The following is a 140,864-nucleotide window of genomic DNA, read 5'->3' as shown; positions in this document are numbered from 1 at the left end:
CACCGCTAACGGATTCAATGTCACAACTCTGGCGTTATACGTCAAACCGGTACGTGCCGGGAAAGCCGTAATTCTCATCGAGTTTGTTTTCTTTATCATGGACGAGTCGGATTCGTTAAGGTCGAAACTGATTTAGAGTCTCTTGGATTTTCTCTCGATATGATTGATTTCGCTTTTGAATTCAGTTCGGTCTCTCCACGGTCATGGCCTCGGTCGTCTATACCACGTACGGCGTTTTCTACGCTATCTTCAGTTTCATATCCGGCTTCTTGTGCAAAATAATCGTGAGTTGACTCTCGAACACCTGATTGCTTCGCTTTTCCGGCTCTCCGTAATCGCAAATGTTAGGCCGATACTTCATCGATCGACGGGTATCTAAGACAATGCAAAAATCAGGCAAAGAACCGTTCGAGGGATACAATTCATTCTAGCGAGACTGCCGGGTTATGGTCATCAGCGGAGCTCTGTGCCACGTGGTAGGCATGTGTCTGTTGGGACCGCTACCCTTCATCCCGATAAAAACGTAAGTAGCCCGAGAGATTCGTATTTTTTATTCCTTCATTCCTCAACCCTTCCGAAAATGAATATTCACCTGATGTCGATCGGTTCCGGACCGGGGTTTCCCTCCAAATATGATTGACTTCGTTCCCACGTCACGTTTCGCCTTCGCCCCGATACAGTAGCGTGAGGCTCATCATCTTGGGACAAGCTCTGATCGGAATCGGTCACGGAGGCATTTTCAACTGCGCGTACATCCATTTCTTGCGACACTCTGTGTAAGTCCCTCTGTCCCATCGTCAATGATCTGCTGAATAGTTTCGCTCGGCTCAGGAGTTTCTCAAGGCCGATTGCTACCGCTCCACAGGGATAACCTCGGATTTCCCGACAATGATCGAACCTACGCTCTGGTAGCGGGCCTAGTATCGACGGCTTTTTTCTTCGGCTCTTTCGCCGGACCGATTTTCGGGGGAGTCGCCATGGACACCATGGGCTACAAAGTGGGGACCCTTGTGATGGCGGGAACGGTGCTCTCCGTGGTAAGTGCGTGAGGAACCCGTTATGCACGAGCTCATAGATTGGGGAGGGAATCCCTCAGTGAGACAGAGCATTTCCATTGCAGACGGTCCCCTTGACAATTTACTACGTTTTCGACGTTCTAAAGCCTGAGATCCTGAAGCCGGTCGGCATACGAGGAATGAGTTTTGATCTGGGCCAGGCACGGAGAGTCTCTCAGGCCTGATTGAAAAACGCCCTCCCAAAGCGCTGTGTAATTAGTAAACGCCCTGTGCATACATTCTTGAGTACGCCACTTCGCGGGGTATCGAATCCTCGGATACCACCAGCGATATTCATTCATTCGAATCGGAGTATACGCACCTGTGACGTTGACGATGGGCTCTTATATGAACTTCCAGTCCAGAACTGGGGAAAATGCATGCGATGAAAGTTGTTCCCTAAATGTTCGACTGAATGGGGAAGAGTTCCCCTCTCCGGTATGAATAAAGGAAGATGCGTTTCTGATTCGATGTCTCTTGCGGGGATCACCGCTCCATGCGGTGCCAGGGTCTGGATAGGTGACGGCAGCCTTTATAAGGATCAGCTCGAAGCTCAAGGCGAGCTTTGGATCTGAATTTCCCTACACCCTTGAGAATGCCCAATCTTTCTGGGAAGGAATTGTTCCCCGAATCTAATGAGCATACTTTGCATCAGAATAGGTCGATGCTTCGGTCATGCGGTGTAGCTTGCAGTCGATCTTGGACCTTGCTGGTGTAGCTTGCAGTCGATCTTGGACCTTGCTGGTGAGAGCTGCGATGAAGACCCCGACAGAAACCCCACGGGAGGCCAAAGAGTTGCCAATTGTTTCGCTTGGAGACTCTGCGAAAATTTTCGGGGAAAAGGTATCCCCGATACACTACTGTTCCTTCTGAATAAAGCGATATTGAATTGAATTGGTTTCCGTGATTTCGCTTGTCGGTGACGTCCCTCTACTTCTATCGTCGGAATTGATCACTTCGGCGTCGCACGCGACAATGGCCCTCGTCTGTGCGTCGTTTAACCATGTGTTTTTTCTTTCTCCGCGCCACTCCATGGGGCGAAACATCTAGGGGTTCTAGGGGGAAGTGAGGGCGCGGACGATTCTTCGAGGGCGCGATAGGCGCTAGAGCTCGATTCCATCAAAAAATATCACGCGTCCTTGTCTCGCAGTGCAGGTTTCGGTCATTTTATCGACATTCCACGGTGTGAAGGTTCGGTACGCTCTTTACCCTTGCCACTTTGAGTAGTTTGTCACAGGTTTTATACGTGCGTTCTCTAACCCCGTGTCCTCTGTCCTCGTTTGGTGTTCAGCCCTAGTTCACATCGGCGGGTTCCGCTCACTGGAGTTCGGACAGAGTTCGCGATCCTCATAGTTCAGCGGAGTTCAGCAGAAACACGATCGGGACCGGTCTCTCAATGAACGAGAAATGGCAAGAAGCAGCTACTTGAGGTAGTGGAGATCATAGGAGGGAGCTTCCAAGGCTGTACGTTATCGAAGTTCAGAACCTGATTTCTGAAGGCGGGAGGCTTGACGCGGAACTTAACGATTCCTCAAAGTCAGGATCTGGATCCGATCTTCCTGCTTTCGATCCATCCGAATGCCGATCCCGTAGAGCGCCAACACGGATCCAGGCTCCCCAGACAAAGCCGCGCGGTAAAAAGGTGGCGACAACATTCGATTATTCTAATCTGATCAGCTTTCTCGTCATCACACTGGATCGACGGACATATCGGAGATTACGATGCTAAAGATTGTACGCAATTGTTACGCTCACGTAACCTCCCACCGGTAGGGCGCTCCCGACTTATTCGAATCTCCATCGTAGGGTTGAGTCTGCTCCCTTTTATCTTCTTCATATAATTCGCCCGAGCAGCTCTGCGGTAGGAGATCTCTCCCAGGAGCCTCCCGCATCCCGTCTTCTCATTTACCGAGAAGCCTCCGTGTCCTCCTTTCTTCGTCGCGTCTTGCGGGGCACTCGAAGGGAATCAACGCTCGCAGATGAATGCCGATCCTCGTGAACAGTCTTCGATGGAGGAGCAGGTTTCGAGGCAGTCCCCAAACGATGAGCAGTCTCGGATAGACGGGCAGCCTTCAGCAAATGAGAAGTCCCTGCCGAGCTCGCTCTTCAAACGGATTGTTTACGGTATTCATTCGTGCCTTCCGAGCGAGCTATTATTGTTCATGAAGCGACCGATATTCCTCATGTATTTAGAAGGAACCGGATCGGACGGGAGAGTTCCCAAGGCTTCTCGAATTTATTTTGGTCGCGTTTGCCTCACGAAGTTTCCAGAAACTTTCTTTGTGATCAGCCCGACGCCGAACAAGCCAGATTCGATTCACCCACTGGTCGGAGACTCTCCTCTGGGCCTTCGGATTCCAGAACAGAAGTGCGTTCAAGACCTGGGAGAAAATTACATCTGCTGTGAGACAGACAATAAACTTTCGCTCGTGAGGCGAACTTCTTCCCGGAAGCCGTCTTCCTCATTCTACCGAAAAGATGTACGGAAATAGTGTCGGCTGTTGATCAGGCCGCCTTGGAGTAAAGGTGGGCTGCGACGTCAGTTCCCATCGAAGGGGTCCTGGAGATGCTGGCAATCGTTCGAAAACAGTTTTGGGAAATTGAGTCACTTAAGCTGCTAGTTTGACCATCGATCGACCATGCCTTCGTTCCATCATGTCTTCGTGACACTTTGCCGATCTTGTTCCCGGATAACCACATGAGCCGAACTCCCGGCAGGGGCATAGGAACTCCAGCGCTGGGATCTGCCAATTGATCCGCCCGGCGGTTTCCTGCGCCGTTGAGCATCCCCAGGGCCGGAACTGCCGAGCGACCGCGCCAGAGCGGTGGAAATCTGCGGGTTTTCTTCTGACGACTCTCCCATGGTGGGACGACGGGAGTTCCCAAGACGGGGCAAATTAGTCAATATCGCCCTCCTCGTTTGCTCCTCTAGATGCGAAAATAAGCAGAGCGTTATGGGTTATGGAAACCACCTTACATATAACCCATTCTTCGAGTCAGTTTTCATTCCGCGGAGAAACACCTCCATCCCAAAACTAGAAGCCCCATGTAAACCCCCGCATTTTCGGAAGAGATCTGCGTTTAATATCCGCAGTTCATATGATCGGTGAATGTGACCTCTCCTGCGGTCAAACACTTCGCGAGATCATAGGGGTCGTGTAATCCGCCGCCGAAGACCTCATTGGAACTCAGCCGTATGGATTAGTATAATCGGTCAGTTGGACTTGACGGAAGCTTTTCTAGCAACGACGACCCCGCACTCGAGTAAGATCGAGCCTGAAGCCAGAAAATAACTCGCGCGCGATGGATCTGGCGCCCGAATGCTACACGCCGCGCACGCGGACGTTATCTCCGCGGCCGACGTAATGTGACTCCAGGAAATGGAAGATCAGAAGTGGAGAGAATCGATAAACCGGATAGTGATGAGGTGAATCATCAATTCGCATCTTCTGCAGCCCGCCCTGATCGAACTGAATCACAGGAGGCCGGCAAGCGGGCAGCCATTCAGAACAGGTGTATCCGAGCTATCGCCGTCAGAGAAACCCGCATCCTGCACAAACAGCTTCAAGCCAGGAATACCCAGCAGCAAAACTCGAGTCAACAAAGGGACCTCGATGAATTTTTAGTCTGTTTTTTCGATTTGATTTCAACAATTCTCAAAGGCTGCCCGCAGCGGAAGTCGCGAATGGTTATGAGTTATGATTAATAGCTCATGGTGATCCGTATATAGGTGTATGTATTATCAGTGACTCTTAAATGATTGAACTGGTGATCTCACTGCTCTGTTAGGCTTCTCGACACCCTATGGGGATTCATGTGTATGCTGCACGAGGAAACTCTCAATGGCAGAGAGACATCGACCACTCCCCTCGGCTCCTTCAACATTCTCATTCGTGTCGATGCTACAAGAAGACTTCGAGCGGCGTCGTCCTTATTCCCGATGCCCCCTTTGGAGCTCTAGGACAGCGTAAATTATATATGGATATTTTCGGCGTGACCCTCAGACAGGCGGATGGGCGGAATGCCAGCCGGCGATGTTGCTTTTGCTGATTCTAACAAGCGACCGCTCTCCGTGAAGCCTCACTCTCCCTCGCAACAGGTTCCGAGGCTCCTGTTCCGTACATCATGGATCTGATTCCGTTGACTCATAGTCAACAGCGAGCTCATCCGATACCACTTCGCCGATTCAGCTTACTGCTTAGCCTAGGTCCAATCTCGGAGGTCTCCCACAACGAGAAAGATTCCCGTTCAATCATCCGGGGTTATGCGAATGTGTCCGGATTAATCAAGGCTCATACCTGCTTCATATCGCAGGGAGCTGTGATCGAAAGTCCATCATGGGAACGCTGTCAGAGAGCCCGACGCCAGCCTTCCCGGGGGGGGGGGGGGCGATGAAAATTCCCATCGGAACCCATGCGAAGTGTAGACGCGTCAGACGGTCGAGTCAACCGCTCTCCGCTTTCGGCATGGCCAGATGGTCCTCGGAAGATCTAGATCTCCTCACGCAGACCATCAACGACTCACGGATTCTTTCCTCGGTGTCCGCGGCCATAATCATCGCCGGAGGACTAGCAGCTGCTCGATTTCTCTGTCGTGGAACATTCCTCGCATATCCTGTCGTTTCTCGTCAAGATTCCAACGTTCGCAGCTTACTCAGCTTGGGCGAGGCTAATTCTGCTAGCGTGAGCTCGGAAACAGTCGCGCAGCGGAGTGATCATTGGCTTCACAGTCGCGCCACGCAAACGGCACGATTCTCTATCGTTTCCACGGCGCCCTTCTCGGAGAGTCTGCTTCGATGGCTTTCCTCGCGCTGTGCGTTCCGAGTTTGCGATGACGAATCTCAGGGAGCCGAGCGAGAATAGGAAACAATTGCACGCGATCACATTGATTATTATTAGAGCCGCCGAAAAATATTTTGGATGACCGAGGAGACTAGTTAGCCGAGAGCATCAGATGCATTAGTCTCTCTTAGTTTTCCGGAGACTCGCTGTTATCGTGTGTGTTTTCCCCATGTTTCCGGTCTGACCAATATTGCGAGACGTTGCTTATCAGCAGAACTCCCAATCGTTTCCTCGGCGACATGTCTGCGCTCTCCGGAATGCCTACTCTTCGTGACATTTATCCGATACGACTTGTCTGGATCGAAACCTTGAGCGCTAGCTCCCTTGTTTGTTCCTGCTCAAATGAACCTGAACGAGAACCTTATCAGCCCGTCGAGCAAGCTTGAATCTGCGTGCGCGCAACAAAATTGAGTACTGCGTTGGTCTCGACACGGCATCGGAGATTTCTGGCATCGTTCAATGTCTCGAGATAAGGATGCCCTTTCACCAGCGAAGAGATCGCTTTCTGGTCACTGGGGCGAGTTACTCAGACTTAGACAGGACCATGATCTTGCTCATGATTAAGATGATTAGAGGAAATCCTGGGATTTCGATCATGATGGAAATTACATGCTTAAGATGTCTGAGAAAAACTGAGCATTTCCTCTCCATATACGATCGAGATTCGGCCATAAATTTTCTGATGTCAGCGTTTCTGTTCGACCATGTATTTCATCATGTGATTTCCGTCAGTGATGGATTTCATTTGATGATTCCATGATTGTATCCCGGGAACACTCCTCGTTTGTGGAACGAGGGAGGACTTTCTTCAAGCCATCGGGATACGAATATTTCATAATCATGGATATCAGGATGGCTTTCCACAAGCTTCCACCGAGCTCACAGGTCAACAATAGGTGAGCTGTTTCGCTCGGATGACCTACGGGGCAATAGTCTGATTTCCTGCTTTCGATGACAGATCTTCGAGCTTTTCAGGATCGCTGTATGGTTTGGATCGTAATTAGAATCAAAAGGAGGTAGCCCGGCTCCAGTCGCAGACCCCTCGTGGTCTAGAGCGGACATCTGAAATGGGCTTGACAATCGACTAGGCGGATATTGAGGCTACCTGCAAGTATCCGGTGGCACAGGCTGAGTACGATATGGGTCCGATGCTCTGTCGCGTTGCACTTCTTGCGGAACGGAGCTCAATCTCATGTCATTATTCTCTAGACGCCGCTGACTTGACGAGCCGCGAATCCGGCATTTCCTCTGAAAGCTCGATTTGTGGAGATTTGTCTACACGAGACGCGCTTGAGAATTATTCCTTGAGTGCTATCCGGGATCGAGAGGGAACTTTCGAGGATTCGCTTTTATTTGATTCTCATGAAGCGTCGCGTCGTCATCGCCCCAATTTGAATGCGGTCAAATCCATCTATCAAATGCTGCTATTGAGATTTGACAGCGCTTCGATTAGTTGATGAAACGACAACTAATCCAGGATGAATAAATGACCTTGATCATCGCTCGCTCGTCTCGCTGACTTCACGCTGCTGTAGAGCGGCCGAGAACTACGCTGCACGGCACATAATCTGTATTATAAAAAAACGTCAACGAAATTTAATCTGAGCAAAAATTTCGGACAGCGGGATATTTTTAGCCAAAACATCCAACGGAGACGTGACTCTCCCGTTGAACAACACACATGGTCACATGTTTTCGCTCGAATGGTCAACATTGGGCAAGCTGAATCCAGAAAAAGGATTATCGAGTGCTCTCCTGCAGACATGGGGGGCGAAACCGCTGTCCTTCGGAGAAAATCCCCGAACGCTCCCCCTCTGAATGTGAGACATTTGGTTCCGGAGCTTCCTCGCGCCGACGGAGCGGAGGCTTCTCGATCCGGTGTCCCGAGCGATCGACTTCGGCCGTGCTGCGATCCTTGGAGCCGGGAATTCGTGGCTGATGTCGAAGTTAATCGAATGCTCTCGCGCAGGAGCCCATCCGGAGCGAAATCTATGCAGAGACCAGACGAACACCGACTCGGACAGATTTTCCGCGTCAAGGGGTGCATCACGGTGTTATCATAGAGCCCACTTGATGTCACCGGCGGCAGCCATTTCCGTGTCCGGACGAAAGTTTGAAAGCGTCCCGGCGATATAATAAACACGACCCTGTTCCATCATGCGACTCTGCTGTCAACCTACACACACTACTCAATACATAGGACATGAGCTAGCTCGGTGAATGAATGAATTGGTGAATTAACGGATGGCGATATCGAGTCGCTATAGCCGCCGACGAAAGCACTCTGAACTCACATTTGAACTCTTGTGCGTGATGAACATCGCTGGCAATTAGGCGCGCGCGTGACAACGTGTTCCTAAATGTACTCGCTCGACTCAAGCGTGGAGCACGCTGATGTCGTCGAGGGCCGGCAGGGGCTCTGTCGGATATCGACGAAGCATGCCTTGCGTCGGACGCTGGTGGTCGGAATGTCGTAACATCTAGCTGACCCGCCAGCGAAGTGTCGGAGTCGGGACGAATCATCCATGTGGGAGGTAGCAGTCCCGGACTGCTCTCTCCCATTCTCCAGACTAGAGGTTTTCAATTCCGTCTTCTCTGTCCATTGACTCCGGATCTGACTAAGATAAGTTCAAATCGGGCCTTCATAGCTATCCTGGAGTCTCGTCTTGTAACTGAGATACAGAGTTTAGACCTTCAAAGCGTGTAACGCTCCGTAGAGCTCTGATTCCCGAGGAACTCTCCCGAGGATCTGTATCGCTGGGTTTGAATGAAAAATTTCAAGAAGGTTCGGCGGAAGGTTTCAAAATATCGACAACGATCCAATAATGGCGGGGGCGAATTCATTCACGCGACGGAAAAGAGCTTGCCGTCGAGACCTCATGTAAGGAGTCTGCTGACAATTTCGCCGATGCGACAGGGTACTTTTCGACGAGCTGCGACGATCAGAAGGATGGATCTGATTTGAAGTCTTCCGGAGAGTCTTCATTCCTCGAGGAGTCTCATTCAAGATTCTCTCGACAATGGACCTGAGCACTCCCCAAGGACAGCCCTCGATGGCTAAAATGGAACGAGTTTCTCGGGCACATAGTATCAATGGAAAGCTTGAGCGCGACTCCAATCCGTTGGAGCATCAGCGAGCCGCCTCCCGGTATTGTGCGTAGCCTTCCCAGTCACTGCTCTTCCTCTAGTGCCTCGAAACATTTACGAGAGTTGCCGTGTTCGCACGAAGATACACACGAATAAAATGATCGCATCTGAAAAGGTCGAGAAGGGAGAAAAATCGCTCGTTTGTTTCTTGCCTGCGGCTAGTCTACGTCTTCCCTGCGAACAACATCCCGTCACAATCTGGGTCAGCAGTGACTTCCTTTCGTCACAACGGAAACGAGATAAACTCATCCAGAGCTGAAATATGCTGATCCAGGCCACGATTCCGGCATTGCTCGACTCAGACATTCCTGGATGAATAATCGAATGAACAGTATGTGGCCCCGGAGTCGAACGTCGAGGATGGATCGCGCGAGTCCTACGCTAGCGGCCGTATGTGATAAAGACAGCCTGCGCAACGTATTCCAAGTTTTTCGGTCGAGAGCTGCGCGGAGCTTTGATGCATGAAGCGCTCCACATGGGGAGAGGGGTCCTGTCGACTGTACGGCATCGGACCACGCACTAATATGATCGACGTCCACAGTTTGGATCGTGAGGTTTTGGTGCGTGGCGAGCTCGCAAAAATGCAGATACTCTAACACACTCCATCCACCGAAGCCCACAGGATACAACGTACCCCCACCGATGACTGCGCGATACGACGTATTGTAGAGACTAGAGACCATGAGCGAGACCGAGAATCGAAAAGCGAAAATCTTTTTAACCCCGTCGAGGCGAAAACTCCGAGGACCGAATGTTTGGTCCTCGATTCAGGTGAATGGTTTGGGCCGGAAAACTGAACTCCGATTCGTCAGGTGAAAGGAATAGAACATTGAAGACGGGAGTAGAACAAAATCCACTGAGCTTCATCCTGGCGTGAGAATAGACGGATCGCAGGAAATAGAATCGAGAAGCGAAGCAAAAATACGACGACTGCTCCTTCCTGCATCCGAATCGTAATCTCCTGACGGATTCAAATTGTGCAATTCGTCCAGCATCGAAGAATGGCGCGAAGAGGGACGAGGACGAAGGGACGCGAGAGCGAGGTACGGAGGCAGCGGAGGAATCGGAATTGCGGGAGGAAGTTCGGGAAAGAGCGTCCGCTGAGCGTTGGACTTGCAATAAAGTCATCCAGCGGTCCAGCGCGGAACTTGTTGGTGAGAGCAATATGACGTGGCAACGGGAAAAAACACGAAAATGTTGGAAGGAATCGAATATTTTTCGATTCTCGAGGTCCGGCTAGAGTGACTCTTCGATGGACTCGAACAGGTCCTCTCAACGATGGGACTCGCTCGAATCTCATCGGGGAGCGGTTTTGAACGGTTTCTCTCGTTTTGAACGAGCAGGTCAAACGGATGAAACTCGAAGAGGACGAAAACAGCAATGCTTGTGACGTCTCCGCCTCCCACGCTGCCGTGCTCATATATGCGAAACTTGACGTGATTCGATCGAATCGAACAAGTTTCGCGCCGGGGAATCGATTCTTACCCACCGATTCGTTTTCTCTGCCGAAAAAGAACACGGTTCGCGGATATACTCCGCAACTTGCACTTTTCCTATAGAAACTTTCCCTTCAGCCGGGCTGAATAGAGCGTGATCCAATGGGTGCTGCCTACATGGCTGTATGCTAAATTCTCTCAGTCGCCCCAAGTCAAGTTTACTTGATGGCTTCCTTCCTGAATGCTTGTCCGGCCTTCATCACCACAAGGCTTGACGCGAACCCATCGAGGGAGCCATTCCAGCACACGGAAGATCTCTCCTGTGAGGAGAGTGAAGACTTCCTCGTCAGAGTTCGAGCTGTCGACGAGGGACCACACGGAACCGACGAGAATTCCATCGAGTCCAGACCAGATCATCAAAAACTTTCATCTGATTCTCGAAGGTTGGAGATAGAACTATTGCGCGCACCGAGGCGATCGAATCCTTGCGCTTCGGTGACGGAAAGAATCAGTGGACAAAAGTCGGGTCCTCACGGTGGATATTCAACCCACGCTCTCGGCATCACAGCATCCAGGCTGATCGGGCGTGCGGCTTCACTGCAGGGGCGAACGAGTCTTCCAGGTATCTACTCGGAGCGCTGGCTGGAGATAATTGCGGCGGCAAACTTCAGTAATGAGAGCTGCTTCTCCCGCTGTCGAAAACGGAACAGTCGTTCGGCGTCACGTCTTCACGCTGTGGCTAGCCTTCACGGCATCCATAAAGTCTTCGTATCTTGTAGGCCCTCAAACGGAGCCGGCTTACCGGCAGGCTAGCTGATTTCCCAAGCCCTCCCTCTCCGTTCGCTTCCATACGGCATCGTGGTTTACTACTCACTGCTTAATACAATCAAGCTCGGTCACGTAGCGTTCTATAGGAACACGTTCGGCGTGCCCCTGAGCTAACTGTACACCCCGCCTGTCCAGACTGCGAGCCGACCTGCCATCCACTCTCCGAGTAAGCCATCCATCCGTTCGGTTTGTCTTCCAGGCATACTCATCCTTCGGATCATCAAGCTTCCGAATCGGCTCAGCTCACGGCCAGACGTAATACAGCATTGTAAATCTATGAGCGACGCGTGGTGCCGACGTGAAGGATTCCCGATCCGGGGATCATACCATCCCCCTCACTCTGAGCAGCTCGGTTCTCCATCCATGTGGCTCGCAGCCCCCTAGAATAATTGGCGATTGCTAAAATATCGAATTTTCCGAATACTTTCGACCGATCGACTGGATGGGTATCGCCGCCGACACAAATCATCACCCGTAAGAAACGGCATTATGATTATGGATGATGAATTATGATGGATGTCTTACCCTCCGAAAGGGTCGCTTTGTTCTTTTAGCAGGTACAGCATTAGTTTGAGTACGACTCCGAAAGCTCTTGGAGCACCCGGGCGCCCGAGAGAATCGAACGATGCCGACCTCCTTTCGGACGTCGAACGCAAGCGTCTTAGAACGTAAGGATACAATAAAAATGATGGCGTGGCGAACCATAGGGAGGAGATATCTCCTTTGGGGAATTCCCGGAGCGTTCAAACGCACATCAGACTCTGGACCGAACGGGGAGAGGAGAAACAGTTCGATTGAAATATATTGTTCGAGCTGTTTTTCAACTTGGGACCTCTTGCAACAAGTCGGCTCGTCTCTCGTGCACTTTTCATCTCCGAGCGCGGCTCCGACTGAAACCGTAGGTTTACAGAAGGCCGATCCTATACGCAGGTTGTTACAGTAGCGTAAGGTCAGAGCCTTTGAACGAATCTCATTGTTTCCGATATACTGGGTGGACCTAGCAGTAGTAGTGATCCGAGAAACAGCATATATTATCGGTGTGTGAGCCTCGAGAGTGCACGTCGTCATTCTCAGCTCAAGTGCTCCTTCCCGAGAAATGTCGGAGCCTTTCTCGGATAGCGCCAGGCAACTCTCATAGAGCTAGAAAACTCCGGGTACTATGATCAAATGATGACGGAATTGTTTGCATCGACTTAAGAAACTCGGAGGTTCTCTCCGAGTTTTGCATCTTAACGAATCGAATTCCAGATATGTCATCGGCGTTTGGCCACGAAAATCAGGGCTACGAGAATGCGAGGCACGATCCTTGGGTCTGAAGCGACCTGATAGTTTGGAATATCTGAAATTTCTTCGTATCTACGAAGCTATTCTCACACCTACGAGGGGAAAACCTCTTCCTCCCTATGACCCATCGCGGTTTCCAGTCATGCAATGATTTCCAGGTCGCAGGTGTCAACTCCTCCGCCACCTTCCGCCGATAGAAGCTACGGCGCAGCGCCGGAACAACGCCCGAATCACCAGTGTATTCATTCGGTTGAGCCCACGACCTGGCCATGTGTGCCCGACATGCGCTACGTGTTTAGCAGATAGAGCATTAGTCCGTCGAATACGAGGCATTATACTGGGATTCGGGATTGCACATTCGTCCGCGGAACGAGTCTGCTTCAGCTAGGAGAGACGATGGCCGTGTCATCTATTTGCCGAATTAGGGGTCCAGGATAGCTGGCCGTATCCGCGTCGGCCAGACCTTCATTTTAACGTACAAGACACATCATGCATCAAAAGATGGACTATTGTTTACTACAGGTCAGTTTACGGACCACGTAACTGTTGTAAAAAGCGATTGTAGATTTCACGCGATGAAATAAATAGCTTCGTGCGGGGGGTTTTGAGTTCTCGACTCGCTTCAGGGAAACGAAGTGAATCGGATGTCCTATGACTGCGCAGACAGTCAGCAATAAATCGGCAGAGGTCGCACGATAGCCTGTCATGCGTAGGGTTCCCTCATACCAACCGAGCAACGGCTTGTATGCGTTCTGTTTGTGAGAACTTCATGTAACTTCAAGGCACTCGAGCTTCTCTTCCCGTGGTAGGATCCTCATCAAAACTTCTCTCCGGTCCTTCGAGCGATCAGAGGAGGCCAGGCACCCGAGAGGGAACTCCCGGTATTGCCCCTCGTCGTATATCGAACTCACCGAACAACACAGGAGACTGAAGCGTCGTTGCGCTCATCTTAACTTCAAGAAGTCTCAAGGATTTCTATTGCTCTAAATCTCTAATTTTCGGAGCAGGGGCAAGAGGAGATATCATCGTTATTGCGAAAGCAATACCAGGGTAGCGATATTATCCCAGTTGAAAAGTACCGCGGCTCGACGGAGTCGGTCCTGTTGTCCTTACGAGTTGCGGGCTGGCCCTTCCGCATTCAGTTTGACGAGAGGAATATAGGTGGGCCGCAGGACTGAGAACTCAACTCCTCTGACCTTCGCTCGAGCAACGACGCTCCTCGATCGAGGCCACGGAGTGAAGTTCGCGGAATGGAATGCACGTTTGCATGAGAGTCGCTGAGCACTGAATGCCGCTCTCCGCTCAGGATGGTCATCAATGAGGAGTTTCGTCGACAGTCGACATCTATTGCTCTCAATTACACCTGACAGATAGGGGCTTCCGTGCCTTCCGGGTGCAAACTCCTTCTCGTATTTTCCCGCTCGCTCGCACTACTAGCGTCACCTTTGTCCGAGTGCCAAACGGGAGCTGTTATTGCGAGGAGGTCTGGCGTGGGCATCAGGACCCGGAATCTTCGTTGAAATTTCCAAGCGCTCACTTGTCTCCGGAGGAATATCCTACGACGTATCGGAGGTTTCGTCGCAACTCCGACCCAGGAACTGGAATCATGATTTGATCCAACAGTGGTATCGAAGCACTGAATCGGAGGAAGGAATGGCCACCGCTGTTTAAACATTCCTCATTAATCGCTTCCCCCGGATGAGGAGCTCTGTATTCCTATTCATGAATGAATCGAAAGTTCCCGCTATTCGCCGTGGACGTGTTGCTCCCATTCGCAAGTCAATTTTTTATCTGTAGCAGTGCATTATCAGACACGGGGGCTTCCGCAAAGACCTCCAGCATGTCGAGCACTTGTTGCTTCATCAATATCAATATTGGTTAATGTGTCCCAACACGACGGACACAGGACAACGACGTATAGGTGTCTGCAACGAAGGCGACAAAAAGCAACAGCGGCACTTCCTTTGTTTTAGCGGGAGTGTGGCGGTGAGATCGGGCCACAGCAGAGCATCCTTCCGCCAGTTTTTGCTCTTCAGCCCCCTCTCAGAGGAACAATAAAGCTCAGGCTGGAGCGGGCGAGCGACACCGAGGAAAACGCCGCGAATTTTCCAAAGCAATCGAGTCCAGTTGCACAAAGTTTTACAGTGCGACTTCGTTCGCTACGAAGTACGACGCCCAGATGTTCGGCCCGCCGTACCGAACTCGCCGCGGCTCCTAAACTAAATGGACGTCCTTCTTTTCTCGCTCGGGCTGATCGATGAAAGTCGACCTGAGAATAGGAATGTATGAGATTCCGGCATCAGAAAGAGTCGGATGGGTGCGGGGCGAGGGCAGTTTCACTAGAACTTCCGCGGAACAAAGGAATACATGGGAATACAGCATCTTCGGACGGGCGAAGTTCCCCGCCGTCCGTTCCAAACGGGAAATCGAGCGATGCGAGGGGAATCGGCGGAGGTGAATAGGCGTGATCCAGTCGCGAAAGAAGCCTGGGAGTTGAATCAGATGCAATTATTCGCTCGACGTCGGTTCCCGTTTAATCGCGGCCGGCATTGTTCGACTCGACCTTCGATCATCGATTCAAGTCAGGCAAATGTATCGGATCAATGGATCGGACGAGGAAATCTCGCGATGGAATCCGATGACTCAATCGTGGAAATTTCCCTTTGCTCCGATTTCCTTGACAATATACGAAGGAATCCGCAGGAGCACTCTTTACTCACATGATTCCGTCTAGACGATCTTCGACGAATGAAAACCTGCTACAGAAGACTTCTACGGTGATGAGGTCGACATCAGTTCCAGTGCGAAATCAGCGGCCATAAGTCGCCGGAGTCTTCCGCTAGCGACTGCCGTGCAATTGGGAAATAAGGGCGAGCGGCGGGGGGCGTACATCGATTTCAGGGAAGGGGAGCCATGGAGTCGAAGCAATGAACTGTTGTCATGAAACGTATTCAGTACAGACAGCAGCTGCCAGCGGCGTTGATTATCTCCTTTCTCTCTCTCAACATTTTTCCCATTCGCGTGTCTCTATCAGTATCGGGCTGCTGCCAGGACGAAAGACGATCCGATAAATGAGATAACCGGCATTGATAACTTGACTTTGATTGAGAAGTTGTCGTCCTCCTATTCGCCTCTTCTCAGCGGAGAACGTGCGGAGTCGATAGGAAGCGTTCCCCCCCGGCCAGCCGGGGCTCCGGCCAGTCAGCCGCGCGGTCCATCCGACCGCGGGCTGGTCGGTCGGTCGCTCGTTCATCCGTCCCTCGACCACTGGGTCTTTTATTCCGACCGACGACGTATTCTCGGGGAACGAAGATACCGTCCACACCCGCGTCCGGAATATTCATCGCGCTACTGCGAACGACGCCGCTGTCTGCGTCCGCATGTACTATGAGGCTTGTTCCAAAATGAGTTTTTCCTTCCCCCTATCTTCATTACTCTCACCGTAATCCTCGCGGTTTCTCTCCGAGCCGATCGGCTTGTTCGCGCGTGATTGTATAGTGCACGTTCAAAATAATGAGAGGAGAAGCCACGAAACCATAAAGTGACTGATGGTGTCACTTTACGTCACGCTTGCTTGTCCAAAGTAACGCTTACCTCACTGAGGATCTTCTATGTCTATCATTTTTTTATTCATTGCTTGTACAGCCACTGTATCCTTTTTGGACACTTGCCATGTGGATGATGGCTTCATGAAGTCTAATTAATGGGTACTGGAATACCTTGAGAGTTTGAACGGGAAAGGCGGAGAGGAAAGACTTATCCTGCGACAGACTTCTTCCCCACCTCAAAGTCAATGGAAACCATGTTCTTGAACAAAACCGGACGGATGAATAAATTGATGGAGTTACGGTGTGGGAATTCTACTCGCAGGCACTCGGAGCACGCTGAGATTTCCATTTACACACTTCATGGTCTTCATCCTATGTGAGCTTGCAATTACCCACCTATGATTATAGTCTACAATCTTGTCACAAGGTGTTTTGGTGCCATCCTGCCATATTTCCACCATGGGGGCTCCCGAACGACCACCTTTTCGGATGTATGTGAGTCTGAGCCACGGATCGCCTCATGTTCCCCCCCCCCTTTGCTCACAGTGTTACCGCGGGCAATGCTGCCGCAAACATGGCTACTGGGCATGCAGAGCTGGGTGGGTGGGCGCACGACTTAAATCCACGGAGGCTCGTACGCTGCTCGGTGGGCTGTTCGTTCATTCGGTCGGTCGTTCGCAGTATGCTTCAGGGGAACGTGGGGGTTGGGGCTGGGCGCTTCTGGAGAGGGTCCTCATGGAAAGGGAAACACGACAAACCTCTGAATCCAGACCAGCTCCGTCGGTTGAGTTGCTCACCTCCGGCGGCAAAACGAACTGGCTTCTTGTAGAACTGTTTTTCTATTCACCTCATCCCGCCCAATCGCCTGCCGGCTCGATCGGTGGAAGCGTGCGTGCGTGCAAAAGTGTCTGACGGAAAAAAATACTCACTCGTCGATTCCCGAAGCCAAAACCCGGTGTTTCTCCTCGTTTGGGAGTGTTTTGGTAAGCTCGAGGACTTTTATCGCTGATCCGGCGTTCCGCGAGCGTGCTCCAACATGCTCGCGCATCGGGCCGCCGGTGGAACGTAGGTCTACGATGACTCCGAGACCATTCAACTGTCGGATCAGATGCGACCTCGGCCCAAGTACCGGATGGCACATGCCGCCGCCGCCGCCGCATCGTGAAGTATAGCAGAGCCGATAGGGCGCTCACGACACCGGCCGACGACGCAATGTTTTTCAGAGCGCCGGAAGCTCAACTAGGCTGTTGCAACACCATCCGTTTTAGTGATTTGTCGTGGGACACCGTCAGGAACAACAGCGGCACGAGCTGCCGCAACTTCAAAGCGAACCAGGAATACGCGAGGACCAACGGATTCTCCGTGGACGGCGACTGTCGCACCGGGAACCAGCGAATCAACCTCCTCCGTCAGAACGACGACAGCAGAATAAACGAATCGAACTTCGATCCGCTCGGAGACTGCGGGTACGGAGAATTTGACGCGGTCACCCCGAGCACCGACGAACTTCATCTGAACGAGTTTGGAGGCGACTTCGTGGGTATTTCCCGCCATCTGGGAGTCTCCCGCGAATATTTCGAAATCCGAGAAATAATCCCGGCACCAGAAAACGTTGAGCTCTCGAGCAGACCAGAAGCGAGCGGCAGGGGAATCTCGACGGAGCACCGGAACTCGCAGCCGACGGCGACCGACTCCATATCTTCTTTGCGTGTTTGAGCGATTCGTCTGCCCGCGTCCCTCTATCCCCGTCCCTGTTCCTGAAGAATTCCACCTCCCTTGTTCCTCCCGGTGTTTTCTCCCTCCTTCGAAACCTCACAGCTGCCTCTCGTTTTGGAGAGAGAGTTCCCCAAACGTGGACAGAGGTGCAAAAACGTCAACGATCAACTTTAGCGAGTAGAGTAGCTGCAAACATAAAAACAAACGCCTAGAATCGACACTCACGTAATCTCGTTCACTCGGTCACAAGAAACAATAAGTGAACACCGGATGAGGAGGAAATCGGAAAGACGAGAGGAAGCTGAGATTGCTCACACAGGACACCTTCGACGCTGAACAAGAAACGGATTAAGGAACAATAGGAGGAAATTCGAGAATGTCCACGCGGGTCTCTGTTATCCGGTACCGCCATTGACTCTCACAAACTTCTGCGGAGAAGTATCCCCCTGTTTCCTTCGGCCTGAGGAGAGATCCGCTCCAACCGAAAGGAGAACGGGGAATACGCTGCGCTCAAGAGGATATTTCGCCGTCTTGTTGTCAATTTCTACGCTGTCGATTCCCTCGTCTCATCCTTCCTCGAAGTCGTCATTCTCGGAATCTGAGCGCTAGCTTCCGTTGAAACTCACCGGCACTGATACCGTGACAATTCTCAGACGGTTGCGTTCGATGCGCACGAATGTAGCCGCGGCGCGATTTTCTTCGGCGGCGCTTTCTCACCGGTCGGAAGCGAATTATGTCTGTCCTTGGATGAGAACAACTCGAGGTGCGATTGGGTTTTCGTTCTCCGTGCTCCAACTATCAAGGGCACACTTCATGAACAAAAGCTCCCTCTGTGGTCCTGACACACAGAATAGATCATTACTCACTGATCATCTGATTCGGAGCCACTTCGGGATCATTACCAGCTCATCTGCAGGAATTTGAAGTGTGTGCAAGTGTTTGTGATCGTTTGTTGGTTGGTTGGTTGGTTTGTTCGTTAGTTATACCCGAAGTTTAGAATGAGAACCTTCGACCACCTAACGTTGTTCGATAAAAGCTGTTCGGATGCTCCAAAGTGACAGTGGTACGGAGCGACTCCGGTGTGAACGTGATAACCACAATGAACATTCGACGTCTCGTGGTCGTCGCCCTGTTTCTATTCGTCGCCTCAGCGCGGGCTCACCAGGCCTTACAACCAGGGTAAGTGAACGAGTTGAATGAACACTGGCCACAAATTCTCTTCTCTCATATTGGAAACAGAAGTGCCGCATCAATCGATGTCTCATGGGGGCATTTTGGCATGAGACCTCGGCGTCGAAGACCAGTCGCGCAAGCGATATTCCTTTCGAAGAACGACCTCGAGCATTTCCTTCATACCGCTCCAGCAATAATGATCTGTCACCATGTCTCCGAACTCGAATTCCTCCGGAGGAAAGTACGAACACCTTGGAGGCATTCATTCGATTAGAGGTCGGAGAATCGGCGTTCAGCGGAACAAGGGGATTATTGGACTGCACGGCTTCTTCGGAATCCTGAATTCATGTTATCTTCCGCCCAATGTCGCCAGACTTCGCGGCGGGGGTATCTAATTGGGTTTCTTATCTGTAGCTCGAATCGCGCAAGCGATTTGCTCAAGAACAACTCCTACCGCAAATGGTGTGTAGGACGTATCAGAAAAGGGAACTCTCGTGTTTATACTGGACGCGGTACCGTACTAAATGTGATAATGCTCCTCTCACGAACACGCCTCAGAAAGGTCCCTGGAGTTACGGCGTCGCGCGATATTGACCCACCGACGGCGCAGATCCCTCCTTCAGTGCGATGCTCTCGAGTCAGATTTGCAATAGTCTGGTTCTTGAGTCGCGAACAGGTCCGATATGAACTGTGAGTCGGCGAAAGGCATAAAATAGGTTCCGTCCGACTCTTACGCTTCACACGATAAGCACGCGCAAAGTTCAAATCTTCTACCGATCTCGTGGCCGTACCCGCTGATTTGAATTTTCCGCCATGGTTCAACTGTACCGTCGATCTCAAGGGTCTGGAGAGTACACGAAGGAATTCAATCTCAGGCACGGATCTCGGGAGCAGTAAGCGGACAGGTTCGCTCTCAGCCGGAATTATTGAGACTATCGTTAGAAAACTCTCACGGGGGACCTTGCTTATACAGGGTGCGGCAGTACGGATATTCCGATAACGAACGCTTGTAAAATCGGATCAAGATGAGATATCGAAGGTCTGTTTGCGCCAAAATTCGAATATTCCCTTCCCATTTCACGTGCGGTAGGTGAGAATTTGGTGACTGGAAGCTCTGAGATTTCCAGAACGAAAAAGTGGAAAAATTCGACTAAGCCCGTGGAGCATAGGCCCAGGGCCTTCCTATGGAGCCGTAGGGAATTTCGTTGTTTCCCGCAGCTGGTAATTTCCACAGCGGCGAGCTATCGGAACCGCACCGATTCCATGTGAAATGGCGAGGGTTAATTCAAATTTCAGCGCGAACAGACCTTCGTTATCCTGTCAGGAAAAATTCTTACAAGCATTCGTAATCGGTACATATACGATGCCGCACCCTGTACCTTCTGATTGTGACCCCGTAGAGAGCCCTCGTCAGAGAAAACTCGCTCTCGACGGAGCGGCGATTCACGGTGTGAATCCATGAATCGGAACCGATTCTCAGCTTGGAGTTGAAATCACGCGGAGTTTATTTGATTGCATAAGGTGATTTTTTAACCGAAATCGACAAATTCATGGCCGCGGGAATGCAGGTAGAATAGACCACATGGAGAACGACACTGTGAGAATTATTCAGGAAGCGGCTGGGAAATCCCCCGAGGTCCGCAGGGAGGGGACCAAAAGTCCACTCGCAGCGCACTCATGGTCCAGAAAGTGGTGAATTCATGCATGAATTCACGTCGCGCTGATCGATAATCGCCGTTGTCGACATGAGCTCAAGGGCCCGTGAGGACACTTCGGAATCCAGCTCCCTCATGATGCCACAGCCTGCAAATGCGGTCGGCCGAGTGGCTGCTTGGAATGTCTTCTCGGAGATTCCGTATCGCCAGCTCCGTGAGAATGCGGAAATAGTTCAATCGACATTCGAGGTGAACCAGAGAAGAATTTTTCCAATTCACAACATCACTCTCTCGGAGATCAGAGAGACAAAGACCGAGGGACGCAGTCGTGGCTCACGGAGGATTAAATCGAGTCTGCGAAGACGATTTTGAATAGCTAAGAATGGCCGACGAGCTTCTTCGACCCGCCGATACGGCCTTCGGGACATCGTATCGGAATTTGGCGTGCCATCCTTAGAGGCACGCAAACAACTGAGTATCTATAACTGTGGGGACGCCCCGTGTGAATCTCGCCGGTCGAGCATTCCGTTCGCGAGCTGTTATATTCGGGCTCGGGCGGAGCAGCTCGTCAGCGTAGGATCAATCATCCTGCGTAATCTAAATAAAATGAAGGCCACGGCGAGGATTAGAATATTCGAATAAAATCAAAGTCAGCGCGGAACCAGGCCCCGCATGGATCATAGAGCGAGCGACAGATGACGCCTCCTCGACGTGCATCACGCATTCCCCGAGTCGATTGATCTTGACATTTCGGATCACCTGAGGGCCTTCGGCAATGTATGCTCGAATTTTGATTCGATTCCCCGACGACTCTCTCGTGATCAGCCTCCGCATAAATTTGTATGACGACGCTCTGAATCACGTATAGCGTGATCCCTCATACGATAAATACAAATTATGAAAGTTTGCTCTCGATCTCCCCCGCGGAAGAAATATCATGCCGTTCGGGAATCCGCTCGAATCAAAACTCGCTCTTCCTCCTTTTCGGAAGGAGTTGCGGCGAGTTCCTGAGGAATATGTTTAGGAATCAGCTCGGAAAACACTGGTTCGCGAGCACGAATAAACTCACGCTTGCACGCGGAGAAACGTCCGGAACAGGACTGAGCGTACGAATGAATGACCGCTGTTGTGGTTGTTGTTGTTGTTGTAGTAGGCACAATTGAGTATAGCGGATATCGCTGTTACGAGCTCGTGCTTCCGCACGGTCAACAACTCTGCGTAGGCACTTCTTTCCGGCAGCCAAGCGCTTTATTTTCTACGTGCCTATTGTTCGGCCATAACCGAAGCGAGCAGATTCAATCGAAGTGAGCCTCGGTTTAGCCGAACGGCTTCTTCAGAACGCCGGCGTGCTCCTATTCACAAATCATAGGCACCAATCCTCATGGCGGTGATGAGCAGGAAGTTGGCGCGTAGTCGCAGGAAATACCGCAGCCTCGAATGGAGGATCATGAATGGATGAGTGGGTAATGATTGATTCAGTGTCGGAGGATGAATTCGATCCATGACGTTGCTACAAGCTTCCACATCAATTTTCATGTAGGAAATTCAGAAAAAATCACGTCCATTCACCCTCGGAGGCATAATCTCTCCAAAATGTTTATTAATGCTTGCGAAATCGACATGCCGTCGAATAATTCTGAGGTATCCCATGGGCACCATTAGCAGATTCCGATTCAGTACCGAAGCCGAGCGACCGCAAATCACGGCCGGCTCAGGACAGAAATACAGATGACCAGAGCAGACTATGATGCATATTGAGCGAAGCGCTAAGTGGGTCGGGGTCCAGCGGAGCAGAAAATCTCGGGAAAGCGGTAAACTCGCGCAACTCCTCGGCTCGACTATCCCTCAGAGAGTCCGTGGATCTGTTTCGAGAACCGTTTCTCCCTCCCCCAATCTCCGAATAGGTTCTCGTCAGATTTGTCAAAACAAGATGATCTAGGGCGCTCGGGACGGTGCCCCTCACTGGATCCTTCGATCAAGGCACAAGCTTATCGCGTTGCGCTGTAAATACCTACGTGGAGATGAGATCGACGACCGGTTTTGTCGGAGCCTAGGTCGGAAAACGGTGGACCTTTAGGTCGTTCCTCGCCCGTCCGTACGCTGCTCAAATAAACGACAGGAACCCCGCTCATTCGGTCAAATGATCGATGAGAAAAAAACATCTATTCCGTGGCTGAGGATCATACCAGGGAGCGAAAGCAAACCGCCCTCATTCCAATAGAATCATGCTCAGTCGATCAGTTTCTCATCCACTCCAGCCATTGCTGTGGCTTATTGACGTGGAAACAGAGCGGACGAAAGACAGGAACGCAGCTGCCGCGGTTCAGACCCACTCATTGAAGGCCGGACACGTCCCCCGGGGAGTTCAGGACCTGATCTCGATGTTGTGACCCCAGCAGCGATGGAGGTCTATCGTCGGTCGCCGGATCCGATTGAGATGATGATGCTCGTGCTCAGCAAGGTTTCCCATACGCAAAAACGCGCGATTTCGCCGCGTCCAAGATTTACGCCTCTCATTGACATCATCGGAAGGTGCGGGACAGCGTCGATGATGAGAGGAGGCATTGGGCACACGGAGTAAAAAGGGGTCACGTCAGGCCGATGTTTGCGTGTCATGTCAAACAAATCCTGACTGATACTTCCGGTAGTCTGAGTCGACTCAGCTTTTCCACTGCGACACCCTCGACGAGCGTTGTCGACGTCAAGGTTGTCGTAACTCGTCGTAGACTCGCCGTAGCAGAAGCTCTCGTCGTCTCCACCATCATCGCCGTTGTCGATGTCGTGTCAACACTCCTACCGGCGAACGAATGTATGTAGATCAACAGGCCCTAGCGTGAAAAATATATCGAGAGCTGACCTTGACGCGGGGAACAAGGAACCGTCGTCGTCCAGACGAAATATTGCTCAAAGTCCACGAATGGATCCGAGCTCCAAAAGCAATAGGACTCTCTGTGGTCGTTCGCTCGTGGAGCTCCACGACGGCTCGGCGAAAATTGAATGGAGTCGGGGGAGAGCGGAAGGAATCGGGAGGAGTGGGAAAAATAAGTTGACTCGACCAGACTGCAGATCGAACACCATGGGCTTTCGTTTGAGGCCGGAGTCGACGGCGAAACACTGACGGAGACCTGCGGACAGTCGGAATCGATATCCGACTGAGTAAGCGCAAGGCCGACGGAGTTTGACCCACATGTTTAATCGATGCTACCGGCGATGTGGAAAGGCTGAGTGGAGGATGGGAATCGACAAATTCCAGCCTCCCGTTCACTCAAGACCTCGGCGTACCTTAATTCCATCCTTGAGATCTCAGAACATCGCACCCAAGGAATTGTCATTTTTTAAAGACCACAATACATATATGCCGCTCTCTAATTCACTATTCAATAAAGGCGATGAACGATCCATGGATCATTCATCTCGTCAGCTTCCACCTTCTACCACATTCCCGAAGTTCTTGTGAGAATGGAAACGCATCGGCTCCGCTCACATTAATAATGAGTAGATCCCTCCGCTCGCTCTTGCCTCCCACATCCGTTCGCCGGTCCAGATGGTATCCGCTAACCGACGTATATGTCCAAGCGAGGGAAAAGAAGGACGGGGTAGAAGAGGCTGAAGAGCTGTCTCCATGGCCGCAATAACGGCCGGAACACGTTCCGGGAGCCGGTGATCAGACCAGCTACAGATTCGAACTACGAAGGTCTCCGCATCTATCTGGAGCTTACTCTGGCAGATTGGCGACTTTTCGGACCGCTACGCGCTTTCACACCGATAGATCGCGAGCTAGTGAATCTTGGCTAAGCGTTTTCCCCGTTAAATCGATTCATTCACGCGGACTCTCGGGGTCTGTCGAGAAGTTGAAATCGACGTGAATGCGTTCATTTCATCCGCGCTCGTCAGAGGTAGCATCATCCGGGCTCGAGAATGAGGAACGAATCTTAACTTGATGACGTAATTGAGCATGAAAGGCACCACAATAGATCTGGCATTGCAACTCTTCAGTCGCAAGACTCCTCCGTCGACGAGAAGAGCTCGGCTTGAGCTCCGGTCAAGTGATCACTCGATCGCTTTGCAGAGGGTTTCGTTTTGATATTAGATACGACTTCCTCCTCTCTATTTTGTAGGTCAAACAAAATGATCACCGTCACGATTCAGGGTATGATGATAATACCGCTGACGAATGCGAGAAGCTGATCGGCTGAGGGGGAAGTTTTCGTCCGGAAGTTTTCGTCCTGCAAGTGCTTGTCATAATGGTAAATATCGAAGAAAAATACAGGAGACCGATCGAAAGGACTCGAGCAGCGGATATTCCCTCGACCGTTGACGATAAACAGCGTTAGGTGCGTCGTCAGCACGCCCAAAGGTCGAAAGGCTCCAAGGCACGGCTCCGCTCCGTCCTCGACAACTTAATTACGACGGATAATCTTTCGGTGTTTGATGACTTCTCTCTTCAGAATAAATTACGAGAACGACCCCCGCCTCCGAGGGGAACTCGTAGCGCCCGAGCATTCAATTACCGCAATCATGGTGTCTAATTTCGAGAACGGGCTCTGAGTAGACCAAGCACATCGAGTGACGTTGAATAAAGTCTTCACAAGTTTGCGGCAGCCAGAATAGGGATCGCTCTTGCGGGTCAATCCGTCCGGCTTCGGATAAAGCTCTCCCGAATCAGAATCTCGCTTCTACGGTCCGAAGCTTTTCAACTTGGACAGCGAGCAGCCATTCTTCGCTGATAGGTACGGGGAAATTTTCCGTGTCCCTCCGCTTGTGCTCTCGAAAACAATATTCCGCTCGATTGCTCGTTCGATAGAGCGGGAGAAACGAGAGGGGGAAGATGGAGTGGCCGGGAGCGGCCTTGCTCGCCGTTGCCTCTTCGAGAGAAAGAGTGAATGAGGCGGATTCGATGAATCCCGCTCTCGTTTGAACTTCATTGAAGCTAATGCGACCGCACTTTGAGAGACCCAGGAGAAAACGAAGAGCTTGCGAGGCGTACCCCAAGCTCCGAGAGTGTAGGTAGGTGAATTGGGGGGATGGCAAAGTTGGACGTCGCGTGAGGAAAGCAACAAGTGGAACTGCGCGGATCTCTTCGGTAGATTCCCTATCCTTTCCGCGTCATTGGCTGCCGATTTCCCCAGCCTCCCCCCCAGAGCAAGTGCGGGACGCTTCCTTCTCAGCTTCCTCTGGCGCGCAGATTCTCCAACGAGCGATATGGGGATCGACTAATTTCCCGTTGTTCAGCTCGCTCCCTCATCCGTCAGCGATCATTCCCAGGTCCGGGGCCATCCGTGGGCCCACCGCCGCGCCATCCGGAAAGCCTCGCGGACTGCTCGATTCGATTCTGATCCCGAATGTTCTGATGCGTTGCCTTGGTCGAAAACTTCTACGCGTTTGAATTCTCGAGGTACGCGAGACGACTCACCGCACGAAGAGAAACGAGAGAAACGATCAAGAGGGAAACCTCCGTCCCCTTTCGTCGTCGTCGTATTCGGGGTGGTCGGTGTTGTCGTTGCAGGTGACGTTATGTCCGACTCCCGTCTGACTAACGAGGAGGACGAGACAGCGAAAAGGAGGCCTGTAATGACTTGCCAGTTAGCGCATACGCGCTAATCTTATCTTACGCTTACTTTGACTGCCGGCATGGGTGCCGACCGACCGACCGGTTGGCAGGCGAGCCAGGCAACCGGCCTGTGTGACTGCTCGTTCGTTCCTCCTCCTTTTCGTAAGTGATGATGAATACACTCGAAAGGTCTACCGGCTGTGGCGGCAGCAGCTGCACCTCCTCCACCTGCTCGGCCGCTCTTGCTGCCGGAGGAGGCTCGCTGAGCTTCCTTGCGGTTGTGGAAGTGGTAGTAGAAGGGCATTAGAGTTTTATGGACGAAGTCGGCAACTCGCTTAATCAATAATACAACATTACGGCGACTGCGGTGTCCGTCAATACGAAAGTTTCCTTTCTCGCCAGCGCAAATACCCGCTGCTCCGGTCTGCTGGCCAAGCGACTGACTGGTGGGCTCGCTTACATGCTCCTGTGATCTCCACTGTTAGCTAATCTACGGGAGCACTCACTTTTGAACCCGGTCCCTGCTAACGGACGCTTCTTCTTTCTGTCACTCTCAGGCTCCTCTCATCGAACCATTTCGAGAGCCCCACAACGCCTGCATCATGCTCTAGCCGCGACTTCCTGACGATACCTCTGTCCCTTGGCGATGTGCTCAGGAGCGTCCTGACAACGGAGTGATCTCAGACTTTTCCATTAACTACCGGGCTACGTTCTGGGCTTACGAAACACCAACGGGACAGAGCTCTCTATTTTGCGTCACAGCGGCAGGCGGGTCATTCTGAAATGTTCGGGATGAATACCGATATCCCAGCTTCGCATTCCGTATCGATGAGACTGCGAGAGCGCGAATCGCTGATTCCTGATCCGGGTTTGTGAGAATGCGAATTTGCGCCCCGGGCAATGGTTTGCAAGTCAATGCAGACTGACCCTCGGGCCGAGCATTGCATTGATTTGAGAAAAATTAGATGTGAAATGTTCCGAGGAAGAGCGGATCGATCGGCTCCAGCCTGATGCTTCGAGATCACTTTCCCGTCGGAAAGCGCGGTGACCTGAGTGAGCGGGAAAGCTCGGCATGTTCAAGTTGCTGGGATCAAAAAGCAAAACGGACAAGGGGGTGGCTCCAACACGCTCGCGAATCATTGAGATTGCTAGTGACATACTCGATGAACTTCTCCTCGCGTTCCCCTAACGGAGTTCGGTTCTCGAGGAGTTGTCCAGCAGGATATCTCAATGCGCTCCGCAATCGTCGAGGTGTCCCGGTGAAATTCCGCGTAGTATAGACGACATAGAATATCCGGCCGGCCGGGTTGTGTCGCTGTCATAGACGCCGGTTAGCGCTGGACCTCCAGTCTAGATTTCCTGATGAGTAGTCCCTGCACTGGGATTCGGTTTCAGGGGATGGAACCTGGTGAGTACCGGAGGAAAATATCATGCACTATGAGCTAGGACCCTACCTCTGACCGGAAAACCTTGTTCGCATTTTCGAAGAATCCTCCCCTGCGAGAGGGAGTCTGAACGGCTGATTGTCATGCGATCAACACCCTTGGCTATGGGGACCGGCGTCTTCATAAGAATACATCCATGTGCAACGCGCAGGTGCAGCATTTGTCACCTATGAGTGTCTGAAGTGAGCTCACGTCTGCTCGGAGCCCCAAGTCCAAGGTTTTCCCCTTCGTGCTTTGACTTCGAGAGTCTCACATCTGGGATTCCACCCTGCAAAACGTTTTCTCCTCCCCGATCTGGATTTCCCATGGGGGAGGATGGCATGCGCGACTCCCGTATCAATCCTCGACACGATCCCACTGTTTTGAGGACCCTTTTCGGGATACCCTAGCTGTCCTCTAACGAGAGTCCGAATTGGGTTCGGAGTGGAGTCTCGGTCATGTTCGCCTGTTCGATCTCAATCGCGGAGTCGCTTTGAAGTTCATTGTCGACCCGAAGCTCTCAGAACCGCCCAGTCGTCTAAGGAGGAGGAGGAGGGGGCTATGTTGGCCGTTCGTCCGTCGGTCGCTTGTCTGCTACCACACGGCTCAGGGAGCCGAAGGTCGATCAGAGGTATTTTCAAGATGATTGATTAAATCCAATCACAGCCGGCTCATAAAGCTTCCACCTGGCGGATCTACCTGGCAATCCACTTATGCTGAGCGCACGTAAGAATCAGGGGAACATAGGGTAGGATCTGCGGCCGCTTGAGTTCTGCGGCTGGGCGGGGGCGAGAAGCTTACTCACTCGAGTGAATTGGAAGGGACCTACGTACGCACGAAGACTTGGATTACTAACTTGGTCGTTTGAGGTTTCGGCGGTGGTGCTGCGGCCGCCTCGGTTCGCTTGGTGGTAAAAGTACTCCGAAAAAAAAGTACCACCCCGGTCCTTCCGTCCCTCCGCCCCATCCGCCCTCTGCGTTTGCTCTCCTGTGCTCACTAGCGAGCTTACAACACCGTGATTTCGAGGGTTCGAACGAGAAATCTCTGCATAACCGCGCGACCAGCCCATCGGGATTTGCTTCAAGGGGCCGACTTCTAAGACAGATTTTTTCTCCTAAAAATACTCGACGATCGGCTCACAATGACCTCAATACCGATATCTCCGACACGTCCTACATGACTCCTTGAGCAACCTCGGATAGGATATGGTTATGATGACGAGCTCTGGTCATAGTTGCAGCGTTGGTGTTCGATTCTCGGGGAGGCTTAAATTTAACGTGGATAAAATCAAATGCTCCTCCGATTGTACGGAAAGACGGAAGCGAACAACTCGCATCGCGGCGCCCGTCGACGTCGGATATGGGTGCGTACGTATGCATGCGTCATTGTTTGCGGGATTGCGTGTACCGGGAAGAGCGGAACTCTAATCAATCAAACGATTATAAGTATCCAGTCTCGGCGAACACGTCATTCCGCTGGATGGAGAGAAGTTCGTTCGCCCACGGATTGTGCTTAGTGTATTGATAAATTGTCTGCCAGTCTAGGGAGCTCATCTGTTAGCATAGACCGAGGAGCGCGAGAACATTCGGAGTCATCGCGGTCGACTCGAAAATTCATGAGATCGGCACGACGCTGGAGAAGGGAGCCTGGCCGAGAGTGTGATCTCAGAGAAGACGTGCCGGAATCACGGAGGCTGACGGACGGAGGGATACTGAGGCACAAAGCGGGAGTGAGGCGCGGCGGCACTCAACGCGATTGAAGTCATGCTCCTGTTGGGCGCATTCAATTATCTGCGATGCAGTCAAAACGACTTTTTCGGCACGTTCCCACGCTACAGAGACTGGCGCGTGTCCTTGAACTGAGATGACAACTCCCAGATTCGTGCAGCAACTTGAACAAATCACCAGCGACTTCCTCTCCTCGTCGAATGCCCCGCATGGAGGTCGCACTCGAACATTCTTCTCACCGGTCCCGCTGAAATCCGCGGAGCCGACTGAAAAATTTCCCGGGCGACGGAAGTGAGCTCATGCGCTGTGGAAGATATAGCATCTCGAAAGTCTATCCAGCGGACGAGCTACGTATTCCCATCGAGTGGGATCCGGTGGGTATCCGGCGGGCTTTCCGTGCGTCGCGAAGAAGGGAGGGGATCGGAAGAATGAGAAATCGCGCCTGTCGGGGGAGGGCGGAGATCGTCCAGGGAGGAGGAAGTTCCAGGCATCGGGACCGACGTTAAACCGCGAGGTCTACGCGGTGGTCCCATGCGATCCCGAATCGCTCCATCGACGCTGTTTCGGACTCATGAATGTTCTCCAGGGTCCTCTGCCCTTCGGGCGAGTTCCGCAGTGCTGATGCAGGACCATGACGACCGGCTCAGGACATGTGGAGCGAGGTGCCGAGATCGAGCGAGGGCTCGGCGAAGTGAGGAGCAGCTAGGCAGAAATACAATATTTGTCCCCGAGACACATGCAACATCGAGGAATACTCATGGATTCGACTTGTGAATCGGAATTGCTTTCCTCGGACCCCATTCCGAGGGAGATTCAAGCGGTGCTTGCCGCTAGAAGACGACGCGGCTGTCGGGCTCGGTGACTGTCTTCCTCGCAGCCGGCTGGGCGGGGAACTCGCTCATTCGTCTGCCTGTTCACCGGGCCGGCGTTCTTCTCGTGAGGGACCTATATATTATTCACCGCATTCGAGGAACGCACGAGCGAATTGAACTGCATCGAATCCTCGTTCTTTTCTTCCTAAACCCGAAAAGGTGTCTAGCTGTTCTCTCACTGTCGTCGAGCCCATTCCATAAGATTCACTGCGGAAGCCCGTCTGCCGCAGCCTCCCGACCATCTAGCGACGCGACGGAGATTACCTCACTCAGAGAATCACCTGCGTCGGCTCTTCTTGTACGAGAGGTTTCCAAGGGTGATCCGTAGGAGACCGATCCTGCTAGCGTCGAGATTCCCGCCATCGCTCACATGAACGACCGCGCTCAGCTACCCGGGCGACGGAACTTCCGACATGTCGCGGATAGGCCTCACTCGAAATGCTCACCTCATTTTCGGAAGCGATCGATATCCTAGTCGAGCCTGGTCAACAAGGTCTACCTCGCGTCGCGTTTGTTTAGAAATTAAAGTCCGGATATGAATTCGAAACTTGAATCTGTTCTCGGGGCACTCCGTTGACTGGCTTCGAACGCTGCTCGTCATACGGTGAGGCAAGGGCTCCGCTTGCGCTGAAGTAAATCGATGTATCAGCTTCGTCAGTGAACTTACGGTATGCGCATACATCCGCGAGTATCTATCGACAGAAGATTCTGAAGGTGAATCTGCAGAAGCCGCCCAAAGAAAAACCGAGAACCCGGACGGAGCTACGCAACGATTGAAGAGAAGATAACGCGAGAGAACAAGAGGAAAACCCCTTGTTTCTCCCGCGGCGCGGCAAGTGTATTTTTCACGAAGCGGCAGGCCGAGAATGAGCAACTCGACCAATTAGACTAAAAGCGTCGCGCAATTATTGCGTCGATTAGCTCGCTAAGTACCAGGAGGCTGCTTTCAGCTGCAGGATCCCTATATCCGCTTGGCCGCAACCCGCACGCAATTCGATTCGTGACGACCAAGGCAGCCCCGTCGAATACGCTGCGGAAACCTGGGGGAACCGACGAGCGAATCCATTTTTACGAGCTTGCCGATCGAGTCCCAGCGGTAAGCGGCTCTCAAGGATTCCGACTTACGTCGTGTCACGTGTCCCTATACCCAGCTCTCGAGCTCGTGTACAGTTTTTTTGGCTGTGGTTAGCAATTATTTTTCGGGAATGGAATGACCGAGTCCCACGGGCGTGGACTATCTGTCCACCTTCCGTGTGGGACTCCGTGGGAGCCGGAACTTTTCCCGTGAATCCCGAAGAGCAACACGAGTACCGCTGAGATGAACGAACCACGGCTCCAAGGACAGCGAAGTGCGCTCCGAGCCAGAGGAATGAATAGACTCGGAAAGATTCCCCGGGCATTTGAGAGAAACGTCGAGGAAAGGAAGACAGCTCCGGTCCGAGTGGGTTACCGTCGTGCATACGCTCCGGTATGCGCGGGCGAACTCTGCGGACCGCTCGTCATTCACCGAGATTCGGGACCGCCACGGCGACGTTTTGATGCGAGCTCATATCGGCTGGCGGCCGGGCGGGCTGGCAAAGTGGCAGACACGCCGACCTCGGGTGCTGGCGTGACCTCGTGCCCTACTTTGCTAGACGTCCCAGCACGTGAGCGCGTCACGGACACACAACCCTCGTTCGGTTACGATTCGCTCTGGGAGCGGGGAGCTCTTGGGATCTGAACCTCAGTTCTCGAATCTTTTTTTCCGCCGCCTCCGCCGTTCCAATTGCGCTCCAAACCGTCGCTCTCGTGCACTTCCCTTCGTGGACGCGCTTCGGTACGAAGGAACTCGTTGGATGCTCGGAGTGGGTGCCAACCCCGAGCGCTGGCTCTGGATTCCGACTGGCGCGGCCCGGCTTTGGCGTCGGATTTTTCCAGAGCCGTACCCGCCTTCGAATAAAGCCCAAGGTTACGCCTCCGTCAGACTTGATGATCGGTGAGGGTCCAATCGAAAACAGATCTATTTTAGAAGCCAGCCTCGATTCGGGCTTGCCGTTCCGAACGGCTATTCTCGATCCGTGGGATCCCAAGCGTGAAACACCTCAGAGTCTTGGATGACCTACTCGGATTCTCTGTGAAGTCTCCCGGAATCGCTTGAATGATTACTACCGCAACAAGGGCCGAATGGATCCGGTCGGCCAGGCTACGTGGCCTCCGCGGCGTAATGGTCTTCCCTCCGAGATCCCGACTAACGTATACACAGAGTTCAGACAGCGGGCGGTACATCATGTATGATTATAGTTGCGATCGTGCACCTCCCTGCAGAAGCACACATAAACTTCAGCTCTTATCCAAGCCTTCTCATTGATCTTGGATCGTGGGAATCAAGTGAGCGATCCGGTCGCCGTGGGTTCTACGGCCCCTCACTGAGAAAACCTCAATTGCGGGAGAGCGACTGCAGAGTCGGAGAAAAATTCGAAATTCGCTGCGGAGCTATTTCCCCGGAGACTCTCATTCAAATATCCGGGAACTCTTGCCGCGGTGAATCTTATCAAGCAAGACTCAATTCGATGTAAGTGGAGGAGCCGGATCGGGTGACAAAAAAGGAGAGACGGCTGGAAGACTGCTTGACGCGTGACAATCACCTCATTGGGGAGACGCTCTTCCCCGGGCAGCAGACTGTCGATTCTCGCTATCGGTCCAATCCTGATTGGCATGTCAATACCGAATATCTCGACTTAATCGGCTGCCCAGCGGATCTTGACGTGTCGTGTAGTGTCCATTCGACGGGAAGGTTTTTAATAATTTGTGAGGTACCGGCTGGGCAGATCGTAAAAGATCCCTCATAAAAATTAATCCATCAAAGTGTCGTAACAGGAGTTTGCATTGTAATGTTCGACGTGTCACTGTCATCATCGCTATCATTGCCGCAAGGCGATTCGTCCACGGAGAAGCAACCTGGCGACACAACGGTGTTGAGCAACGGAAATCATGTTTTCGGGATATGACCTCGATGAAGTTTTTGAGCATTGTTCAATTATACGCCCGAGAGTGGCTGAGGGAAATAATTGATTATCTTCGTCTTCGCTGGTTTTCGATAAAAGGTGGTTTTTGACGCTCTCGATCATCACGAGCTCTGAATGAGGTTTGGCGAGACGCCCACGGAGTTCTAGAGAAGGTCGCTCGACTACGATTTTGGGTTTGAGAGCGACGAGACTAGCATGCTACTCAATTAAAGTGGAGTTTACCCCGTCTAATATGAACAGAAACTTTTTGCGCCAACTTGAAGCTCACATAGTGGCTGCTCTCACGGAACGCGATCTCGAGTTGACTATGACTTGATGTCGCCCGGGAGATTCTAGATGATTGCGACGAAAACTTCTGAAGAGGAATCCACCCAGCCATGCAGAGCTCGAACCGCTCTTGTTCATCTCCTCCGTAGCGATTCCCAAACCTCCCCAACAAGCTATCCCTCCTACCCCCGAGTCGAGCGGAAGAGTGTTGGTAAAACGAAACCGATTCTGTCGGTCGAGGGGGTCATGGATCTATATGAAATATCCAAGAGTGTCGATGACTTCTTCCAGAATGAGAAATGATCCCGTCGGATTCTCGGCCGGCGCTCGTGGTAGCGATTCTGTTTACCACGGGAACTCTTGACATTCATTGCAAGCGAGAAGTCGCGCTCTAGATTATCCCGAGACTGCGACGCTGAGCTGTGAACATCCGATGTTTTTCACAAAAAGTTCAACGACTGCTCTTTCCAGGCAAACGTCCCGAGGGCGTAACGTAAGCTTAATTCTGGACAACTTTTTCATCCGAGGATACGACAAAAGAGTGAGACCAAACTACGGCGGTGAGTATTACGTCTCGCATCTCTACCTTGGTAGGCTATTCGCCGAGGAGCTTGGGGTTGCTGTCTCGCAGTGTTTAACGTGGTACTGCTCAGGATTTTCAAAAAAAGGTCTGTGGCTTCCACGGCCTCGGCTCGTCGTTCCGAGCCGCTGTGCTCCGTATTCCTTTAGTATTCGTCAGAGAATAGTAGATCGTGTAATGCGGGGGCGACGCATGGTTCCGACACTAGGCAATTAGAGGCGGTATAACACAAAACATTTTTCGCACGAACACTCAAAGTCTTCATCATCTGCGAGCGGCATTTTCGAAGCCAGTCTCTGCTCGGCGATCGAGGCCTAGACGAACAATCCATCATATCGGTCTTGATATGAATTTATTCATACCCTCTGCTGTCTTTCACCGATGTTCGTTCAACGCTTTGATGAGACCCGTGTCGAAGGCCGGGAGAGTGCAGCTCAACATCACATTGATCCTACGAGAGAATTCGTGTGCGTAGGTGAGGCGCGAGGCGAACCAGGGATGACAGAGGTTTTCCAATCCGACACGAATCCCGGGATTCTCAGCTGTTCGATATCTCTCGCAATATCTCTTGGCACGATCGGAAGCTCAAAAGGAAAAAAAGAAGCGGAACAACTCCAGTCGATCTTCCGTGACAATATATGGCCCGACTGTCTGGAAGGGTTGAAAGCGACGCGCGACGTATCAAAATATGCACGAGAGGAGAATCAGAAGTTTCACTATAAGTTTGTTTGGAGAGAAGAGATCCTCGCCCCGGATTCAGACATCTGCCTCTTCCGAGAAGCCGGGGAGCAATTTTAGCGAGCGGAATTTCTCGAAAATAAGCAAGGGAGAGGAGTAAGGCGATGGAATATGACTACGAGCGGAACGACGACGGCGATGACACGCGGCGCGGGGCACTTCAAGATGATTACCCTGTTGTGTGTGTTTAATTTCATGAGTTGGTGCAAAAAATGCGGGGAACTGACGTTCGCGGCGAGGGATCGTGCGTGCAACACACCGAACCGCCGCCAGACCGACCCAGAAGCCGTCGGGTAGACTAACCTATAGAGACTCGACCGACGATACGCCCTTAAAGGAGAAGCTTGTCAAACTTTCTTATTCAGACTTCCTCAAGAAGATCGGTGGTTTTTACTTGCTCACGTTCACCACAGAATTCATATCTAGCGTACCGATAGATAGCTCCGCTCACGTTCGTCCAGGAGGGCGTCCGTTCGATTCTCTGAGACTTCAGGATCGCACGATTTGGAAACTTACGTTTTATTACGGTTTGCGGACTCTCACGAAGGAGTCGAACGAAGATTATACGCTCACGGACACGAATCCAGAAACACCTACTCCTCCAGCCCTAAGTGCTTTCCATCCCGAAATTCATGCCAACCTTCAAAGAGCTTTTCTCGGATTTTACCTTCGCCTCGGCGATGCCGATCCCTCCGTCTCGCAACCATACCCAGTGAGCTTCATGCATGAATTTCAAACTGAACCCACACACGTTCGAATCCGCGGAAAGGCGAATTCGGGAAAGCTTCCTTCCCCCCCTGACGCCTTGCGCGAAACCAATCGCGAAGAAGGGGGCGGCATGGTCTGAAATTACAGTAGAACCTCGATTATATCAACTAATGACTGCCAAAAACGGTTGATATAATCGAGGGTTGATATAATCGAGGTTCCATAGGAATACATTGTGAGGGAGAATAAGCCTGGATTTCTCATTGCAATCGTCGATTTCGAAGCCATTTTTGTCCGTATTAGGCGGAAGCAGCGAGTGAAATCCTTGTGAGGACTTTCATGAACGAATCATTAACCTGGAGGATTGAGCGACAGATTGATGATCGGCTTATCGGGTATCGAAAAGACAAGACGATTTCAACGCGATCGTGTTTATTGATTTTTCATCCTGGATAATACACAGGGAGATACAAAGAGGGAAAAAGCTCCATCGTCGACCACTCAGATTCGTCCGTGCGTCGAAGCTAGTGCGCGAAGACTAGAGAGTCGAACAAGATCAGTTGGTTCGCATCGCTCTTGACACTCTAACCAGCGGAGAGCAGTATCGAAGGCCTCCGCGGCCTGCTCTGCCGTTGGCGGAATGTTACAGGGCTCTTCTTCCTGTGACTCTTCTTGAGAGTCCTGGTCCTCACAGAAAACGGCACGAGCTTCTTCGATGATTTCATCATCCGTCAAAATCTGCTGACCTGATTCTCCGCAGTCAGAAGTTAACCACGCCTCCACGTCGGCCGAGTCGCAGTCTTCGAATCCTGGAAGTTGACGCAGGTGCTCTTCGAGAGTTCCCATCAGCAAATCTTGAATCGGATTGAGCGTTCCCACCAAGCGATGCGGCATTAGCTTGTTCCACACATTCCGCAGTGTGGAGACCTCAACGGAAGCCCAAGCTTCGGCGAGCATGTAACAACATTGGTAGACATCAATCGTCTTGCTGAAGTTGAGCAACGCGTTTCGATCTTGTTCGTTACTAAACAGTTTGAGCATGAGCTGCTTCCGATACAACCGCTTCAGAACTTCGATTGCCCCTTGATCCATAGGCTGCAGGATGGCAGTGACATTCGGCGGCAGATATACGACGGTGAATTTACCATTCCTACTATCCAGGAGCTCAATTTGAGCGTGTGATGGTGCATTGTCCAGGAGAAGCAACACTTTCCCTCCTTTACCGATGTTTGACTGATGTTCTTCAACTTCTGGGATGAACACATGCTCATACCACTCTGTGAAAATTTCTCGGTTCATCCATCCTTTCTTCTGTCCTCGGTATTTCACTGGGATGCTTTTGCCCCTGAAACACCTCGGGTTTTGTGATTTCCCTATCACGAGCAAGGGAATTCTATGATTGCCGGTGGTATTGGCACAGACCATCACAGTGACTCTCTCCTTGCTGCTTTTGTGTCCCGGCGCTGATCGCTCATGCCGAGCTGCCAGTGATCTACTCGGTAAGGCTTTGTAGTAAAGCCCTGTCTCATCGGCGTTATACACGAAGTCTGGATCGAAACCCTCGCTATGAAGAAAAGTGTTGAATTCGACGAGGAAGCGCTCAGCAGCTGCGAAGTCTGAGGACATTCTTTCCCCCTGTACTTCCAATTCGCGGATTCCGTGACGGTGCTTGAATTTTTCCAACCAGCCTTGACTTGCTTTGAAACTAACGTTCCCTCCAAGCTTCTGGTTTAGCTCCAGAGCCTTACTGCAGACGATGGCGCCCGAAAGCGGGAATCCGAAGGAGCGCTTCTGGATGAACCACACGTAAAGAGCCATGTCCAGAACATCGTTCTCGGCTCCCTTCATCACGTTCGCTACTGCGGATCCACCTTGCTCACCTCGATTCTGCTGGTATTCTCTGATTTTTGAGGCATTCTTCTTGATATTGCAGATTGTGCTCTTATCCACTCCGAATCTTGCGGCCAATGAGACTTGCGATTCACCTTTGTCCAAAGCGGCGAGAATTTCTTCTTTCTCGGGGAGAGTCAACACTTTTCTCGATTTTCTCCCGAACATCTTCTAAGTACTGAGAAGGTTCGAGATAGAGGAGTGATCACTGAAGTTGGTGAGAAGAAGACGCTCTGAGTCGGGCTGAGCTAGTACTCAGAGGAGAAGCGGCCGGAGAAAGCTGTCTCACAAAAGGAAATCCACGTCGCGTCTCGGAGGAGGCGCGGAGTCTCGGTGTGGAGAGATCTAGAAAGATGCTCGAGCCGTTCGCGCTTGGAATCGCATTCTTCTCACGAATGTGTCAAGTGTCGAACCGGTAGGTAAACAAAATTGGAAGAGACACTGAAGATATTGAATATCAACTCGTCTCCCGAAGGCAGCCATACCGGAGAGAATCGTGGAACACTGACTGAGAAGAATGAGGAGGGGCCGGTCATTCCACGATCAAAACGATCAATCAGTAAATCTCGAAATGAGGATATGTATTCGAACTCCGGCGACCCGGAAGGTTTGATATTCTCGAGGTAGTCTTCGAGAACGAGCTGCGAATTCAAGAGTAGAAGTTGATATAATCGAGGTAGTCTCCGGGAAAAAGCTGTGAAAATAAGGGTGGAAGCAGGAGTTGATATAATCGAGGTGAGTCTTGCGGGGAGTGTATATAGTCGAGGTTGATATAATCGAGGTAAATCAGGAAAAGCTGATATAATCGAGGGTTGATATAATCGAGGTAATTTTTGGTCGAGTTGATATAATCGAGGTTGATATAATCGAGGTTCTACTGTATTCCTTTACGCCTGACAGCGAGGCAACGACCTGCTTCCGAGTGAAAATTGAGAATCGCTCCCCTTGCTGCGATGAATATGCGGTAATTCTATTAGGAGATTCGTGTTTTCACTCGTGGCGAGGCTAAATCGAGGCGTTGATCGCTAGACAGTCGTTAGACCGCAAAGGTTCGCAGCTGGGGAGACCTCGATGATCTAACTCAGTGAGTAGAGAGGAGGAGTCATTACGCATACGAACGGAGAGTTTGAGGCTTGATCTCAAATAATTCTCCGATTGTTCGACGAAGCAAGGCCCACATGCCCATCCGATCGCTACCACGGGACGAAATCGGAAAAAGTGTTCGATATGACCTACTCCTCAGCGCGCTTCGCGGGCTGACGAAACGTGCGTCGTACACCTCCGTTGACTGCCGACTCAGATATCATTCAATGGGTGAAGCCCGCACGAACGGAAAAGGTTTCCGTGGGGCTTTGTCTGGGGCATCCCCAGAGGGTTCCCGTCAGCGTATCCGCTGGAGGACTTCGATACCTGATACCAGCAAAATATGGACGCACCGGTCCTGAATCCACGTGGGTATATTTATTTTCTGAGGTCCATCAACGAAATCGAGCCTCGAATGGGGATGGCGACAGAGGCTTCCTCGAGCATCCTTGCTTCTCCGCAAGCTTTCATAGAGTATATGCTTGCCAAGGAGCGTCCCAGACTGCCCTCTTCCTCCTGACTGCGATCGTTGACCTCTTGAACGCTTGTTCTACGGACCATTGCTTTTCTGGAAGCCCGGAGACCACCATTGCATATCGACATGAATGATGTGAATGACCTGAAAGGAGACGATACATTCAGAGTCCGTCGACTCATCCAAAGATCATCGGATCCGTGATTCGAGGGACAGCTCGTTTGGAGTCCGTCTGTCGTAGAACCCCGCTAGGCCAGAGCTCCAAGCGCGGTTCGATGTCACTCGGTGGATTTTCTCCCACAATGTACTCAGGTGGAAATTATGAGGAAGCAGATTCCTTCTCTTCGTTCCGTTTCCCTACCGCTTCCACTCCTCCGCTGAATTTCCGCGAATCTTCCGAAACATTTCTCCTTCCGCTTTTTCCTTGCCGCCGCACAATACTCACTGTGTGCCGAGACCCTTTTCTGCTCTCGTTTCTGTTTCAAGCGCCGTTTACTCTGCACGGCTACTTTCCTCGCCCTCTAATTCCTTACAGTGGAGGGCCTTTCTACGGCCCCTCACCCTCAAAATGAAACACGATCTGCGTGTTAGTCGACGGCATGTAATGAGGAAGCGTTTGAACATTCCCTGTTCTTCCCTGTAGGTACGTCTGTTGGACGCATAATGGGTCGGGAGAGAGACGAGTCAGACACGCAGTGTATGGCTATCAGCGGCGCTCTGTTCTCCTGGGCGCAATTAATATTTCACGGGTCTACTTTCTTCGCGCCCAGCGGGTCTTGGAAGACTTGATCGGTCTACCTGCGCCGAGAATATTGCCCGCTCCGCCGAGCAGCCAGCCAGTCCATCTGTCCGGAGAAGAGAAGCCGCTACTCAGGGAAAAGTAACGAGCCGGCAGAATGATAGTAGACAAAAATGGATCCACGTGACGGAGTCGACTGTCCGCCGCCGCCTGATGTAGTGTTCTGATTGGAGTTCTCATCAGTGCCATCAATGCGCCGCCGTCGATTCGAACTAGGCGACGATCCGGCCGAGCACCGTTTAGCACACCGCATGGCTCCGATTTTCTCCTCGCAAAGTGTATTGGAAGGCCACTCGCGCCGACAACCACGTAGAATTCCCACGCTAGCCGAGGGCTTCGGGAACAATCTCCACCATCGATCGCCGGAGGAGGCTTATAATTGTTCGACGATTACTCTTAAGTCGAACCTGCCATGAGTGCTTTCAGCCATAGCTGTTCACTCGATGAGCACGGGAGGGCTGTCCCCATGTAGAAGGCACTCATCGGAGCCCTGGGGAAGAGGGCTCAGTAGCACGTTTGTACGCCTGATTCCCGCTCCTTCGTCTTGGAGGATATATTGGCCAATCCAGGCTCTGGAAGTGACCCTTGCGCCTTTGATTTCTAGCCGCCTAGAGCAAGAGCATCACGTCGATTCCTCTGAGTACTACAGGTATGAGCTCAACAATGATGTCCGAGTCAGAAGAGGGACGGGACTCGGCTCCAACAGCGCTCCCACCGCTCCTCCAGAAAATGTGGAGCTGGTCTCCCTTCGAGAAGAGCGCCATAGAGATGTCTGTACGGAGAAGCCCATCGCCTGCATATTTCTTCTTCGCGGGGAAATTAAAGATTTTCCATTCGGCCGGAGCACATGTACGCCTACGAGATTTCATTCGTGACGAGTTCGTTCGGATTTTCGGGTTGGCATGGTCGAAACACGAACATTATTCTGGAAATTTCATTTTATCCGTCCAAAATGGAACAGATAGAGAACTTATTATTGAAGATCAAAATCGCCGAATGCTTATCCGATGTCGCGGAGGTGGGTGGCAGCGACGCTCATGGATGACAGCCGTTGCACTCGAGACTTCCCGCTTCTCCAGGCGAACGCACATAGGATCCGACTGAGAGAGAGTGAGGTTAGACTCTGCGCGGGCGGAGGCTGACCTAGTTCCGTTGATGACCTCGTGATGAGGTTGAAGCAAATCCGAAAAAAACGATCCACGCGGCGGGATAGAATAGAACTCACCGGGCAGAACACGTGAGTTCCATATGATTCTCGCCAATATCCTGCTCGCACCCTGAGAGCTCCGAACGTCTGTCCTATTGCAATGTATTTCATCAGGTGCATGTGCAGGTAGGAGGCGGAAATTCGTGAGAGATTCCGCTTCATCGGAAAGCCTGCCATCCCATCGACCGAAACGATTCGGAAAGGTCTCGGAAGTCACACGAAAACTATTACTTCGCTCACGCCTCCATGGTTCCAATTACTCCCCGATTGGACTCTTCCAAGCCATCTCTCAACTCTCAACGCCGAGAACCGGATTCTGGAGTCATCGGAGCGGCACAAAGGATTCCGACGTCCGCCAGCCGTCTCCGGGGAACTGAGAAATATTTAAGCTGGTTGCATACTTTTTGATCACGAGTCCGTACCTTCTCCTGAAAGTGGCTCTGCTCCTCGAAAAGAAGCTCTCTCACGAGCGGAACTTTTTTTCAAGGGGCACAAATCAAACGAGCTCTGAGTCAAACCCACCGCACCGTCCGGACAGTCATTGCCTCAGCTGGGTGACCGGCTGGCGCGCTGGCTTGTCGCTCGGTCGGTGGGTCAGTCAGTGGAGCAGAGAGGTCGCAGCGACAGTGTGTGACTTCATCTCGGAACCATTTGCTCGAGGGAACAGCTCAGAGGTTTAACCCCCTCGTCATCAATTTTTTTTCGAGTCCCTATCTCGTATGTATGACCTCCGTCGGTCGAAACGACCTCACGTATTGAAGCACTCACTGGCCGCAGCACGGTCATTGCTACGGCTGGGCCCGGCAGGACAAATTATGCACACAGGCATTTATGGGCAAGATTCGCATTCGATTGGTCGCTTTTGGGAACTTGACGAGGATTACAACTCATCGGGCCACCGAGCGTATCGTCGGCGCTGTCGGTGATCAAGTTCACAGGACCGCGCTCTAAATAGGTGGAACAGTGGGATAATGCATTCATTCAGGCGCGCTCCGAGAAGTGCATGTTATTCCCTTCTGTGCGGAGAGGTGTTCGAGAATTAGGTCTCATCCTCTCATCCTCGTACACAGAAGTCCGGAAAATTCTCGAGACGCTCTTTGCGCTCAGGTTGGATCCGTTGTCTCGAGATCAGCTGTAGCTGGGAGAGTTCACCGTTTTTCTCCGATGTCCCTCCGTGAAGCCATATGATATCGTCGACATCTCCGCCTGAAGGCCCGCTCCCGAGCGCCTGCGACAGTCGGTCTCGCTCCGCTCCCCAGTGACCTTGGTCGGCATTAGACGCTGACTCGCTAACGGTCCTCCTCACGGTCCTCCTCACGGTCCTTATTCATTCTTTCTCCTCTCGTGTCATAGTGATCGGCGTTCGAGCTGTCGCTTAATGCGTTTTGAAATACATTTTGTCGAAGTGGCCTGGAGGGGCTCCGCTCGTTCGGTGCAGACCCAAGCCGCGCCGCTTATTCGATCATACGGAGAAGTGAGGACAGCTTCCGTGCTTCGCACGAGGACGGAAAACTGGACCCAGGCGTCCGCTGATCCCGGGGGAAAATCAGCGGAAATAATAAACGGGATAGAGCGCGAGACTGACCGCGGCGGCGAGAGAGTGATCAGGAGGTGGAAGGAAACCAAAACCAGGGAGTCGTTACTCTGGAGAGAACTTATGAGAATCGTGGATGACGCCGACGAGGAGAAACAAGGATTTCCGCGGGCATGGCTTCAAAATACGAGTTCGTGAAGCTCCTCGTAGATGAACAACACACCTTTCTCCTTGGATAATTCGTCTCTCCAGAACTTTTACTAGCGATGTCCCGTAGGAAAGATCCGACCACATCGGCGATGAGGGGGTCTCCCGCCCGGATCCCCTACGGCAGGATCTGGGCCCCACCAATGATCTGGTCTGCTGGAATTCCAGTCCAATGCGGCCCTCACGGCTCTGCCGCACGAAATTCCCACCGGAAACCATTTCGGACCTCAGCGGACGGAAGCCGGCCGTGAGGAGCAACCGACCGACAACGCCGGGATCGGCGACGACCCGAAGGTTAAGAGTCCGGTTGTTTGTATCGCTCGAACTTCATTCTCCCCGGTGCTCTCAAGCGCATTTTCACCCGAGCCCATAGGAAGACCTAGATTCCGCAGCAGAAAAGCTCTCAGCATCTAAGGGCCTCTCAGTATGTCACCGACCTTCGAGTATTGCTCCGATCTCTCGGATATACCGAGTCCAAATTCTATACCAATAAGAGCCCGGAGCCGTCAAGTTAGTCTTACGGACAGACAAACACAAATAAGTATGAGCAGACACGCCTCTGATCATCGTATTCATCGCACATCTTCCTTCCCTCTTGAGTCTTCATATTGACCGTGGAATATATGAATTCCTCGAACCCTCAGGAGCTCTTCTGGTGCGTACTTTGAAACTCGCCTTCGGAGATGTTCTCAAATACTGAGCTCGAATCCGCACAGACTCAATGATCCGACTCCAGGAAACGTAGCTCCGAATCCGTCCGAATTCTGACTCGGGAGAATCTGTTCCATGGGAAGTTCAGGGTATAATGGTGTGCTAGCAGTGGTCTGTTCGTTCCTTCATATGCGAGCTAATGAAGTCTGAATGAGCTTGTGTTCTGCCACGTCCCATCTCTTCCGCCTCCAGCTTTTTGTGGCACTCCCCGCGTTCCCTGATCCCCATCCGCCAAGCCCAAGAATCGGAATGTGTTTCTGAGTGCAATTATCCAATCCTTCGCGAGAGACATGCTCTTTTAGCGTAGAACTACGCTATAGCTCCCGGTAACGGGCACCATTTTCAATGGGGAGTATTGGGGGGCCAAAGCTCGAAAAAATTCGAATCTTGGAGATAGCATGCGTATGTGCTGGGGTCGTCTGCCAGAGGCTTACGCATTTTTTCTATGCGAGTCACCTGTGTAACAAACTTGTCGAGCTTATTTCTCTGAAACAGAGCGCTTGACAATGAAAATGGTGATGGCTGAATATGTCCGGCTGAGAATGAGGCACCGTCCATGCTACTCAATTTCCCCCTTATCTTGATTCATAAAATACAGGCCAAGAAGTAGGCTCGTTCTCGCAGAACGTCGGAACGAAGACTCGGAGGCTGAAAAAACTGAGGGCAAGAAACCCTCAGCATACCTTGATTAGTCCTAATCAACTGTTCTGGAAACGCTATGTCGATTTATGGGCCCAGAAATTCCCTCTTTCTGATTTTAAATTATATTTGGCGGAGAATCTCTCCTCCGCTAGAGATGGATCTATTTCTTCAGGTTCGCCTCAGTTTTTGCTAAATTAATCGTTGAAACTTTCCTCAATTCTCCACCCTGCGACGATGTTGAAGACAACTAACACCTCCGGTTGAGGTTGTATAATGACAGCGGAAAACGATGTGCGCGCGTTCTTCATTTCATATCTCCTCTTATGAGAATGGACTCTCGTCGTTCATTCTAGCCTTGGCTACTACATTCGTGCGTTTCCTTTCCTCATTGGTCGATGTCGATGGTCGTGGAAGGACACCGGCGGAGAACCTTCTGACTAGCAAGCTAAGGATGCCGGACTCCTGAAGAAAAAAGAACGAGTTGCGCCTAATACATCGTCAGCCATAATCCCGACATAAGAAAACGAACAGTGTTCAGACAAGCGATACGAAGCAGATCCCGTAACAACAAGGGCGAGAAGTCGTAGTTCAGTTCAACCGAAGTGGTCCTCGGGAAATCACCTATCAGGCAGGACGCAACGTGGTGCTAAGAGAATCTAGCCACGGCGGGCCGTACGGCTTAGCGGACGATTGGGAGGGAGTGGTTCACCCAACGATAAACTTTTTAGACGGTGCTGTCGTCCTGTCGCAGCATTGTGAATGAATGAAAGTGTGTCTATCGCGTTGGGACAAATCATTCCAGAATGAAGAGCTCTCTTTTTTGAGTGCCGCCGCCCAGTGATGGTCTCGAAAAGGAGGATAAGGGAAGCCATCCTTACAATGCCGAATCATGATCATTCTAAGGTTTCGACATTCCATTAAGAACCTCATTTTATTAGTCTTCAACTAATTCATTCCCATCATCGTCTAGATGCGGATGCGCGGCCTCGCGATACTCGAAAAATCCTCCATCGGACATGCAATGATTGTTCCTTGACATTGCTACATGACATGTAGCAGCGTTTCTCCTAGGCGGACATGGTCATGGAATCTAATGTACCTTTCATACGCATAGTCGCGATGTTCTTCAATCCTTATACCCTCCACGAGGAAGTGTGGCACTCGGTCACGTACCGCTTGCCGTCCGAATCGCGGCTGATATCGGACCGTATATCCGATTGAAGTTTGTCGGTTGAGTAATAAGAAGATTTTGATGTCATTCGTCAACATTTCTGAGTTTAGAAAATTTGCCGAAGTCTTCGAAGGTTGCTACCGACCGAATCCCGTTCCCGCAGTTGAGTTCTTTGATCTCGTTTTCCTCGAACTAAAAAAGCGTCTTTTGAACAACGGCCAGAGGAAATCTCGTGATACCCTTCGTCGACCGGAGGGTAGTATCGAAAATCTTTCGCAGATCTTCGAACTCACGGAACTACGTGTTCCGTGTTCACGTAGCTCTACGCCCACAAACCGCCCGAGTCCCTGACTCGGGCACCCCGGGTATTTTTTTCATGCTTTTCGACTTCCCTCGTCGCAGGATATAGGCGGTAGATGCATACACAGACCAATTTTGAATTTGAGTAGCTCAGAGCCCATGCGATCTCCGCGAACAATTTTCCGTCAGGATCTGGCTGCTCCAGCCCTTAGTCGAACGGATGCCGCGATGGTGTGTCCCCTGTGAGTTCACATCAGAGAACGCTCGCGAGCATATCAGTGAGCACATCGATTCCTATTTCTACCTTGGGAAGCCGTGATCATCAGGTTATTTACTCTTGATCCAATAATCTCCCGACGTCGGCATCCGTCAACATAGCTCCCCGAATCACGGTAGGAGTTCGCTAAGCATTTGACTGCCCTGCGAGCTGAGTTCGCAGTCGGGACATATTCCCCCTCCCTGGGTCGGGTCATGATTCATGATTCATGATGTTCTCCAATTGAAGAATCCCGCCGAAAGAAGAATTATTTCGGAAATGCTGTATCGGGCTTGATGGCTCTCCGATGTATTTTGAGGTAGGGAAGCGATCAGTTCCGTTCTCTCGGATGAACCATGATGATACAACAGTGGTGCGCATCGCGACAGCGGAGAAAACCTTTGCGCCTCCGGTTCGTTGTGCTTATATTGATAGTTCCGTAGTTGTTGGATCCGTTCCTTTTCAGCGGTAACGGAACCGGCGACAAGAAAGGGAGGAGGAGCCGGCAGGCAATAAAAATATGAGGGACACTGAGCCATAAGCGAATCTACGCACCGTCCTCCTTTTACTCCTTTCTACAGTTTCGTTGACGTCGTTGTCGTCGGCGGCGCGGCGCCGCCACATCAGCCACCGGGCCTGTTCCCTGGAGCGGAGCTCCCGGCGATAACAGCCGTCGATACAATTGCGCCCCTCCCCGAATCTTCGGGCTCGTTTTCAGCTGCTCATCTACTCCTCGTTTGCTCTTTTTATGCTCCTGATTACTCGTCTGCCTCATTCTCTCGACCTCCTACCTATGGAGAAGCGAGGGAACAAGTCAAGAGTTCTGACGACTCTCAAAACCGGAAATCCAAGCAAATCTGCCGCACGCATCTGAGAGCGGTGAGGAAGTTGACCGAGATTTTCCGCAGTCTCGACTGCAGAACGCATATCCTGGAGAAAGCTGCTTTGCCGTGTATAATCCGTTTGTCTTCTCCGAACCTTGTCCTTTCCCCGCTTCCCGTTGCCGCGATCGTCCGTTCATGTTCTGTTTATACAGCTGCAATGAATCCATTCCTTCGAGGATGTCCTTGTCGCCTCTCGGAAGCGAGTTTATGGTGTCAGCCTCTGACAAAGGGCTCACAGCTAACTGCTCTGAATATCCAGCTCTTCGAGACGGTACGATTTCGTTGCCTCGCAATTCTTCACCGAAGATTCACAAGGCCGCCGTCGCGCGAGACGATGGGCCTTGGGACGATATTTCTATCACGACGCAACGCCGTTTCTCGGTCATAGAGATAGCATTTAGAAGGAACGCCACTGAACGCTCTTGGCCCCGAGGTTACCTTCCCGCCCGCTCTCCGCTGGCGGATGTGCGCACGGCAATCGACGAGAAATGAATGAACGACTGAACGGGAAGTGGTCGAGAACATTTATAGTCAGGAGAAGGCTCAGGGGACAGCGAATAAATACCGGAGGGGCGTTGGCGGGAGGGACGCGCGGTTATCGAAAACACATTTGGCGAGCTCGACAGCCCTCAAGAAGTGAACGATTGGCCGCACTTCGAGCGATCCTTTCTTGATGTTTTGGTCCGGGACCTCGTTGGCTTTCTGCGTAAAGGAACATGAAAACTCGCACACTCGCTCGCTCGCTCGTTTCGTAGAGGAATTGGGACAAAATTGAACGTCGCGATAAAGCCCATCATCAACATACCCCTTGTACGCAGTACGACTCGCCGAACAGAAGAATGATTGCTCGCGGTTACGCCGAACGGACGGAGAAGGAGCGCTCGCGCCACCGGGACTAACAGCCGGGAAATTGATAAAAGGAGGACGGTTCGGAAATGAAAAGAGAAATGCGGGCGAGAATTGTAGAGTGAGAATCGTAGCGGCGAATACGGCCCGCAGCGGTCGATCGCTGTATCGAAGAGACCGAATGTCGTGGGTCATAACGACCACCGACCGACGACGGACTGATGATGACGGCGGCGGCGGCGGCGGCGGCTGCAGTAGCGTCGATTTCGATGACAGTGTGGACGACGCCGCCGTCGACGTATCGATACGATGACGACTCGAGGCGGTGTACGCTCGAATTGAAGGTGAAGCGCACGTGCACTCGCTCGTCGTCGACCAGAGAAACGGCGCGTTGATATTACGAAAGGCACCTCAGTCGAGCAGGGAAAGGCAGAAATAGACACACCCTTCATATAAAATTTATTCCGGCGCTCTCAGGGCCCACCGCGGGGCCCTCGTGAGCATGAGAGGTCGGAAGCTGTCAGCGCTCTACTCAGGTAGTCAGTTACAAGGAACATGCCAACCAGCGAATACTTGAGCTCACCAATCCTGCCCGATCGGCCTCCGTAATTCCCCCCGTGCATAGCTTCGAATGAGCTCCTCGATGTTCGGCTCTCCTCTTCTATCAGCATATAGCGATCCCCCGACCCCGGTCCGGACAAGCCATAAAGCCAGGGAACAGCTGAAGTATAGAGGAATGAGAGCTGTCTAATCGGGTCGGTCACTCGGTGGTACGCCAGAGGACAAGACGTGCGATCCCCAGCACGGCCCAGCTGAGAACGGGATGATGAACATTAGCCATGCGATAAGGTGATGTAGAGCGAGAGAGAGAGAGGCCAAGGGGCTCGATGAACATAAACACAGGGAGCAGTCGACCGGGGAATAAACTTCGGCATTGGGAGAGAGGCCGCGGAGCCATAGGCAAAGTACAAGTTTTCTCGCGGACCACGTATCGATTACCACTCGGACCGCTCGCCGATGATGATAGTTTCGCGAATGGATCTGGATATTCGGCTGACTCCCGAGGTCAGGTGACCGCGGAAAGAGAAATCACTGCTGATTCCTTAATCGTTGCGTAGCAGAGAATGAGGAGGGCTGTCCTGGTATTTTCTTCAGATCGCGTTCCGGAACGTTTGTTCCCCCGCACGCTCGCTAGCAAGGCAGTGAGCCGTTAAGGCAGGCTGCTTGACCGCTGCGAACGCCATGATCGCGTATTTGTTCCTCACGGCAAGCCGATAATTATCGGAGCAGAACCGATACCCGATTGTGGCTCGATGGAACTCAGAGAGTTCCAGCTTGACTCCTGCTCACTCGTTTTCTTCGTGTACACCGGCTGAGCTGCTGTTCTCCGATTTTTCTTCGTTGATCTCCAGTCGTGTCCCCGATCGGAGATTTGGAAAACCAAACAGCTCGATTGAGCTCTAACCTGATCCCCCCTTGCCGGATTATTTGCGCCGGGCTGCAAGTTCATGGTCCGACGGTTTCTGACAGCTCTTGGGTCGGATCAGCACCATCGAAGTCGACTGCTCTGCTCGTCATAAACACATTCACAACGCCCCAGCATGGGACAGCAGGGTTGCCATCGGTGGAAAAAAGTTCGCAACGATACTCAATCAGACCCACGGTTGAACTCCTGACGCTTATCACAAGAGATTTAAGTCATTACACTGATTGTAGAGAGTGTCTCATATTTGGGCAGTCTCGTTGTGCCTGTATCTCTCAATTCTTTCGCATGGACGAGGGAAGGGCGAATCGAGTGGGGAAACCGTGCTCGTCATCGAGGTGGGTAGGCTCTGCCAAAATCTCTTCCGGTCAGATCCCCGAATACGGCGCGTCGAGGGGGTGAGACGTGGGTCCTTTTCGTGATTCGTCGTCGTGAAAGGCCGCTCTCGCTCCGTGATTTCTTTCTGCGTCACTCCTAGGAACCGCACCGATATAACGGCGGACGAGGCTGAGTTGATTTGCGAACACCGAGAACTTCTCGCGTGTAGGCCTCGAACGATCTCCCGAGGTCTCTTCGACGAGCGCCTCTTGGGAGATGACACTCAACTTCGATCGCCGATGAAGTTCCTGCCTCTGTTTGAATTTGATCGACCCTACGAATTCCATGCTAACCCATATGTTTATATCCCGATCCAACCGGTTACGTACTCACTGAATCGATACAGTCAGTCTTCGTCATTGTCGATGAATGCCTCGCTGTAGGTATATCGATACCCGCAACATATCATCAAAACCTGATCGACTTCTGTACGCTTCCAGGGCTTCCTGTGGATGTGGGAGTTACCATGCAGATAATCAGTATTAGCACCGTTTCCGAAGTCCAAATGGTGAGTAGTGACTTCTCTGGCAGGAATCGTCTCACCGATTTGTTTCAGCGTGACGACAATTTCACAGTGGATCAATAGCGCCGTAGCGGTCCGGATGAAAGCGATGCATGACCAACGGATGAATGTGAATACAGGCTGGATATCGGACGATATTATTCGAAACCGATGCCGGACTCGGAGCGATACTCGAGCTCACTTTACGTTTTCTGAGCTCACTTCACGTTTTTTTCGCTCGATCCAGCGTGCGACGGACATGCATTTAGTTCGTGTCATCTTGAATCGTTGTTCCTCGATATCAATGCCCTTCTCGAGCGCGAGTCGCCCTATGCGAACAACATGGGGAGTAGGCGACCAGGTTCGAGCACTCGAGCCTATGTTCACGATCAGAAGTTCGCCTCTAATTTTCGACTTAGACCGAGCTGGCGGCAACGAAAGTAGGATTCATCATGTGGGGTTTCAAACGGAAATGAATACCCTGACCAATCCGAATGCCGGCCTGTCTACTTTCCGACAGGCCAAAGCGCAATGACCCGACCGACGGAAGTTCGACTCGATGACTCATTCAGTGATGAGGGCCTTTGATTGGACTCCGATCGGGACGCAAGCGTCCCATGAGTTCTGCCCCATCTCGACGCAATTCGGATCATCATGAGCTCGCAATGTCGAATTGAGGCGCGGAGTCGGGCCGCTTGCTCGATATTTAGCGCACAAGGGGCTCCTTCAGATTCGACTGCGATAAGGGACGTGCAGCGTTGCCTACGAGTAAGTCCGATCGCGACCGGTGGGCATTCCTCTAGTAAACAAGAAGGACACTCCTCTGTCTCGCGACCTTCCTCTCGCTCAGAATGTTTGTTCAATCAGACAACAGAAGGAGGCGGACCATTAGAACTTTTGTCTGTTGGCTCTGTTCGACCACTTGAGTTCGGCCCGACAGCTGACTCGCTGGCCTGAAGACGAAGTTGGGCTTCCGATTGCATCAGGTGGCGGGAGCAGATTAAGTTCGCTGAGTCGTCAAACTACGCTCGACTCCTTAAATTGTTGTTCAGCCTTCCCTTGGAGCGTGGCTTCATGAATTGATAGAGATCGCACTCCCTTGCTGAAAGTTCTCCGGACTTGGGAATATTTCTTTGACACCGTTTTGCCTCTCCATCCATGGCTCTTTGTCCGTGCGGAGACATTCTCCGCGAATCGCGCAGCATCCGCCTTCAACAATAGGCTGTTTCCATATAGGGATTCCGCGACGTTTCTTGCGTGGAGAGCGTCATTTAAGGAGACGACTCTTTCATGCCGACAGACGGGCGAGCGAACGCCGCTCAAAGCCACTCAACACGAGGTATCAAGTGACGCTTTTATACGTCTTTATAACCGTCAGTCGACCGACCGCCAAAAGACGTAATTTGAGGCTCCAAAATATACCCTCGGGAACGGAAGAGCGAGCAACCACCGGTGGAATGCCCACGTAAACTCTTCTTGCCCCCTCAATTACTCTTTGTCTATCACCGGCGGTTTGAGATCTTCACCCCGTCATTCGATAGTTGCAAAACGGGACAGCTGACACTCAGAAGACAGGAATGAAGATTCGAGTCCGCTCGATGAAGCTCCGAGCGTATTCGTGCTCTGGCAGCTGCCCTGCCGTGTTCGTCTCTGAGCCTTCTCCAGCAGGGCGGGTACGGACGTTTGAAGCTGAGGGAAGGGAGAACGCGGCTGGGCGCCGTCATCCTTGGAAGTTTCATCATCATTTTAGTCATCCGGGCCATTCTCAAGCAAATGAGTAAGCTCATTGTCGTACTTTCTGGTACATGATGCCTTCTTCGCCGCTTATGCTGATCGGGTCGCCAGAAACGGATGAGTGAGAGAAACTAGTTCCGAAGAGGCTCTTTGCGTGATTTCATTGCTTGTGTTGATCCGGGCATCGTCGACAGAGTATCGTCGAGCGAGGAGGACACATCCAGATATCGGATGAGCTCGAGTCGGTCTAGGCCGGGACGGAAACTCGCTGCGGAGACGCGCAGTCTCTTCCCACGAGAAGGAGACACGACTAACGATGTGAAATTCATAGTGAGGAAGCGGTCCCTCGCCATACTCAGTAACACGTAGAAGTTCACGAAGTGGAACGCCCATCGACTTAATGAGGGAGGGACGTGCTCACTGCCCGGATACCCTTCGGTGTCCTTATGCAACTGAAAAATAACCGGAGACATCGATTCAAAGACAGCTCTCGGAATGGTTCATGAATTACCCTCCTCCGGGATTTATGCCAGTAATTTCGAACGACCAACTCAATGGCATGAATTCGATGGTGATGCTTCGGAAGACTTCCTAGCGGTAAGCGGCGGATGTCATCGGGGATAAGTGTGAGCTATTGTGATCAATGGTGACATCGTCACGGCAAAGATGTGCGGGAATCGAATTACGCTTGTCATACGGAATCCTGTCTGCTAGTGCTGGATGGCGCTCCACCGTGTTCACCATTTTGATTGGAAGTGAGCGATTCTCGTATCGAGATCCTCCTCTCAATGAATCAAACTTCAAGAAAATAGAATCACCATCCCCCAAATCACTGACGTTTGCTCCAAAGGTTTCCTCAGGGCCACCGCGATTTTGATCAGGACGCTGTCATGAGCTCTTCGGCACATCTTCTTTCACATTTTTTCATTCACGATCATATCCTCAAGAGGACGGAGCGCGTCGCGACAGTCGTTCGACGAGCCGATCATGATGGCTGATCAATGACTATGAGCTGATGAAGAATCAAATGCGTAGTCGCTGGGGATTGGGATGGGGCTATAATATCCTCGTTGGGGATCAGCGCCAAGAAAACTAACGGAGGAGATTTTGAATTTTTCAGGACTTCACCTCAGATTTCTACTTCCGCCAAAGGTGGCGAGACGAGCGATTGTCGTTCGCCAAACTCCCCGACCTCGAATCTATGACTGTGGGCGCTGAAGTGGCGGAGAAGATCTGGGTTCCCGACACCTTCTTCGCCAATGAAAAGAGCGCCTACTTCCACACGGCCACAACCCCAAACACGTTTTTACGCATCTCACACAACGGAGACGTGCTTCGTAGCATTAGGTTCGTATATTCGTTTTTCTCAGGGATGCTTCCGGCGCGGAGGGATCAGCATTTCCCTGAAACGCCTTTGATGCCGTCGCGATTTTCCTAGGAAGCATAAATAAAGATAGCAACGAACTGCGCACCGTTATCGGATCCGGGCTTTGAAATTGATACAAAAGTCGATGTGAATCGGATGCTCGCCGGCTCCGGCCCACGAGCGGCTCGCTCGACGGTTCATGGGTAGGAGAACGAACTCGGCAGGACTTCCGAGGGAAAGTTCGCAAATAGATGAAACCGTTGATGGATAGACGGATGCATCAATTACTGGTGGCCGAATTCCGTGGTTGTCTGGTTGCGAGATACGGAGCTGCCGATTATCCTCGGAGGACGAGCGACAAGTCTCATTCATTCGATCATCCAATAATGATAAGAGCCAGATACTCGACCGACCAATCGGAGAAGACAGGCGACCGAGCAGCCGGAGAGCAACCCCAGAACGAATGAAACCCCAGCCACGCCAAGCAGTGCGGAGTCGCTCGCACATACCTGTAGGCACATATTCATATACGTACGTACATATGTACGTACTATATTTATGGAGAGTGGATGAGACGTTCGTGAGAAAGTGAGACGTACTAGAGGCGAGCGAGGTTCATTTGAGCGAGTACGACAACGTCAACGACGACATTCTGTATGCGTACGGATCTTATGGGGTTCCTACTGTGACAGGCCATAACTCAGCGGGCCTGCGTATGCGTAAGGGCTTTCTTGTTCTTATTCTCTCCGGGTTGGCCTGTCGGTCCAACCGGTCGCTCGGTTCCATTTTTTCGTCACGATCAAGCCGACCTCTACGAAATCCCGTTTCCTTCCAGACTGACCGTTACGGCTAGCTGTCCTATGGACCTGCGCTATTTTCCAATGGACCGACAATCATGCACCATTGAAATTGAATCCTGTGAGTAAATGCGGCTCCACTCTCTCGTGTACGGTACCGGGCCTGGCACACGTTCCCTATCATCTGACAATTCAATGATCCGATGCGATGAGCCCGGCAGTCCACGCATGGAAACTTATGCGTGAAACACTGTCGGATATCTGTCAAATGTTCCGTCACAAACTAGCCCTGGCCGATGTACCTTAGCATCTTACGCTCATGGACAACGAGTCTAGCTTCAAATGCGGAATGATGCGTGCATTCGTATGACACGACGCACATCTACAAGTGTTTATGGTGCCCCGCCGTAACGTGAACACGGCTGGTAGTCGTACGTATCCAGAAGTCGTTCCAGCGAAGCCACCGATTCGGTCCGTTACTTGTTGGTAATTTCTATCGTACGCAGCTTCGCGAAAATTGCGTCCAGGGACGTCCGGAGCAGAACGTGAAAAACCCTACGGAGATATTCGTTGATATGACCATTCGCCATATGAACCCAGCGCGTTACGACGCCCTCCCATCCCTTCGTCCATCCGCCCACGTACCCCTCAGGGACCCCCTTCCCCTCGCATCCTCCGTCCGTGTCTCGTAGAAAACTTTGAATGTGCCGGTTTCGACGTCGCGTCGGTACGGTGTATGAGGGTCGGGTTGTCGGAGAGGATGTGCTGTCCAACGGGAAGGGTTTCGGGATAAGGACGACGGCACTACCAAATATGAGGAACGACGCCGACATGGCATTACGTAGACCCCATACCAGACTGCGTGGAAGCACAAAACGATGTCGTTCCTTCGTTCCGTGGCCCCTCATTGCCGTCGGGAGGGATGAAGTTCCCCATGGGATCAATCTGGCGACGGCGTCGATCGCGAGAACCTGAGCCCATCGATCCTGAATGAGGGGAATAATTTTTGACACAGATTTTTTTTCAGTCGGGTACACGATGAAGGACATCAGTTATCGATGGTCAGAGGGTGAGAAGTCCGTACGAATCAGCAAAGAGGTTGAACTTCCACAGTTCAAAGTTTTGGGACACTCGCAACGTTCCAAAGCCGTAGTTCTCTCGACGGGAAATTACTCCCGTTTAGTTTGCGAGATTCGATTCGTTAGATCGATGGGCTATTACCTCATTCAAATCTACATCCCGGCCGGACTGATCGTCGTAATATCGTGGGTGAGTAGCCACGCTCATCGCTTTCCATCAATTATTAGCTATCCACGTGATAGATGTCTCTCTCATGAGAGAAATTCTCCGTGCATGCTTTGATGAGGAAAGCTAAAAACCCGCTTGCGTACGTCATCCTCATTGACGGTGTCTTCGTGCTTGTCATCACCCATCTCGTCGGAGCGCCGAATTCCGTAATGATCCCACAAGTATTCCAGTCACGGTCAACCTGCGATCTCTGAGACCGGCCCCCTGCTGAAGATATTCACGACGCTCTTGCCGGCTTGCTGCCTTTCTTTTTCGAATTTGACATCAGATCTCAGACTCCATCCTCTCCAAAAACGTCGATCGTCTCTTTGAAGTTTCCCGAGGGCGCCGCGTTCCTCGGGGAATATGCATGAGTGTTCCGCGCTTGGCGTCGGAACGCGAGGACGGAAACCCTGTGAAGAGCGCTCCGGTGTTCCAGATAACTATCCGCGAAAAAAAAGAGGAAAACAACAGACTGCGTCGGCAGATCCTCGAGGCATTCTCCCGATCTCCTATCGCGCTGGATCTCGGGAAACCGACCAACCGGAGGAGCAGAAGCTGTGCGTTAGCGCATTAAGGAATCATGTCATTCTCATGTCGCACTCCTTGTGTACACCTTGATATATTGGCTCAAACCACCACCAATTTTGATGACACGACGCCGTCAACCGCTCGCAAGCCGCGAGCCGAACGATGACAGAACATGTGCTCTCAAAGGAGGATGCGACGCTAGAAGCCTTTGGTAGAGCAAAACAGAGGTCGGGATCGAGGAAGAAGAAAATAGCGACTGCATCCTGAGATCGCCGATCAGATTGTCGCGAGCGGAGTCATTCAAGAGATTGATGCTGAGAATCACGGAGCTCTGATGGATTCCTCGGCGCGTGCAGTCACAAAAATACAAGCGCCCCCCTCCGTCGCAATCGCTCAGTCTGCCCATCCCTCAAGCTAGGCTAGAGCGAAGCCAATAATAATTACTCGAGGGACTCATCTATCTTCTGCTTTAATTGCAGGTCTCGTTCTGGTTACACCGTAACGCCACCCCAGCGCGAGTGGCACTGGGGGTCACAACAGTTTCGACAATGACCACACTGATGTCGTCAACGAACGCCGCTCTGCCAAAGATTTCCTACGTGAAATCAATCGATGTATATCTTGGTGAGTCGAGTGATGAATAACAATCGGACGCCGGGCTTCCGATCGAAAACTGGAAGAAAAAATATTATGGTCCCGAAAAATTTCGGCTCAACGACCCGACTCTGTACGGGGGCGAGCTCGCTCGATCATGGAGGCTGATTTTGCTGTTGACGCGCGATGCAGCTCACTTCCTCGTGACTCCTTCCGTTTCACCCGCGCCAAACCAATGCATTAGGAGTTTCCGTAGCTCGAATGCCTGCGCAGTTTGTGGATAAAGCGGTCGCTGTGAGTCTGTGTCAGACTATTCATGTTTTGTTCGGTGAGAGCGGAGTAACTTATGACTCGAAGTGATTTGTGGCCGGCCATAGAAATTCATGCATTGCTGCATAGATAAACTCTGCTCAACCGTAAAACCATTCATCGCAACCTCAACAAGCCGATCCGAGCACTCCCTACGGAGAGGACACAAATACCGTGTACGTTAGACTCATCCAGTCGGCTGGCTGGCTCGCTGGTTGGCTCTCCGCTGAGCAGAGTCACTCGCTCAGCACTGATCCGCCGCTGTGCTCGTCGGGGTGCAGAGAAAGTCACGCGATAAAATTCGCGCACTAAAAAAGAGGGCGAAGATTCCGCCGGCCTCCGGAGCACGCTCTCGATAGTCTCGTAAACATGGTAGCGCAGAAACCGCGCGGCGGACGCACGCGGGCGGCGCAGTAAGGGACGAGGAAAAGCTCCGATCCATCTCTCCACGCCCGCTGGGGTCGATCGTAACGGATTTTCGCTTCGTATTTCAGGCACGTGTTTCGTGATGGTATTTGCGTCTCTCCTCGAGTACGCAACCGTAGGGTATTTAGGGAAACGAATCGCAATGAGACGAACCCGATGCCAGCAGATGGCCAAGTTGTCGGAGCAACAACGCCTACTCGACCTGGGACCTTTCCAAGGAGGCTCCGTATTCCCAGGGGGCACTCCCGGCTCAAGGGTTCATACGCCGGGAGCCACCACTCCTCATACGCCGCACTACGACAAAAGTTGCATGAGCAGTCCTTCGCAAGAGGTCTCGCCGCAACTCGTCAAAAGCGTTGTAAGTGAGGGAGAGCAACGAGAGCTCCAGGTGCTCTTGTTGATCAGACGACCAAACAAGCCACGTTTCGATGTACATTGTTGTTGGAAGTGCGCTCAGCTTTCGAGCTCATGGAGTGTTCTCTCCTGCCTGGCGGCCTTTTCATACAAGTATCGAGTCCAAGAAGCCACCGTCCGCTCTCCGCCGCCGTGGTTGTTAGCGGTCATAGCCGTTTGCTGCCGTTGTTGTCGGTGTTGTGAATCTCACTTCTGTTGCCTTGTGGACTTTCAGAGCGCTTGTCAAGTGTGCCCCACGGCGGCACAAGCACCCAGAGATTCAGGCCAAACTTACGTGGTGAGTCTTTTCTTCGCGGGCTCCACCTTCCGACCGCTCCGGGGGAACTTTCTCCTCCGGATCTCCGGGGGGATACTCGTCGGGGTCTCCGCCAGAGTTTCTCTCCGGATCGGGTTCGATCCGGCGTCCTCTTAGGCGCTCAGTGGTCGACATCATGTGGCATGATTTTTTCATTTACAGAGTCTTCATGAACGACGTCGAGGAGTTCCCGCGGATCCGTGCTGTGCTGGAGCTGGAACCTTTGGTAGTGTCACGAGCTGTGGTTGCCCAGCTCAACCGATTCCGCAGCTACCGCAACAACAACCAACGATGCCTATGGTGAGTCGGCGTGGAAATTCGATGTGCTCTCAGAAAGATTCCCTTCAATGACATGCGCGCTAACAATTCGCTAAAAGACAGTCTCATAGAACCGGTGTCATCGATCTTTGAGCCGATAGACCTTTTCGAGACATGAGCGCGAGTTCCGGTGAGTTCCGCTTCCGGTCGAGAGCTACAATCAAGCTCTCGTGAACTTCCATGTCCCTGTGGGACAGAGCCCAAAGTATTCGCGCTCGAAGGGGTCAGCGGACAAAGTCTCGACCGCGAACGTGCAGCGTGGGTGGAGAGTTTTTCCCGGAAATCTCAACGACGGCCAAAATGGAATTCTCGCAGCTTCGATGTCCCAGTGGAGCGATTCCTCATCTGCGGTCGGATGCTTTTATTCTATTTTAGAGCTTCGGAAGTCGAAGAGAGGAAGAAATCCCGACCGATGTTCGCGTCATCCCCAAGCAGACGTATGGGAAAGCATGATAATGCGGTCGAAGTCCCTCGACCGGCTTGAAACAAAAAAAGCCGAAAGAGGTCGATTAGCAACCAGAGGGGGCGTAAGGCAGACATTAATGATCGATTGGAAAGCGATCCGGTCACCCGCTCAGTCGGGGTCAGGTCGCTGCGTCCGTCTCCCTCCATCTCTTGCCGTGTTCCTCTTTGATATATGGTTCCACTCACGAAATGGATTCCAACTTCACGCTCACGTTCACCTGCACCATACTGAATCGTCGATCCGCCCGCGGTGAAATTGTAGGGGGTACCGCCGCCATCTGGAACAGTATTCTCATAGAGTCTCCGAGTGACTACGCGAGCCGAGGACACATTCGGCGCTTCAACTTGAAATTATCTCGCTGAATATGCACGAGCAGACCGCTCTATCGGTCGGAGTTGAATCCCTCAGCTCAGATTCCGCAATTAAATTCTCGCAGTGCTCGCGATGATCGGGGTGTTTTTTTGAGAGCGAAGTTATATCACAGATTTTTTTGTTCCACAGGAGGTGCGTCTGCGCATGATCGACAGCAAGAGTGGCATGCACAAAACAACTTCGTCATTGGAAAACTCCGTGAGCCACTGTCCACCTCCGACCGGAGGGGGAATGTCGATGAGTAGTTTCGGCGCCTCGTTACCGTTCTCTCATCAACTTCTTCATCCAGAGCCGCCCGGATCTTTGGATACCGCCCTCTGCAAGAATCCAAACAAACTGTTTGGAGTTTCGCCTTCAGACATCGACAGGTACAGCCGGGTCGTGTTCCCCGTCTGTTTTGTGTGCTTCAATCTCATGTACTGGATAATCTATCTGCACATTAGCGATGTACTGCCTCAAGACCTTGTGGCCGATGATTTTTCGAGGCGGTGAAGCCGCCAGCAGTCAAGTGTAATAGTTACTCCATGGAACGATTGTCTGGAGAGATTGCTACACGGATTTCCAAACGAACACATCACTGAGAGTATATTTATTGATGTGTACCTTTTCTGAATTTGCTCTCAACCGGTCGATCGCTATCGATCGGTGAACTTCTGGTTGTATCTTGTAAAATAATCACGCGGACCCATTCTTCGTGCGCCACAAATTCACGCGAGCTCGGCTCTTGAGAGACCTCAATCGACGAATCGCTCCATCAAAAATCCCGAACAATTTCCACGATGAAGAGGAAAACAATCTCCACATTGTATCACATTTCCACGTTTGAGCCAGAGATATAATTGGGACAACGCGAAAACACACGGAAAGATTGCATACGATTTGGGAAAATTGAGAAGGGAGGGGCAGGGATCGCTGTTCTTCCGAGGAGAGAAGTCTGGGTTTCGAAGAATGCTCTCCGGGAAACGCCAAATGGATGCTATGCAATGCAACGCAAAACCTCGATGACGAACAACTAAAGCTGAACCGCATCCGCTTAGAAGTCGACCTCGACCGTTCAGTCTCCGTGAAACGACAGGATTCGACTCCGATTCTCACTGCAACCTTAATGCAACAAAGAAAAACTTGGGGCCGTATGGAAGCAGGATAATCCCTGATTTCAATCACAAAACACTCATCTCTCTTGAAATACTATTCGCACGACTGCATTGGCTGCTGGCTTGATGATGGAATGTTTCGGCAGATCGCTCGAAGAAAAAAGAGTTCTCCTCGTCCCGGGTATGGGACCTAGACTTCCTCAGAGTAGCTTGTGGCGACCTTCCGGGGAATCCCAGGAAGCAGGAAGGCTCAGTTATATCGGTATCGGCGTTTCACTTCCGATCAAATTTCGTAATGTGGAAGTTCCCGAGTCCGATCTGCCCGAAACGTTCACTGCTCTCCGTAATTGTCGTCTCCCGCCTGATCGTCAAGCTCTCCAGAGAATCACGTCCTGAAATATCGGAATCCGAATCTTCAAAACGGAATAAGACTGCTTGTTGATTTCGGGAGTAATGAGACTGCGCTTCCGAGGAACGGTGAGCGCTGACATCGTCTTTCTCGGTAAGGAAAGGAGGAAAACCATGACAGAGGCCGATCCGGATTACAAGACGAAAACCCATGGGACTTGATGTGATCAAAGGGGAAGAAATTTATTTTCGGGTTTTTATTTCCATTGGACGACGGCGAGGATTTATATCGTCAATCACTGCGGTCCCCGGACCGATCGAGACACGGCGGCGGGTCAATCGATCCTTGCCAGGGTGAACGTATTTCACGACTTCACTACACGTTACGAGTCCGCTTCAATGAGGACCGCGTAAAGAGCGCCTTTATTGTACCTGAAACTAAGTTGAATCGGACGAAATGAGGTCGCAGTACTTCTTCTTAGTCGCTGGGATCGCGTCAGTTTTGTGGAGGATGAGCAATTTCTCGAAGAATCAGATCAACGAATCACGCTCCAAAAACATCTGAGAATACCGGCTGATTTCGAGGCGGTTTCCCGAATAGCTCAAGCACATGGAAACGCCCGGGAACCTTTTCACACCGTAATCGTACCATGAGCGAGGTCGAATGAAACTCATGGGCGGAAGCAAGCTTCAAAGCAGAGGGGGTAACGTCTACTCGACTTGTCGATGGCGGAGCACGGAACTCACCGAGCAGGGGGTTCTGGTGCCATCGAAGCGAAACTCACATCCAGCTCCAGTGGAACAGAGGGAAACGGACCAGGATACTCACTCGATACCGTGAGAACGGACACGAATCATTGATACCATCGACTTGCTGATATCATGCCGTTGACAATTTCTACAACCACAGAACATGTTGACGATTTCAACAACTTAGCAAAATGAGGCAGTCGTTGGCTTTTGGAGAGAATCGCCGACGACTCTATTTCTACACTAGTTCAACAGGTAGGTCGAATGCCCTTTAGTTAGTCCACGATGGTCCCTAAGCGCTTGTGCAGAGCCGATCATCCTCCCGCGAGCAGGGCATGGTGGCCACGAAGATGATAATTATTCTGATTACCTGCAGAGTCTGTCACTTATGTAAGCGCCAGTTGTCTGTGTTGAAAAAAATAGCTCACAATTGCTTCATCAGGCGTTTTATGCGCAGCTCGGGTTGATCTTCACTCGACCAGATCGGTTTCTCCGTGTAAGTGATGGTCGTGTCGATTATTCATCTCGATAGTCGTAATCTGTGTGATGATCATCAACATAATCTATTGAAGCTCATGGGTATACTTTGGAGACTTATCATGAATCAATACGTGTCATGATTTTATTGTTATAAGTTCTACGTGAGAATAGCCACAGGAAAAAGCGATTCTCGAAAGCATTGACGCCGCTTTCTTCGCGAACACTTATCGGCTATTGTTGAAGTGATTCTCGCGTGCCGTCGTTTAGACTTGAGGATTCCACTGTTAGTTGGAAATGCTTGACATCAGATTAAGTTTGTGAAATCCAGGAGCACACAATCTATGATATGATCAATAGGAGCGTGCTTGACTACCTGCATAAGTCATGAATGAGTGGTGGGTGCAGAGGAATGAAAACAGCATCGTTTAGCTGAGCGGAAAGGCTCAGCGATGTCTTTGCCCGATCGCCAGTGTTGTCTAGATAGAGAGAGCGGTCATGAACAATAACCAGAACGAATACAAAGCTGAGCAGACTCCGAAAGGACACAACTTCATACTATAACAGTTAGATGACAACCATCTGTTTCTGTTCGCTGTTCACTGTTTTGATTGTCATCGAGAAAAGTTAATCATCCTCATTATTATGTGAAACTGTTCGAATGCAGAGCCAGGATACACGAGAATGTTCAAGGGGCACCAGCAGTCCAGCGTGGACCTACGGAGCGTCAGGATCTCGAGACTCGATGGACCTTCGAGACCTTGATGGTCCCTACCAATCAGAGGCTCGCTGACCGACTGCAAAGATTTATCGGAGCCATGTCTAGAAATTATTCGAGATCCTCCCGAGGAAGCTCGCGGAACTGCTGCTGTCTGGAGTGTTTGAATGGATTACATCCGACTAATCTGTTTCTCTGTCGTCTCCCGTCCCTCCTCTGTATCCCCGCCGAGGTGGAGCTTGAGCCCGACACATCGATTCGAAACTTATAATTGACCTAGGCTCTGAAGAGTGAAGCCGTTGAAGCGGCTGGCTGGACGAGGAAGCGGGCAGTCCCCTCAGCCTCATCGATCTAGCGCTCGACTGCGGTAACATGATATACATATGTGCCGTGGGAAGCAGCGAGAAATTTTGATAAAGACAATCCTGGTTCTTCAGTATCTTCTAAGTTGGGGGGGGGGGGTTGGGCCTTGAAGATATTTCAGCTACGATCAGTAATCTCTCGGGGTGGGGATGCGATCGGCTCCTCGATGCAAAAAATTCCCGAATATCATAACCACGAACGGACAGAGCAGCAGATTAGAACGATTATCGCGATCTCATTAGCGAGAGTGATGACCATCCTCATCATTGAAATTATTATGATTATTATTGCGATTGTCTCCCCCTCATTAATGACCATTGTAATCAAGCGTCGACAAATATAATTATATTCGAATATTGCTGATCGGAATTTTGATGAAGCAAGGAGCATTGATATCACGATCTGAGACTTTTCCAAGGAATAGCAAGAGAGCCATTCTCCATACGCGTATATGGATGGACACACTGTTGGTCAAACGAATAAAACTTCTTAGACAATGTCATCGAGCTATCCTCTTTAATTTAGAACACCGGAAACCAATCGTGGCCATGCGGATTCTATGAGGAGTACCAGAGAGAATATCCGCCGGATGAGCGGGCTGTGGAAGTGTACTAATCGGTGAGCACAGGTCGAGTACTGTTCAGGATTTCCCGCGCTCAACCAGCGAGCCCTCAACTTAATTTGGAAATGTTCCAGGCTTCCTCGGTGGATTTCAGATCGAGGGGCATGAAGAGTGCTCGTGGAGAAAAGTCACTCGATCGCGGAATTTTTTTTCGGTTTCATAGCCAGGCACATGCGCTCTCACATAGGCAGGGCTCCAACTCCTTCAAAAAGGTTACTCCAGTCTGTCCAACAACCGGGGAGAGAAGTCCTACCTTAATCTGAGAAGACGCGGAAAGTCGATGAAGTCGCAGTGACGCAGCGGTGAGACGAAATAGTAGTTTGGGAATCGACAAGGAAGGAAACAAGAATAGGAGGCGGCGAGGCTACCGGCACAAACAGTGTTCCTTTCTTTCTTTGTTTCAAGCAACTCCCTCGATGCTACCAATAAGTTAAAGTCGGAGGTTGAGCGTATGTGCCCCTTTGTGCGTGAGGCGGCTTCGAACCCAACGGCCTCGTGAGACGTGTGCCTTTTCCGATTCACCTGCTCACTCGCTTGTTTGCAAACGACGAGCGACCGAGGAAGTCGGGCGAGCGTCCGGACGACCGGAGGAACCGGGCGCCTGGATCCGAGAAGAAACATGGATCTTGAAAAATCTTCCCATTGCTACCGCAACCTCCCCGACCGATTCCGCCGTTCCTCCGCGCACCCCAGACCTTACGCATTGCGACGATACGTCCGCAACGCTGAGGCTTGCCCCAAGCTATACGTCCTGCCGTGGATGGGTCAGCCGTCCGCGGCACCGGTGACTTGACGACTTGTGCCTTTGAGCGGAGCTTCGCAGCGACTCTGATTTCAGATACATGCTCGTTACTGTAACGAAGTTGATTCACGGTGCGAGAATGTCCATCGCCGCCTCGCGTGACATTACCTCTCCGAGCAAGATACTCGTTTGATCTCGGGAGAATCCAGAGGAACAAAGCTCCCGTTTGCGCAGATGAATGTTCTCGAAATTCCCCCGTGCCTACTCATTCGGAGCCCCGATGAAGTGCCTGCTGTAAGCCATGAAGGTCTACGATGATGCGATTCGATTTCCGGCTCACCGGCATTAGTTCGTGAAACAATAGGGGTGTGTTATGCGAGGAATCAGGGGGCATTCCGCATGGAGCCGGATTCGAACACGAAACGGTGAATGTACTTCCAGAACGATAGCGTTGCGTAACTTCGACATAGCAGCCCGGACGGGTGCTTTGTGTTCAATGTTCAATGGACGTCGGCGTCGTGGTAGACTTGTGCCGTCTGTCAACCCACTCATAATCATCACCTGCGAAGCTTGAAGCTACGATGGCGACACGGGGGGAGAGTTGCGGTCGTCGCGTCTCCGAATTAGGCCCTCTCGAGGACGTGTGGTGTTGAAGCGCCGACTCCTGGGCCTGAATCCCCTCCACAAGGGGCCTTTCCCCGTCCGTGACCTTGAACGTAGAGCCTTATTAGTTAATTGAAGTAGCACAGTGCTACAGCGAGCTCCGCTGACATCAGACTGAAGACAATGAGGGCGGAGGTGAGGGTTACACGGAATTGTGTGTTGTACAGTGATGAAACTCAGCGAGCTTCATGAGCGATACCAGGGCGTGGAAGTCCGCGCCGAAGAGAAGTGCGGGACGGATCGTAACAGCTGCCTGCACGTGAGGGGATTTAAAGCCGTATGCTTGAAGTCCAAATCGTTCCATGAAATTATCTTCATAACTTCGGAGCCGAACCTCGTCTCCTCATCTGGTCCGGCACCTCAAGAGTTGCTGGCTCGTTCGGAATGCCGGGGTCCAGACTCCTCTGAATTTTCCGAGTCAGAAAATCGGCGTCGGCGTCACTCTACCGTGCGACTGGTAATGTCCACGAATTCGTCAGGTACGAGGACATCCTTTGTTTCAGTTACGGCGAGTTTGATGCTATTTTCCGTGTTCCGACCGCTGGGCAGTCATAGAGAGTTCGTAGCGGCAGCGAGCTTCGATGCGTGTCGAATTAAGTGTGTCTCATCAACTCTGTAATGTCGTCATCCCGCCCTCGGAGAGCTTTGTGTACTCCATAGCTGTCGTCCCCGTTTTCGGCGCATTGCCCCCGTGCCCATCCGCCCATCCACCCGTTAATTCATCTGGAGGTGACCTCTATCATACCGCACGATACGCGTCCGTATACACGCCGGAGAACTTAAATCCCAACTCCCATCCAGGAATTCGAGCACCGGCGACGAGCGTGGCCCCGGGAATCCTTCGCGGTCCCATGACTCTGCGGGCGCGGTATCGTTCCCTTAAACGAATCGCGCCTGGAAGCTGTTCGAACTAGCCGAAATAATTGCCACTCCCTTGGGGATTGCGCAGGGATTTTCAATTTAGGTGCCTGAGTTTGGGTAAATAGACATCTCCCCGCCAGGCCTGAAGATCGATAACTTCGCGCTCGGAGAGAAGTAACCCGATTACTCCGGATAGGTCTCTGTCACGTCCCGTAAACGAACAGCCTCCACTCACTGACAGGGGCGTACGGACGGGAATCGGGGCAAGAGCAGAGAACCCGTGAAAAATCAGATCCTTCCGGCCGTAGTCACCGTGGAAAAGTCACCCCGACGGACCTCGTGACGTTCCAGCTCATGCCGCGAGATGCTGCGGAATGCGGCGCGCTTGTATTGTTTGCATAGGGCTCGAAGAGATAAACCAGGACGTATGATATTTATAGAATAAGCCGCAGAGCGTTCCGAGCCAAACCAGCAAGCGGATTCAGACCCTAATCACAACGATGCGAGTTCTAGTTTAGATCTTCGGGGGATAATGTAGGGACGTGAGCTCCGTCCGATCTCTTCAAAGAATCAGTGATTAAACAGGCGGGATTTTTTGCCTGCTGCCGCGAAGCATGACTCGCGCACTTTTCATGAGCTCCGGTGATATTTAATCATCGAGATAAATCAGGGCGCAAGACGATTTTTGGGGTGAATTCTGTGGAGTTTGAATGCAGGGATCAGAGACCGCTGTCGGTAGCAGAAGCCACGGTGAGATCAGTGTTCGTTCAACGACTCTCGGGTCGCTTCGGGTTTCCCTCGACGATCATCCGAAAACTCGTGAATCCGTCGTACATCCGAGCGACTGACTCAACTAGTGAGCGAGTTGGTGGACGGATCCGACAGAAAAGCCGAGACTGGACAGCGAGGAAAACTGATAGAGGGAATAGTAGGGTAATGGGCGAGATCAGCTTAATCCCCGGGGGAGCGAAGCTTCCGCGCGGTAGATTCACTCGCTGGATTAAGCAGTCGACGGCGGGTCAGCCGAAACAGCTTAGGAAAAGAAAAGTGTGCTCCGATAACGAGTCTCACCGAGCTCCGAAGCAGGTCCTCCAGGTATCGTATTGATCATGACCAGTCACCAACTACTGACAGGCCAAACATGTGAGCGCTCCGTGAGGACCCGAGACCGCAATCGCCTAGAGCCTAATGCGACCGTGAGCTCGACGCCGTGCTTATCCGGGCGCAGGGCAAGAACTCTATGAGGAATGGTCATTTGTTCCGAAAACATACAATTTCACGTAGCGCATCCCTCTTCGTATATTTGTGCCGCGAGCTAGCTGCATGGCTGACGCGTGCGTTGCGTGACTTTTCTCAATGCCCGCCATTCTTGATGAATGGATGCGAGCCACGCGCCGACAGCACCGCGGATGCGCTTCGGCTTACTCATCAGATAGCTAACTCCAATATAATATGTGGGAACGCGATCGTATCGACGAATCAGTCCATGCATACTCCGGCAGGCCACTGAAGGCCGGGGAATCGTGTTCGTTGGATTCCTGGAGGGGAATAAAAGATTTTCGAGGGCCTAACGGGAAGGATGTGAGGCGTCGAGCCGACCGTTCGCGACCGACGCGACGCTTACTGGTGGTCCGTCAGCGTCGCGCGTCGATATTGACGCATTCTTCCTCGGAGTGCACTTCCGGTGAGGTGATCGAAGACAGTGTGTTCTAAGGGAGCGATTTGAGTGGTGGCCGCGGGACACATCGCAGTCTGCCTGTCCTGATCCTCTGGACCGCATCATTCGAGCTCCTTTACAGGAGGGAGGAAACGTCGCGCTGTGGGCTCGATTGATAACGTTCCAGCGGGTCGAGGCCGGCCGAAGTCATTGAAGCGTGTCGCGAGAGCGTATTAAACATCAGAGCTTCTCTGTTCACACCGGTATCTTCCTCGGAAATACAGATATATCATTCGACTAGAGCATCAAGAGTACATCGGAGCGTTCGCGAGCGAGGTCAAGTCCTCATTCGGGCATAACGCAACGGAAGAGGCGTTTTGAGCCAGAGGCGAGCTGTCACGAATCGTCGCCTCGAGAGGGACACCGGTCGCAGTCTCAAGAGAAGTGAGCACAGCTTTCTGAGCCAGGTCAGTCGACTTCTTGATAGGCGGTCATTGCGCTCTGCTCGGCTAGACACGGAGTTTTCGTTCCGACAATCCCTCCCGAGATCATGGTTCCCAGATCAGTGTTGTCGATCGGCCATAAGGTTCTTCCTCCGGAGACTCAAGCTCAATCAACTCCAACCAACGACGCTCACGTCTCTCACGGAAACTCCGGCACCAGAGCCCCAGGGGCGGGGGACCGAGCTGTAGAATTCCCGGTGGTTCTGCGGCGCGCCGATGGGACTAGCAGAGCTTGGGGTAACGAGTGGCGCTCGAGGGAGAGGCGCTGAGGTCACGCCACCGAGACAGAATCAAAGAAAATCATTCCGGATCATCTCATAGACTGTGATCTCTCCGGCGACGCATTCCAAGCGGGGACTGCGCCTCAGAAATGGGGATCCGTTTTCCGTCATCTGCATCTCGTGACCTGGCTCTTGCCTGTCGCGCTCGTCTTGGCGCAGTGCATTCGCGCTACCTATATAGGCTCAAGCTGTCCGATTTTCTCGTGGCTCGTCAATCAAGGCAGATTGGCGGAACAGGGAAACTGATGACGTGACCAACTTGAGAAGCACTTACTGGCGAACAAACTTCTCCATGGAAAATCGAGGATCGAAGCAAGTCTTCATCACAAGAAATTATCTCCCGACGGATCAGTCAGGATGTGGCTGTGGATTTGTGGAATCTATGCATGGTAGGGGAAAAAGCTCGGGATCGGATGAGTATGCTTTTGCGATTTCGCATGCCTGGCCTGCTGCATGGAGATACTGTGATGCCGCTTCTGAAATCCCCGCAGCGGCCAAGTCTGAGCCGGCTCCTCTTTAAGCGAAACCCCCATGATCTCAATTGGCGCAATCCCTCGCTACACGATCGGAGATGCCCTCGGGCGGTCTACACATTGCCCCACTGAGGTAGCTAGCTCCCAAAATAATTCCATCCCTCTCCTTATTGTAATCCTAGCCGTCTCCTACGTAGAACAAGGCAAGTTTAAAAGACAGGCAGAGATCATCATCAGCTTGACTGACTGACTGAGAGCCCAGGCAGCCCGTCTTTACGTCGACATAGTTTATAGCGACCCTGGACAGTGCTGAAAACTGCCCATCATCACTGAGGGAGGCACTACCGTCACTGGTAACCGGGAAGAATCCGTTCAATCGATGGCCACGAATCAGAGTCAGTTTTTGTGGGCAGCAGACTGTTGACGGACCTTCGTTCGTTCCTTGTTCCGTCGATCCCTGGAACCCACACACCCGCTGCTGAGCACGGTTCTTTCAAAGAATTCTGGTTTCTACTCAAATTAGCTCTATCCCGCCGCGATACTATCTTGGAAAAGATTTGGGGAGCTCACGGATCCTGTTTGGTCAGTAGCATGATTTCCCGCGAGAGCTTTCCAAACTCGGAATGAGCTGAATGACACCGACGTTTCTAGCATCACAAAGAATCGTCAAGTTTCACGGAAGGAGCTGCATAGTGGTGGTGGTGTTTCACAGAAGATCGGGGAAATTTCGCTGGAATTAACCTCTCACGAACTCCTATCCCACTTTTCTCCACCGAGTGCGAATCGTCTCTTATCTGTCAGAGTGCACGGTCGTGCACCGTGCCTCGACACAATCGAGGACGACGCAGAATACTGCCAAACAGCTGCCAGGGTAAGAGCAATCTCATTACGGTGGTCGACCACCACTGACTCAGCCAACCCGTCATCGATCTGCCCACCGATAATCGATCCGAACCAGCAAGTACCCGAAGGACGAGCCAATTCGCCAGAATCACCAGCCACAGGGCCCCAGTGTCGCTCTCGAAGATCCACATCCCGTGTCAGGTCGCGGAGTTGGTTCACATCTGAGTTCAGCGGCCGCGGCGCTTAATCGCCTCCGTATCTGTCTGTTGAGTTTAGCCGCGAGTCGTCGACATCGTCGCTTGCTCTTGACGCCCCAGAAAGCCTTTAGGAGAGGCAAACTTTAGGTTCGTTACTGTTCGCCACCCCGATTGGAAGTATCGTCGAAGTCGCTGTCCTGTCATTTTCTCCTTCGTGCCTGTGGCCGCCGTGCGTTGTGAGTGTTGGTGTGTGTTTGTCGGTGAATGTCAGACGGTGACGGTTGTGTATGAATCATCGTTTTCGTTCGAAGTCTGAACGTTATCCATTACGTGGGAAATTCGGCTCCGGTAGCTCAGCTCGGATTGAGCTTCAACGAGGTCCTTTCGTTACAGTGCTCGCTGTATAGTCCGCTGGGATGGTCGTCAAACTTCCATGGCCGTGGACTCCGTGACCAATCGCCAGGCGAGAGATCTCCTCACTGACAACATCGCCCTCAAGTCCAGGTAGGTGGAATATGGAAGCTCAGCGTGAGATCCCTCTGGATGCGTAAGCACCGACGAGTGAGAGGATCAATAGTACTCTCGTCAGCCACACAAGTCCAAGCACAAGGCGAGAAGACGCAGGGAGTGATGTAAGGGTGTCGCTGTGGGCGACCTTCGCCTCCAAGGAACAATACTCTTCAAATCTCGTCCGGTCTCCCGTGAACAGCGATTCTTCCGTCTCGATTCTTCTCGCTGTTCGAAAGAACGCTCGCCGGAGCCGACGGCTCGAAATTCTCCGAATACATGGTTCCGATTCATTCACTCCCACCGCTCGTCGGGGGCAGTCGTCCAAGGATTTTTGCGTAGTTGTTGGTGTCGTTTCTGCGCCGACGGCCGACTGGGAGAGATTCTGTGTTTGCAACAACTGTGCTGGGTCGACCAGAACACGGCCACTGCCGCCGGCCTGGTTGAATAAATTTTTTGAGCGGTGATCATGCGAAGCTTGAAACGATGGTTTGCGTGAAAACGTAGTGAGTTTTCTCTCGGAGGCAAGGAGCGGCGTCAGTTCCGATCCTCCTCGCGGATTCGGGGATCGACAGTAAGTCCGCTCTGTCATTTTTCTTGTTTCGGTCTTTATGGAGCGCGTTTTTCTAGCGTGGACTTGGCTCGTTGTCGATAGACCCCTCAAGCTCATACATTTCGTGCGAGAAGAGAGGTTGATCCGAATAGGACTCCTCAATATCGGTGAGGGAGGAACGATGTACTCGCTATTGGAGTTGAACTAGTCCAGATCCCGGAACTGTGAACGTCCCCCTATCAAGCATGACGAATTGTGCGATTGCACTCAATGGAAAACGAAATTAGCGATCGCGTATCTTTTGTCACACTAAGGCACGCCGTTACATTTCCTCTCTTCTCGTTTCTGGCCATGGATCGGCTTTCAGTCAGTGAAGGCTAAGCGCCATCTCGGAAGAGTCGCTTCCGCCTTATCGAACCTTGTGTCTAGCTTGATTGTTGACAATCGCTCGACTGATTGAATTCTCTTAGTTCGTTCCTCCGGACTCTGCTCTGATGAATCGCGGAATTTTCCGCTCCGGGATGGGAAACTCAGTGACCGGCTCAGGTCCGACTGAGGCTTGCGAGAATTCCCCGATTTCATCATCTTCCCTTTGATATGGTGCTTTTTCCCTGGCTAGCCAGTTCGCGTGCTGCGTTTTCGGGGAGGATAGATATTCTCCCACGATCTTCAGGTACGGAGCAGACGGTCGCTCTGCGGGATCAGTTCGCATTGAGCCAGCTTGCGAGAAGCATCCATTGATTGCTTCCGTGCCAGAAATCTCGCAGGATCCAGTGGAATAATTGCAGAAGCATTGAATTTCGTGCCATCCTCCCCGGATTCATCATTCACCGCAGTGATTATCCCGATTAATCGTCTCGCCACATTATTCCAGGCAAGGAGCCCGTTTGCGACATTCCAACGACGTGGAGGTTACGGTAGAGCCTGCTAGAAATCGGAAGTCCAAGGGTCGGGATTCAATCAGTCGCGACTCTGGTGACGACTTCGAAGATTCCGAGGCAGCGTCGCTCCTCGATTCTGGCTCAGCGTGTTCTCGCCGCCGGAAGAACAAAAGGTTCGCATACAACAAAAGGTCGCAGAATATCTCACTCAGACTAAAGCAACGCTGCTGTAGCAACCCATCCAGGTTAGTCTGGTTTGGGTTTTCCTGCTCCTTTGCCTTCCCTCTCGATTTCCGAGTTTTGCGCTGGTTTGGTGGGCTTCTGCCTAATCTGGGTTCCGTTGCCCAGAACCCCGAACAAACCTCTGATCTATGCGTCGGAGTTTCTTCTGGTTGCACTCCGACGCAACCCTCTCTTGGAATCGGAGCGGTTCCCGTTAGGCTCGATAGCACTCTTGAGTCAGAAAGCATATTTTTTCGAGCGAGCCGGCTTTTCTCCACATGATTTTTCCGAAAGTGAGACATTCCGCACCAGCAAATGCCTAGTGCTCGCTGAGGAAGGAAAGTCTCTATGCTTGCGCTCGCACCTTGATCCTAACAAATGTTGCTGACCTTTGCCGGCGCGCTCTGAATGAGCCGAGCGAGCGAAAGGTCATCCAGAGCTCCTGTACTCCCTGAGACGTTTCTGCAGTCAAAGAACTCCCCAGAGCTGGAAGAATCGATTCCGTAGATAAACTCCGCTCCGAGAGTCAACAGTCGACTCCCTTTCATTTCCGAAATAACTCCTGATCTTACGTCCGGAGGGTCGAGTCGGAGGAATTTCATGGAATGCTTCTCGAGATTAATGTCAGATTCTTTTTCCAGCTGGCTCTGTTGTCTGTTCTGTTTTTGCTGTACGAACATGCGAGGCTCGCCACTGTCCTGGTGCTTCTCGTGTTTCCGGAAGACGGAACCACAGTCGCGTCAGGTGTTCCTTAGTCGCGAGAGTACCGATCAGAAATTCCCCGCCAACAAAGTTCGAAATCAGAAGTACAACATCTTGACGTTTGTACCGTTAGTTCTGTACCACCAGTTCAAGTTTTTCCTCAATCTCTACTTCCTCGCTGTCTGTCTCACCCAATTGATTCCTGATCTCCGAATCGGCTACGCCTACACCTACTACGGTCCGCTGGTGTTCGTGCTGTGCGTAACGTTGATTCGAGAAGCCGTCGACGACTATCGACGATATCGACGCGACATAGAAATCAATTCCCGCAAATACAAAAAACTCACCACCGATGGAGTCATCGAGGTGCACTCAGCACACATCAAAGGTATTCCCGCCGCGGCCTCAGTGGGACTTCGCATCACCTGATAATGGAGCTCATCCGCCCCCTGTCGGATGAGAAACTAATGGTGAGACTCTTCCAGTATCGGACCTCATCATCGTGGAGAAAAATCAAACAGTTCCCGCGGATATGGTTTTCCTACGGACGACAGAACGCAACGGAACCTGTTTCATTCGAACCGATCAGCTAGACGGTGAAACTGATTGGAAACTGCGACTCGCTGTCGGAACAACCCAAAACCTCCAGCACATGGAGGTAGGTGATGTGAATACGTTACACGGAACTCGGAGCAGAGTGTTCGACGAACGAAGTCCGTCGTCAGCAGAAGTTATGCCTGGAAAGTCGGGAGACCCAGTCATATATTCCGCAGATTGCTCACGATATCCTTCCCCGTAGCAACTCGTGCAACTGGATGCCTCGATCTACGCTGAGGCCCCGAAGCGGGCCATCGATCACTTTGAAGGCACTTTCAAGCGACACGACCACGAGAATCATGAGGAACCCCTCGCTGTGGAAAACACGCTCTGGGCCAACACCGTCGTGGCTTCAGGAACAGCTGTCGGGTGAGTGCTCGCGGTATAAGTCCATCTGACAATTCACGCTTCTGTCTGGATAGTGGATCAATGTTCGCGGGCTCAGGTTCCCCTCTAGTTCTCCTCGTTCTCGGGAACTTCAACTTCGACCGTCTACCATGTCTGTTTCTCCCTCTCTTCCCATAGATGCGTCATCTACACCGGAATTGAGACCAGATCTATGATGAACAACAACGAGTCCCGAAGCAAGATCGGTTTGTTGGATGAAGAAATAAATTCGTTGACGAAAGTTTGTGTCGCCGCCGTCATCGTTCTGGCGCTGGTCATGGTCATCTTGAAGGGATTCGACGGTCCGTGGTGGAACTACCTGATCCGATACATTCTCCTGTTCTCGTACATCGTCCCAATCTCACTGCGGGTTAACCTGGATATCGGAAAGGTGTGCTATTCGTATATGATCCAGGCTGACGGGCGGATACCCAATACCGTAGTGAGGTCAACGACGATCCCTGAAGAGCTCGGGAGAATCAATTACTTGCTATCGGACAAGACTGGAACCCTCACGAAAAACGAGATGATCTTCAAACGGCTCCACGTCGGTGATCAAGGTTACGGCGCCGAAGGCTTCGAGGAAATCCGCACGATCCTAGCCCACTGGTACGACCCGGCAGGCAACCGCGAGCTGCTCACCATGCAACCATCCACCTCGAGGGTGACGAAGAAGAGCAAAGCGGTCAAAGTTCACGACGCCGTGTGGGCTCTAGCCCTGTGTCACAACGTTACGCCCGTGTATGACAATGCCAGTGGTCAATCATCAGACACTGTGATGATGGATCGCCATTCGAAAGGTCAAATGGCAGGTATGGAGGATCATTTGGACACCTCGTCGTCGTCGTCTTCGACTCCACTTCGGTGTCCTGTGTCGAATTTCGGCAGCGTCGAGCCTTGCGACAAACAGGCGGTCGTGTACCAAGCCTCATCGCCGGACGAAGTCGCTCTTGTCGAGTGGACCGAATGCGTTGGGCTCACCTTGGTTTCGAGAGATATCACTCAGATGAAATTGAAGACACCCCACGGGAACAAACTCACGTACACTATTCTCGAAACTTTCCCATTCACATCGGAACGCAAGAGAATGGGAATTATCGTCCGGGAAGAAAATAGCGGAGAAATCACGTTCCTCATGAAGGGTGAGTTTCGCTTCTTGGGCGGGACGAGAGTCTCCATTCGTTTATTTTGACCGTGATATCTATCGGGAGTCTCCTACGCGGAAAAATTGACTGAGAAAAAAAAAATTGATCCCGCAGGTGCCGACATGATCATGTCGCAAATCGTGCAGTACAACGATTGGTTGGAAGAAGAATGCGACAACCTCGCTCGCGAAGGTCTGCGGACTTTGGTCGTCGCGAAGAAGAGTTTGACCGAGGAAATGTACGCCGAATTCCAGACCAGGCTACACAAAGCGAAAGTGGCGATGCAGGATCGCCAAGAGCGGGTTAACGAAGTTCTGATGAGCCTCGAGAAAGACCTCGAGCTCGTCTGCTTAACAGGTACGGACGTATAAGCATTACGTCACGTGATTGATAAGAGCTCTGTCCGTTCCTCGGATCGACGTGTCTCCTACCGGAAGCCCAATACGGAAAATTATTCTCATCTTCCACAGGCGTCGAGGATCAGCTTCAGAAAGACGTGAAACCGACGCTGGAGCTCCTTTCGAACGCTGGCATCAAGGTTTGGATGTTGACGGGTGACAAACTCGAGACGGCAACCTCGATTGCGAAATCATCCCGCCTGGTGTCGAAGATGAAGGATGTGCACGTTTTCGATACAGTAACCGATCGAGTCAGTGCCCACGAAGAAATGAACGCATTCCGCAAGAAGAACGATGCAGCTCTAGTCATCAGCGGCGACTCTCTCGAGAACTGTCTCAAACACTATGCCAAAGAGTTCATGGAACTCGCTTGCCAGTGTCCCGCGGTCGTTTGCTGCCGCTGTTCCCCCACCCAGAAGGCGCAGGTGGTCGAGTTGATAAAACGGCATACCCAGAAACGTACAGCAGCTATAGGTGAGACCTCGATGATGGGATTGTGCATTGAGGTGGGCACCCGGTGTCTCAATTCGAACCCCAGCGTTCTCCGAAATTCCAAATCATTTCTTCGCATTCACAGGAGACGGAGGCAACGACGTCAGCATGATCCAAGCAGCTGACGCAGGAATCGGTATCGTGGGTAAAGAAGGACGTCAGGCGTCTCTGGCGGCTGATTTTTCGATCACGCAATTCTCACACGTTAGCCGACTACTTCTCGTCCACGGAAGATACAGTTACAAGCGATCCGCAGCCCTATCTCAGTTCATCATCCACCGAGGACTCATCATCTCGGTGATGCAGGCTGTCTTCAGTTCGGTATTCTACTTCGCATCGGTGGCCTTATACCAAGGATTCCTGATGGTCGGCTACGCCACGGTGTACACCATGTTCCCTGTGTTCTCCCTGGTGCTCGACAAAGACGTCACGCCGGAGACGGCTCTGACGTACCCCGAGCTATATAAAGAAATGGGCAAAGGGCGCTCCTTGTCTTATAAAACGTTCTTCATCTGGGTGCTGGTCAGCATCTATCAGGGTGAGTGATGCATTCCTTGTCGCGATCCGGATATTCGGCATCGATCGCGAGGATCCTCCTTGACAAGTGTTCCCGCATTGCAGGCGCCATCATCATGTACGGTGCTCTCGTGTTCTTTGAAGACGAGTTCATACACATCGTGGCGATATCCTTCACGGCTCTGATCCTCACTGAGCTGCTCATGGTAGCTTTGACAATCCGAACGTGGCATTGGTTCATGTTGGCAGCCGAACTGCTATCGTTAGGGATCTACGTCGCGTCACTCTTCATTCTGAAAGAGTCCTTTGGTGAGTCAACGGGATGGGGGTAGACTTCGAGATCATTTCATTTTCCTTGACATGATAGAGGGGCTTCCGATTTTCTTGTTGATGCAATTACACGAGTCGCTAGCATGTAGTTTTCCGGAAGAGCGTGGCACTCGTTTCGTTTGTAAGGCTGTACGTTTCCACGATGACTGCGAATCGGGCTTGGCTGTCTCCCTCTTGAGTTTTTGGGCCGTTTCAATCTCGTAAAACGGGCCCGTTTGCGTCTATAGCCGAACGAAAATGAAAATTCTGACAGTTCCAACATCGGCTTGCACCGCATTATGGCTTGTCGAAGAAGATCGCCCCCGATAAGTGAGCTCCACACGCTTGGCCGATGATCGCGACAGACAAACGTTTCCTGTTCCTTCATTGGTTGTTTTTCGATTCGGTTTCCACGTTTTTTTCTTTCATCACGCTCGAGGTGAGTACCTCCTCTTTGTCGAAACAACACTTCGTACTTCACAGCTCAATTCAGTTATTTGTTGTGGGACTGATTCAAGCGCAAGTCTCCTGAGCTCGAGGGATGGAATTATCTCAATCAGAATGCTATACATACATATGTATATCTCGGGACGATTCTCCGCGTATTTGACGCACAGTAGCAGTCAATCGATGGCTTCGGATCATTGCCGCCCCAGAGACTCAGCTTGAATTGGTATCCAGACATCAAATTCTCAATTCCCTCTGATCAATAGAAATGAGGGGACGCTTTCGATGTAAAGTGAATCTATGTTTCTGAAAATCTTGGCTGTCTTCACATTTTCCACTCTCTTCTGCATCACTTGCGATTGGAGTAATTAAAAAGATCGAATGCTCCCCCAATCAAGATCATCTCTTCCGTGGTTGAGACTCGGATTTAGTCTTCTCTCAGCTGCGGACCTGCCTCTGGTTTCCTTATGTTTAATTCGATCTAAATTTTCAGATAAGAACTTCATTCAGAGCCGCGATTTCTTATTCAAGGTCGTATGTGTGACCTTGTTGTCTTGTGTACCGCTCGTGTTGCTGAAGTATATGCATCGGAAAGTAGCCCCGCCCAGCTACTCTAAATTATCATAAATATCGGACTCTGATCTCAACTGTATCGCCGCTGCAACGCCGCGACGTGTGCTCCCCACAGTGTCTGGCGTATCTCCCAGCTCGTCATGTGGTGACTAGGTGGACCAGCGAGTTCTCACCTGGGGTTTCCCCGGGCAGCTTAGTGTCCACAGATCAACAGAATGTTTGGGAGAGTAATCACGGTTTGACTCTGTTTTGGCGAATCGTGCCACGACACACCCACGTTCCGGACGATGCAGGAAAAATATTTATTGTTATCAAAACAGTTGTATATGCTGGTGATGATGAGTCTAATAAAGTAAGAAAGCGATCGTTGTCCCTAGAGTCGATTTTCCGACGAAATCGTGCGGCGTTTACTTGCTTACTCGCCGGCATGCGGACGGGAGCACCGTAGTATCGATCGAGTATCGGATAGTCATCGTTGCGCACGTTACCGCATGATAACACTATGCTCGTTGTTCATCGCTCGGAGCTGCTCGATAAATGATCATCTCTTTCTTACAGACGTAAACTTCATCCAGAGTCCTCAGTTCCTCTACAAGGTGATCCTGGTCACCCTTGTTTCGTGTCTACCATTGTATGTCCTGAAATATCTGCATCGGAAAGTCGCACCGACATCGCTGACTAAATTGCAGCAGTAGACTCCGGGTTTTAATGGGAGTTTTCGAAAGTAATGAAGGTATGAAAGTAATGAGAGTATTGAGAATAAAATTCATTGTGATATCTGTTTAAAGACGTAAAACTTCTTCTTCCATCTGATATCATATACCAAGTCATATCCTTGCCGGAGCAGGGTAATACTAGACATATGTAGGTACTTATAAAAATACAGATTCTCTCAACATTGATTGCCAAACCCTTCCGCGGCGGAGGTGAGCTGTGAACATCCCTCAAGAGCTGTGAAGCAACCTCCTGGCTCAATCTCGAAAAAATTCATGCATCACGGAAGAATGCACACATCTGCAATCAATGGAAAAGTGTCCGACAGGGACCAACTCTTGTATTCGGACGCCAACTCCCGCGTAGGCATGAATTGAAAAATCGTAGTAGAAAATCATATTTGTGGACTCCGATAGAGAATGACAGCCTGGGATCAGGTAAGGTATGCCACCGAGCCCAGATTAATCAGAAGAGACCAGGTCTGATAAATATCCACGATTTCCCTCCGGATCTGCGGATACAGGTGCTCACTAGTCGCGAAGAGAAAATGCTATATTTTCACCTGACGGGCGCTCCTAGTCAATGATGGCATCGATTTAGAGTCCGATGGCCTCTGATTATTCGTCACGTCCATGGAGTCATCCATTCACTTTGTCTTCCAATACCATGGGGACCTTCTTGATCTCTGTCGAATTCCCGCGGGATTGATCTCGAGTACGGTGGAAGTGACTTCGAGCGCGCAGCGCTCGATTCGAAGTCGCAAGGCCTCCGAGCAAAACTTTCTAACCGCTGATGTCGCTTGACTATTCTGGTCTGGAGGTCATCGGAGAGCGGTCTATCGATACGAGATACGAGCAAGAAATCCATGTGATTCCTTTGTCCAAGTCTTCAGGTCCAACCACCGTTCCTCACTCATGATTTTTCGGAGTGCGATATTTTTCCGGAGGATGTTTGACTCCATAGTCCTGACAGGCGAGGATCCGTCAAGCGTTCAAGATTGCCGCGCTGTCGCTCTCTTTCTCCCTCTCGGCCTCAGAGGGAAACGTAAACATTGGGGCCCGATGACGGAGTGCATCACGATTTCGCTCTTGTATGGGCAAGCTCCCCGTGTGTAGCCAGGGGAACAATTCAAGAGCTGAGGAATCTCAGAAGGGAGGAGCGTCAAATGAAGAACCAGCGCGAGGATCAGGCCGGGCAAAGGAGATGAATAAGGTTTTGAAACACTCTCTCTGTCGTCTGCGGCCGCCGCTGTTTCGCTGCCTCTCGGATAAAATGGCGGCCGCCTGGGAAACATCAAAATAGGAAAACTTCGGATCGTGCCCGAGATGTAAAATTCGCCCTTTATCCGATGACTTCGATGTGTTAAGTGAGTGAAAAACATCGGATTGGAAGGTAAGCCACCGAAGATCGCCGTGGTCGTGGACGCGACCCTGTTCGTCCCACTGCGCTTTCAAACGCAATGAGCACTTGCTTTTTAGGCGTTCTCTTCAGTAATCTCTGCTCCCTCCGCGAATCACAGGCTTCCCTCGCAGGAATATTCCCCGAAACTGCAGAGGATAGGGTAACTGTTGGCTCCCTGGCTGGTACAGGGGGCTCCGCCGGTGAATGGGATGTCAAGGACCCATACGAGCGGATACAAACATATTTTTCGCTTGAGATGGTGGAGCATTCTTCCGCCTGTCGGCATTCGGTCAGATTCAATCGACGGAATCATGATTCCGGGGGGATTCGAGTGTATCTAATCGAAAACCGCTCACTTCCGGGAATCAGGTCGTCCGGCATCCGAGTCTCAACCATAAGCTTCAGCCCGAGGCTTTAAGCTCGGCGTTGTCTGCGGAGACAATGGATTTTTCCTTGTTGCCTCGGTCCTCCTGAAGTCTATATCGGACAAGCAATTATTATCGATTGGCGTCAACATCCGACCAGTTCGCCTCAATCTCCTCGCGAAAGTTCTTGCGGCCGGCCTAGTCCATTAATTCCATTCTGAGCTCGCTTCCCCCTCTGAAACGTAGGAACGAATGATCCATAAGCAAAGTCGGCCGCTACAGTTTTTCCGGGCCCGCGAGAAAGACCGCAGATGGAGCGGGAATCACAATATCGAGACTCATGACTTGCGCTCACAATGACAGCCGCTGTTTGACTGATATTGCCATATTCTTTCAGACCAACGCTGTCACAGTGACTGAACTCCGGACTCCAACGAGCGCGGTGAAAGCGGGGCGCATTTTTGTCTTCAAAGCAATTTTCAAAGGAAGCCCGGAACGATCCCTGCAACTCCCGGAGGGCTCAGAGACATTCGCTCAGAGAAAATTGATCCCGGAAGCGATATGACCCATTCAGCCTCATTAGTCATGGAGAGACCCAAGATGGGCTTAAGTACATGGAACCAGCTGAAAGCCCATATTCTGTTGCAACGGGAGAAGAAGAAACAAGAAATCGAGGCTGACCAAGCCATCCAACAGATGCGTCGTGAAATGGAGCAAAAGAGAAAAAGGGTGAGTCACTCTGCTCCGTCATCGAGTTCATGAATCCACGTGCGATTTTTTCCAGCGATAGGATTCTTCGTTCCGCTCGATGGAACGAAATTTCTTCTCCCGGAATCGTTGAGTCACGTCCTCTGAGCCGAGCCATCGATCCACCGATCGATCTCTGTCGTCGCTCTTAGAATATTCTCAACGGGAAAAGTCTCGCATTTCCTCGCCGAGAACACGGGTGATTCGCATCGATCGGTTTACGGGCAGCAGACTCGAAGTCAGCCGATTGTCACTTTGTTTCGAAATATGTTTGGAAACGGTCCTTGAGACGAATCGTTGCCAAGGAAGAAGAAGCGGAGAGAGAATGCCACAGTCGACATCCGTGTGCATTCGAGGTGTCTCCGAAAGACATTGCCGAAAGGGCTGATCACCGACGGCAGGACTTCCCGCACAGCTGGAAATGTCATGATTAATCTACGAAAATCCTTCTGCAGGACGCCATGACTCTCGAGGAGATCAAGGACCAGGTAGCTGCTTCGGAGAAAAAACTCCAACAGCTTCGCTCCGAGAAGCAAGATCTCGTGTTACAACTGAAGAAAATGTGGAACGAAGACGACGCGAAGCGAAAAATGCAGCAGGAGCAGATCAATCAGCAACACATGATGCAATTCGCTCAACAACAGAAGCTCCTGCAGGAAGCACAGCATCATTCGCATCAAAGACCGGACATACCCGGTCCTGTATACATTTCGGTGAGTCGCTGTTCGTACTGCGGGAGATGTTCCAGGTCCACGGTCCCAAGTATTTCATGACTTCGGTCGGTCCTCAGTACTTTAAAAATATTCTTGAATTCCTATACAGGATCAGCGTTACATGACTAGCGCTCACCCGGGTTCAGGACACAAGGTGGCTACCCCGCAACCCCATCGGCCTCCCCTAAAACGGCATCATTCGCCTTCGCCGCCCGTACCTTCGGCGGGACAGTACCCTACGAGTTACAACGCTTACAAAGCCAATCCACGGTTTGCGACATCAGCAGCGGTTTCCGCCGCACCGGGGTACCAACCGAAACTAGCTTCGGGGCCGTATCCCTCGCCCTCACCCGTATACTACGTAGCCGGCCAGCAGAATCTCCAATATCCATTCCCAAACCCCTACGGGGGCGATAAGATGGTGTACCATCCCGGACAGCCGGGGGTTTTCGGCCCTCAGCATATGGTGGCCATAACGTCCGTCCAAGAGCAGAAAAAGTACCAGGAGCAAGCTGTGAGTACCGGAAGCGTCTGCCAACCTGTCGGCTGTAGTTCAATCATAGGTACATTGGTTGTCTTCGAAATACATGCTCCGACCCGCCACGGAAGAGTGCAGCCAACTGATTTTTCCCCGGAATTTTCGAGTCTCGTGCCTGGATTTTTCGAGTTTAGCGGTAGGAGTTCCAATTGCTGAGTCTCTGAATTTCATGACATTCCAGCAACTGCAAGCCGCCGTCGCGGCCCAGCGACAGCAAGCGGCCGCTGCTGCCGCGGCAGCTCGGAACGAGCACAATAAGAGCGTTCCGACGTCATCAGCAGCTGCGGCCATTCAGCATCAACAGATGGTTGCGCATCAGCTGGCGGCGGCAGCTCAACGTAGAGAGCGCGAACGTCAAGAGAGAGCTCAGACACCTCATCGAGATCACAAACAGCCGCCAACCTCGAGTCCCGCCGCTGTGGCAGCTTTCCAGCAACAGCACCAACTGGTTCAAGCTATTCAGCACCAACAGCGAGCTCAAATGGTTGCGGCTCAACAGCAGCAGCAGCAACAACAACAACAACAGCAGCAGCAGCAACAATCACAGCAGCAGGCGCAGCAATCGCAGCAGCAACAACAAAGAGGATATTTTTAAGTTGTAAGCTCTGAACGGCTTATGACAGTCTTGCAGCTCGTCTGACCCCCAAACTCGAGCGGTCTGTCTGAAATCTCATCGGCTGGGACGGATTAGACAACTCCGACGAAGAGCGACATTCACGTTCCTTCTGGAACGAATTACTCCGTCTCGACGAATGAACCATCCGGAACCTGAAGCTCAAAGACGAGATTAGCTTTCCCGAACGAGCAGGCATCGAGAACGCTCGGTCTACCCGTCCCAGTAGAAAAGAGTTCGTGCGTGATTCGGAACGAATCCGGAACTGCTGATTCTTGTATATTGTTCCGATATAAAAGATGATGTGATTTGTGTGAAGAAAGCTTATTATAGATGAACGAATTCTTAGGTACGGGAAATTAATTGACGCTGAATATCAAGGGATTCGCCTCATGATATCTACTGGACTGTGGAAAGTTGGCACTAACTAAGAGAGCGGGAAAATCCTTACAAGTAGTCAGCAAATAAACATTGTCCTCGTCTGGTCGGATCTTAGGATTCTCAGTCTTCCTCCGGAAGAGCTCGATTCGATGAGGACACCTCCTCTGGAATTAGATTCGAACCTAGAACGGGCAAGCTCGCCAAGAGACATTACTCCTGTGATCCATGTTACGTCCGAGGGGTTTATTCCGATACAGTTCTCCAAACATGGGAATATTTGAGGCTTTGAAGGACATTTCGCAAGGCATGCATGGATCCCCGCAAGGCGCCCTCCTGGCGCTCAGTGGCGATTGGCACGCGTCACATCCCGTGGCTTTGAAGGAGAAACTGGTATTCGATTCATCTATCGAAGTACACTTAGCTATGCTGAGAGGAAAGGACAATACCTCTCTATGTTTGCGTGGATATTCCATCAGCGGACCTTCGTCGCCAAGAGTATCCTCTATCCCCCCGGGCATTCATGTACCTGGAGCAGCGTATCTCCCATGCTCTCGGAAGAATTTGGGTTTTCCGGTTGAAGCCGAGTTCCATTATACTGCCACTTATACTTCATCGATATCCAATGTTCTGTGCCATCGATTCTGAGAGGCTCGCTCGGGACCATGCTGGGTTGACATTTGCTTGAGAGTCTGAAGAGCACGACCTACGCTAAGTCGGTGATCATAGCGTCATGATCATGTAACAGCCGGCTCGAATTATTTCTCCCGCTGAATATGACGGAAAACTGCGACCCGCCTGGGTGATCAGTCACGGTCAAGCCCATTGAAAAATACGTCAGCTTAACCGAAAGGCCGGCGAGGGCGCCACGGCAGTCGCACAAAGGCCCGTATGTATTGCTCCGCATGCAGCGGAGATCAAGACATCATTTCTGCTGCGGGATCCTCCGTTCTTTCCCACGGCACAGCAGTGTGCGAACTGGCGTGGAGTGGTCCCAGTCCCCAGCAGAAATTGGGACCCTAGATGCGAAATTGAGTGAAGTGGATGAGCTTCGAGGACCAGCTCCGTCGGTGTCCAACTCGGCCAGCGTCTAAAGGCCATCCTGGAAACCTTCCACCCTGACGGATTCATCTCCAGGTGAGTTCCAGCACCACTACTACAGCCCCACTGGACAAGGAGGAACACGTCGGAAACGACATTCCCTTTTGTCTCTTCCCGGGACACAAGTGCTCGGGGGGCCCGTAGATAGAATTTCAGAGGTTTCGGAGAACGGACTCGGTCTAAAGGATCGGCGCATGATTCGAAAGAGGGACGATTTGACAATCGACCTAACCTCGGAGGGACGAGATCGTTCGAAAGGTTCGAATCCACGCACTGACCGAGGACGAACCCATGTAGCAGACTTCGGGACATTGTCCCGACAGCTTCTCCCCGGTTGTTGGATGACGATAAATCGAATGAATCCGCCCCGTGTTTACGGTTTGTCCTACGGCCGCCTCGACCGTCCGTTCGATGGCTCGCCAGTGAGCGGTGGCGGGCTGACGGTGCGGCAGACCAAGAAAATCAAATTCGAGTCGCGTTACGCAAATACGTACGTATGATTATTTTTCTCTGTTCGCGTGTGTGGTCACAGTCTCGCACTTGGTGAGCGAATGCTTTCCCGCGGATTCCCCTCGACGATGCGAGCGCTATTTGTGCGCAAACCACCGCCGCTCAGGTTACGGCGAATCGTGCCTGGAACAGAGCTATCAAATCCGCGCAGTCGAATCGTTTGCTCGTTGCTTGGTTCCTGTCGTGTTGCCACCGACGGCCGGTGCTCCGTTGGTGCCGTCCGTGACTGGCACAGTCGCAAGCGCCGTCAGCCTCGTAGCGACTTCATTATGGAAACCAGCCTGGGGAGCCCTCCTTAACCTGGACTCAGGCCGTATCCACAGAGGAATGTTTCCCCCCCCCCACTATGAATGATATTTGTCTTGTCAATAGATATCGATGAGCCTAGTCTAGGATTGTAGCGGCTTTATCAACATGCGCGAATATGATGAACGTTTGGGCATCATTGGATTATGAATTATGATCGGGGATAAGTGGAAAAGCGTATGGGCGAATTTCAGCGATGTGCTCCGGCTAGTGGTGAATTTGTATAGGACCGTATACGGCGTCAGTAATTTCACGACGATACTAACTACGAGCGTCACAATGAATATCTCATGACGGGAAGATTCAGCGATTGCTCGAATCAGTCGAAATATCCTCGCTGCCGATGGATCGGACCTGATTCCGATAGAGCTCTCAATTAGTAGACAGAGTCTACAGTAGAGAGGAGTAAAATCTCAGGTCCCCCTGTCATTTTCGGAAACTCGGATCGATTGTATCTCAGACACTCGGATCCAACGGAATCGGGATTGTATGGATAGGACTTCGTTGTGGAGAGCGCTTAATCTGTGACCGCGGGAACGTTCGGGGACGCCGGGCGGGCCGCCGCGACGGGCGAAGTGATACAAGTGGAAGGCCGCGCGAGAGGCGAGGTAGATCCCCGCGGGTGGGTTATTTCGGCGAATGCGGGATGAGATGCCCAACCTGAGCACGCTGCCCTGACTCCACTGCGACTACCGATGCTCTGAGGAGAATTTCAAGAGTTTCTGGAGACTTTTGCGATCACGGACAGTCGCGCTCCATCAGTAGGGGGAGTGGGATATTGACGTTCTCTCCAGCAGATCGACACCGCTGTTTTCGTGAGACCTATCGGATTACTCCCGTAGGTAAGCGGAGGGCGCTGAGCACGATCATTAGCTTCTCTGACTATCTCGATGCGGTCGGCTTTGTTGATGGAATCGACGGAACCGGAATTTCCTCGAGTGTCTATCGCACCCCAATAATGATGATGGCGATAATTATATTTCAAGGCCGCCTCCCACGCACGAACGAACGCACGCACGCGGGGGAGGCGTCCGCGGAAGACGGGAATGGGCTCCTCTAAGGACTAACGATCAGCGGATCTGTCAGTTTAAGGGAGAATGATCCGTGAGGGACTCGACTCCCGGAGGGGAAACCTTTTCCTTCAATGGATTTTCGAGCGTATCGGAAGCACTCCGACGGAGAAATTCCTTGTCGGTATCGCTGCAACCGGGGTTGCTACGAGATTAATTTGAAATTGAGACCGAGCCTAATAGCTCACGGCAACATCGGAATTCCGGGGGTCAGGGTACGGCCTACGACAGTCCACGTAGGGCGGACGAGAGTTAACCTTCGGGCAGCGGTCGGCCGATGACTTTCGGAGGCGACACACGAGTACCATACAGAAGAATGATCCCTGACGTTTTAGCGAATTTGGCGTCAAGGCTCGTAGAGTCTTTTCTGCGCTGCGGCTGCTGCTGATGATGTTGGTGATGATGGTGCCACTCCAGAAAAGCGGAAGAACCGTAGCAGAAAATAAAACGTCGGTGTATCTTGACAAGCGTAATCCATCTTCCGACGTACTTGTTGTTCAGAAGACTCCTCGGAAATCCCGAGGAGATCCTACCATTCTGGCTGGTCGCTAGACGGGTGGGCAGGCCGGCGGAATTGATGCTGACGATCCGCTGGGTAACACTTTCCTCTGAAGAGATTCCTCCTTGTAGATCTCTCATCCGGTTCCGCAAAGCAGAATACACAGAGATAAGCATAAAGCGCTCTTCAAGCGGAACTCTGTCTAAACAACTCCGGGAACGAAACGAAATTAGACTCATTTCTTTGTCTTTCTCTCGGACGTTGTTTACGCGGCAACTTCGTTCTCAAGTCGCTGACCGGTCGCTCCCATATTTCGTGCTTCATTCACTCGCTACCGGGAGAACGACCGCAATGGGAGTTGTTGGTCAGCTACGGCTCGCTCGGACACGTTCTGAAACCGAGATCGGACGGGGGTCAAGCGTGAGCGGGCAACTATCTAGCGAGCTATCGAGTCGAGCAGCAGACGGCGAGTGTGGTTTGGACAGGGAGAAGCCGTCCCGATGCGTAGGAGCCGCCGACTGTATCTTTCCGCTATCTTCAGCTTCCAGTCCATTGAATTTGGCTGCTAAGCTTGGCGACCAGACAGCCAACTGTTCTTCTCGGGCGAGTCGCAGGGAACGGAGGAGCAGTAACACTGAGGAAGCGATAAAGAACAAGATCCTAAGCGTTTCCGAGGGTATGCATTCGACTGAGGACCGCTCTCTGACGTCGAACTGAATGGCAAGCGATGAATACGATTCTGGACAAGATCGCCGACTGAGCTAATCGTCTCGACATGAAGGGAATTGCCTCGAGACGGTTCCTCCCGTCTTCGTACTCTTAACAAATCGCGATTGTGTCGAGCCGGTTGCGTTGGATAGACCGGGCGGCCGAGACGCCGATGATGCGCCTTGCAAGCCCTCCACAGGGTCTCTGAAGGGTTTGTTGGGTGGGTTCATTTGATGCATTAACCCGCCGGCCATCCAGGGGAAATCATCCGTTGGATTGAGCTAAGAGGGGGGGGGGACTAGGCGAGCTCGAGTTTTTGATCGATATACCTACTCCTGCAGGAGGCTCGCTACCGCTTTCGATGATCTATCTCCGGAACGAAGATCGCATTTGAAAAATGAAAGGTCGTTTTGAAGGGAGCCTCCGACGCGACAGGAACTCAGAGCGAGACGGGACCTGGAGGAGACGCGGGCCGCCTAATATGAACGCAGCCCATGGCAACCGTCCGAATTCCCGTTCGGTTCCTTTCGAACTACCCGGATCCTTGTGGCGCGACGATTCGGAGTGACATCAGGCTATGAGGCCTTTATCTCTGCCTGCGTCCATCATCATCTCGTAGAGCGGCGAGGCCTACTTCCCACGGCTGGATGGATGCGGCCGTTCGGGGGGATGAATGGGAACGTTCCCTTGTTGGCGAGTTCTGATACACCCGAAGAGACAGAAGAAGCCAAATTTTCGATGCATCAAATGATTCATTAGGGACTTTCGGGTTCCGATTGTGCTCTCATTGAGAATTTCCTCCGGTGGATGCGGCTGGAAGCGCCGATTGTGCGATGAGGAGCCCAGGGAGTAGCGGGCAGGCGGTCAGGTACGCAGGCGGGCGGAAGAAGGAAGGAAGGTGAGCGAGCGGTGAATATAGCTCTGCCCCTCCGTTCCCCTTCGCGACATAGCCACCGAATCCCCCCTCCCTTCTCGCTGTGACTCTCGCCCTTCTCCGGCCATTAGTCGAATTGTCCGTACCAGACAGAGTGCGTCACAATGGCTGGGAATGTTTTGAAATGGCGCTATTGAACGTCTCGTTCACTTGGCACGGTAGCTCCTTGCACTCGGAAAAGTTTCCCAAGCTTCCTTAAAACACCGGAGAGCGCGTCAAACGAGCTCAGGCATAAGGTCCGAAGCTCTTGACGAGAATCGAACCTCGATTGTGACATGGTGCGATCGCTGGGGAAACGTCTCGCTTGACGTAAAGTATACGATGCAACTTTTTTGAGTCCGATCCGTGAGCTATTTTCCAACTCTCATCTATATTTCCGCACTACTCGCTGAGGGAAGCGGTTTGCCAATAGAGGAACTCATGGAAATATACGCGAACACCGCAAGAGTGAGACTCGATCCGGGGCTTTCTATTGTTTACAATTGTGACGTGCGGACTCGTGTTTATTTTTAGGCAGTCGCTCTGGAGCAGCAGCTCACTGGAATCGTTCAACGTACCTACGATCACAAAAAGAAAATTGGTAACCGCGCCGGAGGAGCTGAACTACTTTCTGTCGATCGTAACAGCGAATCGCCGAAAATCGGATAACCGTAATAGATTCATCGAGTTCTTCTAAACAGATTGCCGTGGCGCGGCGAGCGCTACGTGCCGTAAAACAAACCCTATCGCTCCCCACTGTGTAATTCCATAGAGGACCGTTCGGAAGCCGGGAGAACGACTGGACTTATTATGGAAACAGAAGGGCGGGTGTTGCCAAGGAATCGACTGACTGAGTGAACGAGAAATCTGGTCTCATTCGATCCGAGCTCAGTTGCCGCCGGCAGCTCCCACGACTCTGTTTACAGGTCTTTAGCGTGTTCGGACCCACTTGCGTCGGATACGATCGGAGCCGGCATCGCCCGTGAGGGTCGATGCTGGGTTGCGTGTCCATTGTCGCGGTGGACTTTCAATGCGTCTGAGTGAGTGAGCAAATCCTGTCCTATCGCTCGCTCAAGCAAAACTCAATGGGTTACGAGAGCGGCGGCAGTAATAAGAAGAAGTCGCTCCCGTGGTCAATCGAGCATAGGACCGTCGCAGTTCTTGTCTGACGTCATGTCGTCGCATCGAGAATGAGGCGTAAACTTTTGGATTGTCGCCCGTGATTCGTCTGTCGCCTCGCAGCGCCTCCATACGTTCACTATCCGCTCTATCGCTTACGCGCGGGAGCGATCAACTGGGAACCTGTCCGGTCTCTCTTCCCTGCCGTGGCGTAATCATTGAATGTGAGCGAGTGGACGCAACGAATACCTGTCAAGGGCTCAACGATCTTTTGGGATTCCTCCTCTCCATCTATGTCCGCCCGTAGAAAAGGAGACGCCGGGCTCGGACCGGGGTCCTCGAGGCCTAGCGGCCGGGAACACCTCTACTCGGGCGTACATCTGAGTACATGCGGCGGGCGCGCGCGCGCGAGATTATTCTCCTCGCCTCGCTCCTTCGGGCCCAGATTCGGCGATCGGCTCGTTCCATTATGTCGTTTTCCCCTTCAGTGATCGCTCCGTCAGCGGTGGTCCTCCGAAGGTCACACTGAAGGCTCGGGAATTCTTCGGTGTTTTCACTCCGCTTAGGTAAGCTGCGCAAGATCTCGGGGCGAATGCGAGCCTTTGAAGCAACCAGGTGGATCCGCGGATGAATTCGGGGCCGCCGGTGGTCCGCTGGGAGGCGAGCAGATCTGAGGAAGCTTGGAAAACGAAGTTGGCGGGGTACTCACCAATTTTTGCCGGCCTCATTGCAATTCTCAGGTTTGGCTCCCTGCCTACCTTGATTTCCATCGTTCGCGATTCCGGATTTCCCAGGAAGGTGCGGCGTGGAAAATATAGTAGACCAGGAAGTTTGAGTGAAATTGCTCTTCCGATGGGAAATGCATGAGTCCGAAACGACCGGGTAAGGTCTTGTAATAAAAAGCATTCCTCCTTCGAAGCTTCCGAAGAATAAGCGAAGTTCTATCGGTGACGCTCCAACGCCGTGATTCCCCGCCGAAACATTCGTAGCGTGCAACCGCAGCACAAAAATGCCAAACGCGGGAAGTTTTGGGTAGCCCAGGTTCAGTTCCGGGGAAAAGTACAGTCGCAGCCGTTTCTGATGCGAGGAGGCTAGTAAGCAAATCGGCGAAACTTTCCGTGACTGCTCAACATGAAAATGTGTCGGCACGCGAACGGAAATCCGTTGCTCGATAATAATTGCTCTCTCCCGTCTTGTTCCACGTGATGCATCATTGCCGCCGACGAGAATCAGGTAGATTGTCATTTTCGCTGCGGAGGTTTTTCCTCCCATCGTTGTCCTTGTTGTTGCCGCCGCTGCCACTAGCTCCGGATGTCAATACGTTCGTACGTACGACAGTCGGTGCGTCTGAGAATCTGGATGTGTACATATTTGCTTTCGACGCCTAAGATCAACAAGGGACCCCGTCCGAGGGCGCTTTTGGGAAAAACTCCAGCCGCGCCGATTTCCCTCTGTTTCCCTTCATGCTTCCTCAAACTTCCTGCTCATACTTGCTGCTTCGGTCCTTCGAGCGGGGAAACATTCCTCCATCCTGCGTAACAACAAAATCACATCAACTGTTGCCGATGGGCGGGAGCTTACAACGCTGGCGTGGCCTGCGGGAAGAATGCGTGTGCTTACCTGGGAAATAACCATGGCAGTAGCGCAGCGCGTGTCTTTTTCCTACGAGGAAAATCCTGAGGGAGAATCCGGAGCCTAATCTCAGTTCAAGAGTGCTTTGTTCAAGCCCGCTCGCGTGGGATCTCCTTATGACTGCAGATATTAATCCCCTGCGGTTATTTCTGGCTGTGAGGGAACTCGAGAGAATGATGATGGGAGAGATTGATCTGCGGGACATTTCCGTCAGAGGTTGTCCCACGTGATCGAACCCAGCTTTGATTTGTGACCAAATTCTCCGGTTGATTTGGTTTCTGCTCCGTATCGAGCGGAGCGCTAGGCAAATTCGTTCCACCTCTTCCCACATGTCGTAGATCTGAAATTCCTTGCAATCGAGACAATCACCGGAATGAGCTCTATCACATTGAGGATCTTCAATTCCGGTGTCGGATAACTGTGTTGCATTGACGGACGCGTTGTCGCGGCGTATTGCTTCTGTGGATGCTTCCTCCCGTCTGGTATCGGGTTTCTCCTCCGAATTCCCGGCCATAATCGATATTGCCCAGCTGGCAAGAACGAAAATAGGAGACAGAGTGCCGTTCTCCGCTTTGCATTTAACCGGAGGCTACAGGGGATAGGAGAGGGAATAAGGCGCAGACATGCAGCTTTTGAATTCGGGAGCGCCATCCTCGCGGAGAACGTTTCCTCGAAAGCGACTCGATGGCAGACGGACGTCGAGGCGCTCCCTCGGTGCTGTCTTCTTCCACGTCGAGCTCCACCACGACGAATCGATCGATGAGAAAATTTCGTTTAGAAGGTCCTGCATAGTATGTAAATACGTGGCTTGTTTCGCAACCATGGGAGTCTGCTTACGTTGTCTTGTGCGCCGCTGCGTGATGACACGTCATGTTTGTTCGGATAGACGCCTGCATGCCGAGGCATGACAAATGGGGGCAGTCTAGGAGCTCATCGCTGTCAGCCTCGCGAAAAGGACGATACGCATAGAACTCCGTTTTAGACGCCTTCAGATCGACGCCTATAGCCTGCACTTGGCCAACATTGCGGCTTCCACGGCCGACGGTTGGGAAATCCTCCGCGGGAATCTGAAGGTTATCGTCCGATTTGGACCTTCCTCCGTTCGATGCATATAGGTTCGTGTGTACGTGCTTGAATCAGGAGGTACGCACGACGCGCGTCCCATGAAAAAAACATGCGTCCGTGACGACCGTCGTTTCAGGAAAGATCCTCTGATAGAGGGTGGGACTCAGTAAACAATCGGAGAACCTGCATGTTCTCAGAGTGGGAGCGACGACACATGACGTTTTTTCCGGGGATGCGGGCTGGCTGACTGACTGACTGACTGTCTTTCAGACTGATTGACTGCTCGCAGAGCTTAATTCCCCACGTAAGTCGTCTGATGCTTGAAAATCACCCGATGCCTCCGAAGGTCGGCGAGTGAGCCCCCACGTCGAAGTTTTTCCCCTCAGGGCTCTCGATCACAGCTAAGAAGGCTCCGGGATAGGGTTGATACGCTCCGGCATTCGACTTCCGTCTCCGAAACCAGGGAGGTTCCAAGCGAGTCATTGATGAGCTCGGCGAATTCTCCAGCTTGGAGCTGAGGGTGCTCGATCTCCTTCCTGCAGATGTTTACGTCGAATATTTCACGGGTTCACGGTGTTCAACCTTTCCGCGGGCACGCGCGGCTAGGGTGGAGAAAGTTTAAGGGAGGAGTGGCGCGTCCCAGTGCAGCCGAGCGCAACCACTTCAATGAACCAAACTTCGGTCTACTCCATAAATTAAGAGAATTCGTGGAGGCGCGATCGGAATAAGCGTCACTTGATCGGGGCTCGCTCGAGAGGTGATCGATGTGGACCCCCTGTGCTGTTCCCGAAGATATTTCTCTCGGGGCCGATGAACCCGTCTGCGATGATTCTCCCTTTGCTATAGGGAAGAGAAAGGAAGGGACGAGTGTCTTCTAGCCAATTGAAAAGTGTCTTTGTGTCGCTGGTTCGTGCCGCCACTCGTTAGATTTCGTCGCTCAAATACCTTCAGTGAAGCATCACGAGGAGACCCACCTGCCTCGTGATCAGGAATCACCCTTGATCCTTTCGGCGAACTTGGGAAAACTTGATTCCAAGTGCTCTCACGACTTCTCACGCAAGCGTAGGTCTCGATCCGCTCCATTAGAGAGGTTTCTCCCGCTGGCGTTCTCCCGCCGAGACCGGCGATTAGGAAGTTCATTTTTGCCCTCATCCGACGCGGGTAGGGGCCGAGTCGCCTACCGGTCGCGGTTGCCTCATAATATCAATCAAGAGAGCTACGGCCAGTGATCTCGCGTCTCACGCCCCGAAATTGATTGAAGACTCTTTCCATACGCCTCTCAAAACACACTCGATATCATATACCTCTAGGTTTGTTACAGGACCTGGAGTCCGGGCGCTAGTTAATCGACACCGGGAGCGGCAGATGTGGGCCGGTATGGTCGATATCCAATGCGAGGATCCGCTTGCGAATTTTCGGGGCCTCGTATCCGGAGCAGGAAAAATCCCAGGAAATCAACGCATCAGATCTCCCCGACGCGCCGTGGAGGAGGGAATCTTTTTGGTTACGAACCTCAATTTCCTGTTGTGTACGCTCCCGAGACCCACCCATCGAGGGATATCTGAGCTGGCTGGGGGCTGTTTCTATTCCTAGCTAAGTCGTTGTTGTGCGGGTGTGAGTTTACGTCTTAACACTCAGGCTTTCGAAGGCGCTAATCCTCGCTTGCTGGGCCGTGCCAATTCCACATCGTCACACTTCGCACAGAAACGGACTGGCTGAGCTGCCCCGGACAGCTATGAATCGCAAATAGCTGCAAAGAGAAGCGACCATGAATAATGGCACTCTCACGTTTACTTAAATTGGAGAAAAAACGAATCGAGGGCCTCCTCTGATATTCTCTACGAACTTGAGATCCTCCGGACGACAGAGAAATATAGCGAATTTCTATATCCTATATTTCTATGTTTTTTTATGGTTGAAATCCTCTCACCCGATGTCGGCAAACTCCTCTCACCTCATGTGCTCGTAAGTTCACGGCGCGGCGGAGAATCCGCTGAACCCACTTACGAGGGAATGCTCGAAGCTCGGCAAAGCTCCGAAAATGAAGTCCGGGTGCATCATGCTCTGCACTCACCGAGACTTGGGAGAGAGCCTTGTTTCTTGGTAGTACGCCCGGCGACGGAGATCCTCTGTGTCAACAAAGTAAACAAACAACGGCAACAAAGAACAACAACTTCTAAGCTCACAATCATTGCTGGGGTGCGCCCGAGAGAATGTGGTGCCCAGGAGTGATTTGAGTGCCCTTCAACTTTCGCTTGTCGTTGGTCAAGTTTCAGCGGATCGAGGAATCATCCGATGTTTCCCGGAAACGAGCGCCCGTTGTCTGACCCTTTATGGCAGTCCCTGAGGGATGAGGAGCGGATGAGGTGCAAAACCGGTCGTAAAGCTTCATAGCTCCCGTCATTCTCGGTTATCCGTGCTTTTCAGATGCTTCCTGAACTTTTCCGCGAGCTGTACGTATTCGACGCTTGGTGCAGTTACGCGACCGGAAATCCCTTCGGGGAGTCCGTTTGACAGGAATTTTTGAGGGGAGCTCCCTGAGGGAATTTCCCCCGGGGATTCCCCGGAAAATCAACCTCGCAATCGGACTGGATCGGAATCGCACCACAAGCCTCCTCGATGTAGACATTGCGACTTCGCAACACGTCTGAAACAAGCGGTCTTGTTCCTTTCCGTTTCAACACGGAGTCCATGGAAACAAGCGTTGCTATATGCAGATGGTTTCCTCCGGTATCAGAGCTGAGGAAGTCTCCGGGAGCCTTTCCGGCAGACGGACGTCACAGCGGCGGCGATTATTCTCCCAGCTCGCTACCGTTCTTTGTGTGAAGTTTGAGAAGCTCCCGGTTTGTTGACGGCGGCGCCTACCCCAGCTGCGTCATCGTCACAGTCGCGTCACCCCGGCTCACTTCGAGCTTTCGGGCCACTAAGCAAAAGCCACAAAAACTCTGTGGGACCCTGGAATAGGAGAGACGATGGACGATGGGCGGCAAGGGGAGCTCCAGTCGAGAATGGCCTCAGCAGAGGAAACGAAGGACACGGACGGCCGGAGTTGATAGCGTGGCGACACCAGCGGCGGCGGACAAGCGAGGAAGGTGACCAGGTATTCGCGAGGTCACCAGAGGAGTATGGCTCTGCGATTTCGAGCGAGGCAGCTCGGGATAGCTGAAAACTCCCCCCGAAATCTCGATTCGCATTACCGAGAGTAGGGAAAAAAAGTCTCATACGACGGCTGTCAGCCTTCTCGCCGGTCTGTCCGCCCCTTCGTTAGGAAGTCGAACTCGTGCGCTGTGGTTTCGATACGTAATTGGCTCGATACGGGAAACGCGGTCGCAATCTATCTTCATGAAGGAATGTTTCGTCATAAGAATCCATCATTCCCCGTTCGGGTCTCTATGTCTCTCGGTTTGCGACTGCCAAGCGCGAGCTCCGGTCGAAGTCGACTCCCTAGGAACTGTACTGCCTTTTGCCCTTTGAAAAAAACGGCTAATGGAGGATTTTCAAAAAGAGTGGCGTTCAAAACTTATGGTTCCAGTCGGGTAGTTCCTTTCTATCGACGAGGAAATAATATCATGAACGCTCCCGAGTCCTATCCATTGCTGGAAATTCTATTGTTTCTTTGTTCTCACAATCAATTACGATTGATGAGGGGGAGAATTTCTAATTCCTCCATGTTCGGGAACGATAGTTCCCGTCATGTCCCCATCGCGGACTTCGTACTCGATGCTCGAGTCTACACCTCGCGACTCGCGAACGATTATTTCGCTGCTCGCTCCGCGCGTTGGATATCCGGTAACCAGGCCGGTCAAGGTGCATCATTCGCCAGATTCATGGCCATCGGAGTTTTCGTTTTGCTCAATGACCCTTATCATTATTCCGAACTCCGCACGGAATCGCAACCTTCTCTCAGCAAAGAGCTGGTCAGCCCGACGCTCTTCGAAAGTGAATGTCAAAGGAAACGGGACGACGACGCGGTGCCATCGCCCATTGTACGCGACGTAGCCCCTCGTTAATTATGAACTGTCTGGGCGTGTGGGCAGGCGGATGGGTAGGCGGCTGAGACTCGTGCAAGCGCGCCCAATAGGCTTCGAGTCCGCCGGTCAACCCCCCGCACCGACCCGCTGCTAGAAGATTCAGCTTGACGGAGTGCTACCAAGTGATCGCACGTGAAGCATGAGTCGTCGGAGGGAGATGGGGAGGGAGAGAGGGGCAAGGCAGGGACGAGGGGGCTTCGAGGAGCGGCTCGGCACAGAAGAATCACGGGCCGGTCCCGCTTCGTCCAGGGGCGAGCTCGCACGATGAGCTCGTCGCTCGCTAATCAGAAATCGCTTTTCTGTAGAGTTCGATCCGCTGATTCAATCGTGACGGCAGGTCCCAGCCCCAGGATTCGGACGTCGGACACAAGAGCAATTGCGCTCGCTTGCTAACTCGGTTGAGTTCCTGTTGAGGCAGGGCAGCCCATCGATGGAGAGATTCAAATGCTTTCTCCTGTCGCCTTGCTGGTGCTGTTAGTGCATCTCTGGGGTGTCGATGATTAAGGGCCCACATGGAAACGATCTGCGAATGTCGTCAAGGGCTCTCGTTCCGATTCACGCATAGGTACGACGACGGAAGCGTCCAATACACAGGAATATACTCCTGTGCAATTATCATCGAGCTCCGCCTTGGAGACGCCATGAGCGCTCCTTGAATGGAGTCCCGATGAATGCACCAGGACGTCATTCGGAAACGGTAGGTCAAAGGGTTGCAGCTCAGAGGCAACCGTCGGAGAATGTGGTCGGAAAAGACGCGACGTTCCGGGTGGCGCGGGAGACGAGAAACGCCCCCTTTCGAAGTCTACATGCTCTGGTAAGAATGGCGACATTCGACGACGTTAGCTTCGGAAACCCAGGCCTGCCGCTGCTCCGCGTACTGGGCGGTTACGCTGAGAGGACCGTTGTGCAGTCAATGATACGTTGTTGGGCCCAGATTATATTCGCCTCGAATCCGCCACGTGATCTCTCCAACGGAAAATACGAGCTCTCCCGTTCGGGTCGATATCGTTTGCCGAGCGGAAGAACCTAAAGATCCGGACGCGCCCATGGATTTTGGGTCTCAACCAATGAGCGGTCCGCGAACGCGGCCGACGGCGACATAGGCAGCTCTATGGCCTCGCATTTGGTCAGCTGTCGCGAATGGGTGAGGTGAAGCTGTTCGGAACGAGTTCAGGGATGAATTGACGAGGGAAAACGAGATGGTATATATAAGTGTATCGTGGGTCTAGGCATTGGAATAGGCGGCCCGCGGCAAGCTTCCTGAACACGGGCTATTTATAGGTTAGCGGCGGCCCGCTGCGACCGAGAGAGAGACGGGGGTGGAGTGTTTGGTACAATGGTAATTGTACTCTAGGGATCCCGGAGAAACCGAAAACAGAGCTGTCCTCGTAACTAGGACCGAGTTGTCGTCTTCCTTAAGTAATTCGTCCGTGGAAACGCCGCAGTTCATCCATACTGTCTGGTCTTTGTTCCGACGACGTCGACGACGTCCTCGTCATCGCTCACTCCTCTGCCTTGCTTGGCCCGGTCGTTCTCTCGGTTGGTTTGGTATGCCTCCGGCGTTCGACTCCGAGACGAGTCGCGTTTCTTGACCGGGCTTTGTCTGCAGGATATTTACATCGCGATATACACGACTCGAAGTCGGCGGCGGTGGCGTTTGTTTTTCCTCATTACGTCCCCCTGCTTCCGCCATCGCCGTCGATTCCGCGGCGGCAGCGTCGTTTGTGCGGCATCGCAGCTGCACAGCAGCGAGCGAAATAGGGAAATTGCGCGGGCAAGTGCAACAATGACTGCTTCGGGGAAGTTTGCCGCCGCCAATGAGCTCCGCGACGTCCCGGGGAATTTCGCGGCCATAACTTGTGTGTTCGATGAGCTCCTTGTTCGATGGAGAACAATGACGATCTCCAGCTCGTGTGATCGGCCGTGTGTTTACGTGTTTTTCGTCGTCTCGGCCGCCATACCTTAGAACTATGTAGGCTAGGAATAAGTTACGACACCATCGTCGACGACGCTGCTCTAGCAGAAGCTACGGGAATCTACGTAATTCCGTTGCCGCAATGCGGTGAACAGTGCTTATGATTGAGGTTGGGTAAAGCGTGAGTCCAGGCCCAGCCGTGACCACCCTCGGGACCTGCAGTGGCGCCCCCCCAGCGTACCCGGCTGGACAGATCCGCCTCCCGCCGCCAGCTTACAAATCCGCACCAAAAGAGCCTGGTGACTCTATATCGGTGGAGGCAGCGGCAAGAGCACCACGACCACCACGCGCCGAAGCGATGAAGTCGTTCTTGCTCGAAGCTCGCCCGTCCAGTGCTGGTGCCGAGTGACAGAGTCTTCTGGATCCCGGCGTGACGGAGGAGATTCCGTTTTTTTTTGAATGCGCATCTTGAATGTCGAGGCCTCGGGAGGCCCCTCCAGCGAGTTGTTGCAGCAGCAGAAGAAGAAGCAGCAGCAGCGACAGAAGCAGGTTTTCGGTGGCGGCAGCCTGCAACACTCTTGAGTGATCCAAAGTGGCTGACTGTCCTTCCGACTGACTGGTTCATTCGGTTCGCAACAGCCCATTCAAATACGCATCCACTAACAAGGTAAGCACTCGTTACACGTCCCGCTTCAACATCGGTGGACTTCAGTCCAGTGCATGCGATCTAGAGCCTGACTTCTCCCTCAATCAACGTAATCCAAGCCTGCGTAGCGTGATTAGTCCGGATTCGAGATCGTCTTCTCTGCGTCGTCGGAGTTCTCTTCGCACGCGGAAGACCTGGATTTCTCTCTTTGTCCTTGTCTTGTGTCAAGTAGGGAAGCGAGGAAGGAGTTCGCTAGAAGACGATGAGATCGCTCCTCGTCTACCCGTTTCCTCGGGCTTGTCTGGCGGTGTTCTCCTCTGCTCTCTCACTCCCGCTGCAGAAGACGAGAATTGCGCGCTGCTTTGCTGTGGTTTGCTTTTTCTCACTGCTCCAATTGAAGCACCCGACGAGAACGGTGCACCCGTCGGGATGCTCAGAGTGGATCGAGCTTGCAGAAATCTCACGGATGTTGGAAGAGTCGGGAATGGGTGAGTCATCGGTTTTTCCGGATGGCGGCGACGGCAACGCCGATAGCAGCGTCGAAATAAGTTCCCCCGGAAGGCGCGGAGAGAGGAAGAGGAGGATCTAAATTTAGTTCTCGCACTGCCGTTGAACGGTCCTGCTATTTCATCTCCTTCTGTTTGCTTTCCTGTATGCACACTCGTTTCTGTTTATCTTGAATGCTGTGCATGAGACGTAGTTTCTAATTATTGCCTCCGTCCAATTAGAGAAGCGAGGCGCTTCGAAAGCGGAAGGCTCCGGGGGAGGAAGGCTGCGACGGGAAAAAAGGGAAGACGTTGCCGCCCTGGAGTAACAATCGCTGATTGCTTCGCGAAGAAAGAAGCGCGGAATTCCCGCGAACGACGATTGTTGCTCCAGCAGAAGCTTTCACGGATTCAGCTCCAAAGTGACTCGGCTGACACCCCTAGAAACACAGTCACACACTCAACCGGTACGGAGACGGATTGAGTTCTTCGCTCGAGCACAGCGAATCTCGCTAACCTTCCCGTAATGATGTCGGTATACTTCGTGACTAGGACCTGTCAGTTGTAAAGGCCAAGGCCCTCGGGCGACCCCGTGCCCCGGGCCTCCGCCTGTGTGTCTGGCGGCCTGCCTGTCTGCGTACCTACCCGCCAGCCTGGCTGCCAATCCTATCTGTCGGCCTGCATGGCACAACCCTCCTGACCACATTTTACATATTAGAACGCAGGGCACATCCACCACGAGATCGGCATCGCGAGTTGATATTTTCAGCATCGTGGCCGTCGATGGTGTCGTTGAGCACAGGAGCTTCCATATTCCTCGATTTTCCCGTCCCCTGAATGCTTGGCCGTAGCGTAATTTCCTGTTGCACCCGAAAAACTTCGGCATGCGGCTGAAGTCCATGCCTTGATTGGAGTGAAAAGTTTCTCGAACGATCCTTGAGGATCCTGATTCACAAACTGATTCCAGGGGCCTTCACTAAGATTTTCCTCTTTCAGAAATCGCATAGGAGTCGCAGGGAGCTGCGCGAAGCTGGAACGTAGAGTCGATTATAGCCATCGTTCCACCTAGGGAGAACTACCGTACCACATCAGTTGTAGTGAAGTGTAACTGTTGGTTGCCAACGTTAGTTGATCATCGGACAACAACCTGTCATCAGGATCAACAGGATGGGCTGCCAACAGACGAAAATACGCGAACTCAGCGAAGAGGACATAGATTTCCTCAAGACCCACACAAAGTACGACGAACAGACGATCCGTGAATGGTACGAGGGTTTCAAGATAGACTGTCCGAACGGCAAGCTGTCTCGCAAAAAGTTCATCGACATCTACAGGACGTTCTTCCCCACCGGAAACCCCGAAAAGTTCTGCGATCATGTGTTCAGGACTTTTGACACCGATAATTCAGGACATATAGATTTCAAAGAGTTTCTAATGGCGATCGGCATCACGGCGTCCAACTCAGGAGAAGAACGTCTTAAGTGGGCGTTCAGAATGTACGACATCAACAACGACGGCGGCATCGAAATCGCCGAAATGACAAAGATCGTCAAGGTGAGTGCTGTCCCGTCTCTTTGTGGTCGCTTCTAGGAACAGTCTGAACTCGCAGTGCATATTCGAGATGTCGTCGTTCCACGGATCCTCTGTCGCGCGTCATTTCTGTCTCTCGGCCAATATCCTAAATGGATCCGTCGACAGGGATCGAGACAGACTAGACCGCGAGGGATAAGGCGAAAACACCATCATCTAAGCCGGAACTATCCCTTCCAGGCACTGTACGATATGCTCGGTCCCGGGACGTCGGATGAGTCCCCTGAGGAGAGAACTAAGGAGATATTCCTCAAAATGGACCAAGATGGTGATGGCACCCTCACGATGAAGGAATTCGTCGAGGGCTGTCTCCACGATAAGAAACTGGCAGCCCTACTCACAGCCAATAACGGCATGTAGTTGGCTTGCCTTCGGCACTCCGTCCGAGTCTGAGGTCTTCTAATCCGGTCGATTGGACGACTCGTCAGCAGAGGAGACTCGATGACTGAATGACTGCCCACTTACCTAACTACCTACCTACCTACCCACTTAAGTAGACGCCTGTCTGTCTGGGTATCCGATCGCTCAAACGCCCGCTCATTGTCAGCTTGCCTGGTAGGTGTAGCCGGCAATGCGAGCGACCAGTGGACATTATGCGGGCGGACACGTTGCAGACGGACGGCAAGCCATATCCTTCAGAGGAACACGGAGGAAGTCGGTCGACAAGTTTGGTGACACTTCACCGGCACTCTGGTCGAGTCCACATCCACGTCCCACATTTTAGCTCTACTAAATCAAGCAACCGACCGACCGAGCAGCAAATCAACTTACCTTCCTGCTCTTGGATTAACGTGCCGAAGACAAATAATAAGAAGACCGTCCAGCCGCCTAGCGGTACCGAACCGAGAGAATTGAATAGCCGTCGGACACCACTCGGAGCTGGAACACCTCCGTGATTTGTTTGTACAAAACAGCAATCTCTTCGAGTCGCCGATGATTGCCACACTAGACGTCCACAGTTCAAGGCAGCTTTTATATACGTCTACGAGAGGCAGAGAGAACCTATGCCATGACGCTATCTCCCTCAGATATTCCACAAACTACGGTGACGGTCTGAAGAAGGAACAGTGAATCGATGTTGTTCAGTTGCATCATAATAATGAATAAAACCCCGTATACACCCGAGGCCCGTATTCGTTGTGAATCCAATCCGTAAGCCAACGAGAAAGCGGCCGATTAACGTCGTCGTCGCATCGTTCCCGCGCGTCGTCCCTGCCGCACGTAATTCTCGTTATTGGCTCCCATCGGCCTGTATGCCCATAGAACACATGGATTGATACGCGTAGCTCCGACACAGTACGTTGGGAGTAGGCGATACGTGCCGTCATCGCCACGAGAAAACTCCTGAACAGACTCCCGATACAGCGGCTGAGCCGCCGCTCTGTTCCCCCAATGGCCCAATGACATTTCGCCAGCAGCAGCTTTTGCAATGCAGCCCAGAGCCAACACGATGGGTCGGCCCGCGCTGCAAGTAGGCAAGAGGCACGTAGCTCGTCGTACAGGACCCAGGGGAGATGTCCTGGCTCCGAGCAATGCCGGGCTTCGTTTAACTGAAATATTTCGCTCGCAATGCAGCAGGAACGAATTCGTCTTTTCCCTCTCTCCCTCGCTCCAAGTCGATATATCAACCGCCTTGGTGAGTTCAGAATTCGATAACGCGCTCCCTCCCGGAATAAAGTCGGTCACGGAGCTTGTGACGCGCGCGAACGTCGAACTCGGCCGAGCTGAGTTGCGATCCTAATATGCGATGGATTACTCCCACACACCGCGATGCGTGTTACGTATTCCGATTACGGCAATCAAATCTACGATAGTGACGGTCTCTGGGATGCCGCGCCGATGAGACGTTACTACACAACTGATTCATAAAAGCCGCGTCGATCCATAATTACGCTGGAGGCGGCGAGCACGCCGTCTGCGTCGATTATTACCAAGATGATGATGTGAATTCGACGATCCATCGTACTCCGTCAAAGTGCGTCGACGGTAGTTTCGCGGAGCATTGAACATGTTCCATCAGGAGAATGCGTCCCGATGGAAGGGTCTCGAGCTGATCCTTCTTCGGATACCTCCAAGTCGCTGTCGGGGAACGCGACGACACGTTAAGCTTTCGCTGTCCGTCTCCGTCCAGAGAGAACGACGGTAATTAAACCTGACTGACCTCTTCGACTAGGGGCTCTCCAAAGATGGAGTGAACATGAACCACTTGTGACTCGGGAACTAAACTCGATTGCGCGGACATGGGGCTCGTCGACGAAATCGCTCCCTGAGGCGAAGACACAGGGCTCCCGGTTTTGCTCTTCGGTTTCGCTGGTCGTCGAGTGCGCGCTCCGACACGAAAGTTTCGAGTTGTCCTCCTTGCCGGAACCTCTGATTGAATCGCTACACTCGATGTATTGGACAACAGCTTCTTGTACCCGTCTCGTCCTCGAAGCGTTCCCCGAAACTTCCCCATGTCCTCATTCTGTTGTCACATCCGACGCAGTAATGTGTTAGTTGGACTCCGACTCTTGCGATTCGTATGTTTGCCCTTCCCAAAGAAGGGACAGCCTCGCCAGCAAAGCCTTGGCTCGACTGGTCGCCCGACAGACAGGCAGGCAGGCAGGCAGGCCGGCCGGCGACGAGGTTAAGCTAATATTGGCAAGAAAGTTTCACTAACTCGTTCAACGTTTGCAGGTCCCCTAAACTGCTGCTATGTGGACCCGGCGGCGCAGCTGAGGGCCCTTGGGGGCCCTGCCACTCAACGAAAGGTGCTAATTCGGATAAGTGTTTAGAAGAAGCAGCGGACGAGGAAGAAACGGCCGAAAAAAGAAGAAGCAGACCGATCTGGCTGAATCAATTGAGCGAAGGCGACGAACGCGTTTGAACAGATCGACTCGATTGAGAGAAACCGGCAGCGACTAACCCCCGACTGTCGCGAACACATATTGTATTCGAATCATCGCGATTGGAAATCGCGCGGAAATCCGAAACGGAACACTGGAGCACGATTTCGGTGCCGGTCCGTACTTCAGTTCTCTATTGTTGTTCGCCTTGGCGTCGTTGTCGCGCCTGCGTTTGTGCTACACCCCCCATCCCGCCACCGTCTGATTCATCGGCCGAATCCGACCTTTGACTTCTACTGCGTGGATTCTTCGACGATCCACGTCCGGCACCATCCCTCGGATCGAATCACCGTCGTCTTCCCTGAGAAGATTCAAACCTGCGATAGCCCCTCCCCCCGCGATCGGAAAATTCGCCGCTCTGAGCGGTGGAATCGCTGCAGCTCCCTCGCTTCAAAATCATCATTTGCTTGCTGCGCTATCATCGCTCAGCCGAAGACATCGTTGCGTCGGGACGTCGTTCATGTGAATCGCTTGCGTGGCCACGGAAAAAACGTGTTTGTCCACGTGATGCGTCCCCGGATCGCCGATAGCCGCATATAGTGGCCTACAACAACCCGGTAGGAGTCAGTTCCGGCCGATTGAAGCGCGCCCCTACCCGAGAGAGCGATCCAGCGCCTGTCCGGGTAGTCGAGGGTTCAGTTGGCTCGAAGCTCAGGCCAAAAAACAGACGACCGATTCCGATTGTTATTCGAACCACCGAAAGCGTGGGTGTGCCCTAGTTTGTGACTTGTTGTTGCTCTTACTCTGTTTGTGTCGTTCATCACATTGGCGTTGGAAGCATCATCATCGTATTCATATGAGTCGTTACCCCGGCTCCTCATCATAAAAACGTTTTCATCCGTATTCTTTCAAATCAACCCAACTGTCGCCGAACAGCCTCTAAGGTGAGTTCGTTTGCTCGTAGGTTCATTCACTTGATACGTTTGTTTCAATCCTTGCATGATCTCCCCACGGACGCCAGAGGCAGGTAGACGGAATTACTTGTGGAATCTAGAGAGATATTCCTCGAGGGCCCCGACGATGAAGAGCTCGGGGGGAAGGGGGAGGGGCTGCCGCTGGGGTGAAAGAGGCAGGGCTCCGGGGAAAGGGGAGAGGGGCAGGAGCGTTCTGGGTCTCGGAGGAACTCAGACTACACTTTCTCCCTCAGGCACGGGAGAGGAGGCAGTGGGATAGGTTCTGCTTAAAGGAGGCCGTCCAAGCAGATGCTCTCGGCGCAGGGGAAAAAACAGGGTCCCTAGCCGGAGAGAGACGATGTTCTCGGTTTGCTAAGCTGCTTACACTCCGGTCTCTCAGTCAGTCTCTCGTCGATAGAAGATAACGGGAGAAATGGGAAAAAAGGGACTGCAAGACCTGGGAGAATGAGAACGAAGCAGGCAGTGCCGACGGCTAGAGAGAGGAAGCAGAAGTCAGCGGTGACTCACGGAGGACTCGTCTAGGAGAGAGTAGACCACGGCCGTTCCTACGTTCGATTGCTCTTCCGGGAGCAGATAGGGATGGGACGCTCCCTCCAATCATTTCGCCGAACAATTTTTCTGCTGCTTCTTTCCTCCCCTCGGCGTCTCTCGAACTTGACACAGCTGTCGGAGACGGCATTTCAGATCAGGAACAACCGTTCCGATGCTTGAACGACGCTGCGTTCGATGACCTTGTCCTAACAGCGGGAAGCTACGAGTTGTTCGTCGGATCTGTGGATGGGTTGTTAGATATGGAGCAGAATTGATGTAGTTTCGATGTTCACGGAGACAACGTTGACAATGTACATAGATCTCGCCGTTACCGCCACCCGACTGGGCCGAGTTTGGGAAGAAGCTTCCACCGCGATTCGTCCGTACGCTGCTCACGTGGAGGAGTTTTGCTTGCGTGGCGGTTGCGATTATTACTGGCGTTTATATTCGTCGTCGTCGTCATCGGTGTAAATTCCAAAAACGTCGAAACAATTTCAAAGCTCCGTCGCCTGGGAGCTTCAAAAGTGCATTGGGCTCCCCAATCCCTCACTGCGTGTTTCGTGGAGTACACCTGGAGTATCAATCGCCGCCGTGGCGGCGGCGGCCATAGCTGCAAGATTTGACCTTTGGCCCCGCAAAGGATCACGTCACAATGTATCTGGCGGGCATAGGACGGCGCTATGCGGTAGTGACCTTACCGTGCGGGCTCCGCCAGTCCAATCTGCGTTCTCTCTCCTCCCTTCAGTCTATTCCTATCACTGATGACGATCGGAGCTGAAGCTCGACGTAATTAACGAGCATCGAGAGCGTGAACGAAATACTTTGAGCGGAATCGCTCCGAGATTACCGATCAGATTTCACGGGACGAATAAAGATCCGCGGCGTGTCCGATAAATGCATGAGCGAGTCATCGCCTACGAGCTCAGCGGCGAGTTTCCACGGAGCGATCATGGGCGGGATGTAGTCTACATCGCACACGGACAAATCGTCGTTTTATTGCTGCGATCTCAGAGCCCTTCCCAGGCGCATTTATTTGATGTCGACGGGTCGCTCCGAGAGTCGCTCTGGAGCTTTCTCGAGAAAGACCCAAAGCTCAGCCCCGGAAGCGTCGAGCCAAATCCTGGTCGGGGACTCGAATGCCCTCGGGATCAGCTCGGTATAAATTCCAAATCCTTCCGCTCAACGACATTATCATGCGGATCCCAAGAACTCTTCCACCGGCCTTGTCTCTCGACCTCTTCAATCTTTAATTGAGTCCTCATTGAGACGCAGCACCGAGGCACTCCTTGGGGGTGACTGCCCCGAACTTGAGATTCTCTCGGAATCTTCGGTCCCTGCGGGAGTTCATAGGTCCATCCCACCAGGCAAAAGGCTTCCTCGAACGGGTATCCTCCTCATTGAAAAACTCAATCGCCGTGTTGCGGAGTCGAAATAATGGAACGGGGAACTCAATTCGAAGAGTATTCTCCACTCACAGAAAAAGCCGAGGGCGGCCAAGTTCTGCGGACCCGAGGCGTCGGCTCGCGATATACTGGCGGCCGCCTAATTCTCGGGCATTTACACTCGTCGGCTCCCGCCTTCAACATGCACGTTGGGACCCGTTCGGAACATTCTTTAGGCCTCTCAAACGAACGGATTCAATAATTGGGTAAATTCGGTTCGCGTCCTCATTGATAGAAGATCAAATCCTTGGTGACGATCGACCATATGGATTTGTCCGCAGCGTTACTCGTGCCTCAATTCGCGACCGTCTCTGGTCCGAGAGCACTTTCCCGCTGGTGAGATCATTGATCAAGAACTGGGGATCTGATTCAATTTGGGAACGTTCTCTACCCAAGCGGCTTTCTGGGCGAAACTCTCAGAAGAGGGTCATGTTCAGCCAGCCGGTCAGACGGTCGTCCAACCGACGAATTGCTAATACAAATGAGCTGTTCATACGACTCCGCTCTTCTCCCTTGAGAGATCGACAACGATTGGGGTGATATTGGAGGTCCGTCGATTCGCTTGACTGACCGCCTGTCCGTCTTCCAAGTCCGTTCCTCCGACGGATCACTCCTCCCAATCCCTATCTGTGTCTTCGCGAAGGTCGTAAGAGAGCTGACGTCGTCTCCGACCGCTGCGAATTCGATTGCTCCATCAAGTGCCACGAATTAGCGGAGGCGCAGATTGTACGAATTGTTTCTCGGTCTGTTCCCGGAGGCGAGCGCGATACACGATAATTCCCAAACGACCGAGGAGGGTCTTTAGCTTCCGCGCGAGAGCAATGCTCGGAGCGAATTTCGGTGTGAGAAATGAAGAAAAGTCTTCCCGTCTCTCATCGACTCCTCATCCTTATAAGCAAGAGAATACACTGCTTTGTACTCGGACGAACACTTCTGAATGGGAGCAGCATTCCTCGGTCGCTCTTCCGCGGGGGGGAGTTCCCCCGGTGTCACCAGTACTCGAACCATGGACTCTGCAAACGCCAATATCACACGTCAATACCCATCCGAATATAATTCTTCCACCGCCGTGAACTCCTAGATGATCCTCCCAGAGGAGCAGATCATTTCATTCGGAATCGGGGAGCGGCTCACTCAGCGGGAGTGAGTCGCGGGAAAAATCAACGGACAGTAAAATTGACTCTCCTTCCTTTACTCCTCAGCCTACTGCGATTTCCTTGGTGACATCCTGAAAATCAGCGTTTGGAGACTACGTGCACTGATAGAACGAAACGTAGCCCGGATAACCGAAAGCATCTCTGTCCGCCCCCATTGGGATACCGGATATCGGTCCTGAGATCATTCATACATTCAGATTGGGAGAAGTCAACCGGAACAGCGAAACTCCGCAATCTTCTTCGGAAATTCAGAAGTTCGAAAAGAAAGAAGATGGGCAAACACAACAGCAAGTTGAAGCCCGAGGTGCTTGAGGATCTCCGACAGAACACGGAGTTTACAGATGCAGAAATTCAGGTTGGTGGAATACAGTTCGCCATTAACTCCGAGACCTCTCGATACAGCGTAGGCATAGCTAGTCTGGGAATGAGTATGTAGTCGCCAATCGCATGAAAAACTATTGATCAGTAGGGTAACGACGTCGTGGGTGCTAATCCGCCGTGTAGGTATTAGGTTTATGAGCCGGTCCAGGCGTCCTCCCTCCGTCCGTTCGAAGGTTTTTGATGCTTTGCGGCATGCAGATATGGGAAACTCTTGTTCATACACTCTGTCAAGTGCGAGCGGAGACGCTTGGAGGGGCTCCCATGCTTCTGAGTTTCCACTGGCCAGGATCGCTTGTCGTATCCCGCGGGAAAATGGCTGGGTAGCGGCGAGAAAAGTTTGACAGATTCATGGAATTTCGGAAACTTTCTGTCGATCATCGGCTTTTTTCCCCTGACGCTTACGCAACGGGATTCTTGGAACCTCCCTCTCCTCCAATGGGGAGTGCCGCCGGGGGCTTTTTCAGTTTCTCCCTTTCCTCACACACGAGGAAAGGACGATGAGCGTACCTATAGCCCGCAAGCGTCTGATGCGGGATCGAGCTCCGACCTTGCATAGAGCCCGACATCGATCCCCCAACCCTCTCCCTGCAGTCGTTCACGAAGGAAAAATCTGTAAAATGGCGGTTTTAGTCTGTTATCGACCCCTGTCGACTTCGTTCAGCGTAGCGGCGATCCTCGAGAAGAAGGGCTCAGCATCCAATTTCCACCGGTCACGCTTCCACCGAAGTGTTCACTGAACAATTCGAGCGACGACTGCTTCCTACGAGGCACGCGGCGTCTAGCGGAGATGCAACTGTTCTATTATACTCTTCGCGCTCGTATGGATTCGTTTTCACTCCCGAAATCACGGAACAAAAGTTCACAGCTGGGAGAGGGTTCGGGTTCGCTCTGCTCAGTGGGTCCGCGAGATCTCGGATTACAACGGGAATAAACAAAACGCTTCCCCATTATCCTTTTCGGAACGAAGCGAACTTTGTCGATTCGGTGGAAACGTCATGCGGATCGCGATTCCATTCCAGTCGATTTTCTCTATGATGGTGGAAGCTTCGCGAACTCGGAATTCCTCTCTCCTCGTCCCGAGCCCTCTCGCGAGGGAACATATATCAAAGTTTTGGGAAAGCTGACGTTTTCCAATTTCATGGAGAGAAAGGAGTGACGCGACGTAGACAGCAGAGTTTCCCCCTAGAATTGTGCAGCACCGAAGCGGATTTACCATGCAGCCCTACTTCCCTGCTTCGTTTCTATTCCTGTAGCGATGGGATTCAAGCTCCCCACTCTTATGATACAAACATAGACTCTTGTCCTCAGTGACTGACGCGACAGTTATCCTTTCAAGAGTCTGTTGGCGCCTGCATGTATGTATGCATGTATGTATGTATGTACATTCCGCTCTGGCACGCTTGAGCTCGAGAGTTGAGCACCACGCTCTCAAAAATTCATGACTTCCACTTAGAGAAGACGACAAAGGTAAGCAAGAAGCGTGAATGGCAAGAAGCTCGGTGCCATAATTACTCATCAGACAGTCTCACAGGCTGTTGTTGACTCTTTGTCACCGGCGGAGTTTTGAGACTCCGTCAGACAAGTGTCCACTCGTCGGATGTGCGCCCCCAGGGAGCTAATCTTGAAGTCTCATCGATAGCACCTATGCGTTGGAATCGCGATGAAGCAGAAGATTGCGGGAGGGTTGTCCAGTGGCCTGATACCATGACCTGATATATTTTTTTCTATTTCCCTTCCAGGAATGGTATAAAGGATTCCTGAAGGATTGCCCCTCTGGTCACTTGTCGATCGAAGAGTTTAAAAAGATCTATGGCAACTTTTTCCCTTACGGAGATGCGTCCAAGTTTGCGGAACACGTCTTTCGGACGTTCGATGCAAACGGCGATGGCTCGATTGACTTCCGAGAGTTTCTATGCGCTCTCTCGGTAACATCAAGGGGCAAGCTCGAGCAGAAGCTTAGATGGGCCTTTTCCATGTACGATTTGGACGGCAATGGTTACATCTCGCATCAAGAAATGCTTGAAATCGTCACCGTAAGTAGTCATACGCGGATCAGAACTAACTCGACACGAACTAGGGTCAAATACTGGGCCGATTCAAGGCTCCAAATTCACCGAACGCATTTCGATATTACAGGCTATTTACAAAATGGTGGGCTCCGTGATGAAGATGCCGGAAGACGAGTCCACCCCAGAGAAACGAACCGACAAAATTTTCCGGCAAATGGACAAAAACCAAGACGGCAGACTATCTCTCGAGGAGTTCATAGAGGGGGCAAAGAGCGACCCCTCCATAGTGAGGCTGCTACAGTACGACCCAGGCTCGCACTGAAAGCCCTCGTACGTCCTCGTACCACCGATGCTCAAACGGCACGCTCTAGCGTCTGTCTTTACGGGTTCACTAGCCTAAAGCACCAGCTATGAAAAAGAAGACTCTTATCGAGGAGGAGACGGCGGCGGCGGCAGCGAACACCGTAATTGCGGTTTCGATTTCGATAACGTTCCTGGCTGACATTGGTCCGATAGCCGGAAACGATTGCTTTTGGCTTGCCGGAGACTTAGAACCTCTAACCTGCAGAAAGGTCTCCGCGCACCGTGCAAGACGTGCAATGCGTGCAGGTTTTCAATGTGCGAGCCGACACAGCCCACTATGGTGAGCAACTGTCGGTGTATCTATTGTACACGCAACGCTGGGCGTTGCCACCCGCCAGCGGGTTGCACCTTTAGCCTCGAAAGCTTATTGCGGTGATGTGTAAAGATGGTAAACTCCATCGCTGTCCCTAAATCAGTACAGAGTCTTCTCCCAAGACCTTTCCAACAAGTCTTCTATATATCTACCATTCCGAGGATTTCCCTCTCCTGACGTTCCTCTATCCGTCGGCGTTTTTCGAAGAAAGTATTATTGAATGAATTCCATTACTTCTTACCTCCATGGGTGCACTATGGGAACGCATCGTTTCCCTATGGTTCAATCAGAGCATGCGCTCGAAGGCGCGTTCTCTGAAATGCATAACGTTCTCCGGCTGCAAACTCCAGAGGACATCTATGAGCGATCGTTTCGAATCCAAAAAAGAGAAAACAAGGTACGCTCTTTGAGCGAGAGTCAACGAGAAAGTGAATCCTGAATTTTCGCCCCCCACAAATATCACTTCGAGGAGAGGAATAGGAGAACCGGAAAGAAGCGACGACGGCCTCTCCAAGTACTGCTTGGGTTCGTTTCTTACGGCAAGTCACGGTGGGTGAGTTCCGTCGTCGCTTCCCCGACGGTGACTTCGAATATGCAAACTGGCCTGAAAGTGTATCAGATTACCATTGCGAGTAGATATTCTTAGTTCCCGAGCGGAGCGAGCGCCTTTGAGCGGTCCTTGTCCTGATTTTCCTCAATCCGGATCCGAACGCCATTTATCATTCCCGAGGCCGGGCTATCTCTGCTATGATAATTTTTCCCAGCAGACAAAGGAATTGTAAAGAATGATCGACATTGATGGATTTTTAACTTGACTTCCGTAGAATAACGCGGTGGAGGTGTATCGAACCTCGAACTGCCAATGCCTCACTGGAAGGAAGAATCGAGCGGCGGAATCATTTCCAAGGAATAATTCCCGCTTGCGGTCGGCTGTTGAGTTGGAGACAATCAAGAAATGTCTTCCGCAATAACGTCGTGGAATGAACGACGATGAAACAGCCGAGCGAATCCTATTCCGTTTTCAGGGGCGCTCTCGTTCGTCGTTTAGTAGGCTTCCGGATTATCGATTGTAAATTGTATTCTCTTTTTAACTTTTTGAGATGACGTCATCGACGTATTTGAGGTTCGGGAATGAAGATGAAATGAAAACGAAGAAAACCGTGAGACCAATAAGCGGGTCACAGTGAGATGCCCAAGGCCCCAACATTACCCAACGACGATCTCCTGTCTGAACTCTAACTGCCGATCTCGGTTTCTTGCCCATTCCGATAATTATCATGATTATCGATCGATGTATAGAGGGCGGTCCTCAATCAAAAGAAATTCTCGTGGACCGCGACCCTTCTTAATAGTTCACCGGCAGTATTCTAGTGCTATGTATTATTATTATTATTATTATCACCATCTCCAGGTATTCCTGGCCTTTGCGTCTACCCGAAACTGTCTGTTCAGTGGAAATCCTCCGACTTAAACCGAGTGTTTGTTTGTTACTCCTGAACACTTACGAACCAATCTGAGTGCGAATCAACATCTCGTAGCCCATTCAAATCAACATCAAACACCTCACTAATCTGGACTCCTCTCGCGAGCTTGATGACACAACCAAGAATGAATGATTGGAGAAGAACAAACGTATCGTATGCGATCCATGCGACAGGAATTTGACTTGTAGAGGGGAATCTAACGGTGAAACATTCGAAAAGTGTAGGAGATGAAAATTCCAGTTATCTAATAGACTTTGTGATAGACCTTCGATGACTGGCAAATGGGAATGCGAATGAGGTGGGAATGTGTTGGAAGGTTCATCGCTCCGCCTGTCGGAGCTCTCCACCGCAAGATGATTTCATTCGCGCGGCAGGACTCATACAGACTCGACAGACTTTTACGTCGCGAGTTATGAAATGAGTGAACCCTCAGCTGTTGGGAAAAACGAACGTTCGCCATCGGTTCGATATCTCCTCATGGAGTATCGTTGTTTCATCATCCCTGACTCGCTGATTTTCATCTAGGATTCTCTCATGTCGTCCCTTGAACGGTGAATATCAATTATTCGATCGATGATGTCAATGCGAGAGTGTCAAAAACGTTGCGAGGACAAGGCCCTTGATCAATGGGCGGATTGTTTGTACGCGTTTATCAGACGCTAGCCGCAGAAGATTGTCTCGAAGGAAGTTCGTTGATGAGAGCGAAGCGCTTCGGAAGTACGAAAAATGGGAATCAATGTCCCGGAAAACTCGACAAGAGTTCGACAGTTGAAAGGGTAAGACAGCAGTGATCATAGGATTATAGAATTCGCTTCACATGGAGTAAACATTCATGAGTACATTGGGACACTGATCCATCCGATATACTGGATATGAAGAGAGGAACATACATCCAACAAAGCATATATTCATGATGCATGGATTCATAGCGTTGGAATTGCTCTACATGATTGTTATATTATGTTGTTAGCTCGCGAGGGAAGGAGTGTTGCGGACTTTGCAAGAAGGAGTGAGGTCGAAATCATTTTCCACCGATAATTCGATCGCAATTAGCGCTGCGTCTTGAAACGCTCCCGGAGCGTTCGGAATCAATCCAACTCATAGAGATATCTTATCCGATTTCTGACTGTGATTCAGTGCTCGTCACCTTGAACTTTGATCCTCCAAGCACTCCCATCTAGGGTATGAAAATTCTCATCTCCCTGAGGAAATTAGAATGAGGTCACGCGCTAGGAATGATCTATATGAGGTGATGTCACCATGAAGCGGCACAGAATGTGTTCTGTTGAATACTCTATGAGGTGCGTATCGAGAACTGGGACATCGGAAGTGGCCTTTTTCTCGGGCAATGAAGGAGTTCCCGGATGTTATTTTCAACCTCTTCCCCGCACCACCGGAATCACCTCCTCAACATGATCTGTGACATCGTTCACAGCATCGGCTACTACAGCTCAAACTCCTCGTCCGACTTCCAATACTGCTGCTCCTCCAACTCCTCATCCTACTACAATCTAACTCTTTCTCCTACCCGTTAGAACGACTCATTCTTCTTCTTCTTCTCCTCCTATAACAGCTACTCCTACGTCTATTTGTACGTTTGTTGAAAATCACTCCTGTTATTCCCGAAGCGGAATCTGTGGCGGAAACGACGCGGGTTGGGTGCACTGTTGCAAAATTGAAAGTTTTGCATCTTAGCGCGCGTTCGCTTCTCCCGTCCTCCTACTATCGGCCTCATCCCAGGACAGGAGTTCCTTGAGACGGAAGAAAAATAACCGCTCCCTTCAGAACAGAAGACAAACTTCGACAACTTATAAACAAACATAAACACAGACAGACTTACGACCACATTCCCCCATCAATCAAACAGACAATAAGCCAAGGATATGGATCTTTGATGAAAGGACATTGTGACTCCCAATCCGTGTAAGACGACGCGGGCGGAACAGGAAAATGCTAATGAAGCTTGAATAAAGTTGACACTGATTGCATACGTAATGCGAGCGTGTTCTCAATTTGCGAACGCCGAGGGCTAGAGGAAAATGGGAACAGGATTCGACTCCGAATCGGGCTCAGTGATCTCGTCCCAGACGCGCTGACGTCAAAACCTCCTAATGAGATGAACCGACGTTTCGCATGAGGGCTCTGAAGAACTCGAAAGGAAACCCATGTCCCCTGAAACGAGTTGAATGATTCAATGCTGTAGCCTGCCGCAGTCCTCGATTCGCTTGCAATTATTAAATAGCTGCTCAGAATTTCTCCAGGGGAAGGGTGGAAGATCGAATGAGCAGGCAAAGCTGCATATTTTTTCTCTGTGATGGTCTCTACCAGGAATTCATAACCCGACAGCGACATCAGAGAGCTGTGCGCGATCCAAAGCGTATCGGGGTTTCGATTCTTGAGCTCATCAAGCGCTTCCCATCTTGGCCGTTATCGTTCGCTTACAGGGCGAGGACAGTTCATCCATGAGATATTACGACGTAAGTCGATAGATTTGGTCTGCATCCGATTGTCTCATCCAACAGCTGGATCATCGAACATTTGGGGATTCTCCGTCGGGTCTGACCTGAAATATCGGGATCCGACGGATCTCCTGGGAGACCGTCGAGCCGGATCGGATAGACACGAGGAACTATCGGTTTGGCCCCAGCCCGGACAGTTTCACCCGCTGATCGGCGGTCCTGGTTGTCCTTCCTTTCTCCAACAGAGCCCCGCGGGATCTCCCAGCCTTCGCTTTCTGAAATCCTCTGAAGACAGTAATTTAGCATGAGAGGCTTATGCTGACGAGTAAAGGATGCCTACAGGCTTGAGGAGCTTCGCTCTACAAAATCTGGCGGCTCGAGTCGCTGGAAAACTCACACAGTTGCCGAAGTCCTCAGCTTCTGCTCTGCGCTACACTCAAGTCGATGGCTCGACGAGCGTCGAGGAGAAGAGGAGCTCGAACAGGCGCTTGGAGAATTGGAAAACTCGGAATAGACGAGGATATGGCTAACCTGTCCCGATGGTGTCAACATCGCACCGAGCTTCCTTCTAGCGAAAGCACGCGTCTATTCAAAGAGACATATCTGACTCACTAGAAAGTCGATACTTTTGCGTCACTTGGCACCTCTTTCGGGAGAAACCTCGCAACGTCGCTCGCCGCCTGAGGGAAGCTCGAAGGTTCGCCGTCAACAAATTGCCAAGCAAAGTCCATCAAACTATTCTTCAAACTAGTGCTTAAAGCTGTTCTTCTGAGATCGAGGAGAGTACTCCGTAGCTACCGTTCGTCAGGATTTGCCTCGAGGAGTCCCGAGAAATTCCTGCGAAACTCCTCGGGACGCACCGCCGCAGTAAGACGCGACTGAGGATTAGAATGATGAGACAATTCGTGAATTCGTTTATGCGCGAACGTTGATGAGGTTTATTCGATTAGATAACTTATCCCACCTGCATCTCATCCGTCATCATCATCGCTTGTTCAGGTTCCATTAGCTCAGACTTCATCGATCCTCGACAACTTAGACTGAATTCATTGATCTTGTTCGCGAATCAATCGCCGGTCATCACTTCCCTCCCATTTTTTTACAGAACTTATTTGAAGGCTCTCAGTCACCGAGCGTTCGTTGTGGTTCATTATTGATCCCTTCCACGAACATTACTACATCGAGATATAGTAATTTTCAAGACGTTGAAATGAGGGAGCCACTTCAATCGGATTGAGTTCGTGTACAGTTTGTCAATAGTTATGTATAATTGTCTGGCGGTTTGTATGTCGCTTTTTCCCTATGTAAGTTCAAGTTTATATATCCGCATCGCCGTCTGATCGCTCGGCTTCCATAGATCGTAGAGTTCATTGTTCCATTCTCAAATCGAGTCTCAAAAATACAAGAAACTAATCTAATAGATTCCACCCAGTACATTCCGCGCGCGATTCGCTACGTTGACGCTTCCTTGCTTATTGCCTCAGATATTCGCACCAACAGAATAGATATTTCCGGCACAGATAAAAATCCTCGGGGGCCAGTATCAAATATTCCGCGTTTCCTCCACGCTCGTTCGTCTATCTCAATCCGGAATACAAAAAGGTACAAACAGTTGATCGTGCTGAGCTCTGCTCCACCCCTCTTATTATCGTTCCATCGTCATAGTTATTATCATTAATTCCTTCACTTTTCTACCTATCTAGAGTCATCCTTTTCACAGCACGCGTTTTCCGCAAAGCTACTGTTCTCAATTAATAGCGTTCTCCACAACCAATGCTATGCGATAGGTCTTCCGGCTCAGCATTTCGGGGACGATATTCCGTATGCATTTTCGTTCCTGCTCTGACGTAGAGTCGGACAGATTGACACGCAGACAGGCGAACAGGCAACCTGTCCGAGAGACCCACGGACAGACAGTCAGTCGCCGTCTACCGGACGAAGGAAAATGACAGACGTAGAACCAGCCAGCCGAACACATGAAATTGAACGAGATACACCACGCCTGTCGGCGTCCAAGTCGAGCGTCTCCTCCCATTCGAATTTCCCTCGTGAACGAGAGCTGTCCTTGAGGTACTCTGGTGTGCTTCGACCTTTGCTGAATCATTGCATCTTACGAGGTTGTTCTCTACAACGCGGAATCTGCATGAAACTTTCGATGCAGAAACCGATCTTCGAATGTTGGGTAAACGTATGTTCCTCCACCTCGTCCACAAAACGAGAGCGCCGAACGCTCCTCCAAGGGGGAATGCTGTGAGATCACATATGATATGGATGCATGAATGTTCGGTCGATATTCGCATTATCGTCATTGTTATCAGTCATCATTAGTCGATTGACAACAGAAGAATCGGTGTTCGCAACCAGCGGGGGCAGTCGGCAACAGCAGCTTATTCGATAAGGCACTGAGGGGAGAGGGGACCCGGTGATTCTGAGGCCGGAAACAGGCTCCCTGGCTCCTCGTCCACAGATCCCTCCACCCCTTTTCTCTCGTTGTATAGGTAAGTCCGCCGAACACCTCAGGACGCGTTGGAAGCCGAAGATGTATCCCGCACGACGTGGTGCAAATTTCCGTGATCTTCAGGCTGCAGGGATTCGTAGACAGAGCGGAGCGCATGATCCTTTGGCAAATATTCGTCTTCTTGAATCCATACACATACGTGGGCTTTCCTCAACCTATTTCATTCCTCAGTTTCATCCCAATGCCTATATTTTACATCCACACCTCTCCCTGAGTGTGGAGATTTTCACTCCGGTTGGTTTCTCAGTGTTCGAACGCCTTTCGCCGCCACTGCCATAATAATCGTAATCATAGCATCATAATATAATAAATAAGTACGCCGTACAAAACGTGAGAGGATCAGAAACGGTCGGACTCTGAACGTTGATCGGTTTTTCCCTCATTCAGACAGCTTCTCGGACTTAGGGGAATCGCTGAAAGGACCGGAACTCCGAGCGGAACCGCCCGATCGGCGCCGGTCGTCATCTTCATCTTCCTCTCTCAGAGTGGAGATTCAACATGTGTTCAGTATAATCTACTTCCGAGGGTTGAACTAGGGCTCCGGGTATCCTAGATAAAGCTTACCACCCTCACTGGAAGATTCCTCCCCACCAAAGGCTCTTCAGGTCTGCAGCCGGAGTGTTCCCGTCAGCAGGCCACGGGTCGGAAATCCGATTGCAAGAACATAAATCAATAGGAGGGCATGAATAGAATTGGTAACAGTATTGGTAGGAGTCATGGTGGAGGGTAATAGTTGTTGTTGCTGTCGTTCTTGAAATATGCACCGGCTCAACTGGTGCTGGTAGTGTTTGTAGTAGTCGCGAAGGTGGTATCCGGTGTAAAGAGGGAGTAGTATGAAAATAGTACGCTACCGCTGTCTCGAGGGGATTTCTACCGAAGACGTCCGCATCCCGGCCGGGGGCAAACAACTATCGTTTGCTGTCTCAAGGCCCGAGCGCTCCCGTGGCCGGTCGGCTGGCCGGCTGGCAGGCAGGCGAGCTGGCTGACTTGATTTCTGACTTCAATTATTCCAACAATCCGCCTACTAGCCGGCACTCTCGTCAAACCATACGTCGGGTAAAGGGGGAATGCAACATGGAATAGAGGTCCGTTCAACCCCAGCTCTGGTCCGAATCGTAGTAATGCTCTTCCACCTCGAGAGCGTCGTCCTCGTCGATAGAGATCCCGTATGGTACCTGGTTCCTTATTGCGGCCAATTTTTCTTTTCGAGCTGCATTGTGAGCTCGAGGCATGTCTTCCGGACAGGTTCTTTCCTTGCGATGCTCGTACACCAAGGGGAATATTCGCTCGATCGATTGCTGAACGGCCGATACCGAAGGTGCTGCAAAGGGCGACATTCAACTCTTACTCAGGGGGTTTAGACGAATCTTGGGCATTCTCATTTTCCGATTTTCCGAGGGTAAAGGATTCACACTCGGGATAAAGCTGACAACGAAGTCGGACCACCGAGTTGTCGGAGCCGGTCTGCCGGCGCAAGAATGAGTGCTACATGACCAGAATCACGAACCTGTGACAGTTATGCTACCGGTAGAGAATATCTTCAACGAGGCCCTGATTTCTTTGATTTTATAAGTGACGCCCGGATGCAATTCAGGTTCATATCTGCGGGAATACAGGATGAAAGGATTTACCGTGTTCCTCGATAAGAGACTCGACAGGAGAGAGACGCTTGTTCGTATGGCCATCCTGCCAGGCTACGGATATCGTTTCCGTATTCGTGTTCTGTTTTAATTTCTCTTGAGGTGTGATAAGGAAGGAACGAGACCAGCGGTACTCACTGTGCGATTGGCTTGTTGGTCTGGGAAAAAGGAACCAATCGGATTGCAAAAGGCATTGTGCAAGTTCCAAGGACGTTGACAACTTTGAAGTTCTTAAAACGAGCCTTAAACCCCAGTTTTTGGAGCGTCCGGGCGAATCTCCGAGCAGCGATCTTCGAAGTGTTTTCGCTGAAAAAGATACGCTTTGATGCTCACGTTGCTGACACTCGGAAACGGAGAATATTTTGAACATCTCTCATGTTGCCGTGAAAGGAGTGCATCACTCGTCGAGAAAGAACACACCTTGTTGCTCCTGTACAAGTAATCTTCCCTGATGACCAAATGCTCGCCGTCGTGTATGGATTCCGGAGTTTCATCGATACCATCTGTGAGGAGGAAAACGTTATGCTGCGGATGACGCGTACACTTGATTTGGTTTATCCGACTCGCTTTAAAGGTCGCTGACCATCGAAACTTCTCAGGCATCTATGCAGCTTGATACATGACTTTGGTACTTGACACTGTGTAGAATGTGCAATTTTCTAATTCGATGTTCGAAAAAGCGAGGCGTCTTTCGTCTCCCTCGAAAGCGTCGAAAGGATTTCCCCATTAATGGGAGTGTTGGGCGAATCGTCTTCGTGACGCTCCTCAGATGTCATTCAATTCTTTCGAACATTCGAACCGCTCTATCGAAATATCCGCCAATGTCAATCATCTCATCAGAAACATAAGGAATCATCTCCGGCGAGAAGCTAAATTCCGTCACTTAAGTTTTTGATATTGTCACGCTTCAAAGCGAAACTTGGAGGACTAACGCGCGGATTTCGAGGGGAGTAAAGGGAAATTCACGCTCGAAGCTCAAGTAGGATCTCCACGAATGGCACATGTTGACGATTCCCGTCTCAACATGTCCCTGTTCAGGGGGAAGGGGGACGAAGGGACTCCCCCGATGCATACCGATGGCTTAAGGTCCGGAGGTTCTGTAGACCAGCAAATATCTGAACCGTCGAGGGCTGCGCCCTCAAGCATTGTACTCCCATACTCCGCGACATTAAGACCCGGAGATTTCGAGTAAGAGACACTCAGACGGACAAACAGACTGACTCCTTGTGTTTAGGTGCCAGTGTCAAAATGGAAGCTTTCTCTGCCGGTTCCCCCGCAAGATTCGACGATAACCCTCTCGAGGAGATATCACGAAACCATGCCTTGTTCTCGAAGATTTCGAATCGGGATTGATACGAACGAGTTGCGGCTCATTTATGGACAAACAAGCGGCGAGCACGCAAGAAGGAACACATCTAAACACAATCACACACGGTCAGACACAACGACACATAGTCGACGGGGCAGTAGTAGGCACCATCAGCAACAGAGACACGGTCTTCCTTCTCAAACATTGAATGGGTACCACTGCATAAACAAATGGTTTTTATTTTCTTTCTCTTCTCGATTGGCTGTGTCATGCCCAAGCGGATAGCGAACGGACGGCCTAGCGGATCCGCAACAGTTCTGGCGATAATAGCACCACCGTCGTCGGATGAGGACGATCTCCACATGGCGAGTGGGGCTAAACGCCCACAACTTCCTAAGACGCTCTGAAATCTCCGACAAGCAGACAATGGCACACAGGTCCAGCACCCGGACCCCGAGCAGAAGGTTCCGACGGAGGGCTTGCACGCCGACCGGAGCGGTTGGAAAACTTACCCCCGACTCTCGACGGAAAACGACGTTCGCTCCCGTGAGAGCGATCTGTCGCAGATTAAGGTGGCAGCCCACGGAGAAACTACAAACGACATTGTTGATGACAATGTCCAGCTCGTCGGGCGGAGATCCGTTGTTATCCTCTTCGACGCACTCCTCTTTGTCTTCACTGTCAAGACTCGGCAATGTGGACGGGGGCAGGATGACCGGTCTCTGCCCCACAACCCCATGCCCTCCTTGGCCTCCTCCGTTGACCAAAGTGTTGTGTACGAGACCAGCCATGATTCCCACCACCCGCCGTACGCAGGTCCCTCGTGAGTAGTCGCACAGTTCCTCCTAACGACAACGCAACAAATAATTTCTTGAAGCAAAGTTACTTCTTGGACTGCTTGGTCGTTTCGCCTGCTTCTTGCTCATACCAACCACAGCACAGGCACTGTGCTGGTGTCTGTGGCTGCTCTTTAAAACATGAGAACACACACAAGGGTTGCCAGCTTCTCGCTCATTTAGCGGTCTGCTAGAGCCTCGTCAACAACAAATCGTCGGCTGCTCGTTGTAGAAAACTCGCAGGTAGCTTTCTCCGCGAGAGATCTTTCGGAAAGCCGGCTCCGAGAAACTCACTGGGATGGGTAGCGAATAACCTGCTTTGTGAAGATCAGAACTTTGAATTATTCCCGAGACGGACCTCCGCAGAGTTTCATTGATCTCATGTCATCTGGAAACTCAGCCGGCTGCTGCGGTACCATAGTAGCTGTCACGGTAGGGAAACGTGGAAGGAGCTTTCATTCCTGGAGAAGCGATCCAGAAGACAATATCCTCTGAGTTCGCTACAATGATGGGGAAGCACATTGCGCACTTCGATCTCTAAGAGGGCACAGCGTTGACTGCGAGGGGAGACCTTTCTGCGTGTGGGTTCCTCCAGGATTCGAATTTGGCGCGCCAATCTCCCGATGTGGAGGTGATTTTCAGAAGTACATTTCTGAAAATTGACCTCATACCCGAGCTCTGAATTTATCCACAAAGTTCCTAGAATACACGAAGACAATCAGCATTTAGTTTTCCGACCCTTCCGGAGGTCTGATAACGATTGACCCGGACTGTTGCGGCATAAACAAATCGCAGGAGCTCTCATCTCTCATCGGAGTATTCCAGAGAGTAAGGAATTTCTCACCGGTGAAAATGCTGTCCACGATAAGCACGACATGTAAGCGGATGATGAGCTCAGACCAGTTCACTGGAGTCGATCCCAAAGAAATGAGTCGATCACAGCGCAACTTCGCAAAGGTACGCCGCGCGGTTAATGGGTGTTCACATGGATAGATTCATGAGTCGACCCTGAATGAGAGTATCCGAGGAGGAGTACCCTGAGCTGTCTTGCGGAGGATGTCTCATCCGCGGATGGGGAATCGAGTCGACATTATTCGCAAGGACGGCGACATGGGTACGCGAGCTCCGATTATCTCTAGAAGTGGCTTGGTGAAAACCATCACAATCGATGAAGATCGTCATCCTCGACGGTCTCTCATAGAGTTTGCTCTTCGCTGAGAGGGACGATAAGACTCCCGCCATGATGACGGATGGGCGGGACGCAGTCTGGGATTCGATTTCCTCTCTGGGTATCCAGCTTCGATATTGGTTTCGTAGATGATTCGATGATGAATTCCCGTGGACACCCGTAACCCTGGAATCTTACGATCTTCATGAAGCACTCATCATGTTTGACAGTTCAGTGATGGGACGAGCGGACAGCGCTCCAGGGCAGACTCGACATTCCTCGCTCTTCGCAATCTTCCTATATTGCATCGAACACTTTCAGAGACTGCAGACGGAGAATGCTAAACGAGCCGAGGGAGTAACCCGGATGAGATCGAGCAACACGAAGTTAGGATGGGGACTTGGATTCGCCGTCTTGCTCATCTTCGCCTACTCGATGAACCGAGTGAAGACTGAGAATTTTCTCGACGAGGATTTCGAATAAGATTTATTCTACTCGCTCGATCGCTCTGATAGTTATGAATTCCTGTGGAAAATACTGTACCCTCTAAATATAAGTCGTTGACCTTGCAGCTCTTGTTTTGTCTTCTGCTCCGCAGTCCCTATCGATCTTCAGACAGCTCCGGGAATTCAATGCACGTTTCGCCGAGGGAACAGTTCGTTAATCGTTAAATGTTCGTAGATCCTGAACTTGCGAGAGACTCCGCGGGGGACGGGGCGGAGAACGTCAAAGCTCAACGATCGCTCGAGGCAGGACTCGACGACACGGGCTCCGGGAGATGACAATCCCCAGCCGTAATCGAGAGCCGCGAAGTCGCAGCGATATGAGAGAGTACAGTGAAATCTCGTGACAACGAAAAAAGGCTGACCAAACTCTCTTTTTTTCAAACAAACTTTTTCTGCTGATTGGCTGGCTTGACATGGAGATGATATTCCAAGTTTTCCCTTAAGACTAATTCTCTTGTTAGCAAAGGAATCTACCGGCCTCGCAAGGTACGTTGCAACGAGATTCCGCTGTATACCCACGCATTCCGGCTCCGAGATAACGGCAGTCCTGAAGGGTTCTACTCCGATACCCCGATTCTCCATCCCCCGATTCTCGAACCCCCGATTTTTCGACCCGCTGATTCAGCGGGGTCGCGGAGCGCCCTCTCTAGCCACCCATCACTCATCTCGGAGACTTCTGTGAGCTACCGATTACTCTCAATCGTGGATCCATGGGTGTCTCCCACCTTTGGGAGCATCCTCATTCCACGTTTTTTATTCCTTCTACCGGTAGATCTCTCTCTCTTTGAGGTTTAGGTTTTCGTATCGTAAGTATTCCGGGGAGCTCAAAGGCTCTCAGTCTCAGGCTTGCGGAAAAAGCTTAGAGCCCACGCGGTTCACGTACTCGATCAGGGAGATCTGACCCGATTCTGGTTCATCCACGAATTTGATGAGTTTATCGTTCAGAACCTGATATTTTTTCTTCAGTCTCCCCGGAGCTTCGCCCATCTCGAGCATTGCCCTCCCCGCTCCAGAGCGAGGACAGCAGCAATTGAACGCTCGCTTATCCGTTCTCCGGAATCGTGCACGCCCCGCGATTTCCTTATTGATAGTACAGATGGAATTCTACACCTAATTCCATCGATTCTCATCTCTCGACTATCTCTGGGGCGGCCCAGGAATTCCGCTAAATTAGCGGGTCGAAAAATCGGGGGATCGAGAATTGGGGGATTGAGAATCGCGGGATTGAGAATCGGGGGATCGGGAGCATACCTCCCGAAGGATTTCCTCGAGCTAGATTTCCCGGCTTGCGGTACTCCGAGTGAACGACCGAAAACTTCATCGATAGCCTCCAATCAAGAGGACTCCCGACAAATCTCGGAATAGGCGTGCAAAAAGGGGTGAATGCATTTTCGGACTCTCCCGAAATCGGAGAATCCATCAGAAAGGCAGAGAAGCGCTGCGCAAGGGACCTCTGACTCTCCGCTCATGGATTCCGGGAGGAGGTTCTTTCTTTCTGAGCAGAACCAGGGAAGGTCACGTCAGGATCTCGGAAGCAATTCGCTCAGAAAGCCATCCTACGACATCTTCGATCGAATGAAGCACGGCATATTGTGTATGTTGGAAAATAAGAGAAGCTGTCAGAGAAGTTTGTCTCTACCTGGAGGATTGGATAGGTAGGGAAGACAGCCACCATGAAGTCTCTGTTGGGACAGCTTCCTAGACCGAATTGACAAGATAGAATCCTGCTTCGCGAAGAGTACTTGGCGACCGAGCGGCGCTTTGTGGAGGAATTGGTACTCAACGTCATCACCTCCGAGAATGAAGCGCCGAAGAAGTGTATGATCGTACGATGATCAGAAAGAATTCGGGAGTGGGTCGTGAAATGCAAGGAGCCGGACGAGCAGAGGAGAGGGCCGACACCGGGAGTGGGAACGCGAAGGTTTGGAGCAGCACATCACCGGCGAAATCATCCTATTGTACCAGTATTCCTGCACGAGGAAAGTCCACTTCTTCGCCACTACTCTGTAGCGTGAGTTCGGGATGAAGTTCAGCTTGAACGAATTCTATGCGGGTCCGGAACCTCCGGAATCATTTCCGTGAATAATCGTGTCATGGATTCCCATGGGCCAAGGTAATCTGAGGCTATAGGCATCTCCGAGAGTCGGAACCGAAGCATCCTGGAAGAAAAGCGCGGAGCTGCCTCGCTCACTCCAGGTTTGCTGTGAGATATTCTGAGCGTCTGATCGTCGTTATCCTAAATGTCGCGAGACAGGGGCTATTGTCCTCGGATGTGTCGCCTTGCCACGCTGCAGGAAGTGAACGCTAAGCTCCCGCCGAAATAGGCTGCCGGTCGGATTACTCGCCCTTCCAGGAACTTCAGATGAAGGGCTTAGTGAATGACGAGCATTGCTTCCTCCTTGGGAACGCTCCTTCAGCGCGAGGCCCGTCCGATCGTATTAGAAAAGACCCGGGAGCTGGAAGCTTCCGCATCACTGGAATCGGGCTCGAGTAAGGAATGGATGATATTCCTGCTAGAATTACTCGAAGAAGGAAGAAAAAGGAACGCAGGACTTGATGTTTTATCCTGGGCGATATATTAAATAAGCTTTCAGTACAATGATTCCGGGCCAATTTCTGAGTTTTAGCTTCGCACCAATCAATGACCCTGGTGCTCGTCTACCTAGAGGGGCTATGGACGATTGCAACTACACACGAAGGGTTTACTCATCGGGATTATTCAGAATCCAATGAAGGACCATGCCGAATCGAATACTACAGGGCGACATACGAAAGCGGAGTTTTTCTACAGCGCTATTTGCCGTTTGGAAGCGCTGACTAAAGGAACTTTCTCCCTTCGAGTCGGCAAATCACTCTTGAAATATCTATACGTGAATACGTGGAATTCGGGCGATGAATATATTATCCTTTCATCGGGCTTATAACGGGTCAGCGTTTCCACCGAGGACACGATTCCCGTGGTCCATTGCTCGAGTTTCCTGCGCCAGAAAGAAGGTTCGCTCTTCGTTCCCAGCATGGGCCCCCATGCGGAAGACCTTTCAGACCCGAACTCCTCGACGACTCCAATCACACCGCACACCATCGTTTCATGACAAGCGTAAATATCGCCCACAAGATTATCTCCGACAAAGAGCATCCGAGGAGTCATGTGTCCACACGCGGCTTTGATTATATATTTCAAATTGAAGAAGCCTCCGTGGCAGAACTCGCGACCTTTCGCGTACTCTCCAGGCTTCACCACCTCTCCCTGCTCGAAGCCGTCCAACCAGTAGAAATTCCTCACGGTGAGCGTGAAGAAATGTGGTTTCTTGGCGCTGGTGATTACAGCGTCGAAGTAGTCTCGCCAATCTTCCCCGATGACGAATCCAAGCACGAAGTTTGCGAAATCAGCTTTACTGTTCGTGATAATCAAGAGGGCAAGTTTGCTTTCCTTCAACGTCTTCAACCACTGCAGAAAATCAGACGAGAGGGTGTACAAGTATTCCGATGGGTTTTCCTTGAGAGCTGAGAAAAACCCTCCTTCTCCTCTCGCGAAGTCTTCCTTCGCGAACAAGAAATTGTAGGCTTCCATGATCCTCTTGAATGGTAACTCGAAGTCCGGATCCTTCTCATCGATGCACTTCTGAACGAGTTCCATGAGTAAATAGATGGTCCCTGTCGTGAAGAAATCATCGAAACAGTGGACGGGCTCCTCATTACGATCGGCTCCTTCTTCTCGGAAGAACGGATCATATTTCATCGCGATCAGCTCTTTGCTACCAGCATACTTGTATAGGGCTTCATTGAGGTCCATGAGAGTTGTTCCGGAGTAGGCGAGCACGATGTTTCCTTCCTCATCGAGCTTGAGAAAAACTCCTTTCCGCTTATAGAAATAGATGCCTCTCTGAGCGTAGCTCAAATCGAGCTCACCGAATGGTCGGAATGTTTCTTTGGAATAGTATCCCTTATCGACCAAGAACTTCACCACTAGATCGTAGCAGAGCTTGTGTAAGTTATCGAGGCGATATCTCGCCAACGTGTGGTCGATATCGAACGCGACCACGGGCCAGTCCGTGAAATGGAAATAGGGAGATTTCGCGTATGGATCGTCAGCCAGTGATTTTCCACATATCTCCTCCGCACGTACGAGATCGTTCTTGAAGAATCGATTCACCATGTTCCCGGGCTGCACTGGGCGCGAAGTAAGAGCACGGTCGACAGGTGTTGCAGACCGAAATCTGCGGACGCAGGCTGAGCAGACCAACGTTTGAGCACACGGGAGGAAAAATTTCTGCACGTCAATTGTTTTGAGGCGAGAAGTGCATGTTGAGCTTCGAGGACACGCGCAGTGAGATTGCAGCCAGCTAGAGACCAGGAGGGAATTTTACGGAGATTGCTTATCCTGACCTGATGTCAGAAACCTCGGATGCTCGGTGGGGAGCGTCGGGGAAGAATCACGAACGTCGATAGGCTTTCCAAAGTTCTTCTACACGGCGATCGCTGTGATGGCAGTGAGTGCTCCGAGAGCGTCAGCTGCTACGCAGAACAACAAGTCCTGGGAGAGGGCTCGTCGCCCGGGGACGACCGCGAGCGCGGACATGGACAGCAGATGGGAGTCCGGAGCCACCAAGGGAATCTGCGGCAAATCCAGGATGAGCTCCAGGATGAAATTTTAATCTTCGGCCAGAAGTCGCGTCGGTGCCGTCTTCGACCACCCGAATTTATTTTCTTCACTCCTTACGCTTGGGATTCGATGACCTCAGCTTGGTGGAAGCAAAAATAGGCGCGGGGGACGAATGGAGAGGGTAAAAATCAGGCATTCCCGCGAGCGCGAAGGGCTTTTGGGTCAGCGAAGGAGCTCACCCAGGTTCCTTCGGCACCCTCATCATGGGTCGGCATGCTTCGACTGTATGATGACCGAAATAACAATCAGGGACCGCATAGGCGATTCTTCGCGAGGGGGCGAGGGGAAGGGGGAAAGGCGCTCCGCCCCGGGCATTGAGGGGGGCAAAGTTTTCGCTCAGGTTCAGTCTTATTGCAGGGAGGCTCATCTGGTCTTTGCTTTGCCTTTTGGTTTTCCGAACGTGGAATCATAGCGAGTTGCGAGTTGCGAGGTTGTCTTCACCTGACGATGGAAGATTCCGAAATCCCGTTCATGCGAGAGCTTTCCGGGATTCTGAGAACCAAGTCTGGTATGTACTTGGAGGCGGCGCGGCGACCGTCCTAGTCTCCGGTTCGAAAATCAGAAGGGGAAATTGAATGGGCACCGCCTGCCCAATGTCAGAATGACGAGGAAATTCGGGAAAATCGAGGAGACAAGCTCTCCATTGAGGAACTACTTAGCTGGAACTCGTTTAAGCTCCAAGGAGGAGGAAATATTGTAGCATCTTTCCTGAGCTATCTCCATTCCATCCTGCTTCTCCCACGAATCACCTTCCCACGAGACATAGGCACGGAGGATGTTCGCCGAGTGGGGAGAGCAGACGCCACGGCGGAAGTCGTGACCCATTAGGCACCCTGAGCCGGAGAGCTTCAAAAAATGCATCTCAATCGATAATAAGGAATGCAGAACTTCGACGGCTCGAAGGAATTTCTGATTCGGTGCAGCTCGAGACTCGGGAACTCCGAGTTCCGAAAAAGGAGTTTCCGAGTTTCGAAGAAGGAGTTTCCGAAATCGAGGATGAGGGAAAACCTTTTTCCGGATGAGAGAAAACGATAAACCTCTTGTCTTAAATCTCATTTCTTCTGACTTCATCTGAAATGCCCCTTGAAATATATGTACATATCACGTCGGCAGAGACCTGGCGCCGGCGATCCTAGACGAGCTCGTCGAGGATTGCCGAGACTCGTTCCTGGATGATTTCATTACTGCAGAAAAGTTCTTTCTTCGTGTAGGGAGGTTCAATGTGTGCCCACGTCGCAATGCGAATAATTTTCCCATCTTCAGTGCAAGGAAGACTCCTAGTTCTCAGATGTGCGATCAGCCGCTCTCGTCGTTCCTTCTCTTCGGTAGCAGTGAGAGCCTGCAAGAAGGAAGCTGTGTTCAGCGTTTTGGGAGTACTCCGAGAAGTCGAAATGACTTCTTCTGCAAAGATAAATCGATGGCGAAGCCTTGGACAATTGGCCTCCACGGGAGCCTAACCACCCGAGAGGAGTCTGTATTTCCTTCCCGGAGCGAGATAATCGCCCATAGGATCCGAGCACATGGCTTGAATATGACTCACCTTCGCGGGAGCGAAGATCTGATCAACGAGACGTGCGTGCTTCGAGCTATTCTCGCTGGCGACAACTTCCCTTACAGCGGAACCAATGCATAGAATCATGTCCTTCACTTTGTTCGACTCGATTCGGGCCAGAATCAGGCTGAAAGCAGGGGCGAGACTTCTGGCAATCCCGTTCGGACTTTTCTCCTGGAGATGCGCCTCCCGGCATCGCGGAGTCTACCCACGGCTAATCGTTTTCGAACGGATGGATAATTTCCCGAGAATCCTTTTCGATCCTCAACGCCTCCGAGCTCATAACTCGAAATCATCTCCTCGAGGCCCCAAAACCTTACCTCTTGCTCGTAGGATCAATCGAGTGAATTACTCCTTGGAAACATTTATCTCCCGCGCAGCTCACCGTCGCATCCGCAAGACGAATTTTCGCGAGAGCTACGGGATCGTCTTTCAGCTGTCTCCAGTTGTCTCCAAACGCTCGCACCTCCATCTGAAAAAATAGCGCAAGGGTCGCATTAGAGCCCATCCGGAATCCCAAGAAGGGAAATGAAGTCGAATTGAAGGCGTTAAGGAGGTTCTCCAGTGGGACATCCACGCTCGCAGAATAATCTGCGCTCGAGGATCATACATTAATTCCTGTCGAATGTACTTGGTAAAACTCCCAGATATAGCAGTGCCGATATAGCGCGAACCATTGCCGCCTGTTGGATCCGAAAACCGAAAAATGATCGATCCGTGAATTAGGTTCCGATATTTAGCGGAACAGCAATAAGGCTCCCTGGAGAGCAAATATTCATTGAATGGATATCCGGGTCTCTGGGGGATTCCCAGGGCACACTAGAACGACGAATCCCGACTGGAGTTACACGTCTCGTGGGAATTTGGAGTCTCTTAAATTCCCGAGAGTACCGAATCGACCAGTCTTTTTTGAATCGGGGACTCCGCGCCAATGTCAATGTCAGTTTTCTTCTCATATGAGGGAAGATACCGCTTTATGAACATAACTCATGCCGCAAAAATTACCGCTACGCTCCAGATCAATATCCAGTGTCCCTTCCCAAGGATAATGTCCGAGCTTTACATCACTCACTGCTCGTGGAGAGCAGGTTCTATCATTATAGACGATAATTGAGATTCTCTATGGAAGATGAGCAGATTCGCCTCCGGATTGAGACGACAATGATTGCGTCTCGCAGCGTTTCTCTGGAGAGCTCGATTGTGTTTCCCTCGCAGCATGGTGTCGCACCATCGCTCGCTCCTCCTGGGGACCCTGCGCTCTTTACCCAAGTCCTCTGAGACTTAAGGTCCCACTTTAGATTCCCACCTAGGCCACCTGTATCCGCACCTCCACAATGGGGCATTCGTCGAAAGGGAAGAACGGATTCATTCCATCGATGTGTGGAATCTATCTCTGACCCGAGCGCTATCCGAGTCGCAATGATCGATATTGAAGGATGAACATCGCCAGCGCACAACTTCGGAAGTTTCAAAATAACAGAAACGTGAGCGGATGCGTCTGGTGCGCGATTGCTGTCGCCACTGCAGGTACACGACACTCATCGTGTAGAAGCATAATTCTTGCATCATCTGGGACAAGGCTACTGATCTGGGAGCTAATGTGCCATTGAATCAATCAATGAGAGTGCATTTCTCGTCGCGGGCGACTCGTTCATGTCTCCTCGCTCCTTCCAACCTACCGCGGAATTGGCCAGACATTTCACCACCTTCACAGCTCCAATTTACGGCGATACATACGCGAGCTTTTACGTTTTTTTTAAAATACCTACGCGGGTATCACTATCGTAGAGCTCCCGATTCGACAATGATCACTCTCTAAGCCGGGGATTTATTTGCGATCAGGCTGAGCTGGGTATCGGGGAATTCATTGATGAATTGAAATCGAATCCTTGTCGAGGGCTACCGAAACGACTCACACTCTCCATATTCGTGATGATCGAGTCTGGTCCCATCTCTTAAGGCTTGAGAGCCCATCAAGGCATCTACCTTGCTCGAACCCCGAATGCTGGAGCAGAGCTGACGGGGTTCTCAATTGAACTAGGAGAACTCAATCCCCCCTCCCATCACATTTCGCTACAACGACCGATTCCTCTCGAACTTCCAGCGGATGAAAGCGGATCGTGTGGACATCCTCGCAGTACACTCATCGGCTCGCAGAAAATACACGCGGTCCTTCTTCTGCGAAAGCTCTCATTCTGATTTGATATACGCCGAGGCCGCTTCGAATTATAGAGGTCGGTATAGCACTCAACATTAGAGGTCTGCGGAGGCATGAGACCGAAGAGAATCCTGCCAGCTTCGGAATAATCTCATTACCGTTTATCAGCCTTCAGCTCGATAGAGGGTATCATCTTACTCTATCACATCCGATGTCGTTATGAATCGAATGCTTACACTCCAGCGAGGAAAGCCGACCCACACCGAGCGTGATCGAAGTATACCCTTCCAGATTCGAAGGAAGTTATTGCGACTCTTTCCTTGATTATCTCATCTGCACAGAATTATCTTATGCTGCTCATTGGAGAGCAGGGGGCGGCGAGGGAGATGGTGCAGTGCTTCCATCGACATCGTGTGGGGAATCCCTCGTTCCCAGATGCGCAAACCGCTGATTCCATCGTAGAATGTGATCCGGCCGCAGAGGAGGTCGACAATATGGAGACACACGATGTTCGGGGTCACGAATGCATTTGCAACGATGAAAATGGGGTTCGCCGCCGAAATGCATCGCCTTCCAAGGTCCGGGACAGTAAGTTCAAGAACGGGAGAACATATCGTTATGGGCTCCTCGATATTTTCACCATGGCTTGGGGCCATCGTCGCCGAAGTTTATGAACGTAGGGCAATTATTTCGAAAGAAGTATGAACATCTGTTCGTTAGCGAAGATTTGATCGACGACACGTGTCCCGAGAGCTGTGCTCGCTGCCAGCGTCGAGTATCTCGATCGCAAAACCTGGAAATGCCTTTGACTTCGCTCGTCTGGAAGAAAGTCAAGAGCAAACTGGAGGAGAGTTAGGATTCCGTAGAATTTCAAGTCGCAGTGTCTCCGCTCTCGCAGTGCACAGATACCCGATGCAGACGTCGCGGCTGATCCGAAATAATTGCCCAACGAGATCATCGCATGATGTTTTAGCTCCTCTGATAGGCCACTGGGCGCTTGCATCTCCATCCAGGACCTTTTCAAATCAAAATAAAACCAGGACTAAATCGAATCAGAACTTAAGAGCAGACGCTCCAGCCGATTCCGTGAAGCAGAAACCGGATGGAGACCGGATCGAATGCCGCGCGACAGATCCGCTAGACATGTCATCGTCGAGGAAGGCTGGAAGCAGGCGAGAAGGAGATGGATTCTCATCACCCGAGCTTTGCTACGTGTGCGGGTTTTGAGCCCACTGCCAGCGGGAAACAGATCCCGCCATTTTCGGGCGCCCGGGAGCCTCATCGAGACGAGTGGGGACATGTTCGGTGTCGCGGAAGAAAATTTGAGCTCCGCTTCCACAAATTAACTGCTTGCGAGTCTCGAGGAGCGATCTGCGCTGACTGATCTCGACTCAAAGGTCCAGTGCTGGAGTGCTCGAATGCTTTCGGGATGGAATACCGCGTCCATTCTGCTCGTCAGCGTTCCACACCGGAGTTGCTCCGTCCAGTGTTGCGTGAAACTCAGACTCACGGTCACCATGCATGAATTTCTCGTCGAACTGCATCTTCCTGATGCCGACTTGATCTATGAGAGTGCATTTCACACCTGGTTTTAGCACGCAACGATTCCAGAGACGAGCTTTTTATTGAGGATTGAATGCTTCCCGCGGTCTCCCGGAGTCTCCTGGAAGAGCTTTGTCGGTGGAAGTCTGCCAGCTCTTGAACTCATTGTAGCGAAATCTTCCGGAATCATGAGAATTCTGCGCTGCGTCGGAATTTCCTCTGAAGAGCTGGATTCATCACCGATTTGTTATTATTAGGGAGTGCAGGCATTCCGAAAGCTCGGAGTGAATCGCCTTACATCGGACCTCTGCGTTCCGCGACCAATTGAGAGTCCGCTTGGATGTCCTGGGCTGCACTAATTTGGCTGGAAAACAAGATAAATAATCTCGGCGCCGTTCGGATTACGGAGTGGGATCGCATTCGCCATTGCCATCCCATCCCATCCCTAGATTACTTCCATTTTGTACTCGAAGGGACGAGCGTCTGTTCTACATTTCGCCGAGATATCTCGAGGGGAGCTTCTTATACTATGCAAGCATCTCGCGGCTACTCAGGACGGAGGAAGATTCCGTCGCACCGCCAGAGCTACAGGCTACCGATTATAATCACGTGAATCAATATGTTGGATATGGAGCTCAAACATGAGGCAGTCAGCTCGCACGTCGGAATGTTCTCTATGTTGTTCCAGCCCATGGGTGAAGAAGCCCCGGAAAATCCTATCTCATAGAGAGACGAAGATTTCGGCGCTCTCGATGCGTGTGGAAGGAAGAATTTCGAAGGTACATCTCTGATATTTGAGCCCCGCAAAATTTCTCGAATCTTGGATGCATTGTATGACGATTCGGGAAGCCCAATCGAGCATGCTCCGAAACTTCTCGAGTGACATGATAGGTTCTGGCGAGCTCACCCGCGAAGCGCAATGCTAATTCACGGCATGGCAAAATCGAGGGGCAGCGAAAATCTCGAACAAACCATTCGTTCTGATGGTGCAAGTTCCCGAGTGGGAACGCCTGATGCCTCTTTCTCTTCAGAGTGCGAGCTGACAGATTATCCAGCTCCGTGTACTGCAACAACGTCAAACTGTATGCTATTTCCAGATTCAAGTGCGTCAGTCCTGCTGCGACTAAAGGAGCAGTACTCGTGTAAGCAGCTGATCTCACCGAGTGATTCGCTCGGCCTTTGTTCGCGCCGAACATGAAGCCGGAGAACTAGATCATCGAGCCCACACCACCTAAGTAAGATAACGTCCCATCAGGAAACACGAGGATAGGCAGCCTCATCATATCGTTAAAATTTCATGGATCAGGAGCATATAAAGCCCCTAGCGTTGCTCGAGACTCAGCGCAGGCCGCTTCAGGCTGTTCGAATGACCAACGAACTAGATTCCAGAGCATTGGTGTCGACGCATGCCACCTGTAAGCCTTGCACACCGCCACGGCGGAAGTAAAAGCATGGAACGTTGGTAGGGAGCGTAACCAAAGTGCACTCGATCACACAAGGCTCGTTGATAGAACTACGAACAAAAGCATCGTGTTAAGGTGAGTCGCAAGTTGAAATGCGAACACTGTGATTCGCATTGTAAGTCCGACCAGACCGGTGACCCCGAATCGATCCTTGAGGCTCGAATACGGATTCGCCATTTCTGGCGTGACGCCGTTATCTGGTGTAGCACCGGGGCACGGATAGGATCTCCAAAAAAATGGAAACAGTCCCAGGCAGCTTGTTTGCCGCCAGATCTTGGATCTGGAGGGGGCGAGTTGCAACGAATTGCGGTTTTGTAGCTCGGAGCTGCAACTCCTTGTGTCTCTTGGCGAGAGAATAATCCAATACAAGAACAATCTCCGACGAAGTCCACGGATCATTATACGTACAGACGAACGAATCTCTCCTTCGGTCGTGGCAGAAGTGGAACATCATTCGGAACTATTAGACCGAAGCTGAGAAGCTGAGAATCCCGGTCTCGACTCGTTGGTGGAAGAGTCATCGGTCGAGCCCGTGGCTCCGCGAGGGGAGAAGCGACTTTAAGGAAGAAGTTCCCATCACTGAATCGAGATCTTCGACAAGACTCCCGAGGAGGAACTTCTCGAGTGAGCTAGGGATATTCTGGAGGGAAGATAGCGTGGATATGGGTCGATCGAGGACATCCATAGAGTCCTTCCATCTCCCCGGATTCTGATTCCAGCCGGAGCGGCGAGCGCTCGCACGGGGCACTCAGCTGCTGAGGCCGGACGGCACTTTGACGTGAGCGGCGTCGCTCGATCAGACCGTCGTAGAGGCTCCGAGAGAAACTGTCTGCTAACCGTTTTTCTGTACGACGGCCGCAGCGCCATTTCTGATACAACTAGCGGCAACCGGCGACCGTGGCAGAAAGTGAAGAAAATACGGACAGCCCAGACACTTACCCGTTTGCTGACTGCTCTTCTCAGATACCGTTCGCTTCAGTTCGACTGCGCGCTCTGACAACGGACAGTTGATCCAGTGCTTGATCCTGACAGACGACGGAGAGAAGTTCTCCGCGCGGTCATTCTCTGAAAAGTGAGCCGGAGCGTTGGGGAAGCTGGTGGTCGAATTGAAGCTTCCCTCCGATGATTCCATCAATGGGTGAGTCTTTTCCTCCGCTCTATGATTCTTATCCCTCGATCGGAGAAACCAGCTGAGTTTATTCGGGACCCCCAGGGTCCTGAGTATGTTTCGCGAGAGGGGATAGTTTGCCCGGAGCCGGGACTCCTGGCTGGGGGATCGCTCTCTGAGTGCGGTATTTCTTCTCCGATTCCCTGTCGGGTCTCGACGTAGGGGAACGATACTCCTTGCCGATACAGAACTTGTACGTCTTGCGGAAACGTTCGCTCGGACTTGGTTCCGGTAGGAGCACTCCGTGAAATTACGTTCGTCAAAAATCGTTCCTTCCTTGCTTGCTTGCTTCCTTTCTCCATAGTCTTATCGCCGGTACAAGATTGAACGTCAGCATGTGCTAGGATTATTGTCTGGAAGAAGGACTGACTAGCTAAGGGATGGTGGCGGTCGATGCGATTTTATCGTTTTCCAGCGTGCTTTATCGGATCTATTCTCAGAGCGCAGAGATCCTGTTGCATTTCATTCTGCCTCGTAGATCTCGAGCGTAGTATATAGAGTTTCTTTTTGCCGAGGACGAGACAAACCCAAACTATTCGACTCTCTGAAATTCCAAGACCCGCCATTCCCACTTTGGATAGATTATCAGAATCGTCGGACAGCACAATGTCCACGGCAGCGGACCTAGGAGGTAAGAGCTAGCGAGCATAATGCGTAGGTTTTCGAATTAGTAGAAATTGCAAAACTCAGTCGTAGAAGACCACACACCGTGACCACGGAACTCCGCCGACGTTTCTTGAGATCGACGATTTCCCTCGCGAAATGCAATGCGCTTTTCGAAAACTCCATCCCGACATATCGGGCTGTCGGCTCCCCGGAGCTACTCCGGAGTTCGGCGACTGGTGTACTGGGTATTTTTTTCCTCGTGCTCCCTCTTGTCTTAAGAGCCTCCTCAATGGGTACAAGGGTCTCGTGCTCGGTGATTTCGAGAACAGAGCAACGTTCTTCAAGATGTGAGTAGAGGACAAGTAGATTGAGTTGGGAGCACGTAGAGACTGAACGTGCTCGGAGCCAACTCGAAAGTCTCGAACAACACGAATAACAACACCCTTACTCCCATGTGTAATGTAAATCGTTGACACGGAAGGCCGACGACCCCGGCATGAGGTACCCCCAGACACAACATCTCCCGCCTCTTCGAATGCCACGAAAAAAAACGAAGAGCGAACGCCGTCTGCGTTGCTGCTGCCGCCACCACCGGCATCGTCATGCTTTGCCCCCGCTTCCAAGAACTTGTTTCCTCTTAAATTACGCCATACTTCAGCGGCAAGATCATTTCACGAACAGTATTCAGCTTACGGATGCGATATGCTCAGCGTAAACAAAAGCCGGAGGTTCAGCGGCTCGTTTTGCACCTCTCGCCAGATACTCCGGGTGAGCAGTGAAGGCACGATAGGACTTCGCCCAGGCGTTGAATGAAAGCGGATCGAGTTCTGTACTCTGAAAGATCGATACATAGCAATGTGCTGCGCAGCCTTCGAAGGGAAAATGTCGCCCTCACTCTCGCGGTGCACTGTTTTAATGGCCCAATGAGGGTCCGACTTACCCAACGATCCGTTTTTAGGAAATCAGACGAATCCCTTGGTGAAGGATTCTTCGACCGGAACAGGGAAATCGGAAAAAAAGTTTTGATGAGTGCGCGGAGGTTTCGTTATGGAAGCTTCGTCGCCGCGATAGGTCTCGACTTCCGGGGACAGCTCTCCGAATTTCGTTCTCTCCCCGCTAGACCGTGAACATCATGATGGACTCTGAATCATTCGGATAAGCTCGGGACGTAACAAATGAATTATGGCTATTCTATGTATTTGTTCCTCTCACAACGGGTCCGAATCCCCTGACGGTAAACGTCGAATCTTCGACGACGACGCACCTACGGTCGAGCTCGCCTGATTCACAGTCGACAATAACAACGGAGACCTGGCCTGTCTGTCGAGCTCGAATCCTTCCAGATTTTGGGCACGAATCTTCGAGAAGGTTCGCGATTGCTGTCGCGTCTCGCTCTCTCGAGGTCATGGTGTCCTCATAGCTCAGTGCCGGATTTTGAACTCGGATGTTCCTTATCCCCAGCACTGCTTTTCCGACTCTGTGTGTTACGAAGCGAAATGGAAAGTAGCTCGAGTGGGCTTGGTATCTCAACCTTTCCGTCAATGATTAATTTATGTGTCTGCGTATTCGACTCTGCAGACATCGCTCTGTGGGTCAGTAGATCCGAGGGGCCCATCGGCATTGCTGCTGTAGACAGTGCCGGTCAATGACCGTCTGGGGTGGTGTGGGGCACCGTTACTGCCAAAGACGATGACGTCGTCGTTGTTGCTGTGTTCTATGCCGTCTCCGCCGACTGTGCTCTCCGCTTTCGTTGTGGAACACCCCCGCGTACGACCGTATTCCGTCGCGTATGAGTGCGACATCTGGTCTCCGTAGAAGACGGTGCGGTCGGGCTCGTTTCTTCAGGGTCATCGGCATTATTCGACTTTTATTGTGATTCTTTTTCCTCCAATGGCCATGGTCGATTTGAGGACGACCAGCCGTCTATTCAAAGGTATTCACTATTCGTCGTGTGTGAGAATTGCGTGCACGAGTCTGCGGGCTTCGAAACCCACTCCTAGCACGCGGCGCAGACTTAGTTCAGGTAGAAATGTACACAGAGCGCTCGGCGAGCCGATACGGAGACGAGTCGGCTAGGGCTCGTCAAGCTACCGTCGACGTCGCACGGGGAATACTTTCGACGTCGTAGGGTATCCGCGAGACGTCCCGCGTGTAAAGTCGAGATATATGACCAGAGATTATGAGTTCAGATCGCGGATTGGGAGCACTAGTCATTCCTCCTCTGTTTCGGCTGAATTTAGAATTCTGAGCGATCTAAACCAACCCCCCCCCCCGGATGGGATAGGCCGGCGGGCGGGTAGGCAGAGACAGAGAAGCAGGGTCTACAAAACGGATGCGAGCTCAGTCAGGAAGTAGAATCCACAGAAACGAGGGGAGACACGTACCCTCTCGAGCCTCGAGCCGAGCGATCACCACCGATCATTTGATATACAGCGGAGAAAAATACAGTGAGCCTACAGGTGGTTAGGAGGGCAAATTTTCAAATCAGGAAAACGTTAGATGCCCCTCACATTCACTGTACGGCATAGATTCGGGCAGAGAGAAATGCAGTGAACGGGAGGTGAAATCCACCACTGCCGACTGAACGCCTCGACTCTCATGGAGCTTTCGGGCGGAGGATGCGATTCCTCTATTAATACAGTCGGCGCCGGAGACAAGAGTGGATCACGATAATTTAGGGAACGAGAACAGAATACAAGGTCGTCTACGTCTCCTTTGATAATTTTCGAGCCGGTACCGAAGTTGACGCAGAACGTAGCCAGCTGGGACAAACCCGATGTTTGCTGTGTGTGATTCTGTGGAACGAGGAGCGTTCTTCACCGGAGAGAAACAACATTGTTGTTTCCTGTTAAGAGAACGTCCGTAAGTTCTGCTTTGACGGCGGCTCATATTTGTGAGGTTGAGTCGTCGCTCACGTCTGGAAAGGAAAGTGGCCAGACGGAGGAAATCCACGACGACAACCAGAAAAATCGTTCACGGTAGTCTTATTTCTTCCTCGTCTTGTCGTTCATCAACAGATGAATGAATCAGCGCGCTCGCAATGAATGAAGTCACTCACGAGATGCTTCGAGGAAGGGGCATTGCTCACCGAGCGTGATTCAGTCGGAAGCGCCCACACTGCATCGCTCCGCTGTCTCGAGACAGTGCCGATGGCGGTGCGCCTGATCACGATGTCGTACCCGCAAGAGATGGAACCGAGATGGATTCCCATCTGTGAGTGGAAGATATCAAAGGATTCGGGCTGGGCTTCCGGCTCTGCAGAAAAACGCAGACTGCCGCCCATTTTCTCGCTCTCATACTTGTGATGTGAATATGACGCGGTTATGTGTATCGAGCGACTGGGACCCCACAGGGATTCGACCTTGAATTTAAGAATGTCGCGATCCGCGAGATAATTCACTTGTGTCCGGCGGAGAGAGAAGTTCTGAGCTTTTTCTGATTGGAGCGACAAGTTCATGACGGATTTTCGGTCGATCTCCGGTCGATATCCCCAATCGTAAATGTTCGCTCCGCATTCGTTCCAACAATGTTGTGCGTCTCAGATGACAATCACGTTAATGGAAACAACGACGATGATCTTACGTTCAAAGAATGCCGTCTGAAGTCGTGCCAAACAACTGACAAACCAGTTGAAGGACCGTACCGAGGAACCGGGAAGCCAGCGAGTGGGCAAAAGTGAGCGAGTCTTTTCAGAAACAAGAGAGCTATCCAAAAATTTGTCGGTCATCAGAAATGCAGGCCACCCTGCTCCGAAAGAGCAACTTAGTATTATGGCGACGGAGAGACGACGAACGTTCAGAGAAGCAAATCTCTTGTTTCGGACAAAGACTTTCTGCACGGTCAGCTCTTCGTTTTCAAGGACTGTTCACGTCCCCTGACCTCAGAGCACGTTCGCCCAGCATCGTCTCGTGCCATCTCGAGAAAATAGGCAGCGGGAAAAGGCGGCGTACCCCGCTCCGCGCGCACAGAGCTTCTCTCACGTGAGAGCGAGCTCGCCAACATCTTGAGGATTCACTAAAGAGCGTTGATCCGGCTGTCGCCCCGGCACTGTTGAGCCGAAGCTGCACTTGAACCTAGTGCTGCGCTTGGACGTCTTGACGCCGCCGTCGCTCGGAGCATATTCTGTTTTGATTGAACAGAATCCGCCAAGGTCGTGCTGTGCTCATTCTCGCATGTTCGTTTGTGTGCCAGTAACTATCAAGAATTTCGGACGGCCATCTCCGCGATCGACTCCACGCCGAGAACTCACTCGGGTCAGCGAGGGACCGTTGAGAGCTGCGAACTTGTAGCGCTGGTTGGGCAACTCGTAGATCCTCCTGGCTCGGCCGCCGCGCCGTTTCCAGTTCACGAGATCGTGATCTGTTCTCGCGGTGGCTAGTCGTCGACAATGCTAACATCCAGACGGATCGGACTGTCCCGTGAAGCGAGAAAACTGTTTCCGATGGGGTTGTGGGAGCTGGAAGCTCGCCAATCAGATCTTGCTTCAATTTCTATGGTTCATTTCTGTTATTCGGAACGGTGGGAAAAGAACAAGTAGAATTCGGAAACTTGGAACCGACGTGGTCCGTCTGGAAATAGTCAAGGATCCGCCACTTTTGGATGCTAACGTCTTCCGAACGAGTACGTGCTGGAGCGACGGCTCACGATTACTGTTTCGCTAATCCCAAGTTCTGGGTGGCTCAATGCGGCCGGCCATTATCATCGTTCTAGGAGGGACGTTTCCGAGTTTTCCGAGTGCAGATCCCGGATCTCGTTCTGCGTTCAGCGGATGATACTTCCGCATCGGGCATAGAGTCTGCCGCATGCAGAGGATCGGAAAGACGAGCGATTCATCAAGGAAGCGTCCGCCATGTGAATCCAGCGATCGCTGAGAGGATTCCTAACCGGCCGATCACTGTATCCCCCTGACCTCTCGGTATTAGGTTCTTACGTCAGGTCCGTTTATGTCTCCCGTTCTCGGTCTCCCGCTCGGCGCGGTCAGACTCTCGCAGAGTCAGCCACTTCAGAGCTCTAGACAAACGTTCACCTCCTCCGGTATCGACCGGCTCCACACGACTCGGAATTCTCCGGGGAAGATGTGAACTCTGAAATCGTCGACGACGCGTACTCCCTCATCAGCAGCGTCTCGAATCCAGGCTTTGCGGAGACTTCAAAACTCTGGCTCCGGATAAGCGATAAGATCCCTCCCCGAGAATCGATTAGATCGTTGTGGAGGATACAGATAGAGAATCAGTGATCTTATTTCCGTCAATACGACACCGCTCATTATCGGGGAGCTCCTTATCGGATGATGGGTTCTACAATCCATATGGTATTCATTCCCCGCGCTTGAATTGGTTTCCGGGCCGGGAGCGCTTCTCAGCCAAGGTCACCATGATTTGCTTGTACGTAGAGAGTTGGCAAGGTGCAACGCGCTGCACCGATCGCTGAAAACAGCTACTTCCCTAGATACTATGACGGGGAGATTAGGCCGCAAGTACGTGCTTATACACATGTATACGTCGGAGACTGATTCCTTACGCCGAGCGACTCCGAAGATGCCGCTCGAACTTTTGGTGATAGAGAATATTCCAAATATTGTCATC

At 51.7% G+C, this 140,864-nt stretch overlaps 9 protein-coding genes and 1 long non-coding RNA gene across 10 annotated transcripts in view; 7 read left to right on the top strand and 3 right to left on the bottom strand.

The window, feature by feature from the left end:
• Positions 1-1,240, top strand: part of LOC100902393 (MFS-type transporter SLC18B1-like) — a 4,258-nt gene extending 3,018 nt beyond the window's left edge. The window contains exons 8-13 of the mRNA XM_003739370.1: positions 1-49; positions 186-284; positions 432-523; positions 681-776; positions 866-1,037; positions 1,121-1,240. The exon at positions 1-49 is cut by the window's left edge and continues 95 nt beyond it. Of these exons, the coding sequence (XP_003739418.1) occupies positions 1-49; positions 186-284; positions 432-523; positions 681-776; positions 866-1,037; positions 1,121-1,240 (628 nt within the window). The remainder of the gene's footprint in view (positions 50-185; positions 285-431; positions 524-680; positions 777-865; positions 1,038-1,120) is intronic.
• A 29,552-nt stretch (positions 1,241-30,792) lies between these two features.
• Positions 30,793-59,324, top strand: LOC100902255 (gamma-aminobutyric acid receptor subunit beta). Its single transcript, XM_029113269.1, is given in 12 exon segments — positions 30,793-30,872; positions 34,001-34,089; positions 49,862-49,929; positions 52,778-53,004; positions 53,859-53,941; positions 54,848-55,089; positions 56,118-56,262; positions 57,036-57,325; positions 57,596-57,658; positions 57,839-57,976; positions 58,962-59,040; positions 59,122-59,324. Coding segments are annotated over 12 exon segments (1,707 nt in total).
• A 10,299-nt stretch (positions 59,325-69,623) lies between these two features.
• On the top strand, positions 69,624-77,942 carry LOC100897378 (probable phospholipid-transporting ATPase IIA). Its single transcript, XM_018642067.1, has 12 exons — positions 69,624-69,709; positions 69,818-69,928; positions 71,359-71,610; positions 72,229-72,677; positions 72,775-72,947; positions 73,089-73,255; positions 73,412-74,415; positions 74,533-74,775; positions 74,889-75,290; positions 75,394-75,846; positions 75,930-76,133; positions 77,712-77,942. The coding sequence occupies exons 2-12, from the start codon at positions 69,858-69,860 to the stop codon at positions 77,846-77,848; spliced, it is 3,555 nt and encodes a 1,184-aa protein (XP_018497583.1). The 5' UTR covers positions 69,624-69,709; positions 69,818-69,857; the 3' UTR covers positions 77,849-77,942.
• Positions 77,943-80,218: 2,276 nt separating this feature from the next.
• Positions 80,219-83,867, top strand: LOC100902108 (drebrin). Its single transcript, XM_003739368.1, has 5 exons — positions 80,219-80,362; positions 80,836-81,093; positions 81,203-81,607; positions 81,813-82,115; positions 83,760-83,867. Exons 1-5 carry the CDS (start codon positions 80,219-80,221, stop codon positions 83,865-83,867), a joined length of 1,218 nt encoding a protein of 405 aa, XP_003739416.1.
• Positions 83,868-99,789: 15,922 nt separating this feature from the next.
• Positions 99,790-100,754, top strand: LOC100897236 (neuronal calcium sensor 2). The gene is made up of 2 exons (XM_003739335.1): positions 99,790-100,176; positions 100,393-100,754. The coding sequence occupies exons 1-2, from the start codon at positions 99,790-99,792 to the stop codon at positions 100,570-100,572; spliced, it is 567 nt and encodes a 188-aa protein (XP_003739383.1). The 3' UTR covers positions 100,573-100,754.
• A 6,658-nt stretch (positions 100,755-107,412) lies between these two features.
• Nca (neurocalcin homolog) lies at positions 107,413-109,853 on the top strand. The gene is made up of 3 exons (XM_003739334.1): positions 107,413-107,496; positions 109,262-109,555; positions 109,659-109,853. The coding sequence occupies exons 1-3, from the start codon at positions 107,413-107,415 to the stop codon at positions 109,851-109,853; spliced, it is 573 nt and encodes a 190-aa protein (XP_003739382.1).
• A 7,906-nt stretch (positions 109,854-117,759) lies between these two features.
• LOC100901956 (TATA box binding protein-related factor 2) lies at positions 117,760-120,408 on the bottom strand. Its single transcript, XM_003739367.1, has 5 exons — positions 120,130-120,408; positions 118,729-118,811; positions 118,447-118,614; positions 118,176-118,270; positions 117,760-117,989 (listed from the first exon to the last, which is right to left on the bottom strand). Exons 1-5 carry the CDS (start codon positions 120,406-120,408, stop codon positions 117,760-117,762), a joined length of 855 nt encoding a protein of 284 aa, XP_003739415.1.
• An 831-nt stretch (positions 120,409-121,239) lies between these two features.
• LOC100909201 (uncharacterized) lies at positions 121,240-122,189 on the top strand. The gene is made up of 2 exons (XR_145272.2): positions 121,240-121,410; positions 121,943-122,189. It is a non-coding gene; the product is annotated as an uncharacterized LOC100909201 (long non-coding RNA).
• A 2,676-nt stretch (positions 122,190-124,865) lies between these two features.
• Nt5a (5' nucleotidase A) lies at positions 124,866-126,487 on the bottom strand. Its single transcript, XM_003739366.2, has one exon. The coding sequence runs from the start codon at positions 126,281-126,283 to the stop codon at positions 124,913-124,915; it is 1,371 nt and encodes a 456-aa protein (XP_003739414.1). The 5' UTR covers positions 126,284-126,487; the 3' UTR covers positions 124,866-124,912.
• A 1,435-nt stretch (positions 126,488-127,922) lies between these two features.
• Positions 127,923-129,440, bottom strand: LOC100901671 (uncharacterized). Its single transcript, XM_003739365.1, has 5 exons — positions 129,415-129,440; positions 128,974-129,025; positions 128,663-128,814; positions 128,331-128,469; positions 127,923-128,129 (listed from the first exon to the last, which is right to left on the bottom strand). The coding sequence occupies exons 1-5, from the start codon at positions 129,438-129,440 to the stop codon at positions 127,923-127,925; spliced, it is 576 nt and encodes a 191-aa protein (XP_003739413.1).
• Between the last annotated feature and the right edge of the window lie 11,424 nt (positions 129,441-140,864).

This window comes from Galendromus occidentalis, unplaced genomic scaffold, assembly GCF_000255335.2.
Source record: "Galendromus occidentalis unplaced genomic scaffold, Mocc_1.1 scf7180000076500, whole genome shotgun sequence".
NCBI lineage: Eukaryota > Metazoa > Arthropoda > Arachnida > Mesostigmata > Phytoseiidae > Galendromus > Galendromus occidentalis.
Note: the sequence above shows the minus strand (reverse complement) of the source record. Positions and strands in the feature narration are given on the sequence as shown.

Excerpts from the sequence above, each read along its gene's own strand:
- LOC100897378 (XM_018642067.1), top strand. The coding sequence starts at position 69,858 with ATGGCCGTGGACTCCGTGACCAATCGCCAGGCGAGAGATCTCCTCACT. Across the intron at positions 75,291-75,393 it reads GAAACGTACAGCAGCTATAG|GAGACGGAGGCAACGACGTC; the intron begins GTGAGACCTCGA and ends TCGCATTCACAG. Across the intron at positions 76,134-77,711 it reads CATTCTGAAAGAGTCCTTTG|ACGTAAACTTCATCCAGAGT; the intron begins GTGAGTCAACGG and ends TCTTTCTTACAG.
- LOC100902108 (XM_003739368.1), top strand. The coding sequence starts at position 80,219 with ATGGAGAGACCCAAGATGGGCTTAAGTACATGGAACCAGCTGAAAGCC. Across the intron at positions 81,094-81,202 it reads CCGGTCCTGTATACATTTCG|GATCAGCGTTACATGACTAG; the intron begins GTGAGTCGCTGT and ends ATTCCTATACAG. Across the intron at positions 81,608-81,812 it reads AAAAGTACCAGGAGCAAGCT|CAACTGCAAGCCGCCGTCGC; the intron begins GTGAGTACCGGA and ends ATGACATTCCAG.
- LOC100897236 (XM_003739335.1), top strand. The coding sequence starts at position 99,790 with ATGGGCTGCCAACAGACGAAAATACGCGAACTCAGCGAAGAGGACATA. Across the intron at positions 100,177-100,392 it reads AAATGACAAAGATCGTCAAG|GCACTGTACGATATGCTCGG; the intron begins GTGAGTGCTGTC and ends TATCCCTTCCAG.
- Nca (XM_003739334.1), top strand. The coding sequence starts at position 107,413 with ATGGGCAAACACAACAGCAAGTTGAAGCCCGAGGTGCTTGAGGATCTC. Across the intron at positions 107,497-109,261 it reads TTACAGATGCAGAAATTCAG|GAATGGTATAAAGGATTCCT; the intron begins GTTGGTGGAATA and ends TTTCCCTTCCAG. Across the intron at positions 109,556-109,658 it reads AAATGCTTGAAATCGTCACC|GCTATTTACAAAATGGTGGG; the intron begins GTAAGTAGTCAT and ends TCGATATTACAG.
- LOC100901956 (XM_003739367.1), bottom strand. The coding sequence starts at position 120,408 with ATGGCTGGTCTCGTACACAACACTTTGGTCAACGGAGGAGGCCAAGGA. Across the intron at positions 118,615-118,728 it reads ACTTGTACAGGAGCAACAAG|CGAAAACACTTCGAAGATCG; the intron begins GTGTGTTCTTTC and ends TATCTTTTTCAG. Across the intron at positions 118,271-118,446 it reads ACCAACAAGCCAATCGCACA|ATATGAACCTGAATTGCATC; the intron begins GTGAGTACCGCT and ends GTATTCCCGCAG.
- Nt5a (XM_003739366.2), bottom strand. The coding sequence starts at position 126,283 with ATGGTGAATCGATTCTTCAAGAACGATCTCGTACGTGCGGAGGAGATA.
- LOC100901671 (XM_003739365.1), bottom strand. The coding sequence starts at position 129,440 with ATGATAGAACCTGCTCTCCACGAGCA. Across the intron at positions 129,026-129,414 it reads GAACCTGCTCTCCACGAGCA|GCGGCAATGGTTCGCGCTAT; the intron begins GTGAGTGATGTA and ends CGGATCCAACAG. Across the intron at positions 128,470-128,662 it reads ATTGATCCTACGAGCAAGAG|CCTGATTCTGGCCCGAATCG; the intron begins GTAAGGTTTTGG and ends CCCTGCTTTCAG.